Below are 144,179 nucleotides of genomic sequence, written 5' to 3' on the forward strand. Positions count from 1 at the left end.
ATCGGAAACCTACATACAACAAATCAGATTTCCGGGGCAGAACGGGGATGGGGAGTCGCAAGGTGACCTATTGATCATGGGCGTGCGTGGCTTCTGACATCACACTTGGATGTCCACTGCAGGATGCAGCGAGCCCTACTTGGGACCACCAATCACAGAACAGGAATTGTTAGGCGGAAAAATTCGAATACGGACAAAATGGCCGTCAACACAACACAAACTGAATAGGCAGATTTTAAGGGTTTATTTCCTCAAAAAGATTTAGATGTGTATTGTCAATTTATGAATTCCAAAAATAGCTTTACAATGTTTAGATTTAGAAAGTTTGTAAGTATTATTTTTTTTACAACCCTCTCTTTCTGAGAGCCCTGACGGTTCCCCCATATATATTTTTAACATCGCACTGCCAGTTGCTGCTAACTACACTGTCAATAACCCCTCTTTTTTGGTTGATTATATAAGCAACTTTGAGAAAATTAGTTGTTGTTTTCTTTCCAAAGACTGCGCCATCTGTTTGGAGAGTCTGGTGTGTCTTCGTGGGCCATGAATCATGAACATCTGGTCCAGGTGAGAACATGATAAGCACACAAACACAGTCACGCGCACAAACTCAAGCAGCTCTCAGTGTGTGAGCACTGTCGACTATGAGCAGCACAGTCTGCTTTGCTCTTCAGTTTCCACAGTAAAGTCTTATTCCTAACTGTGAGAATGTCAGTGAGGGTAAACACAGCTGATCTACAAACACTTTCACACAGATGTTTGCAGTTGCATTGATTCCAGCTCTGAATAAAGACAAAGTAATCTCATCGCAGAACAGATTAATGGAATGCAATTCGATGAGTAAACAAAGTCATATTCAATCTATATGTCTCTTCTCTGTGCCAGCTAATTGAAAGATCAGTTTTATGTCAAAATTTTGAGAAGACAAGGCTGGGCAGTTTGAATTTGTGCAGAATGAATACTGAAATGAAAAGTATTTCTGACCTGAAATGTGGGTCTTCAGTGGAGGTGAATTAGTTTAGTTGTCAGGCAGAATTGCACTGGGCGCTTTTAAACTCTTTTTAAATCCGGGTGTTAGAGTATTTAAAGGGATAGTTCACCCAAAAATTATAATTCTGTCATCATTTACTCACCCTCATGGCGTTCCATACCGGTAAGACTTTCGTTCATCTTCGAAACACAAATGAAGATATTTTAATGAAATCCATATGACTTCAAGGGGTTTAGTCCAATTTTTCTGAAGACTTGATCGCTTAATATGATGAACAGACTGAATTTAGGCTTTTATTCACATATAAACATTCATCAACATTCATGAACGGAAGCTCAAGCATGTTTGCTTGACGTGCGAGAACCAATGAGGTTCATTCTCGTGTTACGCAGCACGTTTGAGCTTCTGCAAGAACCAATGAGGTTCATTCTCGTGTGTCAAGTAGGTTCGGTTGAGATTTTGTTTATGTTTGCTGATCATATGTGCATAAAAGTCTAAATTCAATCTGTTCATCACAGAAAGCAATCAAGTCTTTTCAGAGTATTTAGAAGAAACCGCTCAATTCATATGAATTAGTTGTACGATCTCTTTATGAACTTTTTGAAGCGTCAAAGTGTCAGTTGCGTAGCTGTCAATGGAGGGACAGAAAGCTCTCAGATTTATTCAAAAATATATTAATTTGTGTTCTGAAAATGAACAAAAGTCTTACTGGTTTGGAACTACATGAGGGTGAATAATTAATAACATTTTCTTTTCATTTCTGGGTGAACTATCCCTTTAATCAACCTTCTAAATCATTTTAGGATGATTTTATTAAGTATAAATTACAATCAAGTCACTGTATTATTTTTAAATAAACAAGATATATTGTTTTTAGTCTTTATTAATGGATTATCTTGCAATAGAAACATTAATTTCAGAAAACTGAAAAACAGGCCAATACTATATGATAAATACATTTTTACACACTTTTTGATCTTGCATCAGTTCTCTAGAACTTTGCAAGTTCTCCTGTCATTGCAAGTACAATCTAAATTAAAAATCTATGTGAAATAAATCAACAAGCAGTATGACAGTAATTCAACCTCAGAGATTTAAGTAACATTAAAGAAAGCACACGTCAGAAACACTGGAGCATTGCCGGTCCTGGAGAGCCAAAGTCCCTTAGAGTTTGCTTTCTAGTAACTTCAGACATTGATAAGCTTGTTCAGGTGTGTTTTATAAGGGTTAAAGCTAAACTCTGCAGGACTGTGGCTCTCTAGGACCGAAGTTCGCCACCCCTGGGCAAGATGGGAAAAAAATACAGTTATGCACAGCATTAAAAAAATTCAATAATAAATAAATCAGCATAAGAATCTCAACCCTTTTTATGTGTATCAACAAAAATATTTGTACCTCTTTAACTTGTTTCCAACTAAATTTTGTCTTTTTTGTTGAATTATTCCAGACAGCAATGCAACATGACATGCAGATAAACCCTTAGTTAGGGTCAGTAGTAGAGACGGGTTAGCATATCAGACTACTGCTATCAGTTAAACATGACAGTTACTCTATAGTGACACAAAATCTGTTTGGCATCATAACACATTCAGAGTCTTATAGAGCGCCAATTTTTCTGTCTCTGAACTGTGTGAGAAGATAGAAAACTTAATTTTTTTTTCATTCCAGTTCTGACTGGCAACCAAACCTAGTTAAAACAGAACTTTAGTAGTAACTACACCAGGAGTTAATGTACATATTCATCATCACTGAGATCTGAGTCGTCGGCATCAACTTCCCCTTCAATCACGGATTTCTTTCCTTTACAGCACGAAACAACCAAACCAATGAGAAAGACCTGCAACACAACAACAGACGCATTAAGACACACTACTCTCAGGATATTAATACTTGTAGTGATGTGTTCATTAATTTCTTACAGTTCAAATAATATAGCAGGTCATTTTTGAAAAGGAATTTTTTTGCAAATTCATGAACTTACCAAAAGGAAAGCCCAGTTGCCAAAATAGTAGATGGTGCTGAAGAACCAAAACTTGTGCAGGAACAGGTATGATCTTGTTACTGTGCACTGGTCTGCAAAACAAAAGGTGAAGAAAACTCTCCTTTAATTTAAGACATTTAAAATGTTAGAAAATATTTCTATTTCAAATAAATCCTGATTCTATTTTTCAAAGTCCTGGTTTAAACCAAAATATTAAGCAGCACAACGGTTTTAAACATTGACAATAATAAGAAATGTTTCTTGAGCAGCAAATCACCATATTAGAAAGATTTCTGTTACACTGAAGACTGGAGTAATGCTGCTGAATATTCAGCTTTGCCATTACAGGAATAAATGACATTTTAAAACATTAAAATAGTATCCTCGTCCCTAGATACAGCTGAGGTCCCTGCTTTAATGTAAGTCTAATAGGAATAAGCAAACACTAATGTGTTTGCAGAACCAGAAGGTCAGTAGGTTAGTCTTTACCCCGCCATCATGCAGAGCGAGGGAAAGTAATCACACACGCGCGACGATACGTGTTCTCATCAAAGAGCATGACACAGTAATTGCCGACACACACGCTTTGCAGGTTTGTGCTAACAACACACCGCCTTTCAATTAAATGCACGAGAGAACCTAGAGCCGCCTCAAGCTAACCTGTCACACTGACCAGAAAACCGGCATCAAGCAGATGACCATGTCAATGAAGAGGAAACCAGTGAAAACAATAACAAACATCAGGATTAAAATGACAAACAAATATTTAGGTGGTACTTGGCAACCCAAAATAGCCAACATTTTGACAAATCCGGAGAAAAGAAAAATATGTATTAGTAAAATGTCCAATAAATAAGCCTCATAGTTTGAGGGAGAAAAAATCGAATTGCGATATTTCTGATCAAAATTGTGATTGAGATTTAAAATGCGATTAAAACAAATTCCAGGTTTGCATTCGGCGGATTATGAGCTGCTCACATGTAAGAACACATTGCAACGCTTCACTCTGAAACATGCAGCGCAGTAAAATTTGTTTAATTAAATCGATTTCATATATTGAGATAGGCTAATCGCACAAAGCCATATTGCCATTTCAGTTTTATTTCGATTAATCATGCAGCCCTACAAATAAATGTATTTTTTTTCCAATGTCTAAGTATTAGGCCTTCTATATATATATGTGTGTGTGTGTGTGTGTATTGCTGTAAGAAGCTTCAGTATTTTGAACTGAATTAAGGTTTATTTAAAATACCCTTTGAAAAAATATATTTCAAAGCAGATTTATCATGTGATGCCTGAACAAAACCAAGAATAATAAAACTGAAAAAAAAAGTGAATAATGGATTTAATGTGCTTTAAAAAACAATTAAATCAACACCATCAGCCACATTAGCGCTGTTATTAAAATAACATTATCAGTCCATTTTGATAATTATCATGATAAATGTCAAATCTTTCTTTCAAGCTTAAAGGCAGATTTTTGTTTCTGAGTGAAAGTTGTAGAAACCAGATGGTTAATTGTGTTTTTAAACTACTCTTTTTATTCTTTTCTTTTTTCAGAAAAGGAAACAAAAACTTGCCAAACAGGTTTTCACAAATCTGAGGTAGAATATTCAAAACATTTATAATGATCAAATATTTATATACATCAAAATATGCATGAGAAATCCTTTTCCAGTATTTTTTCCTTAACAAAATAAATATATTAATAGAAAATTTTATTTCTTAAGTTACTGCATGTCTGCAGATGTTATTATTTCAAATCATAAAATAGGTTTATGTTGCCTGAGTTTGATGGCATGTATCTTTGGCACAGTTTGTAGTGCAGGCTGCAATATTAATACTATTACATATTTTGTCTCTTAGAAACGCACATTTGACAGTAACTTGAATTGACAGTAGCAATAGCTTGAGTTGGGACGTAGATGTAACACCACTCATATCATGGTAAAATGTAACTATATGGTTTCTTTCTATGGTATTTGTTATGAAAAACAGTTGCCTAAATATATGACACAAATACTGTAAATATATTCCATTACTCCTTTAAAACATTTTACACGTCTACTACAGTAACAATACAATAAAAATTTGATATGAACATCCCACATTTCACATGCCACAATACCATAGTGCAGTTACAGTAAATCTATGGTTAATGATGGTGATTTGTAGATTGAAAAGCCTCCAAACTGGATAGTTCATTGCATAGTGTTTCTCGTGTCAGTGCTGTTGAAAATGTCCACACTGTTTTATCTGGCTTTAGACTATAAATCTTAAAGACGTGTGTTCTTCAGTGAATTCAAGCACTGGATCTCACAGTGCTGTTTAATGGTCGTGTAACCGAGCGTAAACGCATCTGCTCTAATAAGCTCGCGCTTATTAATGACGTGGTTCAAACGAGTAGCGCGGTTTCATTCCGCTTTTGTTGCAAAAACATTATATCAAACTTTTGTTATAATTTTATCTGGGAAAATGATATTGTGATAATTATAGTTCACTTTTTTATCACCACATGTGGTTTAGTTTAAGGTTAATATGTCTGTTGGTCTTATGTTTGTACTACACAATGAAGTGGGCAGCAAGATAGCTAATGTGAGATGTTCCTGTATGAAGAAGTTCATCTGGGCTCACGGATCAAACAGAGCGAGTGTCACTACAGCAGGAGGGTTGTAATCAGCTCAATCTGTCGAGGTGCTTGTGAAGAAGCGGCCCTACAGAGTGGGGTCTACAGAGGGAAGGGAGGAGAAGTAGAGAGAAAGATCTGATAGTGTTTATGCAGATAATTAGCAGCTCCAGGCATGCAACAGGAGGTTGGTTGAGGCATGAAAACCTGCTTAAAAGAGAGAAATGAAGGAAAACCCGAGCGGCACCAGAGGTCACTGAACTCGCTCTGTGTTATACATCCTATCATCTCATGCACATGCAGTCAAAGGCTCCATTTGCACTCGGCATTAACCTCGGTCCCAAGTGATCCCATCACAAGTAGTCAGCCAGAACCGGGATTGCTGCTCAAATCTAGTATTAACATCAGAGAGTATGAGAGACTTACATCAGAGAGTATGGACACTTCTAAATGTTCCATCAGATGGAAGCTTCCTTTAAAAAAAACCCTAGGGGTAGTTTAGTACCTCCAAATGTGGTTTGAGTGATGTGATAATTTAATATTTCAGGATTGTGTGTCAAATTAATGTCATTTTTAAACAGATAAGTAAAGTTAGTAAAGATAGACTTGTTTGTTTTGAAAAATTTAAAAAAAGTCTAGACAGACAGACAGACAGACAGACAGACAGACAGACAGACAGACAGACAGACAGACAGACAGACAGACAGACAGACAGACAGACAGACAGACAGACAGACAGACAGACAGATAGATAGATAGATAGATAGATAGATAGATAGATAGATAGATAGATAGATAGATAGATAGATAGATAGATAGATAGATAGATAGATAGATAGATAGATAGATAGGCAGGCAGGCAGGCAGGCAGACAGACAGACAGACAGACAGACAGACAGACAGACAGACAGACAGACAGACAGATAGATACAGACAAACAATAGACAGACAGATAGATAGATTAGACCGACAAATGAGATAGATAGATGCAGACAGACAGCTAGATAGATATAGACAGACAGACAGAGCCAGACAATAGACAAACAGACAAATGACAGGCAGACAGACGATAGATAGATAGACAGACAGACAGACGAATGATAGATAGATAGAGACAGACAGACAGACAGATAGATAGATAGATAGATAGATAGACAGATAGATACAGACGAACAATAGACAGACAGATAGATAGATTAGACAGACAAATGAGATAGATAGATGCAGACAGACAGCTAGATAGATATAGACAGACAGACATATAGATGAGACAGACAGATAGAGCCAGACAATAGACAGACAGACAAATGACAGGCAGACAGACGATAGATAGATAGATAGATAGATAGATAGATAGATAGATAGATAGATAGATAGATAGATAGATAGATAGATAGATAGATAGATAGATAGATAGATAGATAGATAGATAGATAGATTCAGACAGACAGATAGATAGAATCAGTCCTCTAGTTCTGGCTCAGTAGAAACTGGACCTGTTTGAGAGCAGGCACCATCCTCCCCTCCTGCACTTTTCCTGCCATCTGCAGCTCAGCAGATGCTCACCTGAGTTACGGGGCAGATGGTTCTCAACAGTGCTCTGGCTAAACATATCATCATGTACACACTGACCCGGTTCACCTTCAGATCGCAGTCACTGCTGACGGAGAACGCCTGCCAAAGACCACAGCCATTCAGACCCACAGTCTGCTCACTCGCTCGGTATGTGTGGCATGGGCCTTTTGAGCACTGACTGTTAAAGGGGTAGTTCATATATAGAAAATTCTTGTCATCGTTTACTCACCCAGATGTTTTCCAAATCTGTACGCTGCTATTTTGTTTGTAAAAATGTATGAAAAATCAGAATTTATAAATTTATGAGGTAATATTCACAGGTAAGGAATACAGATAAGTAATACATAGTCCGAGTCATAGACCAGACAATGAGTGTGAGACAATGAGCACAGGTGTGTGCTTATATGCCAGAGGTGAGTGTACTGATGAGGTGCAGGTGAGGAATAGGAGGGATGCTGGGAAATGTAGTGTGCTAAGGTGACTGGATATGGGAGTTTATGACAAAGTGACCACTAGAAATAGAAATATTGTAGAATACTATAAAAGTAGTCCATACTGCACTTAAGTCTTAGTCTTCTAAAGCCATACAATAGCTTTGAGTGAGAAGCAGATGCAAATTAAAGACTTTAATTAAATATAATTAATGTAAAACAGAACAAATAAGACTGGCTTATATGCACTACTGTTCAATACTTTGGGGTCGGTGTGATTTTTTTGAAAGTCTCTTATGCTCATCAAGGCTGCTTTTCTTTTCAAAAATACAGAATAACATTAGAATTGTAAAATACCATTACAATTTTAAATAATTGATTTCTGTTTTAATATAATTTAAAAAGTAATTTATTCCCGTGATGGCAAAGCTGAATTTTCAGCATCATTACTCCAGTCTTCAGTGTCACATGATCCTTCAGAAATCATTCTAATATGCTGCTTTGCTGCTCAATTTTTATTATTATTAAAGTTGAAAACAGTTTGTCTGCACCATATTTTTGTGGAAACGTGATACATTTTTATTTCCAGGATACTCTGATGATGAATAGCAAGTTCAAAAGCAGTCTATATAACTGTATATCTATTTATGAGAAACCAAAATCCTTTGTAACATTTTCTTAATGTTCTTTTGATCAATTTAATGCATCCTTGCTGAATAAAAGTATTCAAAAAAAGAAAAGAAAAATCTCACTGACCCTAAACTTTTTAATAGTAGTGTATATAATAATACATATTAAAAAATATCATCAATCAACGTCATCAATGTCTAAATGGCATTGGTAACACGCCAATTTTGGATACAGCTGCATGATTATGAGTGAATAATGACTTCAATTTTGTTCTTTTAAAGTTATTGTATGACTTCAAAAAAAGACTTTGGAATGACCGCATTTGGACCTCTTTTTACTGTCATTGTAGAGATGGTAATGGCTAGAACTGTTAAACAATTCTTCTTTCTGAGAAAATGAGAAAGGTTTGGAACAAGATGAGTGTGAGTTCATAATAACAGTTTTCATTTCTGATGAAATTATCCCATTAACAGAGGGAAGTGACTGAAAAGAAGCCTGTGTCAGAGCGTGAGTTCAGTGTGTGGTCAGTACAGCGGAGCAGCCCTCTCTGAAAGCATGCATTATTAATGATGACTCATTTGTTTCTGTGTATACACTGAAAAAGAACAGGATGGAAATAGAGGAAAAGTGCTCTAAAGTGCTCTCTCCCTATGAGAAGAACATTTTCTCAACCTCTCAGTTTGTTTGGGGATTTTTGATTGTTTTTGCCCTTTCTCTACAATGTTTTCTGAAAGCACTCTGCACATTTCACTACGTACCCGAGTTTTCCGGGACAGCTGAACCTCTGGCCATTGCTCTCGATGGAAAGCTGCCTGGCTCAACTCAATCTGAGTGAACCACAGAGATGGGTCTTGAAAACACCCTTATCCTCACCCTATCCTGTCTTGAGGTCTGATATTATATACTATGATATTACCCTATATTGTCTTGAGGTCTGGATATTATGTCTCTTAGATACCACCTACAGCAAACACAACCTTCTGCCTTCTGGTTCCCGATGATGATGAACCCACTGTTGGTTATAAAAAGTTCTTCATTACGAATGCAGTACTCAATCAAAATCTGTCTGTTTCAAAGCTTACAATTAAATTTCACCAATAAAAACTGACACCAAATGTCTCAAATTCAAATTCGCCATATTGCGCGTTGCACTTTCTCCCATTCATAGTAATACTACTGCAATGTCTTTCTATATATAAAGTCTTTGCTATCAAGTTTTTTTGTCACATATTGTGATCAGAAGTACTAAAAGGATGTCAATTGGCATACATGTGCAAAGAGCCCTCCATTTAAAAATCACTAAAAAACTGTCACTCATCTCAGTTCATCGCAATCTTACAAAGTTCTGTTATAATCAATGAAGCTGTCTACATTGCACAATGAATCTCTTATTTACATTGTGTCTAAACTTAAATTGTTATAAAGAGAGGATTCGTGAGCGTGCAGTACCCAGCACTAAACAAAAACTCTGGTGTTTAGAGCGGTGAGTGGTGAGACTAACTTAAAACACTTCTGACTGGCCATAGCGTTCAAAAGATAAACATGTCTGTGATTGGCTTCATTGCTCAACGCTGCAAAAACACGTTGTAAATAGAAACCCTTGTGACACTTTTCAGAGCGCAAACACAAATATGCCCTGGGGTGTTTGTCAAATATGATATTATTACAGTTACAACTGAGGGTGCTGTAGAAGCGTGCCTGCCTCTCATGTGGCACCCCCCTGTCATTTTGTCGCCTATGCCATGGGCCAGTCCTGCTTTAGGTCCTGTACGCCATGAAAACCTCAACTTTTTCATTACCTGCATTACATTACAAAAAATAAAAATAAAAAGCAAGCCTGTTATATCAGTGACTGTAAATGAAACAAATGCTATTGTATTGCATTTTTTGCAGTCTCAGTAACAGCATGTTTATGAGAACTGTGTGCATTGGGTCTGAATCAGCTTAAATGAAACTCCATTAAGATGTATTAGACTCTCTCTATGTACCAGCGGCCCACATCTACCACTAAAGTAACACCATGGGGTGCACATGGCGGCATGGACCCGTGCCAGGCGGTGTCTGACGTGGCTATTAATTAAAGTGTTCCTTAATTATCTGCTCTGTTTTAGTGCTTAGCTGAGTAATTATAGCCAGCTCTCAATGCACCAGACCGGGGGTGAATTCAGATAGAACAAAGGGAGGAAAACAAGCGATCGATGGTTTAAAGCAATAGTTCAACCAATAAAAGAAAACTGTGTCATCCTTTTACTCACCCTCATGCCATTCAAAACCAGAATGACTTACTTTCTTCTGTGGGACACAAAAGGAGGATTTTGTAGAATTGTACTGTTCACTCTTTTTAATGCATTTCCAATAAATGGAAACTGAGGCATTTAAGCTTCAAAAAGGAAGTAAAAGGCAACATAAAAGTATGATTAAAATTTGTCCACATGATTCATGCAATATATTCTTAAGTCTTTTGAAGTCATATGACAGCTTTGTGTGAGAAACTTTCCCCCAAGTGAGCTGTTAACCTCTGTGACCGATCAATGAGTGAGCAAGTCAACTCGAAAAGACCATTTAGACCAGGTTTGTGAACTAGATGAACTGATTTATTGAAAAGATCAGACTCAAAAGAATGAATCAGTCATGAATCAGACATAACCATTTCTGTCTGATTCATGAATAATTTATATCACTTCTGTTTTGTGAACTGATCCATCGAAAGAATTAAAACTCAAAAGAATAAATCGTCCTAACCTTGATGAACACATTAATGTGAATGTAAAGATCTTCATTTTCACTTACATTGTCTGTTCCTCATTTTACAAATCTACCATATGTCTTCAGAAAACTTGGAATACAGTGAACAATTAATCTGTACTACGGATGCCTTTTCATCCATTTTGAAGCGTGCCCTCATTTATTCTATATGCATGGAAAAGGTCAACCAGCACAACTCTTCGAAATCGTCCTGTTGTGTTCTAAGGAAGAAATAAAGTCATATAGGTTTAGATCAACATGAGGGTTGACAATCGACACCATTTTCATTTTTGAGGACAAGAAACACAAATCCTGGAAGTGTTATCAGTCACTAAATTGGAAGCAAATGCACTCTCTCTGTCTTTCAATCTGTCTCTTTTTTTTTGTTTAGCCAACAGATGCCTAAAGCTGGCACTGATTTCTCAAAAAGCTTCAACTGGAGCATTCGCAAACCTTGATCACAAAGGAATAAAAGTGAGAGCCAAAAACAGGCAGCGAGAAGGCATGGGCTTTCCAGAACGACCTCAAGGGGAAGAGAAAAAGCAGCAGAAAAGGTGAGTGTAATGTTCACATTGAGGAAGCTGCGGAATGGTAGGGCGTCAGATCGAGTGCGAAATTGCATACAATCAAAAAAAAGGTGGCACTTTTCACTACAAATAATCTTGTGAGGTTAGAATAAAATCTGATTGAAAGTGCAGTGGAGGAGTGCAGCAGTAGAGCATGAGTGATATCAGAGCTGCTGTCTCACCTGTTACCAATCCTCATATTTATAGCAGCAATATAACAGACAGACTCTAGTCATCCATAGCACCTCTCTGGGTAAATGTGCGTGGAGAAAGAAAATGGAGCATGTGAATACTGTGGATTTGAATATAGCTCTGGTTTTAACCGCATATGAATAATTTAAAGCCATATACTGTTCAAAAGTTTGGGGTCAGTGTGATTTTTGAAAGGAATTAATCTTTTTATTCAGCATGAAATGCATTAAATTATGATGCATTAAAGTGACAAAATGAAAGTGTCGGTAAAGACTTTAACATGGTTACAAAAAAAATATATTTAAAATAAATGCTGTTCTTTTGAACTCAATATATTAATCAAAGAATCCTGAAAAAAACTTTAAGCAGCACAACTGTTTTCAACATTTGCACCAAATAAGCATATTAGAATGATTTCTGAACGATCGTGTGACACTGAAGACTCGAGTATTGATGCTAAAAATTCAGCTTTGCAATCACACGAAGAAATAAATTATATTATAATAGAAAACAGTTCATTTAAATTGTAATAATATTTGAGAATATTACTGTTTTACAGTATTTTGATCAAATAAATGCAGCCTTGATGAGCATAAGAGATTCAAAAACATATACAAATCTTAACACCACCAAACTTTTTAATGTGTGTTTATACAACACATCATATATCATTTATCATTTGATAAATACAAATTTTGATAAGTGGAAATTAGTTTGAGACAAATTTCCATGGGACCAGTCAGAAATAAATAAAAAAATACATGAAACAAACTGTATTTTAAGAATTTGTATATTAAAAATAAAAAACTGCAAATGTTAAAATGACAAAGGTCTCAAATCTCACTCAAATATCAAGTAATTTGCAAAATACAATGTGATCATCACAGCTGGTCCACCTTTACAGGTACTCTGCCCTGCCCCATCTGTGAGCCAGAGGCATCGCTCTCTCCTCTCCTTCTCTCCTCCTTTCAAGCACAGTCCTTCTCCCTGGGCCAGCTCAAGGCTTGGCTACATCTCTCAACAATACAAGAGTTTGGTGGCTACAGCCAGTCATCAGATGGGCACCCCCCTTCCTTGGTGTTTTGTCGATTTAAGCCCATAACACTTCGGGAGGGCTCGACAGCAGATCCAGTGTCCTGGATCTATCCCTGCTGACCACCACCCAACTCTGTGCCGTTTTTAGTTCTTCAACAGGTTGGCTCTGCCACCACACCTCCCGCTGTATCCAAATACAATTAGATGCTGTTTCCGCCTGTTCAATGACATTGCCTATCAGCCGTTGCCTGGCCATCCCTTCAATCCCCAACAATCCAAGGGTTCTCCAGAGCGACTGTCCAGCAAAACCTCTGCAGTCGACCTCTACTGACAGATTCCCGGCCTTCCATCCTTTTTGCTGGCTCTCGAGGATAAGGCCTTGATATGTTTTGAGCTTACGCTCATGTTCCTCCTCCATCCTCTCTTCCCAGAGTACTGTTAACTCTATGAGCACCACCTGCTTGGTACCTCTAGGCCAAAGGACAATATCTGGTCTGAGGCTAGTGTGTGCTATCTCCTCTGGGAATTTGAGCTGCTTCTTCAGGTCTGTCCGCATCTCCCAGTCATTTGCTGAGGCCAGGACCCCTCTTGCTCCTCCATCCTGCTGCAGTGCTCTCTCCTGTCCTGACGAAATGGATAAAGTGATGCCCATCGGAAAGTTGTTTACCCTTCTTCCTTGCCTGTTCCACACCATCCGCCAACCGAGACAGGATCTTATGACACCACCGGAATTTCCCGTCTGCCAAGCTTGACCGGCATGCTGAAAGGAGATGCTCAAGATTGGCTTTCTACACAGTGTGCAGCTGGGGCTCTCTGCCATCCCCCAAATATGGAGGTTTGATGGAGTAGGCAGGACATCGTAGACAGAACACATCAAGAACCTTATCCGACGCCCAGCCACCTCCTCAAATAGGTGTTAATCTTCCTCTACAATCTCTCAAAAGTAAAGACAGGTATCTCATAAACAAGCAGAGGCCAGAGCAGCCTAGGGAGTACCCCGTGTTGGTAACTCCAGGCCTTATACTTGCCGGGTAGGCCGCTCTTCCCTAGGGATGTCAACCAGGTATCTGCTTGAATAATCATCTCCCTCACACTCTGCTTATCATTAAGGTCTGCCCTGTACCATTTGCCCAAGCTCTTCACGGTCTCTCTTGGACCGTTGGGATGATGGTATCTTTGATCCTGAAACAGAACCGGTCCTGGACCGGTCCTCAACACCAGGCTTCCGGACTTTCCTGGTTTGAACTCCATCCTTGCCCAATCGGGGAGCTCAACCAGATCCTCCAAGATCCATCTCCCTTCAGGTACTGATTTTGCCGTGATGGTGAGGTCGTCTACAAATGCTCTATAGGTACCCGCTGGATGCCACTTGCCAACTCTTCTGATTTAACGAGAAGGTTCATTGCTGCCGAAAACAAAATCACTGAGATTGTACAGCCAGTGACCATGCCCACCTCTAGCTTCTGCCACTTGGTGGTAAAGTCTCCACAGGTGAAGCGCATGTTGAAGTTGTCATAGTAATGCTGCTTCTGGAAACGCTCTGGGATATGGTAGGTCTTCAACGTCAAATCCACCAGCATGTGGGGTATCGTCCCAAACGCATTTGTTAAATCCAGCCACAGAACTGCCAGGTCACCACGGTTCTTCTTCGCATCTTCGATAATCTTGGTGATTATGCTGGTGTGCTCAAGACAGCCTGCTACCCCTGGAACTCCCCCCTTTTGGACGGACGTGTCCATGTACCCGTTGTCCATCATAAAGGTGGTCAGCCTCTTCGCCAGAATCCCAAGAAAAATTAAGGATTTAGATGGTATGGAACTGCTTAATCCCTATAGAGTTCTCTTCCTTAGGGATGAAGCATCCCTCAGCGACCAGGTTTTAATTATTTAAAACTTTTCAATTTAAATTTCATTCTGTTCTTCACATATTATGATCCAATATGGCTTCACAAGACATGGAATTCAGTGCATGAGTCATATGAACAGCTTTTATTGGGCTTTTTATTCATTTTCAGAGCTTGAAAGTTCCTGACCCCATTCATGGTATGGAAGAGCAGATATGATAAATGATAAAAGAACTTCTCTTTTTTGAAACTTCCCTTTAAAAGTCACTTAAAAAACACTTTAAAAGTTAAAGTGTCCTGCTGCAACCACATTGGCCAATGTGGGTCTTTCATGTTAGATGTCCCTCTGAAACTGTGTTGGATGATATTCATATATTCCAGGTAAATATTCTTCAGAAGACATTTACAATATAATATGCAATAAATACAATTCAAAGAAACAATTGTGGCCTTCGCCTATTCTGAAAAAAAACATTTCCTGTATTCATTCAACAAGCACCTTTGATAGAACTATCACAAAACAACTTATTTCTGTTCTTTCCTTCAAACAAATTGATCAATCACTGACATTTGGATCTCTCTCTGTCTCTTCATTACAGCAGCATCTGTAGCTACAGAATAACACATTGTGGTGAAGAATCTCAGGTTTAGGAACAAACATAATGACTGGCATCTGCCGACCTCCGTGAGAGTGAAGCCCAATTCATCCAGATAATGACTAAACAGTGATTTGTGTTGTGAAGAAAAGAAATTGTATTGTAAAAAAAAAAACCGAGCATAAGTATCTGCTATCTTTGAACAAATCAAACATCATTCTCTCCTGAACATCCCTGATGCAGTTGCTAGGGAACAGTCCTGACAGTAGGGTGAACACTTGATTTCTTCAGCATTATAATGTGTCATGGCTTCCCATGTCAGACATATGATGCTTATGAAATCCTATTTACAACTAAAAGAAAGTTTAACATCAAATGGCAATATATTTAGATAATATGGGACTGAATTAATAAAATATTAAACTGTAATTTAAAAACAAACATCATGATAAAGACATCATGCATTGCCAAAAATCATGGTAGTACCATGGTAACTTAGCAACCTACTTGGGGGGGGGTACACTTTTTTATAAAGCATTATGAACATTCACTCAATTCAATGAGCTGAAATATAAAAATGTCACAGGCGTGCTTGAGATGGTGCCAATGTTCCCTTCAGTCAAACTGAGCAGATTTGGAATGCATGCACACCAGTGAGATGGAGAATGAGAATTTAATTAAAACTGTGGATTAGACAAGTTTCCTAAAGTTCTAAGAGGTTTATGAGAAAAGAAATGCATGCCAAGTAATGACATTAAAGATAATCAGATAAACTTGATCAGAGATATGCAATTGTGATTTCCTTTCAACTGTCCATCACTTCAAACTGAAAATGCTGTCATTATTTACTCACCCTCATTCCATTCCAAAACGGTTATATTTTTATTAATTAAAAACAATTATAACAATTATATGTAAGCAATAAGGTACTCGAGACAAGTGCTGTATCGTGAATATGTAACGGCTGAAGGGCGTTGTTAGGCACGACGTGAAGCGGAGTTATTGCTAATTGCTTTTATAAAACGGTTACCACACAATACAACTATTAAAGCCGAAAAACATGCATCTATGCAACTTTTATGAAGTAAAATCACTAAAAGCCTTCCTTCCGCTGGAAAAAATAGTCCCTGACCGTAAACAGCAACAAAAGTTACATACATTATTTCGCCAATAGATGGCGGCAAAGACCGTCTTTATGAGTGAGTCAGTCAGTAGAGAAGACTTTTACATTGAAAGGAATCAAACTTGTGAACACGGAGAAGGAAGATGCAACTGACAGATGACTATGGGCACGGAAAAACCCCTTAACTGTTAAAAGGACAAGATATCGCAGCGGACATTCAAACAGATTTTTTTTTTATTATGAATATGACTGACCTGAAGGAAAATGCTATATCTACTGTAAATGCAGGTACACTCGCTCATAGATATCATATATAAAGGCTAGATGTCTGGTGCGCGCTGCTGGCCAATGGAGATCGACGTCCGCACACGGCGGCCATCTTGCCACAGTGGACTCGCTCACTCATTTAATGGTGCATATACTTTTAAATAACCATAACTTGCTCAATTTTCTACCGATTTTCAAACGGTTTGGTTTGTTATAAACGTCAGAGATGTAGTTATGACACTACATACATACACTGCATACATATGAATAATTATAACATACATGTTCAAGCATTCGGAATTATAGCCACGTTAATAACGTTTGTAAGAAACCAAACCGTTTGTAAATCCGTCAATATTTCAGCGAGATATGAGGATTTGTGTGCATGCTGATCACTCACCTAATGCACAGCTTCACTGCGGTAAGATGGCCGAACGGTGATGCCGGAAGTGACTGCGCCATAAGACATCTAGCGTTTATATATGATATCTATGCACTCGCTTACTCGATCTCTCACAATACTCTACTATAGCTTCAATGAACAATATCAATGAGATCAAACATGTGTTTAAGTTACTAAGAGTGGTTGCTAGGGGTGTTGTGTAGTGATACATAGAATAGTTGGGTGAAGCGGTCATAGCCGTGTTTTATCGTGAATAAAGCACAGCTATTGACCAATCAGAATCAAGGATTGGAACTAACTGTTTTATAAACAGTATTTTGAACTTGTATGTTATATTCCAAGTTTTCTGAATCCTGAAGTAAAGTCAACTATCAAAAAAATTGACCTGCAACCAGACGCATATGTGTTGTTTTGATTCGAGAGCTGATGTACTTTTGTTCCATGAACTCGCTTTGGATAATATATTTTTGTGCAAACTAAGCACTCGTGTCACTTCATAATATTGAGGTTAAACCACTGGAGTCACATGGATTACTTTATTGATGTCTTTCCTACTGTTCTGGACCTTGAATGTGGTAGTTACATAGCTCCCAATGGAGGGACAGAGAGCTCTTGGATTTCATTAAAATGATCTTCATTTGTGTTTCGAAGATGAACGAGTGTTCACACTCATTATGAAACATTATGACTGAGGAAATATTGACAGAACTAATCCTTTAACAGTAAGACTAAACTATCTTTTAATCTTCTTTGGAGTGTCTGAAAATGCCTTATAATGTAACAGAGGCATGAAAATTTCATTTTTTAAATCTTTATTATTTATTTTCGATCTTGTTTCAACAGTGCTTCGAGCTCTTAAGAACAGTGCATTAAAAATCAACAGGATATATTTTTCCAAACAAACCACATCTGTGCATTTGCTGAGAGCCAGACGAGCATCAGGCGTTCATTAGACCATGGTTAGAAATCAATCTGACAGGATGAGGAAATTTATGCCTGGCCGACTGGAGGGGAGAGCAGAACATTGTAAGTTTCATTTTAATTTGCAGCTCCTGAATCTATTGGCACACCAAGTGACTTGGTGGATGGTAGCCATGGCAACAATACTTGATCCTCCAGATACACTGCATATATCTGAACTAAAATGAACAAATATAATATCATTAAACGAGTGCAAAGAGAGACAGGAAGAGAGATGTGCACAAGCTAAAATAAATCTGAAAGACTAAGGAAAATGATAATACAGTTGCCTGTTGAATGCATACACGTAAATACATAAGCGCTGCCTTTTATGTCAAATGCACTCCATAGCTGTGCATTCAGCAGTGCAGATGCCTTCAGCAGAGGTTTAAACACGAATTCTGCATACATAGCAAGATCCCATGAATCCCAGCGCCTGTTTAACTGCCCTTTTACTAAGGGTAGACGGTATAACCTTAATCTTATATCACGGCATGACTAATTTAGGGTACGGATAATATGTATCCCAATATTGCTTTTTCTGCTGATTATATGTAACTCTTGAGTTAATATTTTATAAAAAATATTTTATTTGTGTATATATATACACACACATACATACATATATATTTTATATATATTTTATATTTTATATATATATATATATATATATATATATATATATATATATAAAATAAAAATAGCTATTTTTATTTTTTATTTTTATTATTAAAAATAAGAACAAAGAAGCAAATTACAAACAGTAGGACAAATACAATAGAGCAAAAATACAAATTAAATAAATGTTATGTTTTTCAGCCACAGTAGGTGTATTTAAAGCTGCAGTCCGTAACTTTTTTGGGTAAAAAATTATCCCAAATAAATTTTTGAGCAAGTACATAACCAGCCAGTGTTCAAAACTATCTGCTTGATTTGACTGATATATATATATATAGCAAAATAAACTGTGACATATTATACCCACAATTCTTGAAAAAACACAAGACCAAAAACTGATTCAGACACTTTAACCTGACCATGTTTTGCTTAAGTGTTTTTTCTTTAATTTCTAATGCGACCTTTTTACACCACAGACTAAATAAAATTAAGCATTGCTTAGTAATTGGTGACCTAAATTTGTATTATCTAATTATGTACTTAAATTTAACAGCTGACAGCTATTCGACCTAATTCATTTGTGAGACATTATATATATATATATATATATATATATATATATATATATATATATATATATATATATATATATATATATATAAGAAATGTACATCTAAAACAAATACAAACTTGAAATTCTGATTGAATGCCACGTTCAAAGCCATTAAATAGTCAATATCTGCATCTATAACTGCACATCAACTGAAGTCTATATGAATGTGTCAAGTTGTGACGTTGCTTGGCAACTGCAAGCAACTAAACTCTTAATATGGCACCCCATAATAACAAGTTCTTCCACATTTTGACTTGTTTAGGATGTCACACTTTTTCACATTTATTCGTATTTCACTTTCACGTGAAAATAACGTAAAGCAGTCCTGCTGACTACCAGCAACACAAATATATCTACTACCTTACCGGATGACACATTCCTACTGTCGCACGGTATATCCCATCATATCGCCCGGCACTAATTGACACTCTCCATCACTCAAACACAAAGCACTTCCTCTTGCGCTTGAAGGACAACCCAACCCTGGCATTATTGCCAATCCAAGCTGTGCTCTGTGAAGCAGGACTCGCCTCTTGCTCTGTCGACTTGAGGCGTGGAAGTGGCGGGGTTCGAGAGCACGGGTCGGGCCCTGCGGGGAGAGATGCTCTCGGTTGGATACCGCGCCCTCCCTGTCGCATGTGTTCTCCCTGCTTGACACTTCCACCCACTCACGCCTGGTTGTGCAACGGCTGTTACGCAAGACAGAGCAGCTTCCAGAGTGATGAGAAGAATCGGGTTGCTGCACAAGAGGGAACGATCTGGCAGAGCGAGTGGACTGCAGATGAAAAACGGCAACAAAAGCAGAGAGAGTGAGAAAAAAGTCGATATTATTCAATTCTTTCATCTACAGGCCAGCTAGCAGGGCAGGTTTTTGCTGCAGGTCAACAGGAACGGAGAGGCCGAAGCCAGGAAACTCTCTTCTCATCAAGGGTGTCAAAGTGACAGATGATAGGTTGAGAGTAGAGTCTGGAGAGAATTGAGGAAACGGCTGAATTGATTACTCATTCAATTACAATAATTAAGCAGCTACTTGAGGCACTCTGTCTTAACCTGCTTTTTGTCATTTACTACTCTTTGAAAGAAGAAAAGACAAGTCCTTAATTTCTCTTTAAGAGAAAAAAAAGAGCTCAACAATGGACACTTTTGTGTTCATGAGCATCAAATTAATCCCTACGACCATATCAGCATCCAAACTGCAGAAAAAAATAATAATTTTGTGACCAGCACACACACAAAAAAAGTCCAGAAACTCTTAAAAAAAATAAAAGGAGGTTCTCAGCCTTTGTAGGTTCTATTTTCTACAAAAATAGACATTTTAGGAAATATAATCTTACTACATTTTGATTAAAAATAATACAAAGAGAAAGAAAATTCCATTACGAAGGGTTTCCTAAACTGGGGTTAGAGGAGGAACTACAAGGGGTTTGTAAATTTATGAAAAGTTTATAATTATTATTAATTAAATCTTATATTATTAAATCTTAAAAGCATTCAATTAAAATCAATAAATCATTTTAAAATAAAAGGTGGCCACTTAATTTTCTGTGTAATTATAATCGTATAACTGGTGGCCGATCTGTGTGTGCAATTTCACAAAACTAGAAGATTTTCCAATCATATAGAAGCAATAGGCTTTTTATTATTATTATTTTTTTTAGATCTCTTCAATCCATATACTCAAAACAGACTAGCATAGCAGAGAATAGCAGGGAACACAACCACTAAATTTAGATGACACGGAACCATGAGCAAACAAAAAGTATACACAGGTTGAACGAGGGAACTAAACAGGAACATCTGAACCGAATAATAATTAATGTGTAGCCATAGAAACTAACAAGACCGACGGACCAGAGCGGCATCCATGGCCCGGAAGCCCAAGGCGGAGCTGCTGGCTCACGGAACTGAGGCGGAGACAGGGACTCGGCTGACCAGAGGAAGGTAGAAGCCTGGTGCAGCCAAGGGGTGGACGGGAGAGGCGCAGCCGGAGACCCGAGAGTTATTGGCGGAAGCTGAGGGAAGATCGACCGACGCTGATCTGAAGGGACGAGGGAGCCCGGAGGAGCACAGTGCAGACAGGCTACAGTGGAGACAACGGAACGCAGAGCCGGGGCGGAGCCGATGGGCCGACAGGCCGAGGTGGAGACATGGGACTGGAGGCCCGAAGTACAGATGACGAGACGCATGGAGCTAAAGGCGGGGGCAGAGCTGAGGAGCTGAACAACACCAGCAGAGCCGACGGGTCCAGGGGACTGGCCATAACCAGTGGAGGAGATGGGACCAGGAAGTCAGGCGGGAACGTCGGAGGAAGCAGATTGGCGGACAGGACAAAGATTGGAGGATGGGGTCTTGTGTGGGAACTGGATCCGCGGACCACAGATCTGTAAGGAACAGGTCCGCTCCTGGCTCTGAGATGGACTGAGCAGCGCGTGTCCATCAATTTTATTTATTTATTAATTTTGATAGATATATATATATATATATATATATATATATATATATATATATATATACACATATACATATAAAGAGACCAAAGCGTAGCCTATTTGTTGAACGTTTAAACCATCTTATAATCAACATGAAACACTGATTCATCCAGTTGCCCAAATATCGAGTAGACTTTGTTTTGTTAGAGCTGGTCTATCATTCATCTGAGTGGCTGTTGAATGATGTTCATTTGAATGACCTCTACCGGACATTACACAGCCATAAATCATGTCAACACATAACAATCATTTATGCTCACTTTCTCAACCAAGCTGACCAGCTCTCTGCATCATTAAGCGGATCAAAAACAGTCTATTTTTGGACTCGGGCGTGGAAAATCAACTGTTAGCCTGTTCCTATTATCTAGAACAAAGACAACAAATTTGACTTCACTGCAACGATCTGAGAAATCATTCGGGGTGAAAAACAGCCGCCAGTGACTCCAATCACAGAAATCAAACCCCGATAATGAGGCGAGAGTCTCAATATCAGAGGCAACCACAGGAACAGTCAAATATTTGCTGCGATACACCATCTGGAGAAAGATAGAGACAGATGATTCAGAAATATAAGAACAAATCGAAATAAGCGATTAACTTGTACCACAAACAAACTGCTGGGAGCTTTTAATTCCACTCAGCATGCCTAATGGATTCAAACCTCAATAGAGGAAAATTGGTTAAACTAAAATGAGATAATATCGAGGAAAATTTCAAATGCTTTCCAGATTGATGTAGATTGTCAAAAACCTTTTATTGCACCATGCTTTTTTTTCTAACCATTTTACCAAAAGCCGTATCACACTGATGTGAACAGTAATTGTAATAAAAGCAAATGGAAATCACATTTCCCACAGTGAAGCGATGGAGAGTCCCATGCTAATGGACGGTGTGCAGCTTGTCTTGCACTGTTCTATCTGAAACCAGTAATGAGGCGTTTTGCTGATGATGGGTAGGTGGCAGAAACACAATGATTGGGCTCCGCTGACCGACTGCAGATGGGAAAAGGCCAAAACCCACACAAACAGATTGGGAGGCTGTGCTGGTTGGCAAGCAGACGGATTAAAACTACGCTGGTTCTAAAGTGTGAGTCAACTGGAGATGGATCAATTTCGGGTGACCCGCAGAGCAACTTCTGTTGCACAGATTTATCCTCCATTGTGCGAGACAGTGCCTCATTTTGGCTTTGAGAGACTTAATTGGGTTATGATACAAAGCATTGTTTGAAGGAGGCATATGGGGAAGTGTTCACGCAGACACAGACTAATGCAACGCAACCATCTTCTACTGTTTTTTGTTCAGCTTTTTCTGTCATCTTATTATTAGAGGTATTTCCTAATAAAAACATCACAATTGTTGTTGCTCCTACAGTACCTAAGGTTAGGGATTTGAAAAGCATGTACATGTACAACTCGCACCGTTTGTGCTACGAACATGAATGATACTTCAAATCATGCAGCTTGTTGAGGAGAGGTGTGCTATTACTGTATAGAGCAATCTGACTTTTTCTTTTCACCTGGCAGGCGATAAAATAAGCGGCATATACTTACCCTGAATGGATCCGAGCTGTAACGGTGTAGAAACATGCTAAAACCATGTTGAACACTGCAGCAACTGCCTAGCAACCACATAGAACACCCTAGCAACAGCAAAGAAACATGTTTTAAGCTATTCAGAATCAGAACAATTTAGCAACCGCATAGCAACTACCGTGGGAGTGAGTTTTGAGCAAGCAACACTTACATTTACTTCAGAAAGCTAGCTAATAATATGATCATTTTGCAGCTGAAGTCAGGTCTAACATGACCTGAATTTTTAATAGCAGCCTATACAAATGGGGAGTACAGGAAATTCTTAGCCTGTCAGTATGATATTCTGGCAGAATCCGAGGACTTGAAGAGAGTGAGAAGCAATTAGAAGGTGGAATATAGCCCAGCACAGGGAGGTGTATTTTAGGAAAGGTTACAGCTGATGGGGGACACTTCTTAAGGACATTAAGGAAGATTGGCCACTTCTTCTTGGTTCACTGATCCAATTGCATATTAATATTTTTGATTTCACTATTATTCCAATATCCTTCAATGAGATTGGATTGTAATATCGGAGTGCCCTCCGCTGGATGGAAAACAGTATCATGACTGCACATTTAGGCTGGATGGCAGTCACCAATCCCATCTGAATCCACCGTGACATTAAGGAATAACTTATAGCTCTATTTCCCAGGGTTTGAAGTTGATCTCATAAAATGTGTCAAAAAGACACTGAGAGACAAACCTAGTATTAAATTAACTAGATGTTAAAGAGCTTAAAATAACTAGTCACAACGTGACATCTCGCTGTTAAAACATTAAATCAAAGCTTTTACTGTAAATCCGGTACTTTTAAATCACATTTTCCCCCTTCTGCCATCATGAGAATACAATCTCTGACTGCAGTCTCTATAATACATTGAACTAGATGCTGCCTTTGTGCACTGCACAGTCAAAACACACAGATCTATCAGCAATTAACTGTAAACGTATGGTGGCAATTAACCTTATAGATCGTAATTAACACTTTCGCTGGTTTAAGCCACTAATTTTACAGCATTTTAATTAATGTAGATCTCTCTCTGACAGACTGTGCTATTTGCCGTCTCACCCTTTCGTAATGAAAACCGAGCAAAGCTGCAAGGGTCATTTTCTGCAGGCACGACATCTAACTTCATATCTTTATATTACCAAGACATTGTCTTTCCTCATTGACTGAGCACACAAAACCAAACACTCGGATACTGTATGTTAAAACAGATACAGCAGTACAAAAACGCAATGGTCTGTCGCACCTGAAATGATTTTTATCTCCTATTCAGATTCTGAGTCTGTCTCCTGCTGGTTTACGATTTCATCTCACATCTATCATCATTAATAGCTGCTGCTTCTTATATGCAAACTGTCCTCTGCAAAATCCATTTCATTCTATTTACTGAGTACTCGGCTCATCTCTTCATAACAGACATACAAATAAATATTTAGAACTGTTTGGATCAGGGGGCGACTGATATATAGTCAAGCTTGTATTTGCATGGCCACCTCACTGTAATCGAGAACACAAACAGTTCAGAAAGAACAAGTAAATATCAGACTGTTGCATATAATGGGTGAAAATAGCACAACAGTTGGGTTAAATCCAAGAAGTAAAAATCCCATTCATATTCTCCACAGAGAAACTGATGTTCAACAATAACATATAAATCTTTCAAACAAGACCTACTATGAGCTCTGAGGTTGTTAATGGATGATATATGCTTCTGTAGAAACCATAAGTGTGATTTCAGTTGTTTAATTGCAAAATTCCCAATGAAGAACTAAACTGCCAACATAATTCTGAAGACAGCAATTGCTATTACCATGAAAACGTAAATCGTGGCAGAAGAGATCCAATCTCACGAAGCACCGTGAACGATGTAATCGGGCCTCTCAAGCTACATTACGATTATTTTGCAAAAAACTTAAAATAATGCTTTTGTATTTATACATTTATTTTTTTATATTGTACTATTATTTTTGATTCATTTTTGATTAATTTGCATAGTAACCAGCGACGGTTTATGCGCGCATCTTTAATGGTAACATAATACACGGATTAATGAGCGCTGCTTTTTTCAAAATTTATTTGACAGATTTTCCTTTTCTTAATGGCATAAACAAGCTTTACTCCCTTGAAACTTAAACTGGAATGTCAGTTTCTGTCACTGCGACTTCCCGAATAGGCGAGCACGCGCGCACACATCACTTTTGAAGAAAAAATTTAAATTGAGGATGCGGTGCATCACGATGCATTGTGATATCAAATTGAACTGAATCGATGACATGATAATCGATTGATTATCGATCGTAATCGAACCAAACCGTGAGACCAGTGTCGGTTCACATCCCTACAGCTCACCAAGGCTGCATTTATTTGATCAAAAATACAGTAAAAATACTAATATTGTGAAATTTTATTACAATTTAAAAGAACTGTGTACAATTAATACATTTTAAAATGTAATTTATTCCTGTGATGGTAAAGCTGAATTTTCAGCATCATTACTCCAGTCTTCAGTGTCACATGATCCTTCAGAAATCATTCTAATATGCTGATGTGCTGCTCAATAAAAGTTTTTTTTATTTATTATTATCAATGTTGAAAACAGTTGTGCTGCTTAATATTTTTGGCTTTATAATATTAAAATGTATTATTTTAATATTTCAGGATTCTTCGATAAATAGAAAGTTCAAAAAAACTTTATTAAAATAACTTTATTTGAAATAGAAATCCTGAACTATAAACAAATATAAACAACTAAAAGTATAGAAAGAGTCTGAATAAAAGTATTAATTTATTTATAAATAAGTACTTGTTTGTATTTTTTTAGATTTACTAATATTTATTATTTTTATTTTTGCTTTAATTCAAAGTTTGTGTTGTAGTCATTCATTTCAGAATTGGTTGATTTAGGACATGGCTTAGAAATCTTTACTTTTTTTATTTTTTTTAATAGCAGAGATGATGAATGGGAAGTTGGAAAAAGTACTTAAGGAACTAAGAAATGTAGGTGTTCACAGATCTACAGCCAAAGACTCTTTATAAAGGAGCCAGCCACTGCATGTTTCACCTGAGGTTCACTTATAACATTAGTCAAGGTTTTTTGCTACTAAAGTCAAGGTTTCTTGTCAAAAGAAAAAATACATGACCCTTTTCTGCTCTCCCCGTAGAATTTTACAGGCTCTTTTTGGTACTGTACATTTAACACTTCTATATGTAAACGACCTCTGTTATTATTCGAAAGCTTTCATGATATTCCTCTCTCTTTAAACCTCTCGTCAACCTTCCTATATGGAATGATGAACCGTTATCCACTGACGTTGGTCACTCTGTGGGTGATAAAAAATACCTTCAGGAGCGTCTGCGTCGCATATCTTGGTGATGGCAGCGGAGTGATTGCCCTGTGATGAGTTTGCTGTAGGCACTGGGGTCTGGGGACAAAAAAAAAAGCCCAAAACAATAAGACCAAACTGATCTATGGAATATGACTCTAACTGCAAGTTAACCATATGCAATTTGCTTTAGTTTTTTTTTTTTTTTTTTTACATGAGAATGAGACATTAGCAATTGTCTCTTTTTTCCCATGCTCACTTGATAACTTACTACATTCTGGGACAAATTCACAAGACAGTTATGTGCACATTATTTCAGTGTAAAATCATATTCACTAATCCCCCGCAATCCAGTTTAATAGCCTTGCAGTGTTTAAATTAAGTCATTATCAATCTTTACAATGCCTCCTTTCTATTTAAATTAGACTTATTACACTGCACCTTATTAAAACAACTCTATTCTATATTCCTGGCAAAATGATATGTGAATGGCACTATTAGCGCTAAAGGGAAAGCAAGCAGTAAAAGCTATTTCATTAAAAAAAAAAGAAAAGATGCTTGCATTGATGGCAGTAGTAATTCATCAGATGATGGAGAAGAGCAATTTAACCTGCCACATAAGTAAACGTGTAGTGTTGTCGAGCACACTTTCGTCATTTTAAAGAGACGATTTATAATCAAACCCAATTGGCATAATTCATTAAGTAAACTGGTGCTAAAACAACACAGACTAAAGTACAAACAACACTTATATTTCTAGAACCCTCTCTTACAAGAATACTGAAAACAAAGCAAAGCAAACAAAGTTCTGACTGACTCATTCTGCAGAATTTCGTACGACACATACTAATTATAAGAGGAAGACTGACTCATAAGCTTTTTGGGTTATTACATTATGGGAATGTGTTCAGAAATACAAATACAGTTTTAAATTAGACATTCCATGTGCTTAGAGATAATATATTGCTGTTTATGAGTATGAGTAAACCTCACTTGTTTAAAAGTAAATGCATGAACTATATGTGTTAGTGTAATAATGAGTCAAATAATAAATTTGATAAATAAATTATGCTTGCAAAAATCTGATTCATACTGTCTCCAGATTCATAAATCTCCACGTGTTTCACCATTTAACATCACTAAAATAATACATATTAAATAATACATCATTAACATGAATTAAAACAATACTTTTTTCTATCTACTAAAAATCATTGTTATATGAGTTTCTTTTCATTGCACTTCAGTAAATCACTCTTCCTACCATTTCAATTTAAAATCTACTTCTGCATCCTGTTTGCTCCCTCAGTTCCAATTCAGAAATTCAATTGGAATTTAAAAAGCATTCTCAATTCAATTGTGCATGGCGCAAAACCCTGCAAAGCACATGTATTTCTCGGTTATTCGTTTATGCATGTTTCAGTCTTTACATCTGATGCTGCAGAGGTGCGAAGGACAGATGTAATTGGTCAGATTTCGACACATGCTGTGATGTTTGCTGAGTAGAACGGGGGGTTTGATCTTGCCGCGAGCTGTTCTTCCTATTCTCAGTCCTCCGCAGACGATTTGCTCCATCAGCCTTCTGACAGCTTGTCAAATTATTCTTTATTTGAGCTTGTATTTACGTGAAGGCAACATAACTTTTGGAAGTAATAAAATGGGATAACACGCACCACTGGATAGATGCAGAATGACTGCTACCCTTCCAGGAAGTGAATAGAAATCAGATTTGATCGATGAAGAGTTTGTCAGTTTCAGCCTCAGATGCCCATGGGCCGTTCACAGTCTGTTCAATGACCACATGATGCCTAGCGCAAATAAAAATGGCAAGCACTGACTGAAACTGCCACTATAACGTTTGGTATCATTTAGCAGAAGTGTGGATGGAGGCGTCACGTGTAGGTCTGATTAAGGTCTCTTCCTGTCTAAATGTGGGTGGTTCTTGGCCAGAATAAGCTGCAACTTGGATCAGATTTCATGCTAAAAGTTGCTAGGCTACATATGACTAGAATGTATAGATTCGCAGAAAAGAACACGAGGGCAAGCGTTCTCACTTGAGCAGGTCAAAGATATCAGACAGTTTTTAACATCACATAAATGTACGGACCTTTGAAGTAAAATTAAATAAATAACAGATGCAGGAAGGCATTTAATGGGTTTTGAAGAGAATCGGGAGAGAAGGATTTGAAATGCTTTCAGACACTTGCTTTGTAAAGGGTTGATCATTACACACTTATGTCACCGGCGTGGGCCCTGTTTGCTCAGAATACGACAGCTGTAATGCTGTAATCCTGTAATCTGCATGCTGCGCAGCACAGGGGATTGACTGCTACACAAACAAACCCACATCTCACCTGCAGCAGGTATTTCTGACTGCCGTACATGACGTATTGCGGGGCCAGACTGTAGATCATGTAGCTGGTGTGGAGGACGATGAGGAGGAGGATCATGCAGAGGAAGAGGAGGGCCTGCGGTCGGGTTCTCTGAGGCCTGATCTTATACAGCTGCACAAAAAGAAACATCCTTATATTACTGATATGACTGAGTGCTATGAACTGCAGAAATGTACATATACAATATATATATATATATATATATATATACAAATAATGTTGCAATAAGAGCAACAAAAACACGGAGAGGTAGAGCATCCTCAGTGCTATAGTGGATACTTTGAAAATATAGAGGGTCAAAATGGAAGTGAAAACTTTTTTCCAAGTAAAATGGTCAAACGGTGCCATTATTGCACAAAGTAAAGTTGCTAAAATTAATTATCAGAATTATTCCAAGTAATTTTTTCAAGCCATGAATCATGGTGAGCTGCTTAGGTCTGCTACCCAACACTTGCCCAGCAGTTCACATTGGATTTTGATTTGTAATCAAAAATAATTATTTATTTTTTTTATTTTTTTTTATTAACGTTAAATATGTATTACTTATTAAACAATTATGAATGTATTAATTAATAAATCAACATATGAGTTTATTTATTTATTTATTAATAATTATTATTTTATCAGCATATCTATATTTTATTGTTACACACTAAAATAACACTGTTAGATAGTCAATTTCACATTTATAGTATTTATAGTACTCCAAAAATCGATAATTATATATAAGGCCTAAAATATACCATATTTATATTTGATATATTATATAACATTTTTAATTAAAGTTAAATATGTATTATTTACCTTATTAAGAATATTATGATATATATATACACACAAACATAAATCAGCCCTAACATATACAATAGTTATTGTTGTTATATTATATGAATCGATAACAAAAACCTGCCTTACTCACATACCTTTAAACTACCTTTGGCCTATACAAAGTAAAAGGCTAAATTGAACCACTAAAACTCAATACAATAACCCTAATAAAGCGGGTAAATGAGGATGAAAAAGAAACGACGTTGTGTCTCACCCGTATCCAGAAGAACCAGATCCCCATGTTACGGATCCCGGCCATGGAGGTGAAGACAAAGTACATGGTGATGGTGGTGATGAGAACATAGTCCAGTGGGAAAACCTGAAAAAGGAAGAGAAACATCAACGGCAACTCCACAACTCCACACACACACACAACAAACACTTAGTGTCAGGCTTTAGTATCAACTAAAAGAACTATTAACTTGACAATGAAGATGGCCGGAAGTGTTGTCCGCTTTCAGTGCCTTTTCCTTGTGTGCCAGAATGGTTTTTAGAGTAAGTGATGCATGTTTCACAAACATCACAATGCTGGAGGCACAAAGGATATATATACACTCACATTCTCAGTGGTGGCCTAAAATACTGCCACTCCTGTGCGAGAGACGGATCGCTTCACAACTCTGAGGTGATCTTTCAGCAATTCCGACTATTTTCAATGCATTTCATCTCAAAAGAGCCACAGGAAGTACATGGCAGAACTGTTTGAAAGTCAAGCTAAAAATGGTCCTCTTTTTCCTGGAAGAGCTGCTGGCTCGTACAAATGACAATGCCTCGTCTGTTGGCAGCTTGTCCTCCATAACTCCACTGGAGCTGAAATGCTTTTTTTTTTTAAATGACCAAAACACGCACTGACCTTACCTTTTGCCCTCATATCGAGGATGGAATATGGTCAGTGACATCACAAAGCACAAATTAGAAATGTTTCTGGAAGCATGAGCAATAATTATCTGGCCTGCATGTCTTATCTCTTTGCAAATTACTTTTCTTTTTCCCTTTTCACAAGGCCTAATTGCTGAAATCAATGGTCTGGATTCCTGAACAATTTGGTTTAATCAAGCCATCTTAAGTAGCGAATGAAACAAGCGATCATATTTTATTCAAGCACATGGAAACTGATCACTGCACTACTTGAAGAAGATTGAAGGATTTGAAATCTCATCCGAAAGCACTAAATGATGAAAAGCATACTTATTTCCAATTAATAATAGACCTTAATTCAGAGGTCATCACATCTTTTTATGAGGCAAGCAGCCACAGACCAAGCGCCAAACTGTTTAAGGTCTTATATTTCATTTTGAGATATGTACATTGTTGTAATTGCAGATTGTGGTATTGTGGCAACACATTTCCTGGTTTCTGCTTTGACTAGATAAAAACTAGATGAAACCACAACTGTCAAGCATTATGAATATAAAAAACTGTTTTTAAAATCTGATCGAGGTGAATGTTTAGTCAGATCCAGTGAAATACATATCAAAACTTGGGGATACGGCCTCGGATTGTAACCTGTCTCGCCACACTAAAAAATAAATAAAGTGAGCGAAATTTTTTTTTGAAAAATTATACTGCACTTGCTTTGAAATTTCACTGTCCATTCAAATCAATATATCATTCAAATCTAATCAATACTAATTAATAAAAGCTCAATATTCTGCTACCCAAACCTTGTCCAATAGTTCACATTGGATTTGGGTTTGTAATGAAAAATGACTATTTTTATTGATTATATTTTACTAAAATTAATATTATTTTAATTATAAAAATAAAGAATTATTTTTAATTAATGCTATATATATATATATGTGTGTGTGTGTGTGTGTGCGCGCGTGTGTGTGTATACAAAAAAAAAGGAAAAAAAAAATATATATATATTTTTTTGTGTGTGTGTGTGTGAATATAATTAATATATATTATGTATTGTTGATATATTATAATAAATGCTCAATACATTTTTACACAACAGCAATATGGCCCAATTAGAGGAAGTTAATTGGTAATGTACACACCTGCCAAAGAATTTATGTTTCTCATGATGTTAAAAACCTTTTGATCGGACACTTTTTGCTTAAATACTTGAAATGAGTTTTGCAAATAAATATAAATAGCGCTGACACGCACTACTGTGCAAATGTTTTTTTTAAGAAATTAACACTTTCATTCAGTAATGACACTTTAAATTGATTGACAGTAAAGACATTTCTAAAGTTACAAAAGATTTCGATTTCAAATTAATGCTTTTCTTTTGAACATTGATATAAGAATCCGGAAATAAACATTCATCACGATTTCCACAGAAATAAGCAGCACCACTGTTTTCAACTTTAATAATAAGAAATGTGTCTTGAAAACTGGAGTACTGATGATGAAAATTAAGCTTTGTCATCACAAGAATAACATTACATTTTAAAATAAATTTTATGATATTACTGTTTTTACTGTACCATTCCATTTCACAATATCACTGTATTTTTGTTCAAATATTATTTCACAATGTTACTGTTTTTACTGTATTTTCTTCAAATAATTGCAGCCCTGGTGGTGAACGTGTTGCACACATTACAAGTAATGTGAGTTACGTAATCAAATTGCTTTTTCAAGTAACTAGAAAAGTAACACATTACTTTTAAATTTACAACAAAATATCAGTTTCTTTTTCAAATAAGTAACACAAGTTATTCTGTGTTTCCATTTATTGACAGACAGCTCTCCTGTCCCCATGTTGAGATAAATTGAAAGTAAAGGTGCAGAGGTGTTGTGTGCGCTGTGTAAACATGATGGTTATTATAATTCTAGACTAAACGTTAGCAGGCATTTACTCATCTCACTTGCACAAAACATATTCAATATCCCTTAAAATGAATTAAAAAAGTGAAATGCAAACTCAGAATATTACACAAACCTGCAATAATTAAATATGTTAAATAATACAAATATACTTTATGTATTTCATCTCATTTTATTTCTTAAGTAAGAGTGTTAAACCTTCTTCTCCTGCGTCCTATTCTTCTGCTCCCTCTACTGTACAGGTGTGAATTTGCATTTCCTTCAGCCTAAAGCTTATTCATTTAACTTATGGTGTGAAAGGGCCTTTAAATTATTAAAAAAATAGAACTTTTTTTGTTATTAAAAAACAAACAAGCAAGGCCAGCCTACCCCAGTAATGCAAAAGTAAAGCATTACTTCCCATGAAAAGTAATTAAGTAATGCAATTAGTTACTTTTTAGGGAGTAACGCAATATTGTAAAGCATTACTTTTAAAGTCCCCCTGTAGTCAATCATTTTATCCCTTAAAACTCATCTTGTTGAATGTTTACAACTCTCATGCCTCTCCCCCACTACCACCGAGCACCCTCCCATCGAGTTCGTCAGTGCGTGTGCACCAGATTTTCTGTGAAGTAATCGATCAACACCATGGAGTACTCAGAGGTAGGCTGATATTGTAACGTTTGTGAGGGTGGAGGGGGGATCTGTGGCGTGTGCACAAACTGTGATTGACAGTCAGATCCATAGACTGTAAAAAAAGATGGACGACGCCCCTTCGCTCTCTTCCATTGATGAGAACTGAAGCCGCCAGTGTCCCGATATGGCGCTGACATATTGGAACTTGAGTCTGCGCAGTAGCGATCTCGGGACCAGACCTGCCAGCCCGTTCTCATCCTAGGGCGTCATATATTGACGCTTTTGACATTTCGTCGACATCGAACGTACATGGCACCCTTTAGCGTCAATATGAGACGCAGATAGAAATGGGCCAGAAGGCGCCTCCTAATGGTCTAACCCTAACCCTACACTAGACCTAAACCTACCCATAACCGAACAAAGCTCTGTGCGTGTCATATTGACGCTAAAGGGTGCCATGTGCGTTCGATGTCGACGAAATGTCAAAAGCGTCAGTATATGACGCCCAAGGATGAGAATGCGTTGGACCTGCGCAGTAGTGAACAGGAAGTAAAGCCGCGAAATCAACGCTCCGCCCTCACTCTCGCAGAATGCACTCAGGGAGAGTGGATTCTGCACACTTTTTAAAAAATTTATTGCAGTATGACAAGAGGATTGTTAAAATAAAGTAAATACAATCTCCTCAGTCCTCCGAATATCCCGAAAAAAATATGTCCGTTGGTGCTTCAGTGACTACTTCGCTCTAGAACCTGTCAATCACAGCTGTCAATCATGACGTTACACCACCGCATCACATAACTAACTAAAAACCAACTTATTTTTGAAACAGACACTTTAACTTACATCCGCGTGATAAAAACGACAGCAAATGAAAGAAACCACCTTTGGAAAAAAGATATTTGAAGTGTAATTTAATTGTTTAGTTGGTCTCACGTCCCGTTGAATAACATGGGGAGGCGGGGCTTATGACCTATACTAGGACCAGTCACCGGGGGGCGATCGAGATGTTTTGGCTTCACTTTTCAGGGCTTGTGCGGCACGCTTGGTCAGATCTCACACAGCCCTGCACTGATTGGACCAGAAGAACTGGGAGCAGTGGATTTTTGGCTCTAGGTGGAGGTAGAAGAGCGGGTTTTTTTCTAAAACCGTCTGATTTATGTTGTTCTGTCGGAGCATAGTGTCGGTTTCAGTGAATATGATGAAAATATGATGATATGATGAAAATCTTGCCGACTGCAGCTTTAAAATAGCTGGAATGTAACTCTACACACTTATTTAGTATACGCGGTTCTATGAATATGCACATTAGCCCCGCCTCCACTCAGAGATCCACTTGTTGACGATCACACGTTGACCTGATTGGTTACAAGGTAGTTTGTGACGTCAGAAACACCAGCGATTTCAAACCGAGTTTCTGAGACTGTTTTTTGTTCACCGCAGTTTTAAGGAGAAAATACTCAGCAATGGTGTTGACTTATGAATTTGCACATGGTTTGTCTTAAAGCATATTAAAAACACCACATAGACACATAAACAACATTAAAATCTTGATTTTCACCATAGGGCGACTTTAAAAGTAACTTTCCCCAACACTGCATAAGAGAATTCTTATGCAGAGACTATAATTATTTATAGCAATTTTAAAACATAGGGTCTAGGACTCAAGTAAAGCTTTTCAATACTGCAAAAAAAAAAAAAAAAAAAAAAACCTTATTCGGGATGCCCCTCATGAAGTTTATTCAAAATATATTGGTTAATACATAATACCGGTATTTATACTTTCAATTTATGCTATTTTATAGATTTAATGGCTTTAATACAATTGAAAAATGAAGGAACTAGCGATAATAGGGAATGAGTAGGTGTGTCCAAACTTTTGAATGACAGTGTGCACTTGCCAATTAGAGAATCATGCATTTCTCACTGCTTCTGGTCTCGGCAGAAACTGCCTACACTGAGCAGATCGCATTCTTCACATCTCTTGCGACACATCCACGGCTGCTACTTCTAAGTGTCGTAGTAAAACCAAAGCGAACAATGCATTCCATTTCTGGCACCTTCTCCTCCCGAGCCATTACACAACTCTGGTCGCACACAACTTGCCATTAGCGCATGAGGACACAAATATGATTCTGAGACAAAAGAAAGAGAGGATGCTGCTCACCGGTTGCAGCGCCAGCAGTAGCTCATTAAGAGGGTTGGTTAAGTTGGTCCCAAAGATGATAAATCCAGTGCTGATTCCAGCTGAATGTAAAGCTTTATCCAGACTGCAACAAGACAAACACATTTAACAACATCATCACATAAGAGAGTGAATTAGAAACATCATTAACCACAGTTCTCCAAGGTCTGCTATAGTAAATTATTGTAAGTGTGAGCTAATTTAGAGTGGTGCAGGTGTTGATGAATATGTGTGTAAAATAACAACAGATTTATAGTCACTCCAGCATTGAATCAACACGTCTCTCAATTGCACTGTGCTCTAAGGGGACGGCATTCTTCAAGAGCTTTTCAACAGGGCGAGTCATTTGCTGGTAACATGTGAATGTGTGTATGTACTGTAAGAAAGAGTTTCAGTTTCAATCAGTGTGACATTTCGTGCAGGTTGATGGAACATACTTGGAAATAAACAAGGTCACGAAGAACAAAAGGGCCACCAGGATGAAGAAGACCCCGAGCAAGATCTGACAAGACATAAAAACAGACAATGTTACAACAGTGTTTCGACAAGATAATTTAAAAGTTTAGAAACTATGCAGAAAAAATATGTGGAATATCCCGAAAAAAGATGTATCAAAAATACATGAAAAAAAAAAAAAAAAAAATGGTAATATATTTTCAAATGTAATTTATTCCTGTGATGGCATCATTACTCTGATCTTCAGTGTCACATGATCTTTCAGAAATGTTTCTAATAAGCTGAGTTGGTGCAAAGAAATAGTGAAAAAAATTATTTTTAGGATTCCATCATGAATAAAAAGTTCAAAAGAACAACATTTATTTGAAATGGAAATCTTTTATAGCAATGTAAAATTCTTTACTGCCACTTTTGATCAATTGCTTTAATTATAAAACTAACAGATTTCTTAAATTTATTTAAAATATCAGAACACACACAAAAAAATGCAACATAAGATATTTTTGATGACAGCATTTGTTGTCAACACAGATAACACAGATTTACAAAGTAATTAAAGTAATTGAAAATAATTGACAAAAACATACAAATATTATAAATATACATATTCAACTAAATATATACATATATGACTTTATATATGATTTTATATATAATATATGACTTTAGTTCCTTATACATTCCAAACCCATATTATCATTTTTGTTCTCTACTCGGAATAATAAAGAATGTACTGTTAATGAATGAGAAAAATGACCACTGCATTTCTTGTGTTTTGCTGCCATACAAAGATATAGGATAGTTGTTCACACAAAGCTATTGTATAGCTTAGAATACAGAGACACATGGACTAATTTTTTTCTGTCATTGTGGATCTTGACAGCCTCAGTACTCATTTTCTTTATTAATACTGAAGAGTTGCCTGGATATTCTTCACAAATTCTGAAGAAAGACAATAATGCAGGTTTGTTGCGACATAAGATCGAGTAAATAATGACAGAATTTTCATTTTAGGGTGAACTATGCCTTTAAATAAATCAGTGAATTGATTCTTTTGAAGTGGCTTACAGAAATGTAGTCTAAAGCTAAATGAAATCTGATTTCCCAACATTACTTCACTACTCCTCAACACTGATTTACAAACACACTAGAAAGTATACACAAATACACTTCAGCAGCAAATGTTTATGCAGAGGACTGAAATCTAACCCAGAGGTTGTCACTTTTTACACATGGCCATATGGTGCGGCCCACCTCAGCCTGACACAGACGCCAAGAGTAATATGGACAACATGGTCACAAGCTCTCTAAATAAGGAACAGACTGAACTGCTGAGGAAAGAGTAAATGAACAAAGATGGAGACACAAACACTCACAAAACCAATATGCCAGACTGAACGGCTGCTTTTGACTGGCCTCCCGGAGCTCACGTCTGTTTGACTTGACTTGAAGGAGTAAACAAAACCCTGACGTGTACAGTAATCACTCTCAAAATGAAGTAAGAAGAAAAAAAGAACACAAACAAATTCAGAACAAATGGAAAATACCTTATAGAGATATAAACAGAAGTTCTACCAATCTATCTATCTATCTATTGATTATACACATCTATCTGTCTGTCTGTCTAACAATGCGAATACCGACTCTGACTACTTACAAATAACCACTAAAGCAAGCGACATTCGCATTGGATACAGATTTCCCTCAAGAACAATATGACAGATTGTGAACTGTAACAAGAAGATAGATTTGTAAATGAGCGTGAATCTGCCTCCGAGACATAATCTATAACTAATTCAAACCAATGACTGCGAGTTATTAGTGATGCTGGAATTACGCTTTGTGGTTAAAAACACAGCTGGAGCTATTCTAAGAGTATATTAGGAATTTATGTCTCAAGCTGTTGCTGTAATACCAATAATAAACGCTCGCAGTTATAGACGTAATAACCGTGACAGCCAGAGCCTTAACTTTACAGGAGTACATTAATAACAACAAAAGTTACAGCATCACTCAATTCATTATTCAGCATGCCTTTAGCCACACAACAAAACCACAGACTTCAATCCCCAGCATAAACACAGCTACCTAAAGTCATGTGTGCCTGTTTTAAGTCCCTTTAGGACGGTACCTGCATAAGGTTACATGTCAACATGTTTGAAACGTTTCCCATGTTCTTGTTCCCCTTAGAGAGGTCTGGTGGACTGTCAAAGAGGTTTCCACAAGCCAAAAAAACAGAAACAATATCACAAATATGAGATATAAAGATGCAATATGTGAATTATACACACAAAAAACCCATTAAATATGTAAAAGAACAGCTATAATAAAGTGTTCAGGATGAGCACGGTTAGCGCTTCCAATTTCTTTGTTTATTTTACACTGTGCGCTCATTCAAGCTCTGTTCTTCAGCGGATCGTTTCTGCGATTTGGGCCATAGTGAACCGCTCAAGGTCCCTGGCAGTCAGATGCCCCTGGTCACATTGGCCCGGTTCATAATCGCCCTTGCTCTTAACTTCGCCAAGGGCTGCTTTATCAGTCTGAAAGTGCATTATGGGAGAGATTTTTTTATATCCTTTGAATGATAATGAAAGCCTCTGTAGGTATCACACTCGCTCAGGCTTCACAAATAGGTTTATTTTATTTTATAATTGGGCTCGTAACCACCTGCCACTGCCATCAAACCGTGGTCTTCTGGGTTCTAATGTGCGAACCTCTTGACATGTGTGAAAAAGCGTGTACATCTACTACAGCTCTATGGTTACAAGTGAACCGCCATGATGACTATACGTAAAGTATGCAATATAGATTCAATGTGTTTATTAGATGTCGCAAAGGGAGGAAATACATGCAATTTGCATGGTAAGTGTTATGTTTCCTCCTCTCTGGGCTCATTAAAATACCCAAGCACCTCCAATACACCACTTTCAATTTTCCGAACCAATTTCCACTGAAGATGAAACGGTAAACACAATCATTAAAATCAATCAAAGTTAATCAATCAATCTGATGCAGAATTTAGGTCAATTAACCTGCTCTCTTAATGGAATCAATCACATCTGCCGGGTCCACATTAGAGGGTAATAGAAGTGTGCGTTCATGTGTTGGTGTATGCGCACGTGTGTGTGCGATCTATTAGTCTGTGCTGACAGCTGAATTTATCTAAAATCAAAATCTACAACCGCGCGACTCGCAGGAAAGCGTACTGTGACAAGAAATGTGTTGAATATCAGTACACATGTTGTGTTAACGACAACTACAAGTACATGTGAGACTTCTCTGCAGGGACTTGGAGGATATGAAGAGGAGATGTTGACCTCGAACATATCTGAGTGCTTTGAAAACCTTTGCATTCAATCATTAAATTTAACTGTAAACCAAAGACTGCAAGCAACAAATGCTGAACTAAAACGAGCGCAGCGCTCTCAATTACGTGACGGTGTAAACGAGGCGCAGTGAGTGACGGAGAGAGCAGTTTGGCAGACAGATTTCTCTCAGTATGCGTTTCCCCTGAAGCTCTAGTGGGGAAATTAGTAAATCTCAAGCCTAGTTTAGGTATAAATAGAGTCTGGAGTCTATCATTATAGTGTCATGCTCATGTCTGCTGCTAGTGGGCCACTAAAGACGGAAACAAGGAACCCCTCTGGTGCACAGCATGATGGGAGAAGAAACGATGCAAAGAATTTGAAAACCAGCAAATGAATAGAAGACGGGCAAACATTTTAAAGATAGACTAGAGGAATGCAGGAGTACTACAGAGAGGTTTGGGACAAACACAGCTATTTTGTGCAGGACTAGATGTATATTAAAAAGGACAGTTCATCTAAAATTAAAATTCTGTCATCATTTCATTACCCATATTTTGTTATTTTGAAGCTTGATAGCCTCAGTCCTGTTCGAATATGTTCGAATCCCAGTAAGCACAAATATAAATATTATATATTCAATCTACAGAATGTGGCTTCATTAGCTGGACAAGAACAGAGCAGTAAGTGAAATAACGCATCTAGCAAAGTGGTTGTTCAGTCTGGCGAACCTGTGCCAAGGTGATAAAAACCAAAGGATTTCTTGATTCTCTTAGGAATACGTGTTGGCATTCAAATGAAGTCATAATGTACGTGTTACATCAAAGTCACCATGAAAATTAATTTCCTTTACACCTCCCCCTTCATAGAGTAGACTTGATAGACCCAAGATAGGATAGTGACAATAATTGAAAAATTAATTAGTGACAAGATGACGAAAATGCTTGAAAAAAAATCAAAAGGGAAAAAAGAGAATATAGAGGGTAAGTAATTGTTATACATTATATTTAAGTCAATGCTCATATAAACATTATCCAAGTAAATAACACTACGCAACTGCTCTAAAAAATGTATGATAGTTAATAGCGTGAAAACTTTTAATCGCAAAATCTTTTAAAGTGAACATTGAACAGTAAGCCATTTTACTTCCATAAAGTGGATTTAAAGGTGAAACAGGAAATTCAAGCAGACCTGAATTAGTGTTTGCAGGCAGAATCTAAATGTATCATTATTTACAATTATTGAAGTAACCATTCATTTTAACTGCATTACCAAACTGCCAAGATTTAAATGTACAGCTATTTGCCCCACACTGACATCAGAAGGAAAGAAAAGTTGTTTCAGAAGCAGAAAAAAAACATTCTGATGAAAGCCAGGAAAATGTATTATGGAAGAAAACGGTCAATTTTGATTTCATGACTTTGAACACTTTTGAGAAAATGCAACCTATTTGAATGATTTCAGATAAATGTGGTGCAACAGGGTGAAGATTGCAGTTCACAAAGAGTCACTTTGACTCTCTAGAATCTCTTACTAATGCCACTCTTACTCCATCAGAGAGAACTGTCACCTCTGGATATATCAGTGTGTGGGAAGACAGCTGTTTGTGATTTGAAGTATTTACTGTTTGAACTAGTGTTGTCACGATACCAAAATTATTGTTTCGATACCGATACCAAGTCAAGTATTGCGATTTCGATACTTTTTCGATACTTTTCCTGAAAAGGGAGAAACACACTCAAATATCATTGCTGTGCTTTATTTTAAAACCGGGACAACACTCTAATCATATAACACACTAATAAATGAACATATGAACAGCAGATATATTAAACATTTGAACAAAATATGAAATATCAAAATATAAAAAATAAATTAGAGCAATGACATTCAAGGTAAAAAAAAATATAAATTTAGCAGCATTATCTCATTTATCATAAGAAACATAAGAGCTTTATCTTGATTCTGAACTTTGAATAAAAATATGAACAGCGATTATATTAAACAATGTTTAATATTGGTAACATATGATAAGCCTCATTGGTGATATATTTGGCATGTGGGGAGAGAGTTGTGGAAGGCCTATACTTCATGTTAAACATAAATATATAGCAGCAAAGACAACGTCGGCAGTGTTGACGGCAAAATAGGCTACAGAATAATTCGTTCTGTATTGAGAGGTGCAATATTTGAAAATCGATAATATTTTTTTAAATTACATATATATTGTATTTATGTCAAAACTTTCAAACATCAAAATGTCATTTATTAATATGTATTTGTGTCAAAATGACATAGAAACATATTTTCCTATTCTATTTTGCCTGGAAACGCTTCCAACACGCTTGCGTGTCGCGTGAAAAATAGGCGTCGGTTCTATTTCTAGCATGCACGCGTTTTCCGCGCGTCTCGAGCTGCGCCCAGACGCGTGTGTCACGCAGGCAGTTAACATGGGAGCCGAAATAAAAACGGACAAGACACGCAGCCAGTGTGTCGCCGGCCTTACAAATCTGGAACGCGGTCATTCTTAGAAGTATCGATACTAATAAATTAAGGAATCGTGACGTTTTTAATTTCCGATTTACTTTTGAAGTATCGGTGCACCGTGCAACAGAGCAAGGTAGGCAACGTACTTCCATATGTCACTCCTCTCGTCATCTTTTTCTACGAGTCGTGGACCACTTGTGCTCGCACATGCAGCCATCTCGCTGTAGTGTTTTATCACATGACACTGACAGCGGCAGGTTCTTTGCTGTGTGCGTCAGGAAAAAAACACAGATGTCCATATGGAGGCGTTTTTTTTTTTTTTTTTTTAAGTATCGATACTGATAAATTTAGGTATCGTGACGTTTTTTAATTTCCGAGTATCGCGATACTTTTGAAGTATCGGTACACCGTGCAACACTAGTTTGAACCAATAATTGTTTTATAAATATTTCTAAATAAAAAAATAGCTGTCCTGATATTGAACAACTGCAAAGTTTATCTGCCAAAAAATCATTGTTACAGTTTTTGAGGTTTTTGTCACATTTTAGTCTTTCACTCACCCTTAAAACAATGTTGTGCAATTTTGAAACATCAATGTAGTGATTCTGAGGCAAAACTCAACCAACCTTCATGGGGCGGAGAGCAGAGCCCACTTTATTGCAGCAGTTCCTCTCTGCAATCTCCAGGTGACGGCCCCGCCGATGAAGCATCTGTAGTTTGGCTTCAAGATCCTCGAGGTTCCTCCGGTCTCTCATAGAGAGAGGGCGCCCATCGGCACACTGAAGAGAAAAGTACAAAGGTACATTTTTTACACTGGATTATATTGTTTTTAAAGTGAGAGTGTTTGGTTTCAAATTCAAGAAGTCTCTGTCATTTTGATGGTTTGATTTTCTAGGCAGACAATAAACGATCATAGAAATTGGCATTAACCATTGCTTATCCATTTTTGCATTCATGCATTTTATGATGTAATTAAAGTGCCCCATTATGCTTTTTCGAATATTACCTTTCATGCAGTGTGTAATATAGTTGTATACGCCATCTGTTCGTGTCACTGTGTATCAAGCGCTGAGGAAGCCTCCGAATTAGAAGTTCAGATGGTAATGGGCATTTCGTTTCTGACACGTGCTGTAAGCGGTCGACCAATCAGAGCAGAGGAGGCTCTCGGAAAGGAGGGGTTTTGAGAGACTGAATCTTCAAACAGACCGTTTTTAGATTGAGTAATAAGGTGATGTGAAAAGTATATTATGAGAAAATTGTTTGTGAAGTGTTTGTTGACCTTGGATGCATATAAAACTGTTGTAGGAGACCTCTAAACAAAATTAGGAACCTTTAAAATAGCATAATAGGGCCATTATCTGCCATAATCTGTTACAGTTTTGTTTGTAAGAGAACTTTTATGTGGTCTGGGTCATTTTTCCTTTTTTGTGAAGTTACGTTTATGGTTTATGTGGATGAGGGACGTCCAATAATTTGACCATGCAGGCCTCTACCTAATTTGTCTTCAGCTGTCATTTGTCAACCAAGTGACAGCTGAATATGCACCAAAATACTGTAGAATACTGTAGAGAGTTTTTAAGCCTACTGATTTTGCAATCCTAACTACACTACTGTTCAAAAGTTTAGGGTCTGTAAGGTTTTTTAATACCGTTTAAAAAAAAGTCTCTTAATTATATATACAGTGCCTTCCGAAAGTATTTAAACCCCTTAATTTTTTTGTTCTTCATTGCTACCTTATGTTAAACAATTTTATATGACTTTTTTCACATCAATCTACACTCCATACACAATAATGACAAAGCAAAAAAAACAGATTTGTGACAACTTTGCAAATTTATTAGAAAAGAAATGTTTTTGGTCTTTGCACATTAGCATTTGGCAATTGTCTGCCATTCTTCACCTCAAATTGTCTCAAGATCTGTCAGGTGAACAGCCATTTTCAGGTTTCTACAGAGATGTTCGATTGGGTTAGGTTTTCTTTAAGGCTATCTATATAGTCCCCCAGTCCTTGCCACTGGTAAACACCCCCACAGCATGATGCTGCCACCATCACAGTTTACGGTTGGGATTGTATTGTGCAGGTGATGAGCAGTGCCGGACTTTCGTCCATATTGCACCAGAAAGCCTACCACACACCAGCTTACTGGTGGAGAGGAGACAGAGTGATGAATATATGAATATAAATAAGGATGATTAGGAGGCCATGATGATGGACAGTGGCCAATGTAATTTTTTATGACCACAGAGAGTCAGGACACAAGTTTAACGTCTCATCCTAAGGATGGTGCTTTTTGACAGTATAGTGTCCCAATCACTATTAGCACCCACACAGACCACAGGGTGAGCAGCACCCCCTGCTGGCCTCACTAACACCTCTTCCAACAGCTACGTAGTTTTCCCAGGAGGTTTCCCACCCAGGTACTGACCAGGCTCAGCACTGCTTAGCTTCAGAGGGCAACCAGTCTTGGGCAACAGGGTGAAAGCTGCAGTGATGTTTGTCCTTCTGTAAGTTTCCTTCTCCATTTATGATCATGAAAGAGTCCTGGTTCTTCCAATCTACTTCCATTAAGGTTTATTGAGGCTATATGCTTCTGTGAACCTTCAATGCAGCATGCAAATATTTTTGTTGTCTTCCCCAGATCTGTGTCTTGACACAATCCTGTCTCTGAGCTCTACAGGCAGTTCTTTTAACCCCATGGCTTGGTTTTTGCTTGACCTTTTATTGAGAGGTGTGTGCCTGAAGTTGCCACAAGGTTAACTCCACTCGGAGTGTAGTCACATCTACAAGTTAAATTGGAATGATCCTGAGTTAAATTTCAAGTGTACTTATACAATGTAATTATTGTAGTTTTTCTTATTTTTAATCAAATTTGCAAAAAAGTCAAAAACCTGTTTTTTTGTTGTTTTTTTGCTTTGTCATTGTGGTGTATGGAGTGTAGAATGATGTGGAAAAAAAGTTAAAGTAGTTTAACATAAGGCAGCAACATTACAAAATGAGAACTAAATAAAGGGGTACTAATACTTCGCAAGGCACTGTATAATGATCAACTGCATTCTTTATTTGCATCTCTTGACAATCCTCAGACCAATTTTGGGTCAAGACCCACCCGTTGTGAACCACTGACCTGAAGGACAGCGGCTCATCCTAAATAAAGGATGATCTGATCTGAATTCAGTTCACACACACACAGACCTTGGCTTTGAGCTTGTCTATTTGGTGCTCCACATCCTCCATGTCTTCTGTGTTCTCCAGCCGCTCGTACAGGACGCTGCGCGTGCCTTTAATCAGGTTCAGCGGCAAGACGGACATCCCGTAGGCCTGACGGAGAAAGAAAGAGCTTTAAAGACCAATAATACACCACTCACAATCATTGGGTAAAGTGTCATCACAATTTCACCAAGAGTCCCACCGATAGCCCCTGTGAAAGGAAACTAAATCCATACATTATGGCACTTGATTAAAAGAGCGCTTTCTAAATGGTGTCATTCAGAAGCCCACTGAATCCATGTATGTGTTTTCTGTGGAATGAGGGTGAAGAGGAGGAGATGAGAGACAGAAAAGAGTGTGAGTTTGGATGCAGCAACCATTTTGAGATGCACGGCTTGATTTCTACCAATGCACAGCTTAACAGTGCCCCCATGTGACGACACTCAGCCGGAGCTCACGTACATGTGCACAATGCATCAGAGAAGAAATATCGGAGCTCAAGTAGGGAAATATGATCAAACCTTCTGAGAGGACTTTCTGAGAGCTGTAAATCAGAGGTCACTTCAACGCCCCAAGCTCATCGATTAGTTTTTTTTCCCCTTCTCGGCATTAGGAAGCGCAGCTCTTATGCAGTGAGCAGAGAAAGGCTGGGGTCAGAAGCCCGCTAGTCCTCGCAATATGGGCTTTTGTGAACTTTAATTAAAAATGAAGACCTTCTTCAATACTCTCCTAGTGGTAAATCAATACAGGCAGAGAATAAGAGCGACCAGGTTGTGCATGCACACACACCTCGAGGACAAAAAAACAAAACACCTCATGCACTCTCACTCGTGAGGTTCTGCCATTTTCAAAAGCTTTCATATCAAAATGCTGACAAAAGTCAGCAGCACAATTAGATCTTCAGAAGGCGGCTAAAACACTGGTGACCTTTTTATCTCCTCTGCCGAAGATGCTTTTAAAGCAGAGAAATTGGTGCTCTCGTTGTCGCGGGCGCCTAACACCGTCGCCATGGGCCGTGACACCCCCTGCTATGAATCACGAGGGCTCTAAAGGCCGGACCATGTCCCGAATACCAAGCGCTCCTCATAAAAGAGGAATCTGTCCTGCATCCCCTGGTGAGACGTCTCCTCCTCCTTTGCCTCCTCTTTCCCATTCTTTCCTGCCCTCCTCGCCCCTGCAGTCCATCAAGCGTGAGAAAAATAAAAGAGACACTCCAAACAAAAACAGGTGTGTTCTGTGCTGATTGGAAAAGAAGACCTGAGGCACGAGAGAGAGAGAGAGAGAGAGATAGTATGATAGTTTGAGAAGGAGAGAGTAAGAGAAAATGTGTAGAGATGTAAGATGAAGGGATCGCGGTTGTCAGCTGGGAGATCGGAGGAGAGAGGGATGAAAGTGGGGATTGGAGAGAGAGAGAGAAGAGAAAAAGTGGAGGTGTACACCCTCTTATACAAGGATACTTTTGTTCCACAGCCTGCATAGGAAAATTGACTATGAGTCTATTATAGTTATAATAGATATAATTATAATTATAACTATAGCTTTGACCACAAAACTATGAGTTTCCTCTGACTTTCCTTATACTTTTCAATGTTGCAGGTATTGGGGGGGGGGAGATTGTGTGAATTTTTTCCAAGCAGACTATTATACTCCTCTGAACTCTTTATCAGGGGTTCCACACTTTTTGACTAATAAATTGAGGACTTTTCTAAGACCTTTCTAATTGTTTTTAAAAAAATTCCAATGAATCATTCAAAAATATTTTTTTCTTCCATTTGAAAAAAAAAAAAAAGAAAAAAAAAAATTCACAATAGAAATTTGATTTAAAAACAAAACAAAAAAAACATAGCTCACAAATTGGACATCACAATGACTTACAAGTTTGTCTCCACAAAAAAATACACACACACACACACACATCTAGAACAGATAACAAAACATTTTTTAGACTTTTAGACTTTTTTATATTCACTTAAAAATGTTCATGACTTAACATTCACTTACTACTTGTGTGGCTTTTTAGAAGCATGTAAAAAATTGTAATACATTTAAACTGTGTTTTGAAAGGAATTTCATAATAGGCCTTTTTGAAAGTAAATTCAAAAGAATTAAGTCATAACATTATGAGGTTAAGTAATAAATGTAGCATTATGATAATAAAATCCAGGATTTCCATGACACTTTTTTTTAATCATTTTGAGGAAACTAACAGTAACTTTGTGTCTAAAGTCATTCAAATGAACATCCAATTCATGTTTTCTTATTGTCAATGGACAATAATGCCTGTCTCCAAGAAAAAATCTGCTCACAAAAATAATGAAATAAATGCATTAAACTACCAAAAGATCAATCGTGGATTATTGTATTAAAACACTATCTTCCTCAGTGTCCAATGTTATAATGAGGACACATAGACTAACTAAAACTGACACACAGATGTACAGAGAGTTCAGTAAGCAACAACCTATGGTCTTCTGCCAGATGGTGTCTTTGTGTTTCTTCTGTCCCCTTTGTAGTCTCTAAATTAAATTCAAACGTGTTACACTGCTGGAAATGAGGGGCTAATTTGATTTGTTGTTGCTTTGGAAAATATAAAACTGTCAATTTACACCTCTCAGGCAGGTGTGGAACACATTGTGTGCGGAAGAAACACATCTGTGTCACTTGCCATGGTGAAAACTAAATTAATATAATATCGAAAATGTTTTATAAAACACATACTATAGCTCTGGTTCTGTGTGCTGATTGATCAATACAATGTTTCAGCTAAAATGCTTAAAAAACAGTACAGTTAGTGTGCAACTCCCATAGCACTGTTAGCTGTCCACCGTCAACTTTCTTAAAGATGTGTAATGAAATTGCAAACAATAACAGAATGGATTAGGTATAATGTCATTATTTATGACTTTATTATAGATTTGATGGATGGATGGATGGATGGATGGATGGATGGATGGATGGGTGGATGGGTGGATGGATGGGTGGATGGGTGGATGGGTGGATGGGTGGGTGGAAGTTCCTTCATTGAATTCAATACATACTATGAAACTGAGATAAGCAGCCACAATATAATCATATCCCAAAAACCAATCAACAAACAAACTGAGATAGGACTGAGATATGGAAAATAAACTCTGTATGGAAGATAGGAGAGAAATGAGAGCTGAGAAAATTAATATTGTGGGATGTTGTTGTTGAAGTGGCCCCTCGGATGCACCCGGAATGGTGGGAAGGAGGGAGAGGCTCTCTCGCCAGTCGCAAGTCATTTTTGCAGCACTGTGATTAAATCAGTGAAAATTAATGCGGTCACCCTCTCGTTGGGAATCAGCATCTTTGGACCGCAGATTTAAGAGGGAGAGGAACCCTCCAGGGCTGAACGTCAGCACGCCAGCCAGACTTTTAAATCACCACCGTGTCACGCAGCACAGGGACTGAGACGGCCCACGGTCAAGCAGACAGATCAAAGAGCCGTGATATACGCTCATATGCATATGCAAGTATTACATGCACATTAAAAAGTCAGCGGGTCAATAATTTTTATTGTAACGTCACACCAGTGCAAAATGAGCTTGATATAAGACCTAAGCATCTGTATTACCCAATGAAGGATGTTAAATGGGTTCAAGTGAGAATGCAAGTGGCGTTTTTGATGTCTAAAACCACTCAAGCACAGGAACCGGTTTAGACTTTGGGAGGTCAGGAATCGTTTTAAGCAGAATGGGGCCTGATCAAGCATAAAACACACTTTTGCACCTCATAACATTGAGGGTGATAAAGGCTTCTTGAAACGGCATCTTCGAGCAGGAGAAAGAAGTGTCTACGAGTTCATAAAGGTGTCACACAGAAGAACTCTTTCAAATGATAAACACAGATCAGGTGATGATGAGTTCAAGGTGAAGTAACTGGCGATCATGAATGGGAAAAGTTTAAAATTAAGTGTCAAGAACTGACTGTACACACAATAGTAGTGATGTGAAAGATGTGAAAAATCGTAGGCAGAAGGTTTAAAAGAAGTGTCCAAATGCTTGAATTCACTGTTCTGAGGATTAAAACTAAAATATGAGCCACCGCTTTCTACAGTTCAAAGAACAAACAACATTTACTTAGGAGTTTTTCTGTATTTTTCTGAATAAACGATTCACCCCCAAACAGCCTGAAACTTTTGGAACGTCATGCTGTCGCGCTTAAAGAGCACGATTAAAACTCCCAGCATGATTGTTTTTTAGAGCTGGCCATCCAAGCATTGGATAGGTAAAGTTAGCTTTCGCCCGCCCCGACCATATGGCGCTTCAGAGGCTTATTAACAAGCTGAGGCTCCTGTTTGTATGTGCTTAGGTTGAATATTAATTTCCCAGCAGCTCAGCAAAGTGTGATGTTGGCCAAAAACAGCAAGTGCTGAAGGTTTGAACTGCTTGCTTTAGCGTTTAGTTGAAGCGCAGCCGGCCGTGGTGTTGTCATTATGAGTTTACATCTCGGCCAGCCATATGAATTAAGAGCAAGTGGCCACCTTGGCTCAAAGTGCAGTGATAAATTAACCTGCCCACTCTGGACAACACTGCTGCTGCATACGGCGCCCATCACTTAGATTCCATTAGGTTAATCATGCATAATAATAACACATAGGCCAGTATGATAAATCACCCATCGCCTTGGAAACTTGAGGAGGATGGGTGATTCGGCATCTTTCTTGAGGGTTGGTGTAGAAGGGGAGGAGAGCCGAGAAAAGAAACAATAGGAAAGAGAAAGCGCAATAAGAACAGCCCGAGCGAGTGAACCCTGCTGTTTGACAAGGAATCTTTGATTGATTCTGAGTTTCTGTACCACAACAAAGAAGATCAAAAACAAGAGCGCACTAGGAGACTTTCTTTCTACATAAGCCTCTCCTCAAGATTCTGACAACACGAGGTCAGACAGGGGAACGTTATCATCCTCAGAGCGTTCTGAAAATTGTCAAACCTTTTAATACAAGCACTTTGAAAGCCCTAATTATGAGAAAAAAACTTTGTAACTCAGTGAACTACATAGATATTTCTGGTAACACTTTAGTTTAGGGTGCGATTCTCACTATTAACTAGTTGCTTATTAGCAAACATATTACTAGGATATTGGCTGTTTATTAGTACTTATTACACGGCTCTGTGGAATACTTGATTCTGATTGGTCAATCGAGGAATCCAGCGGTACGTTTTTCCTCGATAACAACCGCTGAAAACAGATAACATCATCCGGGTTACTGAAGTCGCTATATGCTTGCTTGGAATTTTTTTCCCTCGTGGAAGTTTTGCGTATGGTGAGCTAATAAAATATCAAAAATCTATATTTTGTGTAGTTATTTAATTATGCCATCCAGTATTGTGGCCTCGCTCGCTCTTGTTTCATACAAACACAGCTGCTGCCATTTTGCGACTATTGCTTTGTACACTGTTGGATTATAAAATAAAGCACATATTAATGTCTTATTCTGCATGACCATATTCTAGATCCCTTAATCCTACCCAATACCTATACTTAACTACCTTACAAACTATTAATAAGCAGTAATTAAGAGGTTATTGAGGCAAAAGTCATAGTTAATAGTTAGTATTGGACTCTAATCTGAAGTGTGACCAAATATTTATATAAATATATATATTTTTTAACTGTGTGCCACAGGGTGGGAATTATGTAATTTTAGGGGCAAGGCCATTTGGCCTCCACCTTTTTTTTTTTTTTAGGGGCACCAAGGCCATATGACAGGGCACAAAGGCCATCGTACAATTCGATGGTTTTCCCATTCAGATTGATACCATAACATCCTAATTTGGAATAAGACATGGATTATGACTTTATTAATAAAAAAAAAAACATTTTTTAATGAGAGAGAGAGAGAGCGCCATTACATCCAGAAGGTATACACCCTCACACAACAATAGAAACAACATAAATGCCAATAAAAGCATTCAGAAACACCACAAATGCCAATAAAAGCATTCAGAAACAACACAAATGCCAATAAATTAATAATTGCCTGCATTGTCGAACGCTCTTCTTCATGCGTTTCAAATATGGACTATAATGTTCAGTAGAGCGCCCTCAGGCTGCTGGTATGAATTGAAACAGCACATCAGTATACAGCGCTCATAAATTCAATAAAATATTATTCCTGTCAATAGAAATCTGATGTAAACTGAGAATATATCAATATTTCTCCAAATCTGCACACTTTTGAGCTAAAAGCCGTGAGGGACGTTGTTTTGTGACTCGCTTTCATGGCGACAGCACAGGAGTTTATGAATGGGAGCGTCTGACGCTCATAATTCATATTAAAGGTATCGACTCATTTTTGCATTTCATAACTCCTGACACAAATTAAGACATAACTGTCAATATAAATTTCTCAGAATACAATAGTGGTCAAATACTGAAACGTGAGTCTTATATCTTTTTAATGATGTAAGTTATTGTTTGTCAAGGTAATAACATTAAATCTTATAGTAACTTTGAACTATTAAAAAAAAACGCTTCAGTGCGCCGACGCCGTTACCTCTGGAACCTTGCATAGGGCCCTTTTCTGAAAAGGGCACTTATCTAAGTTACTAGCAAATAGATTTTGATATTTTTAGGTCAAACCGTTCTTGTCTGTCAGTCATATAATGCAGGTCTATGGTCACGGTCTCAAACAGCATCCACAGAGTCCAAATTAAAACAATTCCCTATCGTAAGTACACATTGATGGCCTAAGACACGAAACGAGCGGTTTGTGTGAGAAAACGAACAGTATTTATATAGTTTTTACCTCTTGTAACACAGCGACGTCCAAGTGATCTGAGGGCGCCCGCGCTTCCTGCTGTGTGACGTGTGCGCAGACTGGTGCATAGATAGACATATAGATTGCGCCTTGGCTACGGCAGTTCATGAACGAATGCCGTAGCCAAGGCGAAATCTAGTGTATATATCTATGCACCAGTGTCGACAACAGAGTGTCGTTCTTCTGTTGGTGCTGACGTTACATGCTTCTTGCACTGCTGTTTTGATGCGTGAGATCATCGATGTGATTATGACACTGCACCTGCGCGAATCCACAAACTAATTGAAGTTCAGAGACTACTTGGGTGGAACTTGGACAGGGCCAGGGCACACAGGCCACTGTGGCCGTACGATGATTTTTTTTCACGGGGCATGAAGGCCAAAGTGTAGGGCAACGGCGGCCATGGCCGCGTGGCCGCGGTATAATTCCCACCCTGGTGTGCCACATTCAAAGATATTCCACCTCATTTTTTTTCAATCCCTGATAAAGCATAGATTCTCATAGCCCGGTTACTCATGATGCTGGTGATGAAAAATGGATGACATTAACAAGTGTTACAGTACAATCAATTTATCTTATCCGAATAGAACAGCTACAGTATGCTGAAGGAATCAGAATACGGGCGTTTATTAATGGCCTTCAGGCTCAGATATATAAATAGGAGAGAGATAACAGAGCATATACATCACACTGACGTCTCAGGCACACGTCCACACACATTGGTGAAAAATGACAGCGTGTCATTTTGAGCGATTGCAGGCCAAAACGCAAGAATCACAAAACATTTCTAATGTTGAGGGGCCGCTTCATCATCCAGGATGACTACAATCAAAGACAGGCGGATTTTCTATCATACGAGGAACCTACATGTGAAGACATATCCGGGGTCCACCATCAACAACCTCTTCAGCAGAAGTAGTCTTTTCAACATGTATAAATGCAATAATCAGTTTCTAATAGTAGCTGTCATTACATTGTTAAAAGATTGCTGTTTGTTTGAGCTTCCCAATCAACCTGACACTGCAACATTGGTACAACCAATGGTTTGAGTTAGAGGTGGGATTATCTGTTTAACCTATGATGAATGGAGCAGGTTTTGGGATTCAAGTGTTTTTTTTTTGTGTGTTTTTTTTGTGTGCAATTTTCCAGTGTGGTGACACAAGTGCTACAGAAAATAAACACTTCAACCTGTAAAACTGTAGATAAAAACAGAATTAAATTGTGACGACACTTACATTGTGGACAGAAACATCCATTTTATGTCTAAAAGTGCTTTCCTACGAAAGTCTCTTCGCAGTACCCTCGTAAGCGCATGCAAATCGATGGGGCAAAAGTAGCCACCCACCTCAACCAATTCTCTGTTGGCCACTTACCGTGTATGTGATCACTGCCAGCATGCCAATCAAGGTGAGCGAGCTGATGGAGAACGACAGGGCGGCCAGGCCATCTGCAAGACAGAGGGGAAATTTATTTATGACATGGGCCAAATGTAGAGCTCTGTTAAGTTTTGGTCATACGCCAGATATTCAGAGCAGTTCTTGCCCCCAGGGAAATTTCTCAATGCATCTCATCTTCTCTCCACTCTCACTATCATTTCTCTCAACCTGCTCTTACCCTGACATAGTTACTGAAAGGTCAGCTAAGTTTTTGCCCTCTAAATTTTAATAGTCACAATGACATGTTGAAAATATAAAGGACATTCAGTAAAGTTATTCAACTTTTTTTAGTAGTCGATATCAATACCAGTAAAATTTCACAATTCTTGATATTACAGCAAACCAAATATGCTACTGAACATGCTTTATTTAAAATTAAAATATTTATATAAAATTGTATTATTTTATAAAACTAAATTTGTAAATTTTATTAAATTAAGTAAAAATTGCTATAAAAAAGGTAAATAATCTGTAATAGGACAGAATAAATACACAAATGACAAGAAATGCAACAAATAATAAAGTAAGGCTGTAAGTTAACAGTCAAGTGCTTAAGTAAACATCGAAACTGAAATTGGGGGGGAGGATACAAAAGCAATAAAATGTCAAATAAAACGACTTGAATTAATTTGAAAAGCATCACAAATCAATTTGTCAGTGACTGTCATTGTTCAAACTTATTTTGTTACATGTTGAATATATATAACGTGCTGTAAAAGACAAAAAAAAGCTTTATCGTGTAAAGGCTAGCCTACAAAGCCTCACCGGAAACTCAATGAAATAACAACAAAACAGAGATATTTCAGATATTTCAATTATCCGGCACACAACTGTATGGCTTGACTGCTTGTTTCAAAAGAAATTGCTAAATTTTGTAAATTTTAGTATGGACCTGGTAACAAAGTACATTTGACGCTTTGTGAATCACCAGTCCTCAAAATACAGGACGAAACATGGAGCCGAGAGAGTAAAAATGAATGAAAAGAGGAAAGGGCATGATGCCAGCTGTCAGATCTGAAGCCAGCTGAGGCAGATTTATGGGAAGTGACCGCCACAGCACTTCCTGTTAGGATCCCACCTGTCATAGGGAGCGAGAGAGTTGAACACTCACAAACTCACGCGATTTTCCCCATTTCCTCTAGTTCAGAGCTATGGCCCAGCGGAGCAAAACACAGCATCCTGGCAGCCCTGAGCCCAGAAAGCCCCCATCTGCCTGCAACCTACCTCAATTGAATGCAACCTACTGTTCTCTGTTTATTTTCCTCAGGAGCTGCTTTACATCACTCATGAAATGACTTCTTTCCATTTTGTCGAACCACATGAAGTCTGAGAACTGTTTGCTGCGCCACCCACCACGTTCCATACACAAAAAGCCCCAAGACACAAAAGCCGTCGAGAAGAAATGAAGATGATTACACTCCTGCTTCCTAATGTAGCAAACGGAAGAATATAAAAAGGAGAGACGCTTTGATGTCTGATGGCTGAAATGAGCATTTACATCTGAATAGGTGTTTCCCTTTGTGATGTCCCCGCTTTTGTTAAGTGGCGAAGGCGCGATGCCGGAGACAATGGCGTTCGTGTTTGGTACGGAAAGCGGCTCTGTTTATGAACTCCTCACAATGCAGGGGGACCTGGGTTTTCTGTCGCTTCCCCGGAAGACTTTCTAAGGGATTGGACAGAGAATATATTGTTTGTTATCTGCGGCGGCTCTACAGCTGCTCTAGCGCCTGATTCCTCGGCACTCGGAGAGAGTGGAGGCCCTTATCTCGACATGCACGGAGCTCCTCGGGCTTATGCACGCGGAGGAGACCGCTGCCACTGAGAAGTGTATATTAAAGAGCTCTTAGCTGAGGTATTCACAACATGAGCTTACTATGATAACCTCGAGGAGACGGAAAGCAGCTTGCTAAAGCTAACCCACTCACTAGATTCTGGATTACTGAAAAAGAGAAAGCGCACCGCTCCCAAACAATTATTCATAGAAATATGGAGCAAACCACTTTGATTGAGAGAGATTTTATTTATTTTAATCTTATTTGAAGTGTATTTTTTTTTAAAAAAAAGGTTTAAGTGTAGCCATATGCTAGCAGAAAAACCACCCTTGCAACTTTGGGCCGACGGGCCGCGTCAGGAAGTATCGCATGATATAAGGTCTTGCGATGTAACGAATTGCTTTACGGCACTGCACACATTAATTTATATATTAGCCTTCTGTGTATCATACATGCCTCAGTGGACATGGCTCTGTGCGTTCGCCGGCTTCTTTGAAAACAAATGCACATGACCAGAGGGAGAAGATGGGAGGGGGGAGAGTCGCCAAAGAGTTTTTACGACAGTGTTGTCAAATATCTATTCTGAAGCTGTAGGGGGAGCTCTATAGAGAAACCTGCGAGCAAAAAGCGAGAAAACAGTGAAGAAATTGCCAAAACTGCATAGCGCTGCTCTAAGTGTTTTAAATGTTTTACAAGTTTTAATTACAAGATTTGTTGGTCATAATATATATATATATATATATATATATATATATTTATTTTTTTTATGTGTTACTTTTTACATCCTTGTTTTATTCAATTGTTTTCTAAGTGTTTTACAGCTTAATGTTCACTTAAGGTAGCCTATGTCTAAAGAAATTGACTTAAAAAAATAAACCTACGCTAAAAAATTTACTGGAGTGATGATTGTCACAACTATTTTACATTATCGCTCTCTATATGTTTTATTGAATTTATTTTTTACAGGTCTACCATTATTATTCTTATGTTTTAAATGACTACGTTGAGAAAACGACTAAACAAAAAAAAAAGGTTTTATGTTATTTTTCTCAATACTACACGAGGTAATAAAACATTGTTAAGTTGGTGAATGGATCGGATTCTGTGTAAAAATAACGAACGTGAGAGCACAAACATGTGAACGGCCCCTAAAGCAGCTCAGATGAAGTCGGTTATCGTGGCGATATGCAATATCATAGCAGCACCAAAGTAGAGTTAACATTAGGCAATTATTTCACAACCTTCATTATTATGCACTTCGAAAAATTACCGGTGGGTGCGGCCCTGCCTACATCCGCTCTATAAAAGTCCTGGATGGACAGCATTTCTATAAAGCTACTGATACATACGATAAACCAGAAAGAATTAAAAAATGTATCACTGATATGGAATAAGAAAATAGCATGATTACAAAGTCTAACATCAGCCTTTTTTGAACTGTCATTATGAAATGTATTATAATTATAATTTTACAATTGCTCGAATTAATATGAAATAATGTTATTTTCTAAATACTGTATGCACTAAATGATGTACATTAAAAAAAAAAAACACCTGATTTATTTTTAATCTAATTCCCTGACATTCCCCGCTTCTGATTTGCAGACACACTGAGGGGGCGGGGCATTACGTAAACAACGACAAACGAAAAGGCCAATCATTTCGCAAGAACGCAAGTATTTTGCATATGTCTCAGAATGCTTGTCACAACAGTGGTAAACCTTCTTAAAATGTACATTTTTATAATTTTTTTTATGTGCTCAAGATTTCTCATAAACAGCTCTGCGATATAACCTTAACTTACAGCTCTTATCCTTAACTTTGTCTACTGTCATGCACATTGATAGCCAGTATCCAAACTATAAATTAAGGTCTTCCTCGCATTAAAACTGTGCTGTCTAGGCAGCACAAATACTACAATTGGGGTGACAGATTATGAGCGTTTCCAATTTTTGTGTTTTATGCACTTACATTTCTAAATGTTTTCAATGATTTAAAATATCTTTATCAACTGTCATAAAACGGATTTAATGCTAAAGGCATGAAATTAGGAGGGATCAACTGATCATCTGATCATTTGACTGATTTAAGCCAAATATTGTACACAGATTATGAAATGAATTGTATGTTTTAAGGTACCAATATTAAAATTCTGACTGTTATCAATAATTATACTCATGTTATCAGCCAATAAAGAATAAACAAATGATATTAAAATGTTATACAATGTAGTCTAAATAAATAAACAAATAAAAATAAAAAAAATCAATAATTTTTTATGCTACAAGTTAATTTATGCATTACATCGTTTTAATGTACAGTATGAAAAATAGATATACATTTTGAGATGTGTTTTTAATTAATATTTTCAAAGATTAAAATAAATGAAATTAAATTAAACAATAGTTTTCCACACCCTTAAAACAGATCTAACACTTAGCTTTTTTTGCTATTCTGGCTATCATTACAGACTAGCTCTATGTATGTCAAATTATGTCATCAAATCCAAATTAGATTCAGGGTAGCTGACGCCGGATGTCTTCTCGTCACACTACGTCGCGCTAGCTCCAATTTGAAATGTGACTCTCCGTGAAACACATTCGGCTCAGCGGGAAGGTAAATCAGAGAACAAGAGCTGTCTGAGTGGATACTGGGTTTGGGTCTTTTCTGCATAATTAAGAGGAGACTTTTCCCAATGTCTGTGATAAGATCAGATCTCCAGCTGTCTACCCTTCTGCACGCTCCCTCGCTCTCTCGCCTGATTCTTACCTGCTAATGGGGAATTGGCTATTGCATTCAGGTTACATTTTACGTATGTTTCACTCAGGGGAACCGACAACTGAACCGCCACATATCTGCGGAATGGGAATCGCAGACTCGTGATGACGCTTGGTTGAATTTGTCAGCTTGTCCTGCCTTGGATCAAGATGCTCATTCGGCAGCCCAGGCTTCTCAGGGACATCATAAACCTGCTTCTAACACATTGGGTCAGCTAGTTATTAATTTCACATGTGGAGTGGGGATGAGGAGCAGGGTGCCAAGGCCGTCAACCTCAAGCTCTACTGCAGATTGTGACAAACAAGCCTGTTTCAACAGGGGCCTTTTTCTGTTGTTTTTTTTTGCTTGATTCCTATTCATTAGGCCAGGGCTGCTAGGAAAGGGCAATGACAGCTCTAAGACCCCCTCAGAGGAATCAGGCACTGTCTCAAAAAGCCACAGACTTCCTCCAGGCTATTGGATTAGTTTTTTTTTTTTTTTTTTGTGGTGCCATTCCTGCCAGCTTGAGGGTCTTCAAGGAGCAAAAGTCACGACCCAACCTAACAAGGGAACATCTCTGAAGGAACACCATGATGTTGAAAACTCACACTTGCTTTCTTGGAGCAAAACAAAACTTGGCACACAAAAAAAAAGTGACTTGTACTGGAAAAAAAAGAGACATGTGACTTTCTTATGTGACCTTCAAATGAGCCTTTAAAATATGATAAGATTGAAGGAAAGGCTCTGAAGAACATTGACACAAAAAATACTCACTAATATAGCTTGAAGGGAAATGAGAAAAACGTTAAAAAACTTTTTTGGAAAAGGGATGATCCCTCGTCCTCACCAGAGTGAAAGCGCCAATGTTATTTTGTTAAGTTGTTTTAGTATCATTGATATTCTATTGTAGTTTTTGTTACAGTTTTGATTTTGTCTTTATTTTTTATTTTCTGTTGTCATTTTAAAGTGTTAGTAATTTTGTGTGTTTCTGTCATCTTCATTAGGTTTTTTTATGTCAATATAGTTTTTATTCATTTTTTGTTTTCATTTAGTTTGAGTTATTTTAGTTAAATTAAATGAAAATGAGAAATGTTGCCTTGGCAACTAGCTAAGTTTGAATTTTAGTTAATAATAACCCATAACAAAAGCCCATAAATTTTCAATAATAACCCTGCAGTCTGCATGAAAGCAGACTGAGAAAAAAAAAGAGGTGAATGTAAATGGCCACACAGAATCACATATAAAGTGTAGGTGCAAAGATGTGCCTGCCACTCCTGCTTCAAATGGAAGCCTTGATTGACACGTCAAAAGCAGCCGGCCTTTCCTTTTTTTCCAAGACAGCAAATTTAGGTAGCACAATGAGGTCTGTTGACATTGACGAGGCTAAATGTCAATGCTGCCAAACCCACACATCACCTCTACTCGTGGCTCGGAAGCATCCGTCGCTCTCTAAAAAGCACCTGTCGTTTCGGTGTTGTGGCCCCGGAAGGCTTCAATAAAGCTTTTTTTTTTGTGCTGTTTTCTTTGCAAGTGTCAGTAAAACTGAGCTGCAATTTTATTCTACGGTACTTACGGCTACTGCCCAGCTCCTCGAACAGAAACTGCACCTTCTCCCACTGAGTGGAGTTCTGGTTGGGTGGAGATTCCAAGGGAACAAACGTCCTGAAACAGAGGTGTATACTTCTCAATCATAATGTCATTATTTATACACTACCATTCAAAAGTTGTGGGTTGGTAAGAAGTCTCTTGGTGAGCATAAGGCTGTAAAATAATATATAACAATAATATATAATTTTCAAAAACAACAGTATCCACATACACACTGCGACTTAAAGGGATAGTTCTGTCATGACAACTCTCTGAGTGATTGGCATGGTAATGGGTATGACAATGTTGTATGTTTGGTCTTGGTGGAATAGATCTGCTATGCTGCTGCTGCTGCAGAGTAAGTACGGGACTTGCTACTGCCAATACATACACGACACACTGCTGTGAGCAAGTAAGACATGCTGCTGCTGTACAATATAGAGTACATGAATTACCCGTAGCAGATCTATACAGGTGGAGCTGGGGAAGGTGGAGGGTTTCTGAAAGCACGCTGCACTGCTATGGCAAATGATAACCAAGTATTTGAAGGTTGAGCACGCAAGCTCATTGGCTACCGAAACAGCAGGAACCAATCAGCTGTGCCTTATAGAGAATGATGTGATTTCAAACAGGTTGAGATAAATGATCTATTAGCCTGTGCCATCTAGAGTTTCATGACAGAACTTTACCCTCAAGTTGTTCCAAACATGTTTGGTTAACCATATTCTTCAAAATATTTTCATTTGTGTTAAGCAGAAGAAAGAAATTCACATAGGTTTGGAACAACTTGACGGTGAGTAAATGATGACAGAATTGTCATTTTTGAGTGAACTATCCCTTTAATATGGTCATAAAGCAAACACAGACTCAAATGTACAAACAAATGATCAAATCAAATAGAATAGATTAATATAGAATTTTATGAAGCAAAAATAAATAAATAATTTTCAAATATATTTTGGTTTCCAAAAAGACTGTTTTTATGGGTAAGTTGTGGGGGCACATCCAATGAAAGTTAAATTTCTAATTATCAATAAAATACATAATTTATCATGGGAAAAAGGCATGATTAGGCAAGATTTCCTCAAATGTATTATACGCTTTAAAGGTGCATTATATTGACAACTAGTGGTTAAACTGAGAATTACAGTCAAAATTCAAGTTTTTTTTCCCTGCCAACTGTAGATTAGGGCTCACGCGGGTTGCCAGATTGATGACACATAACAGGAAGAAGCATAATTGACAATGGAAAGGCTCGAGTCTTACACTGTTAACTGATCAGCTAATCTATATGTGTTTTATTGCTGGGGCTTTTTAGGTCAGGAAGAATTTGTGATCTCTGACCCAGTTTGTTTGCTGGCTTCCATTGCTGTGTTTTCCACCAACTTGCAACCAGGGGTGTTGAAATACTATTGGGTAAATTGACAGTGGGCGGGATTTCAAAGAACAAAACAAAAACAGACATTCCGACACAAAACGCACATTTTCAAAGTAGAATAACTGGCTGTAGCACTGTTTTACAGAGAGACAAGTATATGTACTTTGCATATAAAGTTTCTAAATCTCTGCAAACATGGTATTTTTATGATTTAGTACGGTAAAAAAAAAAAATTACATAGAGAACCTGTAAGTGGAGTTAATTAGTGCACCTTGGCTTTACCCAAAAGGCTAATTGTTTTCTTGTACATGTATGTATATGTATAGCTGGCTGACGACACGAGTGTGATTACTGTGAACTATCGTGTAGAGATCCATGTACTCAGCTCATGAGATGTATCGCCGCGAGCTTTAAAAGCAACAGAGGACACAGTATGCTCACATTCTGAGCAAATACCTGCAACACTAAGAAAGTGAGTCCTCTCCAATAAGGAGAACACTCACAAGATGAGATTGCATAAGCAAATACCTCAGGCTACAGCTGCTCTGAAAAAAAAACATAAGTTTCAGTTTTAGTTTGTATCAACTCTATAATTTCTATGTCCATCAATTATACCTTATACATATAAGACTCTTTCGCCTAATCACTAATTTTGTATATATATAAACATTTTAATAAAGAGTGCACATGATGTTAATTATTATTATTAGTATTATTAAAGAGGTATTTATAATACATTCATATAATAATAATAAAACACACTATGTGTTATATTTATATTATACAATTTTCCTCATAAGAATAATAATAATTTACATTATCATTCCCATTTCAAAGTTTGTCTGGATATCCAAGCGGCAATATAAGATGTAAAATGTTTATCATATTGCAGTTCAAATTCCAATCAAAATATATAACACAACAATCATGCAGCCCTAAAGAACACACACAATACCTACTGTTAACATCCAGTCAGCAACTTGAGAAAATGCAGCTAAAAGAGACGCTTTTAAATCACAACAGATGCCAATGGCTGCAAAATAGGCTAAATTTAAATGCAGCCACATCATTCAGCATCACTGGCATTATCTGAGTGAGTTCAATTGATGTGTCACTTCAGAAAAGCTGCGTCGTGCATGAAAATGTCATCTTTTAGGGGTGTCAGTAAATTACATTGTAAACTGTACGTACAGCAAGATGCAGTTTCATAAATCGACCAAGGACTCTGTGAGGGTTTATGCAGTGGTTCACAAGCTCAAAGACTTAACACATATCTGACCTCTGTATCCAGTCTCTCTGTTGTTTGTCATCATCAATTATGGTCCAAAATTCTATGTCAGCAGCAAAATTCTATCATTTACTCACTCTCATGTCGCTCCAAAGGAAAGTCTTGCATTCATCTTTCCAACACAAATTACAATAATTGTATAAACCTGAGAGGTTTCTGTCCCTCTTTTAAAAGACAATGCAAATCAAACCTTTGAAGATCCAAAAAGGTCATAAAGGCGTCTCAAAAATAATTAATATCAATCAAGCAGTTTAATCTAAGTCTTGTGAAGAGATATGAACACCTTTTATGAATAGATTTAATTTAGAGGTTTATTTGATTTTTTTATGATAAAAGCACATACACAGAGTGCATCAAATATGGTAAATACAGAAGCGTAAACATGCGTGCGTCACATACAAGAACAAACCTCAATGATTGTTGTGCATAAGCTTGCAAAATATTTACTATAATTGTACTTGATTTAATGTGCTCCATGTTTTTGTGTAGATCTTTATTTATTTGTGAATAAAAGCCTAAATTAAAACTGTTCATCATATAAAGCGATTGTATCTCGATTCATATGGATTACTTTTAGGAAGCCTTTTGACGTTTTTGAATCTTCAAGGTTTTGGTTGCATGAACTTTCAATGGGGGAACAGAAACCTCGGAGGATTCATTAAAAATATCTTAGGGGTTTGGAATGACATGAGGGTGAGTAAATGATGGCAGAATTTTTATTTTTGGTTGAACTATCCCTTTAACTTTCACACTGCCAGTTAGAATGATATCCCATTAGATGTTAACTTAAAAGGTCACAACTTAATTATTGAGCAACTTTTGATGGCTAATTGCAGGCTAACAGGCTAAATACGATCTGTTAACTTAGGATGTGTCTCAAATGTCCTCATGAGCATGTTTTTGTAACCTAAAATGACAAATGGGACACTATACGGTCTCGTGGACTTCACAGACACGCACCAAAGAAGGCCACATGACTGCAGGTCCACATGAAGACACCCATTTGGGACAGGGCCCATGTGTCTAGAGTTTAGAGTAGACCAAGCACTGCATTGATAGAGTGCACAGAGCTCTCGAGACATCCCCACGGGTGTGAGCGAGTGAATTGGACTATAGAGTTTGGGAAGGGTCAGCTCTCCATTTATAAGTCCCATCCTTAGCGCAGACCAATCAGAGCAGGCAAACAAAAAGAAGTCACACTCCAAATGAACAATCACAAACACAGGAACTTTGCGTTTCACCCTGAGAAAAAAGACGATGGAAAAAGCCATCATGTCCTCCCCATCAGGAACCCTGAGACACAATACTCCTGGTAAAACACTGCACTGGTTCAAAAGGTAAAATGAACACCAAATTGCTTCTGTCCGAAGTGCCATCCCCACTTTTAAATTTGGTCCACGGCATGTCCCTCTTCCCATTCTGCGATCAAAGTAACCCATCCCACTGGGTCTATACGACATGAAGGTGTGATGAAGGTATCCTGCCCCACAGGAACACTATTTAATGGTTGAGAGCACATTAAATTATATGACCTGGTGAGCAGACGTGTTATTCTTGCAGCGGCAAAGAAAATCCATTATGTTTATGCTGCACGAGCACTGCTGAGAACAAAAAGTATAAACTCGAGGTTAAATGGGACAAAGCCACAACCATGTATGTTTACACATTTAGACTGAATGGTGGTTTTTAGTTCAGTTAACCACTGGACGAGAAATTGTTACATAGCTTGACCAAAAAAAAACATCCAAGGTGGTGACAATCTTCAGGTTTAAAGATGCCAGATTATTATATTTTGCCTTTTGAGTTTATTCTTTTATTTTTGTGGAAACTGTGATGATTTTTTTTTCAGGATTCCTTGGTAAATAGAAACAATAACAAAATTTATTTGAAATAGAAATCTTTTGTAATATTACGAATCCCATTACTGTCACAATGTATCAATTTAATGCATACTTTCTGAAAAAAGGTAATAATTTTAAATAAAAAAGAGAGAGAGAGAGAGAGAGAGAGAGAGAGAGAGAGAGAAAGAAAGAAAGAAAGAAAGTGCACACTTCCTTTTATACGGAAGTGTACCAATGGAAGAGTTGAAGGGGGATTGAAAATTTGGGGTTTTCTGACGTCAGAAGTATCAGAAGTGGAGAAAGAAGAGATTACAAAGTCCAACATTTATATTAGTAATAACCCACACTGAGGAATCATACACAATACACATAACACCATAACACGTTACACATAACACCAGGAAAATGCATTAGAAAGTTTATGTTGACTTTAACGTACATTTGATGTCCTGCAGTAGATTTTGAGCTCCTTAGAACTAAACTGCGCAAATATGACTTATTTTTAAAGTGGAATATATTGATTTTAGTCTGTTGGCAGAATTGATCTGAAATCCTTCAAATTGTTAGTGTCAATCTAAGTTGATTGATAATCATTCATGATCTGGCTGGAGCCCTTTGTATTCTAAATTACCCAGAAATCAGAGAAATATCATATTATCAGCATTGATGTGCCCACTGCTTGCTTTATGAAACTAATAATAGCTACATGGACTGTTATAGGTGTTTTGTCCAACAAAATGCTTCACATTTTCACAACATTCTGTCCAACCGATGGAGGTTGAAGATGACAACTGAATAATATAATAAAGCTCACATCAACCTCTCCACACACACAAATACACACACACAGAGAATAATACTTTCCCACAAAGCACACTTACCCAATCAAAAGCAGCGCTGAACACACGATCACAAATCCTATTGTATACTTCAGTGCATTTTTCACTTGCTGTAATGAGAGAATAAAAACCAAGTTTACCAAACCGCATTCATCAAGTCATCAATTCATGATAAATCACGATTCATGTGGAGAGGGCCTTTGGGCTAGATATAATTACATATTTGCAGCACTTTGTCAGGAATTTGTCAGCAATTTGCCAGGAACACAGTGTCCTTATTTCATTCTCTATATTACTATACTCATGGAGACATTGTGCTCTATTCCAAAACTTGGATGCTAATGCAGTGTCCTAACTGAAATGGAACCTTAAAAGTGACCGATTTAGAACATTCTACATAGGCAGCAACTTTGTGCCGCTCATAAACAGCTGTCATCACAGAGAGACTCAACTTATAATAGAGTAATTAACATTGTAAAATAAGTACAAAGTTTTCATTGTACACACCAATATTTGGTAAAATTGTACATGTTTAATTTCTGAACTAATCTATTGCTACTTTTGAAATATAAATTTAAAATATAAAATCTATAATATAATATAATATAATATAATATAATATAATATAATATAATATAATATAATATAATATAATATAATATAATATAATATAATATAATTAATATAATATAATATAATATAATATAATGCTCAATAGTTTTTGGAATGCAGCCACTTCTGACTGTTTCAAAGGAAAAGGAGGAGTGTAAAGGAGTGTAAAGATTGAAGAAGCTCCTTAGCATGTAATGTTGCACATCACTGTGGCGTCCTTAGAGAAAATATGTTGATATTTGAAGTGAGCAGCATTACAGTGAGATGGATATGTTTTGTGTCACTTCATCACCTCACTGGAGTGTGGGTAAACTCACTGGGTTTTTTTTATAAATGAACTGCCATAACTGTAATCAGGCAAATTTCACTTAGCAATACCTCAAGGACATTTCTGTTGATATGATTAATGCTAACTTTTCTAACCACAGACAGCAAGCCTTGCTTTACATACTAGTATAGTACACACTATTTATTGACTACAAATAGCTTAACGTAGCTCTTTTCCCACCTAGTTTTTCATTTTGTGTGTGAATTATCCCTGTAAGTCTGAAAAGGCGTTCCGTTTTAGAGTGCATGAGTGTACTAGATGGACAGGAAGGAGTGTCAGGTTTACCAAGCACTTGTTGATGTTGTCTTCATCTTTCTCCTCGTAGTAGAAATACACAAAGGGGATCCAGAAGAAGACGCAGAACAGAATGATGGAATACAGAGCTGTGAAAGAGAAAAGATGGGCAGTTACACACCTTAAGCACAATCAACAACCAGTATCCACATTAAATACAGAACATTACTCATGATGTGTTTTGATGTCACAGGGTCAATGTCAGGGCACTCATTTTATTGTTTTATTTATTTAAAAAAAAAAAAAACATTAAAAATGCAATTTGCACACATGATGACCTATGCCTCTTCTATTTTTAGTGTCAAAAAGTCAAAAAAGTTTGCATGAACTTGTAAAAACGAAAGTAAAAAAAAAAAAAAGGTGTAATTAATAGGCTACAATTATTTTAAAGGAATAAAACAGTCAGGCAATCTGAAAAATAACTAATCTAGATAAAAATACTAAATATTTATACTTTTTACTATGAAAAAAAAAAGTTTTCAAAACTTGCTTATACGACTTCACATTTTCAGCTTTGCTAAATGAAACCCTTCGTTGAAAAGTGTTTACACTGTAAAAAAAAAAAATTTAAGAAACCAATATGAGTTTAAATAAACAGCAAAGACCCCATTTCTAATTAGGTACTTATAAAGATTTAATTTTCCATTAAAACCTTTTTTTTTTCTTTGAGCTTTCTGTATGTCAAGGGCGACAAAAAAGGAATCACAAAAATGAAAGCATGATTCAATTATAGCAAACATCAATTCAAGCAAATATTAGTGGGATTGTTTCATAGCAGTTCTATAAATGGGCTTCATAAATTATCTAAAGCCAGTTTTGTATAGTACACATTGGTACATACTGTATACATGACTTAACATCTATAAAAAATTTACAAAAATATATGGACTAAGGTGTATGAATACAAATCAAAAGTGAAATAAGTGTCATTACACGTAAAGATTCCTAGAAACCAATACAACTTCCACATGATGAGTCCTAAGCCCCAAAGCACAGACAAGCTGAAATAATCAAGTTAAAGGAGCAAAGATCACTGATATTGCAAGAGTTTACGTAACAGACTGTGACAGGCAGAGAAAGTGATTTTGTTGATTCCTCTCTTTCCCTGTCATGCAATGAATTAAAATCGTCAGCTTGGCCTATTTCAGTCCAGAAGCGGATCACACACTTTTGTGATCCTGTAAATTGTCATCTTTCCCTTCTCATGTAGGTTACTCAGTTGATGCAGGCGATATGAATAACACAATTCTTCTTTAGTTCAGAAATTGTATCATCACAGAGCCCTGGATATATGTTTGTATACATGATTGGAATGGATTAAGAAACTAGCTAGATACACAAGGAAAAAAAATCCTGGAGTACACAAGACATAACCATATGACATCTTTCTCCATATAGAAATGGGTCTGTTTCTCACATAGACTGTATCCCATACTGGCATCACACCAGAACGGCTTGCAATGACCTTCTGTGAGTGAAAAAAAATGATCCATCATTCTGTCCACGGTCATGTAGGACAAAAAGCTCATTTCCACGAACATGTAAACATGCTCTGCACACATCAGTCAAACGTGTACATGTATGTTCATTTAGATAGATGAATTTAGGTGATTTAGGTGAAAAAGGAGAGCGGAGTGCAGTTTTGTCGGGGGGGGAAACACAAATGTTTTTTAACAGCAGGCGAGGAGAAAAACAGAGCAGCCGCAATATATCAAAATAAAAACATAATGGGATGAAAACGGTTTTTGTTATTGTTTTATGAGCCCTGCGGCTGATTTTGCCAGCTGTTCGTGTGCTTTTCAAAACGTAATTTTTTTGATTGCTGCACTTTTTCTGGATTACTGTGAGGGATTTGCTCATATGGCTCATTTCTGTAAGTTCAGTGGATCAAAGCCGCTCACACAGATAAACTCTGCACTCTCACACACTCTAGCTATACAATTTACCTTGTTCCATCCGGCCATTGCTCAATTTCGTGTGATTAAAGCATTTCTCATGGTTTTGAATATTTGTGTAAAGCTTTCAAGAGGTTCAAACTATCCTGTATCCTGACAGAAATACCACACAGTTTGTGTTTTCAAGCCAATGCATCAAACTCTAGACCGATCCAACACACCCGGAATCCATTTGCTGCAATTAGAAACACAATAACAATTTAAATCGTGTCTGTCAAGAGTGTCTGGTTTTGTTAATTAGCGTGTTTGCTAAGGAAAGCATCCCTGTTTCTATAGCTCATACTTAGGATCTAGGTTTTGAACAATCATTCATGTCAGTTTAGGCTATGGACATAAGTGACACATCAAACCATGCAGCTTGCCAATGTGTGGTACTTCAACAGATAATCAGTTTGATAAGAATTTTTACTGATATTCGTACTTTTCTACTTATTGCTTATTACTATACTACTGGTCAAAGCCATTGTTTCTTATGTTTTTCTTATAATTTATATTTTTCAGCTGTGCTTTAATTAGCATGCTGACGATACTGTGCTTTAGCTGTTTGACAGTTTGCATGGTGAACCCTTGTCAGAGAAGATGCCTGCAGGTTGGAGGAAAGCATTTACACTTCGACATGAAATATGAAGTGTAATTCAAGATGAATGTTTCATGCAGCCTTTCTAAAACAATGGAACGAACCAAAGCAGCCATTATCTCACCGGGAGCTGTAATTGCTGTCATTGAAGCGATGACATTTCACTTTCACATTTACTGGCCCTCATTTTCCACAGCATGTTGTGTATTTAACCAGTATGCTCTCGGTACTTCAGTGCTCTACAGGAAGTGTTATTAACGAAGATGCGCAATGTGTTTTGTGAGGAGGGACAAATAAGAGTTTTTTTTTCTTTTTGTTTGCTTCATTTGTCTTAATTAAAACTCTTTGGGATTATTGGGAGGGATTTAATGTGTTAAAAGACAGATATACGCTGAGAGTAACCTATACCGGAGCGCCCACCATGGTTGTGATTGTCTGATTATGTTCTCTTTTTTTTTTTTTTGGTTTCACGTTCTGACTCATGCTAATGAATCACATTATCACCTCAAGAAAGCATTCAGCCAAGAGTGTCTCGGTCTGGAGTTATTTCGGGTTTACTGGGCCTCTTCAGAGACACCCATTAGCTGTAGATAACCCCCCCTCCAGCCTAAAATAGCTTTGTAGCCCCTGTATAAGTGTCCGCTCCTCTCCTTCCCATGAATTTATAATGCCTATGGTGTTATCGTACAGCATATTAGAGCTGTTTCGCTCGCTCAGAATCTGCCAAACAAACACAATATGGAGGCATTTACCATCAGTGCAGGGAGAAAAGTTGCATATTCACTGTTTTTTTTTTTTTTTCAATTATGATCTTAAGGGCAGGTAGATATACATTCAAAACTTCCTCTCCAGTCAAAAAAGACAATTTATTGGTACTATCAAACTATCTCACAAGAACAAGCAAGTTAAAATATAATGCATTTCAAATTGCCTCTGTCAATGCAAGTCCATCCATCCATCCATCCAACATCATTATTACTTATGTTTGACATTTATTTTTTTAAGGTTTTTTTTTTGTTGTTGAGTTAGACAAAAATGTGGTTAATAACCTTTATGCAGAAACGGTATGTATGTATTTGTTTATGCTTGCTATTAACGAAACAATTGATACGTAGTAATCATATTGTCTGTTGACCCATTTAACATTATATTCTAACAAATAATCCACCAAAATTTACAAATCCAAATGTTTATGAGGATACTCACCAAGATGGCATTTTGACATACTTTTGTTGAATGCATTATTATGTGCAAGCGCAAGTACTCAATTCAGTACTCGTGCATGCGCACAGAAAACAGCGTGCAGGCACTGAATTGAGTTCTCTTTCGCGTCTTCTTGCGCTTGTATGGTTTAAAATCACTTGCAAGTTTAAATTGAAAAGACTTAAAAACACGTTCAAATGATAAACTTTTGTGAAGACGCAGCACTGGCCCAATCTGGCAAAGTGACAATTCCGTCAACTGTCCCGAGTCTTCAACGTTGGCCCCAGGCCATCGGGCAGTCCTTATTGTCCAGCCTTGGTAAAAACTATAATAATGTGAAATATTATTACAATTTAAAAGAACTGTTTCAATTTCATAAAGCTTTGTCTGTAAATTTGATTTAGATAATTCAAAACACTTACTCACATATGAGAGCAAGGGGGCACTGAAATTTATTTTCATGCAATAATGTAAGCCAATCATAACAGTGGCCATTTACTGATAATCCTTAAAGGAGTCGCCAGTTAAAAACGAAATGAGGGTTGAAAACAATAAAATTGTTATTAAAATTATAAGTGAACCTCAAGGAATATATTAAAATAATGAAAAACAAAATCCATGTCATGACCCCATTTTGCACATTGACATAAGACAAAACAGCAATGCATTCATTTCAACAGGTTATCATTTTGGCTAATAACAATGGACTGTTTGCCTACAGACAATGAAGCAGGACCATCCAATGCTAGTGGCACACATATTTGCTCTCTGTCCCCAGACTGTGAGATCATGGCACCCAACCAGTGGGTAATATTAATCATAACAACATGAATATTAACACAGCGAGGGAATAGGCCGCACTGCATTGCTGCAGATCATCCATTTCAATCTAACCAGATCTAATGGGAAAGCACCTGACTGGGGAGAAAAGTTTACCATATTAATCCCCCTGACAAAAAGAAGAGGGAGCTAAATTATTAAACGACCAACCTCGGTCCTCCACTAAGTTCAGGTTCCTTTTATAGCACTCTGGCAATTCCCCCTTAGGTGTGGAGATGAGAGGGCAGATGAATCCACTGCAAGACACCCAGTTCGGACTCGTAAAAACACACTTGAGAATTCAGACTCATCTCCTGGGTATGGTTAGTTTAATGGCTATTAGTTTAAGAGAGTTCTGAGTTGTTACGTATTCCTTCAAGCTAAAATAACATTGGTGTTATTTGAAAACTAAATGCGCAAGTGTGTCTTCTGGGAAGAGTCGGTTTATTTAATTTGCTCTTTCCTTTACAACTCTAATGCACTGTGAAGAACTCAATAGCTGCCGACAACATACTTTTGCTAATTAAAGCTTATTTGGTTTGTAATTGTGTTGCTGATAGCAACACTTTGAATAGCACATGATCTTAAAGGGACAGTTCTCCCAAATTGTCATTGTTTACTCTCATGTCTTTCCAAAACCATCTGATTTCCTTTCTTCTGTTGAACAAAAATGAAAAGTTAGGCAGGACATTGTCTCAGCCTCAGACGCCACACCCACGGACCGTTGGCTGAACGTCTGATGCATAAGGTACACAAAATTGGAAATAATTCAGGAGTTTCAAAGTCATCATCTGATGAATACTACAGCATTTCCAAGAGACGCGTGTGCTACGTGTCTTTAATGGTCCACCTGGAAACAAAGCCGTTGTGACGCCAAATCCCCGCATGGAAGAAAAAAGCCATCGTGTTTACAGCTGAGAAAAATGAGTGCTGCTTATTATCACGATCAACTAAACGCTGGGTTTTCAAAAGTATGTGAAGTATGGAACTGAGAGCTAATCAGACAGTGAAATCACAGTGAATCAGACATCCTTCAAACTGTGAAAAGAGACAAATTCCAAAGAGAGACCGACACTCAACACTCATGACCATAAAATAGGAAGGATCCTGTTGTTTTGGTGCACGCTTGTAAGTGATGGTCCCAACTAGAGAACGAACACTTAAGATGTCAACTTTAACAAGACAGTTTGGTTCGAAGATGCCACATCTTGACTCTTCCAAGGAAAATCATGAGTTAACGCCAAAGGTTGCTTGATTGCCAAGACGGAGATCCAAAAGAGACCGTCTTTTTAAAGAATTTTCTTTTTTTTTACTTTGTTAGCTGAAAAGATGTCTAAATAGTCCTTTTGAGATGGGAATTTAAGGGTAAATGAAATTCTGGTTACGTGCTACCAATGTACCAATGATGTAAATCCCACACAATTCTTATGAATGCAGATTACTTTCGATAAACGGTGCTTCACAGATAGTTATCCATTGCATTGTTCACATGAAGTCCACACACTGCACAATAATTATGTTACTTATGTACAGTAACATGTTAAACAGAAATGTATCCACCCAGAAATGTCCTATTTCTAAAGGACTATTTAGACCACTGTAGAGCTCGCATAGCAAAAAAATAAATAATAATAATAATAATAATATCATCATGTTCTAAAAATATAAACATAAAAAATACATAACAAAATTACAAATTATTTCACATTACTGCCTTTAAAATCCACCAGTACATGTGTACACATTAGTCCCATTGTAAGCGCATTACTCTACACACATTTTCCCTTTGTTTTTTACAGTCTGAAGGACAAGTCAGAATAATTTGTACTGTAGTTAATCTAGAACATTCCTTAAATAGTTTTTATGACAGTTTAAACCAATAGACCCTCATTACAGGAAGTTTGTTTTTTTTTCTGGGCAGGTGGCCAAACACTGAACACTAAAAAAGGTTAAGCAGGTTTGTCCAAAAATTTCCTCTATTCATTTGGAGATACACACTTAAACTCCAAGCGTGCTCGCATGTCACAGGTGGTTTATGTGAAGGAGGCGTCTACTCTACTCAACGGTGAACCTGGAACTGATTGTCACCAGATTGAAAATTAGCAGTCTGCGAAGCCTCTTGGCCTACGCCGAGGCCTGTGGATTACAAATCAGCACAGGCAATAATTTTCAATCGTATTGTGCTGTTAGAAGCACTGACCTCTCGGGGCCAAACATTCTCTGACAGGAGCATTGCAAGAATACTGATGGTAATACAGCGCTCCGTCTGAAGAGACTGGCGTTCAGTGATCTTCACAGGAAGATACTTTGACAGAGCACATATTACTATCAAACCAATGCAAAAAGAATGCAAGAACAATGTTCTGCTTTTTCAATCAAGCAGAGATGCGACCTTAAGCTAGCAGGGTAATAATAGCTAACAAACAACATGGACTCACAGATAGACATGATACCAGCTCTTGCAAGAAGTATAAAACATGGTTGTGCATCATTCAGAACTAATTTGTGACTGTCTTTCAATCTCCAATTGATTCCTGAATTTGATTTGATTTAATTTTATGGTACCAGACGGGAAGAAAAATTGCACTTCAACTACCGGCACTGATCAATTGGAATTTCGGACCAAAATAAACCAACTGAATCAATTTGTCAGCACATTTCATTGCATGGCATCACTTAGGAAATAAAATAATAAAACTTTTTTGCAATGAATCATTGTCCAAAGTAATATTTTTATTTTTTTTTTACTTTTTTTTTTTTGATGCTGGAAAGCCAGGAAAGAAAAAATGAAGAGAAAGAAATGTCAGAATTTGTACTGTATTACTTATTCTTTGCAGCTGAGAATAGTTGACATCTGATTGAAAAGAAAGCACTGTACCCTTCGTGGGGTGCATAGACTCGATGGGATTCCTCTGCCATCTTTACAGAAGGGAAAACGGCATCAATTTCTTGAAGAGGTGGTGTAATTCAAGTCACAAATTGTGAATTAATGTGAAAATAGCACAAAAGGGAGGTAAGATCATCTTCATGCAACACGTTACAGAATAAGGCACGGACCCTGAAGACTGGCACTCCAAACAGTTTCCTGAATTGATTTCACAGTTTATTCCCTTCTCAACCCATGCCTTTAAATATGCTTAAAAATGCAGCATTATGGAGCATTTGCTGAATATTGCCTTTAAACGGTCAATGCCAACAAAGAAACTCACGTGTTGCAAATTCAAGATGTTTTATACATAAGTATTGCATTAACACAGACAATATTCAGGATGTAGTCACAACGCAGCAGAATATGGTTGTCAGCCCTTTTTTAGAGAGCTAAATATGGCTACATTCATTCAAATTAAATAAACATTTTGCGCCATTCAGGACTGAATAATCCTTTTCAATTACAATTCAATTCCAGGAATTTGAATTGGGGTAGCAGACAGGATGATGAATTAAAAGATGGATGGATGGATGGATGGATGGATGGATGGATGGATGGATGGATGGATGGATGGATGGATGGATGGATGGATGGATGGATGGATGGATGGATGGATGGATGGATGGATGGATGGCGAGCAAAGAAGTGAACGCCTAGTCTAATTGTCCAGAGTTGTAGATTTAAATGAGCACCGAGCTGGACACCTCAGTGACTCCTCGACAGGTCGATCTGATTATCTTACAGACTCAAACGCATTTCTTGTATCCTTATATGTTCAAAAACCTTCAAGTTAAAATTCAGGAAAGATTTCAGCTTTTAAACAGTCTTGACATTTCAAACAAACACATGGATTGGTAACAGACTCCAGGCTGGATGATAGGAAGCCTTTAAGCTCCAGATACCGGATGTATCCAGGGACTTTTAGGGATGCTTTTCCATTTAACCTTGTACTTTGCAGCCAAACCTCAAGGTAGAGGCTGTCCACTCTAAAGAACACTACATTAAATAGAAATGCTGCCCAAGGACTTGGCCCCAGGCCATCTGAACAAATATATATTTTCCCTTTAATTACTTAACCCACGAGGTTAATCTCCAGGGATGTCTTGGATGGTGGCTTCAGCTGCAATCTATCTTGGTTTACCATCCCAGTCCCGATCATCAAAATCCCCGCCACGAGGCACAGGCACCATGATGCGCCTCTCAGAAATTGGGCTGAGCATTAATGGCAGGCAGAGCGGGGCGACATTTGAATCCTTCCTGTATACGGTTTGGCCTGAGCTCTCATCTCAGCAGGTTCAAGGACCTTGCACCATGCACAGCTGCCCACTTCAATAAATGCACAATCTGTCAGTGTTTGCTGCTGTTGGGCGCCACCAGTGACTTGCACTTTCCATTAGCGATCATGCTGAAACATGCACGAAGAACAGAGAGCAAGCCAAAAAACACATTTATGCTCACACTGGGTCTCTTTGACTAATAACTGTGCAGTGTTATTTCTTAAGTGTGCACAATTTACACCAGTTATATATATACGATAGACGATAGAACAATAGACAGAACGATAGACATAGAACAATAGACAGAACGATAGACAGAACATATATATAACATATATATATACACAGCAAGTCTCCTTAAGTATTAAGTATAAGTATACAAAGTACACAAGTATAAGTATACAAAAATGATATATAGTTAGATGAAAGATAGAAAGAACGACAGACAGATAGACAGAACGATAGACAGAAAGATAGAACAATAGATAGAACAATAGATATAACAATAGACAGATAGACAGAACGATAGAATGACAGAACGATACACAGAACGATAGAATGATATTAAGAATGATAGAATGATAGAACGATAGACAGAACGATAGAATGATATTAAGAATGATGGACTGATAGAATGATAGAACGATAGACAGAATGATAGAACGATAGAACGATAGAACGATAGAACGATAGATAGAACGAATGATAGAATGATAGAACGATAGATAGATAGATAGATAGAACGATAGATAGAACGATAGAACGATAGATAGAATGATAGAAAGAACGATAGAACGATAGATCGATAGAACGATAGATAGATAGAACGATAGATAGAACGATAGAACGATAGATAGATAGATAGATAGATAGATAGATAGATAGATAGATAGATAGATAGATAGATAGATAGATAGATAGATAGAACGATAGATAGATAGAACGATAGATAGATAGATAGATAGATAGATAGATAGATAGAACGATAGAACGATAGAACGATAGATAGATAGATAGATAGATAGATAGATAGATAGATAGATAGATAGATAGATAGATAGATATGATGAATCATGATTTCTACATGAAAGCATGTGCGCACTGGATATACTCCCAAATTCATGCATTCTCAAGGTTAGTGAAATGTGTGATTATTAGGAGGACTGCATCTGCAAACCTCAGCCCTCCTTCAGCCTTCAAATGTATGAATACATGCAAAAAAGTGTTAAAAAAATCCACTCATTTACTTATTTAGAGGGCTCTGGGGGTTTCAGCCTGTTGCTCTGTGGACCAACATGGGAAAATGTGTATAAATGTATGATGCCACCCTTTAAAAGAGACTTTAAAAAGATTACACTTCATAAAAGATCAGGAAAAGAGCTGTCACTACACATAAATGAGGAAATGTAGACTTCCTCTAGGATTTATGAAGTTCACTGTCAGATTCGCTGAACCAAGATGTTTCAGGGTTTGAAAGCAAGTCACATGATTACAGCTAAAGTGTTGTCTTACACAAAGCACAACCCCATTTTCAACTTAACACATGACACAGCACTGCAGAGTTTGATTACAACGGAGCGGCTGTAACAAGCAAAAAAAGCTCTTGAAGGGGCTGTTTAGCATGTCAGTTGATTTGGAGAGGGCTTCACGTTGGGATACGAGTTACGCCTCTCACAAAATGCTGCATATTTGTGCACCTGACAATGCACCACAATAAAATAATTACAACCGAGTCTATAGAGTCCAACTACTTCAGAAGAAAGCCATCTCTTCCTCCTTCAGGACAAGTCTGTGGTGACTTCCACACACTGCACCCGAGATAAAGTTAGCGCTGTAATTATTCTGTTTGCACAGACATGGGCGGACAGGGATCTCAGATTCGGCTTTTGTAAAGAAGCCTTTGAGGCTTTGACCTGCCAGTCTCCTCAAATGCATTGGATTCGGCTCTTGCTGTGATAGATGGAGCTTGATCTCCACCTACAGGCTGCTGGGAAATCTCTTCTGCACATTATGCGGAGATGGGAGGGAGGGGGGGCCCGCAATCAATGCGACTAATTCAAGAACTGCAGCAGAGCAAAAATGCCACCAAGAGGAAGAAAAAAAAAAGCAGCAGGATCATTCCGTTTGAGGCACTGCAGTTATGTCCATGGAGAAAACAATACATACATTCCTTAATCGCAGTATAACGACCTGTGTGTGAGAGACCGCGGGAGCAGCTTGCGGGACGCAGATATTGATCGAGGACAATCTATTAATTACTGTTAGACTTCACTGCAGCAGGTGATTTTAATGCAAATATCTAATAGCTCAGATGGCTGAGTGTTAATGGCGGCTGGTGGGAAAAACAGCGTGTGGCATATTTTTTCTGAGAACAAAGGAACTTTTCTGGATGAGCTCTTGAGAGGCGTCGACACCACACTTTTTTGCAAAAGATTGAAATTAGTTTTTTATTCCTCCTCCTGCTTGGCTTGCGTTTCTCTGGATGAGACAGTTGTTCTTCTCCGAGTCCATCCCCGAGAGGACAACGGGATGAGCTCGAGAGCAAACGGAAAGAAAGACAAACATTTGTCATCAGGAATACAAAAGCAAACAGTAAATATCCGCAGAATAAAGCCCTGCACTCTCAACGACTGTGGCATGTTGAATATGAAAATACAGGAAACTGCACAAGAGTCATTCTATGCATATACCATGTGTGTCCACATTTGTCTCAAAACACAAAAAAACACAAACTCAAACATCTGCTACTGAGCATTTTGAACCTTTAAATGTATTAAATCAAAATATATTACAAACGTATATTCTTTTAAAAATATATATTATTTTACCTGCTAATGGAATAGGTTTTATTTCTATTTTAAAAGGACAATAGATTGAATGGTTTTCCCATTAATTTTAGACCACTTATATTGTATAAATATCAAATAAATGAAAGAAATATTACTAAAACTATTACTTTTAATATCACATAATCTATCCATTCATATCATAAATACACTAAATAAATTATACACATAATTATACACGTAACATAAATTATTATATGTTGTGTATAATTATGTGTATAATTTATTTGAAATGTTTTTGTATTTTAAATATTACATATATTGTTTAATATATGCATGTCTATATGTGTGTGTGTGTGTGTGTGTGTGTGTGTGTGTGTGTGTGTGTGTGTGTGTGTGTGTGTGTGTGTGTGTGTGTGTGTGTGTGTGTGTGTGTGTGTGTGTGTCTTTTTACTGAAAAAATTATAGTGATGTATTTGCTTTGTCATCTGCTACATGAACATATGCAACTATCTGCTAAATGAATAAATGCCTGATGATAGAAGGCCATAAGCTTAAGAGCAGTGTTGCAACTTGCCAAGTTCCCCAGTCACGTGTTTAGAATATCCCAAGATATTGATTTCTATTAATGCATCTTAAGATGGCACAAAGTAATTTAGGTTTGTCTGAAAAGATGTATTAAGTCTTTCTTACAGACATTTACTTTAAAAGTTAGCTTCCCAACACCTGTCTTTTAAATGACTCAGACGTAACACAGCACACACTAGTATAACTCTACAGCGTTCACATCTACTCAAACCCCTTCCACACACAGGTCTTCAAAGCCAATGCATTTGCACCCTATAACCATCTTTCTAGTGAACAGATCGTTCTGCAGCTGAGGCTGTGTTAGTCATAATTACACACGCCATCAGACAGCCATCTCTCCACAAACTCAAAGTCACCAGTATCTTGTTTTTTCATCTATTCCACCTCCACGCATGATCCCTGCACAGAGGACCACACAGCACACCAGAATCACTTGAACGGTGGGGTTTCCTTTTCTTTTCAAATTTCTTTTTTTTTCAGACGTACAAATAAAGCATTCTCTCGTCTCTTTGAGGATAGTCAGCATGGTACAACCCCTGATCTTCCAGGAAACCCAGAAATGAGGCAATCAAACCCTTTGTAGATGCCACAGCAAAGGGAGAAGAGGTGCATCATGGGAAACAAAGCATGGGGAGGACATCATAAGAATAGTGTTAAACAACACAGAGTTGCGGGTTTAAAAGGTAAGTATGAACGAGTGTCCTGTGGAATTTGCTTAATAAAACGCAGTTTATCGACTTGCATTTTGGAATTCATATTCTCAATGTCTACCGGTAGAATCACATCTATCTATTTATCAGTTCAACTTTTTTTGAATCTGGAATAACTTTTCTGTTCTGCTGACAATACCAAGGCTGTGCTGCTGATTAAATAAAGAGACAAAACAACATATTTTTGAAGAATGTTTCAACTTTTTTTGAGCATAAAATGAAAGTCAGTGGGAATAAAAACAACTGACTTTTATTATATGAAAAAAGAAAAAAAGAAACAGAATTTGTTTTCAAAATATCTTCTTTTGTGTTCCGCACAAGAAATAAAGTCATTGGTTTGGAACGACATGAGTAAAAATGACAGAACTATCCCTTTAAACAACAAGATTTTTATGGAAATTTTATGTGAGCTGAACTTGCCAGTGGTTTGCTATGCAGTTTATGTTCTTTGATAGGGTTTTCTGGGTGGTTGTGATTGCTTATTGGTCAAAAGTCAAAAGTCAAAAGCATCAAACCCCTAACCATAATCATGAGCAAATATGTGCCTTAATAAGTGCCATTAATAATATAATACTGTACTGTATAATTACATATTCATGATCCAATCAAATCTCAATTGATGTTTGACACTGAATATATTCACTCATATAAATAAAATTGTATATTATAAGATTGTATTGGTGTTTTTTCGAAAAACTGAACTTTCATATATATTATATTTAAATAAGTCAAGCACTTTTCAAGCACCTCTTTGTAAATACGGCTGTTTTCAAGGGTTTTCCAGGACTTAGATTTCAAAGCACCTTGTACGAACCCTGCACTCAGAAATCTTCCTGTAAATGCATTGCGAATGTACAAAAACAGCATAAAGCTAATTTCCCTCCATTATGTTCATACACAAAACACTCCAAAGTTCTCCTGAAAACAGAAGTTTTGTTGTCAAAGTATATCTAATCGATTTTGAGATTTCTTGTTTCGTTCTTGGAGAACACAGGCCGACAGCTGGACAGGGGATTTGCGGCGTGTCTACCTGCACTGTCATCGTTAATCTTCTGATGCTTTTCTGACGATGGAAGTGAGGGTTTTTGATTGGCTGACAGCTTGTCTCTAGCGCATTTGGCACTGCTCAACAGACGCCGTGCCGCTCTACTACTGACGGCCTGTTCTGCGCAGCATCTGTTTGCAAAATGCAAATTCAAATGATAATCAAGCTACTGTGCCATAACTCAATTTTATGTTACCTTGTCCCAGCTTTCAGCATTCCTAAAAGATATTATTTAAAGTGGAAGCAATGGAGGACTCAATTAAAGCGTGCATGCATGTCACTGAGATATATTTAATGCTATGAAGTCATAAAGAGAGGATGTGGTTCCAAAAAAGATGCGTTTAACCACGTTCATGAGTCCTTCCGACCTTGTTCACGGAAAAGGTCACTGACTAATGCGTTTTTTTACCCTCGCAGACAAGAGATTTATTCAGCTGAAAACTGCACTCACTTTAGCTTGATTTGACCAAGACGGTTTCGCACAAATAAAACCGTCCAGCGACTTAACTGCCAGCTTTTGTAAGCTGATGTCAGATCATGAGCATCCCGTAATTTATAACCCAAGTCAATGGACATTAACAACGAGCTGCAGACTGGACTGTGCCGGCTTCCACAATGAAGCCCGAACAATAAGGGCAGCAGATGATGAAGGGATACGAACAGTACACTTTCTAAACTGCAAGGTAAGGAAAAATTTAATTTACTTCACCAGACCAGTGTCATTTATTACTTACTGTAATAGCCGTACAAAACTGTGTCTTCAATCTGCTGCCTTGTCTCATTGTTTGCCGCCCATTCCTGGATTTACAAAAAAACAAAGTCAGAAAAATATGAAATACACTGGCATACATTCAATCACATCAATATAGATCTAATTCTTCAGATGACACAAGATGCTATAGGGCTGCCAATTGATTAAATACATTTCTGCTGATTCATTAAATCACAATAGAATATGAATATAAAAACTGCATATTTTCTCAGCACATGCTCAAAATTAAGAATAAACATAAAAACTGGCTTCAAATGTTGATAAATTGTTTCCATATCATCAAACATTGATTATTAGGTGGCAGGTCAGGTGGCATGATCAATTGCATTATTTTTTTTATATTTGTATTAAAGTAATAATACTAAATTCATGTGTTAAATTGACAGCCCTACAAGATACACAAACAATGCAGCACAATATATGATGCAGGATGTGTATCTCAAAGGATAAAACCATGACCAACAAATATCTTGTTCTATACAGTGAGGTGAAACATGATTTTTATGACAGGACTTAAAATGGTGCCATGGGATATCGGTGATACAAAGAAGAGGCTCTCCAAGCGCACTGTTTTTTATTCCCAATGTGTCAGAGATTCCATCAAAAACGTGACCTGACACTTTGATGATTCACAGGTTCTCGGAGTAGATCCAAATGCCAGAGAGAATTGCTGTCTGCCCTGCCGCAGTAAATCACTCTCTCTCTCCCTCTCTCTCTCTATCGCTCTCGGTCTCAATGAACTCCATCCTGCATTCATAACCCAACGTTTCATCATGCCAAAAGAGCAAATCCATAATTGCTACACGAGCATTAGAAAAACATAATTCCGTGTTGGATCAAAATGAACTTGCTGTCGGCCCTTACAAATCTTAACAGGTCAAGACGTAACTTATTGATATTTTATCACAAATGATGCAAATAATGATCGACGTTCCTATGCATGTTGACCTATGAATTTCAATAGCGTTCCCAATTACTTGTGATTATTAGACAATCCTTTTATAAAGATCACACTTGAATGACAATGCGTTTTATGTACCGCTCTCTACAACATCGGACACATAACGGTAATTGATATGATTAGCGTTTGGCTTGACTACATTATCAAACAGCTAATAATGCGTTGTTAATGTTACACAAACCATGTTCCCGTTCGCCATCTCAGAGTCAGTCAGCTGCCTTCTAAAAATCAGTATCCTTGTTTTAAACAACATAGAACGTCAGTGGAGAAAGACATATACTTATTAGTTAATCATAACATCTTTATATACACAATTCACCCGCTATATTGCTAAATGCTGCCAGCAGCCATATCACCCTGTTGCCCAAGACTGGTTGCCCACTGAAGCTAAGCAGGGCTGAGCCTGGTCAGTACATGGGTGGGAAACCTCCTGGGAAAACTAGCTGCTAATAGAGGTGTTAGTGAGGTCAACAGGGGGTGCTGCTGTGTGGGTCCTAACGCCCCAGTATAGTGATGGGGACACTATGCTGTCATAAAGCACCGTCCTTCGGATGAGACGTTAAACCGAGGTCCTGACTCTCTGTGGTCATAAAAAATCCCAGGATGTCCTTCAAAAGAGAAGGGGTGTAACCCTGGCATCCTGGCCAAATATGCCCAGTGGCCTCTGTCCATCATCATGGCCTCCTAATCATCCCCATATATACTGGTTGGCTTCATCACTCTGTCTCCTCTCCACCAGTAAACTGGTGTGTGGTGGGCGTTCTGGCGCAATATGGCTGCCATCGCATCATCCAGGTTGGATGTTGGACATTCGTGGTGGTTGAAGAGATTCCCCCCTTCTATGTAAAGCGCTTTGAGTGCCTAGAAAAGCGCTACATAAATACAATTAATTATTTATTATATTATTTTTAAATGTACTAGATTTTTCATATCAACATAAAAATATACCGGGGTAACCTGGCTTCCCCTGCTTCGCAGCAAAGTAATGATGGTATGCTAAAGCCTGCCCCCCTCATGACGTGATTGGTTACAAGGTAGTTTGTGATGTCAGAAACACCAGCAATTTTTTTTTCACAGCAGTTTTAAGGAGAAAACACTCAGCACTGGTGTTGACTTATGACTTTGCACATGGTTTGTCTAATAGAATATATAAAATAAAATAAAAACACAGACATATAAACAACATTTTAAACTTGATTTTCACCACAGGGGGTCTTTAATTTCCATATTTTTTTCTGTAAAAAAACAATAATAATAATTTTTTAATTCTGTAAATATCAACTTTAAAATTCCCTGTAATGATTATATTTGCTTATCATTGTATTTCTATTGGAAAACAATTATTTCACGTTTTTGAAAGAAATCTCTTACACATACTAAGCTGCATTTATTTGATCAAAATACATTAAAAACAGTAATATTATGAAATATTATTACAATTCAAATGAACTGTTTTTTATTTAAATATAATTTAAAATAATTTAAAATAATTTAAAATAATTTAAAATTTTAAAATTATAGAATTAAATTTATAGAATTTCACTTGGGTCAATTGAAAAATTTAGATGTGACTAGAAAATTTTGAGTTGGGGAGGTTAGACATTTTTTACAGTGTTCCTGTGATCCAAAGCTGAATTCTCAGCATCATTACTCCAGTCTTCAGTGTCACGTGATCCTTCACAAATCATTCTAATATGCTGATTTAGTGCTTAAGAAATATTTCATATTATTATGAATGTTGAAAACTGTTGAGCCGCTTAATATTTTTGTGAAACAGCAAAAAGCAAACCTTCTGTAACATTATAAATGTCTTGACTGACACTTTTGAACAATTTAATGTATCCTTGCTGAATAAAAGTATTAATTTCTTTAAAAAATCTATCTGACCCCAAACTTTTGAATGGTAGTATACAGAGGCCAGTCAAATCACACTTAAAATGTCACTGCATTAGATAACAAATTTGTTTGAAAATTATATAATTTTTTGTATTTATATTATAAAAGCTTTTTTGAAATGTTATGCGCGAAAAGTGGGTGTCATTCTTTAAAATAAATGCCACTCTTATCAGTCATATCTGTGACTTTATAAAAGCCTATTTTGCCTATTTAAAAAAGGGGGGGAGGGGAAAGGGAAATGGATTTCACAACAGTCAACACATTAAAAAAAAAAAGTGTCTTTTAAGTGTCCAAATACTTCTTGAGGCCTCTGGTGTCATAAATCTGTCTCTTGGTTTAAGCAGATCAGCTTTGTGGGTTTCTAAAAAAACACCCACAGGATAACAAAGATCTGTAGAATAAAACAAGCCTGATTTAACAACAATTTATCTAGTAACTCTAGCACCGCTACAAGTTTAACGTTCAAGAGCGCATCCTCATTAGCCAAACCCAGGTCTGTCAATCATTGCTGTAATCTCTTTAGGGCAGAGAAACAGAAATAAACCTACAGAGTCCTACGTGCACAGGCTGCATTAAGAAGATGTTTAGACGAGAAGGTTCCTCTGCCCATTAAGCCAGCTTACTCGACTGGAGGAAGAGAGATACATTTGATCGTCACATCAGAAAAACGGATTACCGGAGGGCCGGAGCCAAGGAGATCGCTGCCATAATCTTGCGTGTTTATCCAAGACTTGATGGTTCCTTCCATCTCAACCTCCTACAACAAAAAGCACCTGTCTGCCTGATTTATTATGCAACGTGAATCACAGCGAGCTTCAGACCGACATTTTCCCACCCATTCGGGTGAGCGTATTTCATCAGAATCTGTTGCAATCTTCCTAGAACAGTTAGAATAAATACTGTTCTGTGCTCTTTAACAAAGGCAAAGGTGGCTTACACAAGGTTCTGGTTCTCTCTCATCCTTCACTATCGTCGCTCCTCCTTTTATGCCCCCGCTACTCCGTGAGAGATACGAGACCGGTGCGTCGCGCAGGTGTCGCTCATCAGCAATCACGCCACCGGCCTCGCGCCGTTCTCTCTCGGCCCTTGGCCTCGTGCTGCTCGCCACAGTTGTATATGTCTATGTGTTGTTTTTAATATCTGACGTCACAAACTACCTTGTAACCAATCACGTCAACGTGTGATCGTCAACGAGTGGATCTCTGAGCTGGTGTGAGTGAGTGGAGGCGGGGCTAATTTGCATATTCATATACCCACGTATTCTAAATGAGGCAAGAGTGTAGAGTTACATTCAATCTATTTTAAGGCATTAATTAATTTTTTCTTTCAACAATTTTTTTTTTTTTTAAATGTCATTTTGGTGATCAAAGATGAGTTTTAAGGGATAAAATTATTGACTACATGGGGACTTTAAGGTAATTAGCTAACCTAGCTAGTTATTTTGATGCCATTTGATTCCATTTTAATACCCAAATGTTAGTGAGAAGAAGAAAAAACTTTTAGATATCAATATGCATAAGCGATGGACATCGGTTACAGTTTCCGAATTTTGTACATTTTAAAGTTAAATTCATCAGTCTGGTGCACTTTGAGAGTTCAAAATTGAAAGCTCCAACCCATATTCAGTGCTCAAAAAGAAAAAGTCTGTGCATTGACTGAACTTTAAATGGGACTCAAACCTCTTTTTAGTTGTGATATAGTGTATCAGTCCACATTACACTACATAATACTAATATGATAATGTTATAAAATTATTCCTATGACAGTAATAGCCATATATTGTAAAACAAATGCACTGAAAAATAAATGAAACTTTCATAATTCGTTCTAATTTCTATACATGCAAGAGATAAACCCTTTTATTTAAAGTTTACAAACTCGTCTCATTACAAATCTAGTGAAATGCTGTAATCGTCAACAAAGCAAATGTGAAAAAATGCGTAACTGCGTTCCCACATGCACGCTAAACTCAGCACATGCACAGATGGAGTTCACTGCATTCATTCACTGTGAACCGGTATTGAAAATCGAACCCAGGAAGCTGATCATGTGCTGATCGCGTGAGCACTTCTCTTTACCAGGTAGCTCCTTTTGTTGGCATCTTGAGTAAAACAGCTCTATATTTAAAGAAGCACATACAAAAGACCTGAACCAGAAGAGACGCAACCTGTTTTACCAAATTCAAAAGTTTGTTGTGCATAACCCATATACTTTGGGTTAGGGCAGGGGTACTCAACTCTGGCCCTCGAGGTTCACTTTCCAGCAGAGTTGTCCTCCAACCCCAATCAAACACACCTGAACAAGCTAATCATACCCTGCGTCCGAAAGCCAATACTTCCCTACGTACCCGGATGAACTACTACTTCCACGCCCAAACTGACGCTAATAGGTCACGTGAAAGTAACAACATGGTAGATGTAGTACATCTGAATTTTATTCATACAACCCATATTCATACTATATAGTACAGGGCTGTCCAATCCTCCTCCTGGAGGATCACTGTCCAGAGTTTAGCTCCAAAACCCCAATTAAACACACCTGAACCAGCTAATCCAGGTCTTGACAAATTCCAATCGGAAGTGAACATCTCATTCCGAAAGGCAAAACATTACCATAAATGATTAAATTACTTCCTTGAAGAGACCATTACATATACCCTTCACTAACGGAATTGTGGAAGGGATTCGAAGGGATCCCTTCGTGAAGGGATTCAGTTGTTCACTTTCGTTTGGAACACGCCTACAAATGACGTCCCTTTCCCGAAGTGCCCTTCAAGGGTGCAAAAACGCAGTTCACCCATACTAGAAACTTCCAGGCATGTGTGTTGAGGCAAGTTGGAGCTAAACTCTGCAGCACAGTGGCCCTCCAGGACAGAGTTTAGACACCCTGATATAATACAAACGGTAGCAAAGTAAATTCAAATTTGAATGTAGCACCTACTAAGACAGTATGCGATTTCAGACGCACCAAAGGTCTTCAGGATTACATGCAATTTACAAGCAGGTGAGTTTGATCAAGGTTGGAGGAATAAACGTTCTGCAGGAAAGTGGACCTAAGTTTTATTTAAATCTCTAACTTTATATAAGCAAACACTAAAAGGCCAAATAATTACATATTTTTGAACTGCTATTTCAGTAGACAATATAACGATTATATAACTTCAGTGTACAGTGCTGATCTATTCACTATATTACGCTACAGTGCTCTACAACTCAAAATCATCTATGAAGTTTAAAGTGTTTCAAAGAAGTGTGGTACAGAAAGATCAGAGATCTAATTAACCCGATAGAGTCACTGAGAATCTCTTTAGGTTAACCTCCTCCGCCTCGACAGATGATCTCTGATATGATCGAGCAAGTCTGTCTTCTTTAGAACACTTCAAAACCCTTAACTTCCAATTAACGAAATTAAACCAGTAATGAATCTTGTGTAACTCTGATAAAGTCAAATCTTGTCTTGACCTCTACAAGCCCTTTTTAACAATCCTAAGGCTGATCATTATCTCAAATGAAAACCAGGCCAGCACTGTCTGCAGACTTCAATTTATTCTGGCCAACACACACTTGAGTAATGTTTTACACAGCCAGGGGAAAATACTACCGGTGTGTTCTGTAATATTTCTAATGTGTTTATTCAAAGATCAACCGTTTTGGGGGACAACAGGATCGCTGCTTATAGTCAAAACATGTTTGACTAATGGACAATGGAAATAGTCTCATGCTCAGGCTCTATTCCACATTCTATGTGTTTTGTAAGGACATCAATAAGTTGTAATCAATCAAATAGAAATACTGGAATTAAAAGTCTAAGGCCCTTGCTCTCCAATTAAAGGGACAGTTCACCTAAAAATGAAAAATGATTCAACCTCAAGGTTTAAACCTCTATGATTTTCATTTTTCCGTGGAACACAAAAGGAGATATTATGCAGAGGTGCTTTTTCCCATACGAGAAAGTGAATGAACATCCAGATTAAAAAAGGTATTATAAAAGATTTATTTATTATAAAAACTGTATATTTGGCCACATTTTCAAATTTCCATTGGGTCCAATGTCAAAACCAACTGTTAAGCAGCAAGCTTGAATATATGTAGAAGTGCAAATTAAATTTGAAGGCTACAGAAAAGAATAGGTTTATTAGTGAATAACAGCTTACATTTCAGTTAAAATTCAGTTTCAGAAGACTTGCACAAGTTGTCTAAATTACTTTTATGCTACTTTTTTTCCATTTTAGAACTTGACAGGCTTGGGTTATGATATGCTTTCATAGTATGCAAAGTAGGAACAAAGTTTCACGGAAGTTCTAAGTGAAGCGCTCATTAAAGATCTCATGTCAGAGAAGGTAATTCTATGCTTAATTATTCATTATCCGAAAGGAAGAATGGTGGGCCCGTGGTTACATTAATTACGCCATTCAGTTGCCATAGTAACCACTGTCTCATTAGATCATTTAAGTCTCAATGTAAAAAAAAAAGATGTGTTCAAATGAGTCTTTGAACTCAAACCTGAAGTATTGATCTCTGCGTCGTATTGCAATTGACTGCATCATGGGATGTTTTAGGAAAGAGTGCAACAAGAAATGCCATTGTATTCACAAGTGGTGAAAGTAAACTACCATTCATGCAATTCATCCAAATCACTTATTGTGCAGAGCTCTCAGTCTGTTTGGTTTTGAATAATGGAAAAATAAACCATGAACGAGAACATGATATGGCATCAGCAAAGCATTTAAAGCAAACACAACATCAAGGTCAACGCCTAAATGTAATCTGTTCAGTGTATAAGTGATCGTGTCTCTTCAGAAAATTTGGACTAAAGATCTTCATTTGTGTTCCGAAGATGAATGAAAGTCTTTGAGGGTGAACAATTAATGACAGCATTTTCATTTCTTGGTGAACTAACTAACCCTTTAAAGCTGAAGATCGGGATTATGGTAAGGGCTGTTAAATTTCCGGCACATGCATGAGGTGTTTGGCCAATAACAATGCACTGGGTCTGCTGGCCAATCAGAGCACTTGGAAGGAGGGTTTTTGTAGAAATCACCGCATTTCAGACAGACAGGGAATAGAGGAGCTGCAATAATGTACAGTATGTGAAAAATTCTAATTGTTTTTTTGTTTTTTATATTAAATCATGTTGATCGATTTCATTACACCCAAAAAACAAAACAATGAGCTTTTAAAATAGCATCATATGACCCCTTTAATACTATTCTTTCCAGGCAGTGCAGCTGCCTGAAAAAAAAAAGTAATTTAAGAAGCAAAAAAACATTTTCTATCTTTATAATAACACAGTGAATAATAATATAATGCACAGTGACTTTAATAAGAAAGTAAATTGGATTTCATGTTGCATTTAAACAATGCAAGACAGGTTTATCTGTCACACCTGGAATAATGGAGCTACAGGACTGAATCAAGCACAGAAATGTGCAAGTTATCATGTACGGGAATATGGTTACCTTGTAAGTGCCATTGGGATACTTCATAAAGGACACTAGGAAGATATCCACAGGAAGAAGAGCCGATGTGATGAGGGCAATGGCCAGAGCACATATCGCTGTGATGGTGGAGATAACCTCGCTCTCCTGCCGGCTCTGATACTTCCGAATGTAAACCCAGCAGAAGGCCACGATGATCTGGAGATACAGGGGGACAAGATGAGATGTGCAGCAAAATGATGTTAAACACAGTACCACCAGTTTCATGACTATGATTAAATGCTTGAAATTTGATTTTTAGACAAATATAACTTTATGTCTTTACAAAACGTATTTTTTTATTTTATTTTTAATGTATGACTTCTAATGTACGATATCGACTAGTCATAAAACCTTATCAATAAAGTATACTAAAAATAAAACTTTCTTTCAGTTTTTAAAATCATACAAACTTCCACAAAAAAAAATTGAAAATAAAAGTACATGAAATAAAATAATAATGTAAGAACTGCTAACTAAATTATGTCAATCTGTACTCAAGCCATGCTCATGATAAAAAAATTTTTTTCGTTTATTTATCCTAAGGCCTGATATTTGTGACAATTTATTAGAACTGTGTTAAATTTGTGTTAAAATCTCTCTGGTGTCAAACCGATGTGTGTTATATCAGACAGTTGGCTTTCACATAACACAAACCCACTTTAAACTCACCATTAAATTAAAATGGACAATTCTTATGTTTATGAAATATTGCAATAGGCTATTTATTATTAATGATTTAACCATGCTCGTCATTGTTTTTGTTTTGTTTTTAAATATGGGCCTTTTTTCATGTGCCTTCATAATCTTTAATCTTAAAATAACTTCCCCTCCCTTTTGCAGTGACATTTCTTCTCTGATGATAACCTGTTTACTGACGCGAGGACGGGACAGCCTGACACTCACATGAGATCACAGCAATAACAAACCACAACCATCCAATCCCGATGGACAAAATCAAGTCCCGCCCTACATCTTTTCTTGTTCGAGAAGCCGTTACACTCAGATATACAGTACTAGGCATGTTAATATAGTGTGTCAGTAGGAAATATTACATTTCCAAACATTCTTTTTGCCATTAATTGTAATAATCCAGTGAGATTTGTGTATGCACAAGGAATCTGACAACAGCCAGGATGATCTGATCTCACCATCATCAAGTCCGTCTGTGATTACATGAAGAAACAGGAAAAACTGAGACAAACTAAATCCAGAAGAACTGCGGGAATGTCTCCAAGATGCTTGAAGAAACCTATCAGCAAAGCTACAGTACTGTGAAAAGTACTGGCACTTGTGTTAAAATGCTGTAAAGTGAGAATGCTTTCAAAAATAAAATCATAAATTGAATTTATTTATGATTAACTTCTATTAACGAATTCAAATCAATATATGGTGTAACGACCCTTTGCTTTTAAAACGGCTTTTGTCCAGGTACACTTGCGCATAGTTTTTCAGGTAGCTTTGCAGGAAGGTTTCTTCAAGCATCTCGGAGACGTTCCCACAGTTCTACTGGATTTAGTCTGTCTCAGTTTTTCCTGTTTCTTCATGTAATCACAGACGGACTCGATGATGGTGAGATCAGATCATCCTGGCTGTTGTCAGACTCCTTGTGCATACACAAATCTCACTGGATTATTACAATTAATGGCAAAAAGAATGTTTGGAAATGTAAACTGATATTTCCTACTGACACACTACAGCAAAAGATATAAATAACTGACTTAAAAGGGATATTAACATGCCTAAGACTTTTGCACAATACTGTACATAACAATAGGGAATAGGGAATAGAAAAGTCAATCGCAACTTCCGTTTCAAGCCGATAACTCGTGTGCTTCTGTACTGCACTTCTGATCTAGCAACCAATAGCACCTCACCTAGAAAGAAAAGAAAAATCCTGCCTACAGATTTAAAAGTCTCTGAGACAGCTGTCTCTGAAAAGCATTACATTGCATCTCATAAAAAAAAATAAAAAAAACATAAATAGAGTCCAAATTTTAGGAGGAACTTGTATGAGAGTGAAAGGTTGTAGGCTATTCCAAACACATCCTCTATAAGCTCTCAGGACACCACTAAAAAGAGCTTGTGATTACGGGATGCTATTTTCAAACAGGATCAATTAAGAGCCACTATGCGCATTAGATTCTGCCTGAATTGTTGGTCAGATAATGACCCAACACTTTGCATTTAAATTAGGATGCTCCAAACAAACGGGAAATACTGCTCTCTTTACACGTGTTAAACTTGAGCAGGCTGCATTTTAATTAGAAAATTAAGGCATAGAAGCCGCTTTAATTAAACACCTCGGCCAGACAGGATAAAAATGCCACTAACGTTAAATGAAATTGCAAAAGATAATGACTATTTGTAAAGTTTCCTGAACAGCCATTGGTCACCAAACAGAAAGTCCTGCCTCAAACAAACACAACAACAAAAATCACTGACAGTGTTTATGATTTTAGGGGGGAACAAATACTTATAGTTGATTCTAACTCTGAGAACTGTAAAATCAATCAATTAAGGCTTAGAAATTAGTTTCACATGTAATTGTGGACATAAAATACGATTAAAGTTAAATGTTAGACGTAAAAATGTTTTTATATCAATAACACATGTAGCTGCTACTTGTAGTTGGAAAATGAAGTGTTATCTCTAGTAAAACAGTATAGTGTAACATTTTAGTAAAACCTGCCAAAAAGCCTCTAACTGTAAACATTAACAGGATTATGAAATGACGTATATAACTAGGGTAACGTTAGTGCGGCGTGCCAGTAAATGATACATACCAAGCTACAAACCAGTATAGCACGTGATAGAAACGCGGAAATACCGCGTTTAACAATATAATACAAGTAAATAAAAGTTATAGCGTATAATTTATGTATCTCACCAGTAAAACGATAGTGAAAATAGACCATCCGAGCACAGATTCAGAGAGTAAAGCTACAGGAGTCGCCATGACTGCTTCACTTCCTGCAACACAGCTGACGCGCGCCATGTGACGGGTGACGTCACACAACACACTGGCGCGGAGGACTGGGTCAAATACAAAACAAACTGAAAATTAACTAGCCTAAAGATTTTTGGTCCAAAACTTCGAAATTATGCAATTAACAGTGTAAATGTTAATTATATTCTTACACTAAAATACATTAGAACTATTTTATATTTTAATTAAAAGATAGCTAAAATGCTTTTGCCTCTCAAGTAAAGACAAGAATATTAGCTTAAACTGCAGGTTTTATGTGTTTTTCCACACCAATATGTATACAGCCGACTCTGATGTTGTTGTGTAGAATTATTTCGTTTTAACAGATGTCCAACTAAACTCTGAGCTGGCGGAAAGAATATGCAAGAACAAAAGATGTGAATTTCCAAAAACAAATGACCACCTGTCTTGATTCTTGCCTCATGAGAAATAAATAGCTTTCCAGATTTAAAGTTTAATTTCTTTAAATCCCTTAGCCCTTCTGCTGGGACAACTATTCATCCAAAGTCTTCTTATATTTAATCTAGCCCAAGTGTCTCTGAAATAATTCATGATACGTGCTAAATTTTAATTTCCCCTTTCTGAATTTGAGACCCACCATGTATGAATTCGTAATCCAGTTGTCCTTGGTGATAACCAGCGAACTAAACCGTAAGGGTTCAATCTTTTTCAAGTGTATGCTTGCTTGCCAACTTTTGACTGAGTGACACATTGGGAGCCATTAAGCCCTTAATGTAATCAAGACTATTTCCATCTCTTACACCTCAGAACCAATTACCTAATAATATCGACCTGTCCTTAATGCAGCTTTTTTAACCTTTGAGTTTAATTAGCACATATATGATTGGCAGAGGTTCAGTGCTGTTCCAGAGATGGAGAACTCAGTGTAGAGGTCATCCACAGGTCAACTGTGATTTGAAGCAGGACTCAAATTTTGATTTCTGTATGTTTTTAAAATACAACAAAGGAGTCAAGAAATACATAATCATTGTCATACATCTGGATTTTAAACACACCACACCAAAGCAATGTATGTCTAAACATCCACACGGTGATCTATGATAGCACGTTTTTCCTATAATCAGTTTAAAAACAAAACCGCTTCACGTTCTGTGAACAATGAATGTGTCTTTACTATAGATTAAGTGCAGAACGATAAATCATGTGAGAGTTTATTCTAAACAGAGCACAGACATTATCAATTACACACACACACACACACACACACACACACTATCCATGCATTCTAACACTGAATGATATAAGCTCATAACAAGCAATCTAAGATTTTCCTTTTGACTGTGGAATCAGAAAATGTCTAGCTCAGCTTCTTTTCATTGAGATTCATCAAACATAATCTGCTTTCTGTCACTATTTCTAATTATTTTTTTATCTCCTCAAATGTCTTGGCTGTACATCAGGAGAACGAATCCGGTTTGCTTTAATGAGGATAATTACCAGTGTAAAAGGTGTAAATGAATAACCTTCTCAGTGATAATCCACACCAGAAGCTGGTGTCAACAAAAGGCTGACAGGACCTTAAAGGAAAAGGTATTTTACTGAAATCAACATGAGATTTGCTTAAGACTGTTTTAAATTTAATGTCAACCATGCAAAATGTATAATGCAAGTTGAATACTTGTCTCTATTTTGTTGTATACACAAGACATCAGGCACTTTTAAAGGGACAGTTCACTAAAAAATGAAAATGATGTCATTAATTACTCTCACCCTCATGTCGTTCCAAGACTTTCGCTCATCTTTGGAACACACATGAAGATCTTTTTGATGAAATCTGAGAGCTTTCTGTCCCTCCATTGATGGCTACACAACTACTTTGACTTCAAAAAGTTCAAAAAGAAAAACTAATCCATATGAATTGAGCGGTTCCTAATTTTCTGAAGAGACTTGATCACTGTTTATGGTGAACAGATTGAATTTAGGCTTTTGTTCACATATACCCTTTAACAATTTTTGACAATTTCATCCTGTTTTTTGTCAAGTGTGTTAATTCTGCAGCTCATTTATTCTCAAGAACCCGGAGCAATCCCTTGATTGCTTATGGAATGACAGTGTATGCACTTTGTTTTTTAATAATCAATGGCTTAATTATAGCTGTTTCTGTAATTTCAATTGAGATTAGAGAAAGTATTTTAACTAGTGATGGGAGAAGCAAGTTTTTTCTAAACTTCGAGTCAATCGAACCATTTGTTTTGCAAATGAGTTGCTGTTTTGAAATAGATACGCTGTCAATAATCCCATCAGTTGCATTGCTTGTTCCGGTGAATGTTGTTTTTGCCGCTCAGGTATCTGGTTTTTATATAAACATGGTATCACTTTACACACTTTGGCACATTCAAACAGTTGCTATAGTGATTAATGAGCAGTGCAAAGTGATCATGCAGGAGAGCAAGTGGCCACAGGATAATCACTGATATATGATACTGACCATGAGACCTGGGTCCTCGTGCAAACTGTACTGCATGGAAATGACACGCAACACTGAATGTTTATTGTAAACTCAAGATTCTCATTTATGCATTTGGCACACTTACTGTAAATCCAAACGGCAAATCATAGTGCATCAAGGTTAAACTTTTGGCCAAGCCATGTGGTTCAATCAAACCCCTGACTTTGGCATTGCTAATGCTGTAGTCTATCAGTTGAGATACAGGAATGAAACTGATTGATTATCTAATAATAATGAACAACTAAAGGGGACAAAAACAGTGAGTAATAAGCAGTAGGCCTTCTATCGACTTATGTTCATGTTCAATAGCCACTAGTCAAAATAGCCACACGGACATGAGTTATTAAAAAAAAAGATTCTCTCAATTTACTCTTGAAAAATAATATCTGAAAGGTAAATTTCTCTCAGGATCCTTTAAAATGCACACTCAGCACTGATATGCACTCCCATTCTCTTTATAAGTGCAGTACAGACTGTATTGTCTAGTCTCAAGGAGACTGATAGGCACCAGGCAACTTCCATTAGCCGTGAGATACTGTGAGATACCGAATCTAATACCCTGCTTTCATTTAGTCTCTGGGACTCATTTGCAATCGTTTTATCAATCTCATTTGTCCTTTCTACAATAACCTGACCTAAAAAGACAGAAGTACAGAACAGAGAACATGACGGCAAATCGAACGGTTTTAACAGCATGAACTTCGTGAGTCCTTAAATAAGCTACAACCTTTTTTAATTGTATTAAATCAGATTTTCAAAGTGACCCATTTATTGTTTGATATACCTACTTATATTTACTTCACAGAATGTCTCAAACACAAATTCCTAACAACAACAAAAAACAAAGTTTAATAGAGTGCAACACATTCTACATTCTACATTCACTTTAAAGATTGTTAATTCATGGTATTTGCTCCAATGACACCAATCAGAGAGTCGAAAAAAGTGAAGCGCTGGGAATGAAGTAATTGAGTCGATCTACACTCTCAAAATACTTAAAATGTTTTGCAGAAATATGCATATAATATATATATATATATATATATATATATATATAGTTATAGTTATAGTTATATTTATTTCCCTCACTAAAGCTGTTAAAGGGATGATTTATGAAAATGAAAATTCTATCATGATTTACTCACCCTCAAGTTGTTCCAAACCTAAATGAATTTCATTCTTCTGCTAAACACAAACAAAGATATTTTCAAGAATATGGGTAACCAAAAATTTAATAGGCCCCATTGACTTCCATATTATTATTATTTTATACTATGGAAGTCAATGGGGCCCATCAACTGTTTGGTTACCAACATTATTTAAAATATCTTCTTTTGTGTTCAGCAGAGTAATGAAATTCATACAGGTTTGAAACAACGTGAGGGTGAGTAAATCATGACAGAATTTAAATTTTTGGGTGAACTATCCCACACAGTCTTGTACCTTTGTCTTTTTGTCCGATTTTTGACTTATAACTCTTTAACAAAGACTTTATTAAAATCCCTATGGGAAAAATGAATGGAAAAAATACTTCCTGAACCAGTGCAGCTGAAAAAGGGGGCAGACGCTAATGCACTCTATTCAACTAAAACATACCTTGACCTGCAAATCGAAATATGCTAAAATGAATAAAACATAATAAATCTAGTCTGCTCACACAAGTCTAATCGTCTAAATTTTGCCAGAAAATCATCAACCCTTCAATTCCATGTGAGCTTTTACAATAATATATCTATCAAATTCAATTTCAGTGAATGACTTTGGCTTTCCAAACATTGGCAGCCTGCATTTAGTGGTTCTTCTTTTGTATTAGACCTGCATAAATGGATATGAGCTCACCACTGCTGCAAAGTGAATGAGGTTTTCAGAATCTCTTGTTCTCAGTTGTTTGCTATATTTTGTTTTCACTAGCAAACTGAGCAACATGAGATGCAGGAATAGAGCTATTGTTTGAGAAGCTCTTTGGGGGAACAAAGCATGTGTGCAAAACATCCAAACCATATTGCAATAAGAAAGAGTAATACAACCTATGCTCTGGGTGATGCATTGAGCTAACAGACATTTAGATAGTGAGAAATATGCAACAACTGAGGAGAATGTAAATAGTGTTACCTGTATTTCAACAACAGGTGTGTTGGAAAAACAAATGTTCTGTCTGATATCAGACGATATCATGTGTGGATTGGGATGTTTGCTTGCCAGGAAAACAGCCTTTGAGAATGTTTCACAATCTGAATAAGTGAAAGAATACAGAAAGTGTGCAATTTGAGAGCCAAACAGCAGCACCTGTGGAGCAAAAGAGAGGTTTGTGTGTTCCTCTGCTATATATAAGAGAGGATCTTAAAATCCATGTAAGAGTTTGTTTGAAAGTGAATTAATTACTGTAAGACACATCATCAGTCTAGCAATGAACATGATGTCTGCTGATAAAACTTGTGTATAAAGATTTAAAGGGGTTACGGAGGGATTATGATAAATCATACATGACTACACTTTTTAATTTTTTAACAGATTACTTGTGCGTCTTTGCATGCGTAAACAAGTGAATGTTTTTCAGACTTCTCAGCCGTCTAGGCTCTGAAATGTGAACTTGCTTTGAGAAAACCCATTCTCATTTTTGTTTATGGTTTGTTGTACACGGTTACTCATTTAAATCTGGAACAAACAAAAGAGACAGACATATATATTATTTTCCTTTCTATTAAATCTTACTTTCCCCAGACTTTTGAATGTTAGTAGTATATTATGGTTTTCTCAACAATGTTAAGCAGAAAAAATGGATTTTAATAAGAATAAATGTTTCTTAAGCAGCAAATCAGTGACTGACACTGAAGACTGAGTATAGGAATAAATTACATTTTAAAATATAAACAGTTATTTTTAATTGTAATAATATCTGACAATATTACTGATGTTACTGTATTTTATTAAATAAATGTAGTCTTGGTGAACAGAGACTTACAGAATAGGCCTAATCATATAATATAAGCATTTTCACTGTATACTCAAACTGTATTCGTCATCATCCAGGGTAATAAGCACAACAGATATTGATCTTCATACTGATCTAGGCCTTGTGTGAACTCTCGGGTGTCTTGGAGCTGTGGCAAGTGATAGACAGGCGACCAGGATGATACAGGTAGACTAGTGAGCCTCCAGAATGGCACCATCCATACAGGGAACCAGGGAGGTGCAGGTAGCTTATGGAGCTTAGGAGGAACAGATAATACAGGGAACCAGGGAGGTGCTGGTAGTTCAGGGAGCTTGACGGAGATCAGAGTGGCCTACTTCGATGAAACGAGGGAACTAGGAGCACTGGATATCAAAACGGCCTCCTTGGCCGAAACGAGTATACTAGGAACACTGGAGATCCGAATGGCGTCCTTGGCTGAAATGAGGGAACAAGGAGCACTGGAGATCAGAATGGCCTCCTTGTCCGAAACGAGTTAACAAGGAGCACTGGAGATCAGAATGGCCTCCTTGTCCGAAACGAGTTAACAAGGAACACTGGAGATCAGAATGGCCTCCTTGTCCGAAACGAGGGAACAAGGAGCACTGAAGATCAGAATGTCATACTTGGATGAAACGAGGAAACTAGGAACAGTGGAGATCAGGATACTAGATTCAGGATTTTTTTTGTGGGAAATTACAGGCATGTGTGCTGCCCGAACACACATAATAGCCATAGCTGTCAGTGACAGAGCAGATGTTATTTCTGAATCAGTGATCGCTGGATCCAACAGAGTTCCTGGCTGAGCTCTGGGGCATAAGCGGGCTCCTGGCTGGACGACCGGAAGCATGTGTGTTAGTGATGAGTCGTTCATGAACGATCCGTTCATTGCGTCTGTCACGTGACAAATGAACGAAAGACTAGGAAGGTAAAGTAATTATTTATGTTCCCTGTAAATTATTTTTGACTGCATTTTAATGATTTCTAAATTTAAAATATGATCAAGATTGCGTAGGTGGATGTGTTCTGGGAATTTGCCTGTTAAAAATATAACATTTAAAGCCCCTTAAATGAACGAAATGACTCGAAAAAGATTAGTTCATTTTGATGAACGAGATAGAACAAGAGAGTCAGTAAAATGATCCAAACTTCCCATCACTAATGTATGTGTGGCCTAGACACACATCTACTATGTGCATGCAACATACAAGGAAAGGACCAGGCTCAGGAAGAGAAAGATACAGGAAGAGCAGGCTCTAGAATTTCACTCTCTGGAGCGGACTCAGGGATTTCACTCTCTGAAGCAGAGTTGGGGATTTCACTCTCTGAAGCAGACTCAGGGATTTCACTCTCTGGAACAGACTCGGGAATTGCAGTCACTGGAACAGAATCAGGAATTGCACTCACTGGAACAGACACGGGAAATGCACTCACTGGAACAGACTCAGGAATTGCTCTCACTGGAACTGACTCGGAATTTCACTCTCTGGAGCGGACTCTGGAATTTTACTCACTGGAACAGACTTGGGAATTTCACTCTCTGGAGCGGACTTTGGGATTTTACTCACTGGAACAGACTTGGGAATTTCACTCTCTGTAGTGTTCTGTCAGGCGTAGCTGTGTTGAACTCTCATACAAAGGCACAGGAGACAAGAGTCCAAAGAAGGTTATCTTTAATTCACAAACTGAGATACAAGTAGTCACAGGGGAAATGCAACTTAACACAATGAAATCTGAGTATCTGACTGTCTAACACCAGACAATGAAAGAACTGAATCTGCAGGATTAAATAGAGCTAGCAAACAATGATAATCAAATGAGGAACACCTGAACTGAGTTCTAAATCAGTAAGTAACCATAGCAACAGATCATGAAGGGAACTGAACGAACAGAATCATTAACCAAGAATAATCAAGAAGCAGTATGTTTCCATCCAAAGTTGCGAATTTAACTTGTGTGCAAAATGGGAAATATTTAGAAGTAGGAGAAGCCACTGTATATAATAATTTTTTATATAATAAATGACTTGCACCTCAGAGCGTGCAGACGAAATGCAATAAATGCGATCATGCTATCTTGCTTTCGCATGCCTGCTGTTTGGGAATGCAGTTGTGTAAGACTACATTCCTGAACCACTTTGACAACAGACTTTGCTCAAGCATTTCAGAACAACCAAAACACCATTTCAGATGCTTTGCAACAAGATTGGTCATTGGCGCAAAGTCACAAAACTTTTTTGATGCGCATTGAGGAATTTATTCTTTAAATGTGTTTCCATTGTAGTTTATGTACATGATTTCTTAACGGATCTTTTTTTTTATCCGACTCAACTGAGCGCATACGTTTTTTTATGCGCATTTTTAGAATTTATGCACATCTTGGCGTTTCCATCCAGCGTTTTTTAATGCGATATCCCAATATGCACGTAAAAATAGGTGGATGAAAACACATCTAATGACAACAAACTAGAACAGAACAGGAAAACCAAATCAAGCAGAGTACAAACGTGAATAAAACTAACTTAGAATATGACAGCAGGGAAGTTTGATTCTGGATCAGCAGAAGAAAATTTGGTCAAAATCTCTATATATAAGCATTTTCACTAGTGTTTACTCAAACTGTATTTGTCATCATTCAGGGTAATAAGAGATATTGATCTTTCATACTGATCTAGGCAGGGAAGTTTGATTCTGGGTCATCATGGCCAGCATGTTTTCTTATATGTTGTTCTAGTGCCGAGATTCCCATCTGCAGGCTTAAGGTGGTTGTTTCTCGATGGTGGGACATTCTGTAACAGAACACAGGGGACATTATGATGCTATCACAGTCGAAATGCAAGTCTGCAAGTGAATCACAGCTGAGAAGTCTCATTGATTCCTTGTCTGAGAAACAGCTGTTCTGAAAGCAGCTGGGTTGGGGTGCATGTGGTGTGGAGACACACTAAAAAGGCCAATACAAACACAATCCTAAAAATGTGTCTCATTATTCATCAGTGTTGAGGGCCTTGGGTAAACACAAAAGTGGTGATCAGAAGAGTCAGATGGTCAGGTGAAATACTGCAATGCACTGCAAATCCCTGCTTCAAATAAATAATGCTTTTAAAAGTAGTAGATTGAAATGAAAGCATCCAGAGGAATAAACAGGTTGCAGACATATAGATAACTCCATAGACTGTGCTGGAATTAATTTCTTGAGTAACACAACCACAAACACCGTAACAAATCTCCCACATATTAAAGATTTGTGTTCAATATATTGGGGATTTGTAGTGTTACTGTTTGTGGTGTTGCATTTCAATATCAGTTTTGACTCAGATCTTAAGCTTTTTTGTTTCAAGCATTGTGTGTGCAGTGTAAACTCCCAATTAATAATTTATTCATTCATTTCATGTTTTATTTTAATTATTTTAATAAGAAATTGTTATTTGTGGTATTTATAGAATGAAATACACAAGATAACAAGCCCAACTGAACAAAAAAAAAAAACTGGGGGAAAAAACAAACTAATGAACAATGACACACAGTAAGACAGGATTAATAAAAAGTGAAACATGGACAAGACAGAGCAAGATACAAAATAAAAGCTAAATTAACTTCAAAATAAAAGAAAATACTTTTTTACTTCAAAACTTAACAAAGTTTTTACATTTAATTAAATTTTTGTTAGCCAAACCGCTGGCTGATATTTCCATATGTTAGCTTTCAAATTTCTCTGTTATGTGTATCAAACATTGTTTTTACCGTTTAGCTGAGATACCTTTTTAAGGTTGCCTTAAGATTTTTAAAGTATGTGCTTCTCATGCTGAGAAATGGAGTAAAGTAATCTGGTTTCATTCATTTATATAATAAAAAGGCTATAATATAATAGGCTATAATATAATATAGTATAATATAGTATAAAACAATATAATATAATATAATATAATATAATATAATATAATATAATATAATATAATATAATATAATATAATATAATATAATATAATATAATATAATATAATATAATAGCCTATATAATATAATAGCCTATATAATATAATATAATATAATATAATATAATATAATATAATATAATATAATATAATATAATATAATATAATATAATATAATATAATATAATATAATTTAGTATAATAGACAATAATATAATTTAGTATAACATAACATAACATAACATAACATAACATAACATAACATAACATAACATAACATAACATAACATAACATAACATAACATAATATATTAATAGGCTATACTATAATAGGCTACAACTTCCCATTAAAAAAATCCCATCCAGAATCCCATTAAAATACTGTAGATATTAATATACCTATATATTAATGGACAAACAAAATCAATGTAATTTTTACATTACAAAATGCTTTTTTAAAAGGTACTTCAACTATTTCCCACAACATTTTCATCAAATTCTATTTTGTTAAATTATATTATAAATATTATAGTTACAGTTGACATTATATTAACAATCAAAAATGAAAATTGAAAAAAATGAAAATAAATGTGGAAAAACTTAAGCACATAAAATATAAATGTGCTCACTTTTTATTTAAAGTCTTTCTTAAAATGTTGACCTCTAATTAATTAAAAAGAAAAGTTAGTATCCCTGCTATTGGTGAAGTGCCCTGTGTGTGCTGTAGCGTGTTCCACAGGGAGCCCCTGAGAGTGTCCTGTCCGTCCTGATGTGTGCTTCTCTAATGAGTGGGTGGGAGGGTCAGGCAGTGCGACAAATAAGGACACGGTTCCTGCACGAGCTTTCATTCTCACTTTTATTTGCAAGTGTGCTTTGGACCCATAGCTGCCTAAAATGCGCTAATTAGCCCAACAGGATTTTTGCTTGTGCTGTGTGTTTACGCTGGAATTATAAACTTTCTCAGCAAATGTAAGTAGCCGGTGTTCATTTGTCTCGGTTGCTGTGACTTTGTAGGTGTTTTTGCACAGTATGCGTGCGGTGTCATTTTTTTTAAATGATCATGTTTGATGTCATCTGAGTTTAACACGCCACTGTGAGTCCTGTGCTGTCGGCGTTCGTGTACTTCAAGAAGAGAGAGAGAGAGAGAGAGATAGAGAGAGAGAGAGATAGTCATATCATCATTCGGTTACACAGAGAAATTGCAGTAAACAGTAGCTTTTGACCATGCACGTGACACATTTAGGCATCAGCTGTATGTTTTATTGTTGTTTATTGATAGACAGTTTTGTTTTAAGAAGCTATTTTGATTATATTCATTCTGTATATTAATTATTAAACAAGTGCACGTGGAGTTTGAGCACTATTATTGATGGATAATACTGATCAGATATAGACCAGCTTTAGCTTCACATTGAATACATGCATTGATAAAATTATAGCGTTTCTCTCATTTAGATTACAGTTTTTAGTGTGTAGCCTACCAGTTAGTTGACATAACATGCAGATGATCTTTTTTAATCACCAAGAGTTTAGGTTTAAATGTGTATGAAGAAAGCATATACAGTGTTTAATTCCTGTTTAAAAGTACAAATATTCCACATAGCGCAATAAGAATTGCTTGTATGATCAGAGTACAGCATAATTGGTTTCCATCTATCTTTTACAAAAAGTTGTGATTTTTGATTGATATAAGTTTTTGCTGATTTTTAGCTTGATTTTATTAATTAGTAAAGCCTTTCAAAGTGGTTAAATAAGTGCAATGAACTCCAATATATATATATATATATATATATATATATATATATATATATATATATATATATATATATATATATATATATATATATTATATATATATTATATATTAGTGGGTTGAATTTTTTCATTCACTACATTACATTGTGTTCTACACTACCCATGTAGTACTGCATTCTATATTCACAAAATATACCTAGCTTTAATTAGATGTCACAAATTTCCATCATATTGCCTTCTTGAAAGTTCAAACTTTGAACTTGAGTTTGAAGCTCACAACAAACCAATTTATTCCACGTTTATGTACAAAAATGCACTAATGATTGCATCCTGCAAAACTGCATGTGTTTTAAAACTCCATAGCACAAGTGTTTAATTATTTAGTGCAATTTGTTTGTCCTGTTACTTAAGAGCTCAATAACAACAGTCAGCGGTGGGTAACGGATCGTATTAGTTTACAGGAATCTGGCACTGGGTCCCCAGAAGCACCTCATGCTGGAAACTTACTCTGGCCTGGAGTTTATTCTGAGGAGTGAAATGTCACACTTGACATTTTGTTTTAAGATGTTTCACCACATAATTGAAGTGCTAGTTGAATTTCACACAGAATGATCTGTTCCTGCTTATTCTGTCAGATAGAGTAGCTAATATCCATTTGATAGTGATTATCCTTGATTATAGGACATTAAAGTTAGTTTCAAATGTTGTTTATCAGTAAAACCTAATGAAAAGTAACTGAATTGTGAAGGCATATCAAAAGGAAAAGCAATCAGTCATGATACAGACAGTAACAAGTGGTGTTGCGTTACCCAGAAGAGCATCAAAGAGTTGTAAAAGTGACGTTGTTTTCTATTTGTAGGTTTTCAAGGGGCCCTTTCTCATGTGCCAAAGACGACATGAATCACTATCTCAGATGGACTGTTTTCCTGTGGATCGTAAATTCCATTCCTTTTACTTCAGGAATGGCAGTGAATGAGAGAATGGGTATGTATGCTGTCACTGAGATGTTTGCTTATTCTTGTCCGTTTACAGAAGGTTTGATTAGAAGAGATTACGTCTGTTTGGTTTTTCAAGCCTTGTTCGTCTCCGCACGAGAGGTCAATGTTGACACCGCTCGGGGTGCAGAGCGCCGCTGTCATCGACTTTAATTAGCGCTCTGTTTCGGCTTTCTTGTTCGGGATCCTTGTATGCAAATGAATTGTTTGTGATGAAAGGCGTCTCGCCCTTCTTTAAGAAGCAGGGACTCTTGCACAGCTATTTGAAATTCCTTCTTGCGAGGACATGGCGTCAAGCCCTTGACCTGGGTGGCATTCAGAAGGCACCAGGACACATCCGCTGTGGTGTTATGTGTCCGATAGAATTGCTTTATCAGCCCCATTCAGATTAACCTGGGGCGATTTAAGGAATATTATTGCACAGTGTAAATGCCCACGAATTAGAGTCCCCTGAACAAGAGGACAGGCAAGCAATATTTTTGCCAGCTGAGTGGATTGCTATCTTCCGTGATCCACTGTGTGAGCGTGACATCCAGGAAGAGATTTAGAGAGGATTTACAGCATGTGCTCCTTCTCCTTAAGAGTCGGCAGTTTGCCAGCAGATGTGCTGATTTTTGGAATTTCCTGTTAATGCTGTGTTTTGTGGGTGTGCGGCTCTGGATGTAGATATGTTTGTGTGTTTTTTCATTTGTGTCTGTGTGTGAGCATCCTCTTTATTTGGTATAATTGTTCTTTGCTGAAGAAGAATTTGTCCTTCAGCAATGTCAGGCTGCCAATGTCATTGGTGGGTTGACCGGGCTAGGGGTCATTGGGGTTTCAGTATATGCTACTACTTCAGTAACTACTAAATTATTAAATCAGCTATATAACAAAGGTGGATTTTAGCCCTATTCGGCCGGGGGCACGGGACTAGTTTAACATGGAGAGGTGGGGTAAAGTAATAATTACAAGAGATTCTCTGTGATTTTAATCCCGTCCAAATGTGCCATTTTATGGACAATGTAAGTAAAGATTACGGCGACTTTTACCTTCAGTAAAAAGTAGTGGTCAACCGATATATTTTTAAAATATCGGCATCGGCCGATACGTTTTTCTGATTGGCCGATGTGTTGGAAGCGGGACTTTTATTTTGACGGCGCTCCTGACTTTTATTTTGACGGGCGGCGCTGAGAACACCAGCGCCTGATCACATTAGTCTTTATTAGTTTACGATCTCTGTCAGTCATATCTAATACTTTGTTAGACAGAACTGGTAAACAAAGAAAGTAAATGGTATACGAAAAAGTAAAGTGTTGCTTTTATATTATTTGTTACAGAAAAGGCAAACAATTAGGCTAAAATACTTTCTCATTTACTGTCAACATTCAGCAAATGCGCATCTACATCATTTAAACAAATATCTGAATATCTAATAAACATTTAATTTCACAAACCTTGCACATTTAATGGAATCCAGCTGTGATATCTTGTGAAGTGTGCATTTGTAGCCTGCATAAACGTGTTACTGCGAGTGACGGTCGGTCCGTGCGAAGTGACTGAATGCAAACAGAAGATCAGCTTCACAGGAGACGCGATCGAAAAACTTTAAATCCTTCATTTTAAAATATGCTGTGCTATATCCAGTTGCCCACTGTGTCATATTCATATCGTTTTCACTGTGTGCTGTATGTAATATTACCCAGACAGCAACATAGTATCCGCCCAGATACGGCCCACATCTGGGCCGTGTGTAATCCATGTGTACCAGATGTGGGCCGGATCTGGGCCGACACCATGTTGCTGTCTGGGTAGCGTTACCTTGTCTTTATTTGAAAAAATATGTTTACCAGTGCGCACAATATTACAGATTACAAAGTGCAATGTTACAGTGTTTACTTCCTTTTTATTCACATATTCATATATTTTTAAACAATTACTTTATTTGTGAAAAATACTGTAATAGGATTGCAGATTCAAGAAGTTGCCATCTAAAGTATAATCATGTTTATTTTAAAGATTTGTTTTCTAATTTATTTAAAATTTATAAAATATTGATTCAAATAAATATAAAGTATATAATAAAAATATCGGCTTTATATCGGCCATCCTGCTCTCTAAGATATCGGCATCGGCCATCAAAAAACCAATATCGGTCGACCACTAGTAAAAAGGTCCGAAAAAATTACCTCAGGTAATACTAATCCCGTGCGAATAAACCCGCTGTAAATATGTACGTAAATATTTCGTCATATCGTGTTTAAAAGTAGTTTCCCGCGGTTTTTCAAGTGTGGAGTCGCTTGAAAAAGCATTCAATTGCGTTCTAGACGCTGGGACAAGTCTGTGGCAAAACTCAAGTGTTTTCCACACACCATTCAGATCAGAAAGAAGATCGAAAGCACTTGTTAGAGGCACAAAACATCTTTTAGCGTTAGGAAAGTGCCTATTACCAACACAATCCAATCTGAAGTTAATTAATACATCGTTGACCAGATATAGGTTATATGTGTATGCGCACGTGATATGAGGAAGCAACGTAATACGCACATGACGACAGGAGGGTAACGGCGATGTGCAAATCGAGTTACCCCTCCCACTTCTGCTAGTTTTACTGAGATATCTTATCCCGTGCGAATTGGCTATTAATATTACAGACGTCCTGTGGTAAAATTACATTACTCTATCTACCCTTGTAAAGTTAATCCCGTCCGAATAGGGCTTTTGACTGAAATATTGAATTGTGTTCTCAGGATTGGGGTGGTTTAAATAAATATAAGGTTGGGGCAAGTTGTCACACATTTTACATTTTGTAATTTGATTACAGTTTATTAATTTACAATATCTGTCAACCAAAGCAATGGTTTGATGGTTTTGGATGTTACATTTTTATATGTTTGCTTTTTCAAAGTTGTTTTACTGGTTTAGCTTCAATGAAAAGACTGTAATAGAGTAAACAAGTGGGGTTTCAGAAATAAAAATCATATTTATTTTCTCCATTGGAGAATTGTTTTTTAACTTTAACTTTATAAACTGTTCAATACAGACCGACTGTGAGAGGTTGTTGATTGATGTATGTTTTTGTTTGAAGCCATCAGCTCATGTTATTTCAAATAATCATGTATAACAGCAGAATTATTGATGAAAACCTACATTTAACCATGATTCTGAAGAAATTCCACTGGGAAATCACACCAAAATAACTGCCATGAAGCTCTGCATATTATTGTTATTGTCAGTCTCCTTATGCTCTCAAACTACTTAAGTATTTATATAAATATGCATATTTTCCAATAAATGTGAAATATATTGTTTCAACATCTTCAAAACAATAGTTTTATATGTATCCATCATTTTTATCTGATTGTCATTTGCAATGCTCCATGGAATTGTAGTTCTTTCCTTCTTTAAAGCAACCTTTTGTCTGATTTTCAAATACTTTTTTTTTTTTGCTTCAAATCAAAGTTTTTAGTTCATCATTTCCTGTGTAAGAATTTTTGGAATGGCTTGTTTTGTAGCCAAGACTTTAAGGTATGTGTCATACAAAAAAAAAAAATAATAACTGTAAATTAAACAAGCTGAAACCCTTAACAGTTCAATTGCTTCATTAATGTATAATATTCCTTTCTTCTGCAGATCATACATGTCCATCTTTAAAGCTGGATGAGATATGGCATACCAGTGTGAACATTCACAGAGAATTCACAGGTACAAACAAAGATACACTGTATATACAAACAGAAATCAAGCACAGTTCATCCGTATGCAATGCTGTTAACATCAAACTGCAGGCTGTTTAAAACATCCCTAATGTTGTACATGGCTGAAGCTGACAGAGCAGTTTGTTTCTATGGGACACTATACGTAAGCCGCCCGCCATATTGGAACGGTCAAAGCCGGTACATGAACATTCGAGAGCAAGTTGACTGTCTGTCTGCAACCGTAGTTAGAACCATGTATGATTTTGCTAAACTAACACAATACAACAAGATGAAGGCATCAGCTAAACCAACATTAAAAAGTGCCATAGTAAAAAGTTCTAATACTGAGTTAATACATAAAAAAACACATTCTCACCTGTGAAAGGTTATCCCATTTCTTCAGGAATTTTAATCTTGGCCGTTTCACAACCAGAAGCTATGCAATGTTGTGGCATCATTGATTTTTACTGTGAGTGACATGTTGACAATTCCAAGATGGTGGGCGCGCAGAAGTGTCTGGAGCGGTCGGAAGTGGCTTCTACCTATACATATCTATGTATTTTACAATGTAATGTTCGTGTGTAATGAGCCATTACTCTCAACTTCAGTGTCTCGTGATTCTTCAGAAATCAATCTTATATGCTGATTTGGCACTCAAGAAATATTCTTATGTTAAAAACAGTGCTGCTTTATTTGAAGTAGAAATTTTGGATCAGTTTGCTAAATAAAACTATAAATTTCTTCCAAAAAAACCCAAAAAACTTAAGTTTTACACTAACGTTATTGTTAATGGTTCAATAGATAGCATGAAAGAAAAAAACAATCACTATTTAATATACGAATGAATGCAAGAACATTGTCCAATAACGATTTGGTATGCAAATATCACAATGCCATGGACTGTGTGTTATATTTGCTATTCTGACTTTAAGAGATTATCAAAAAAGTATAAAGTGTATCAAAACATGTGTCTAAAGGCTGAAATCATCTACAAAATAAAGATGGAATCGAGTCTGTACAAGTTGCAGAAGTTTAATACTTAGAGGTTTATGACAGCCCATAAAACCAGAATTTTTGATGAATAACAATACAGTGATGCCTTGCTAACTACAAACTACAGACTACAAATGTGTGTTCAGCAGTTTGTATGGGACGACATTTAGTAAAAATCTCTTTAGCCTGAAGCTAACGTTGTTCCTTTAGCAGAACATTGTGCTAACAGCGCTAAGGTCATGTTTTCAATTCCCAAAATGTTTACACTCAAATGCTTTGGACTGGCAAATGCATAAATGTAATGATTGTTTTTCTTTTTCTCCTCGTTTACAGGATTTGATTTAGCTGAGAAGTTCCTTCTGAGAAAAGGCATGGTGACGGACGACAGGCTATTGTTTAGACTGGGGAGCAAACCCCTGTTTAAACCAACTGAGTAAGTTCGGCAAATATTGATGAGGTTTTGATATTGTGCCTTTTACTTTTCCACTCGCACATCAGTCAGATGGTCGTTTTGTCTGAAAACGACGTAGAGCTAACCGTGATGGCTAAGCTGGAAGTTATTGCAGCAAATGTGCATATCCATATGTTTACATAGTTTGGATGTGATCGATGATGTGCAGAATCTTCTCGCATCTGGAGAGCAGAAAGTAGGACAGTTCCTTGCAGAATCAGTGCTGTGATGAGCATGTTATGATGGGAGTTTGAATTAATGCCCACATCCACATGTTGCGTGTTCTGGTTCGCCTTTCTGACAGCTTCTCATATAAATCTCCATGAGAGGCCGGTACGGGACAGAGCGCTGGTTGCCTAGCTGAACAAACTGCATTCTCAAAGCGGTTCGCACGAGCTTCCGCCTCTCGAGTTTTGATAATATGCCAGGCCGTTATTGGGTTCCTGCAGAGCAAACCGATATTTTCTCATGGTGTAAGCTTGCTTTCACTTCAGATGATATCCGGTAGAAAGACTATGTAGATGTCGCGGATGCTTTTAATGGTGTGTTGACATGGAATGACCCAGATATCACGAGCTCGCTGAGATAATTCCCCTCACATTGGCTAATAAGGATAAACTGTGAGGTGAGCCGTGAGACATGTTGAATAATTTGGACAGAATTAATTTGCAGACCGTGGGCTGTGGGCTCGACCAAGGAGAAAGAGAGGTGACTGTAATGGACTGCCGCCTAGAAGAGAAATCCAGCTGTAATGGGGAATCATGTCCTGTATATTAATTGCCTTACAATGACTCTAATAACTTACAGCTCAAGGGTGACACCAAGTTCAAGGAAGGCTTCTAAGTTAGTTAGACATTGCAGGTATGTTTAATCTACATAACAGCCTTGGACATCTATGCATGTTATGTACGCTGTGTTCCGGCAAAATCAAGTTGTCCAGACCACATGAACCCACACCATATTCATGAATCCAAAGAGCTCATATGAGTTCAAATTGATGCTCAAAAGAACTCCTTTGTATTCCACTGAAAAACCGGTGGGATTGGCGCGCTCCAGACAAAGTCAGATATGGGGGAAGACTGAGGTTAAAATTCACCACTTCCGACTTCAAAGCGTTCCAGTCGGTCATACGTCATGCTCAAACATGACTAATTATGCTGATTATGACACAAACATAAAAGTGTAGTGTTTGCACTAAAAACATCTGACAAAAAGTGAAATAAATGTTTCTAGCAATGCCTAGGTCTTGGGTTTGATTCCTAGGTAATGCATGAACTGATCAAATGCAACTTGAATGTAATGTAAATCGCTTTGGATAAAAGCATCTGCCAAATGCATACATGTAAGAAATAGGCTGTATTTGTAATTTTGGTTTCCTTGTGATAGTGAGCGTTCCATATTTTTTTTGACTAACAATTTGTAATATTTTTTCTTAAATAAAAGAAAAGTGCCTCACACTCCCAAATCAGCCGTAGGTGGGATGAGTGAAATTACAATATAAATATAAACTAGAAAATATTTATTATTAAAGTCCTCCTGTAGTCAATAATTTTATCCCTTAAAACTCATATTTGATCACCAAAATGATACATTTTAAAAAAATTTCCTTGAATGGCTTAAAATAGCTTGAATGTAACTCGACACCCTTGCCTCATTTAGTTCTGTGAATATGCAAATTAGCCCCGCCTCCACTCAGAGATCCATTTGTTGACGATCACACATTGACCTGATAGGTTACAAGGTAGTTTGTGACGTCAGAAATTTTGCGATTTTAAAGGACAAATCCAGTGAAAAATGAACCTGGGGTTAATTAACACATGGTTACCGAGTCGATCGTTCCCTGCGATGCGTTTTCATGAAAATCGAATGTAAAGAGTTTTATCTTTAAAAACAGATTAGCTCATAACACTAGTATATGGGGCACAGAGTAAGTAAAAGTAAATCGCTAGTTAATACCACTAACAAGGCTCAAAATAGCCTCACACTAACACGGTAACATAATGAGGGTCCCTACATGCAAACCGAAGCATTGAGAACTTTGTAAGTGTACAGACAGTTTAATAAGAAGATACTTTATAAAGACAGTACATTACGCGTTTACATGCAGGAGCCATCTTGGAAAACAGTCTCGACTAATCGAGTCACGAACGCCGTGCTACGTTAGATTTCACAAACGTAATTCCTATCAACAAGCTCACTGAGCACGCCGTTTGTGGCTCGATTAGTCGAGACTGTTTTCCAAGATGACGCCTGTCTGTTAACGCGTAATGTACTGTCTTTATAAAGTATCTTCTTATTAAACTGTCTGTACACTTACAAAGTTCTCAATGCTTCGGTTTGCATGTAGGGACCCTCATTATGTTACCGTGTTAGTGTGAGGCTATTTTGAGCCTTGTTAGTGGTATTAACTAGCGATTTACTTTTACTTACTCTGTGCCCCATATACTAGTGTTATGAGCTAATCTGTTTTTAAAGATAAAACTCTTTACATTCGATTTTCATGAAAACGCATCGCAGGGAACGATCGACTCGGTAACCATGTGTTAATTACCCCCAGGTTCATTTTTCACTGGATTTGTCCTTTAAACCGCGTTTTTGAAACTGTCTTTGGTTCACAGCAGAGTAGTATGTGGGATTAGTTTTTCTAGTTTATAACTTTTTTTTTTAACAATAATATAGAAAATAAAATAATTAATTAAATAACAGTAATAGTTTTCCAAGCTTTTTTTTTGTGTGTGTGTTTTTGAAAGACATCTATTTTGCTCCCCAAGGCTACATTTATTTGATCACAAATACAGTAAAAACTGTAATATTGTGAAATATTGCTGAATTTTCAGTCTTCGGTGTCACATGATCCTTCACAAATCATTCTAATATGCTGATTTGGTGCTCAAGAAATATTTCTTTATTATTATCAATGTTGAAAACCGTTGTGCTGCTGAATTTTTTTTTTGTAGAAACAGTGATTTTGTTTTACGATTCTTTGAATACGAACTTGAATTCTTTGAATCTTTTGTAACATTATAAATGTCTTTACTGTCACTTTTGACATTTAATCAATGTGTCCTTGCTGAATAAAAATATGAATTGCCTCCCCTTTGAACTGTAGTGTATATATATTTTTAGGTTGTCACATTTTTTCTTGTGATAAAATCACTGTACCACACAGCCTCTCCTTACTTATTGCTTTAGGATACTGTTCAAGATTAAGACAAAGCATTTGGACACTTTCAGTATGTTCATAGTTAACGTGATGGGCTACATCTGTGTGAACTTAAGGAGAACTGACTACATAAATCCATTAAAAATGTCCCTGGGACCAGTAAGTTAAATGTAATTGCTAGAAGAGGTTCTGAGAAAAGGTCTAGCATAATTTGATTTTGCAAATACCACTTGGTTTGATAATTCATCTAAAGCAATAAGATTAATACATTAACTGACCGAAAGTCTAAGATTTTGGGGCCACTTCCTAGTATGGAAACACATGGCGCATTGCTCACTAAAGTAGTACATTGTTTAGCATTTGTAGGTCATTTGTTAATTTGTGTTTCATCATAGTCTTATTCTCTGTGGTTTCAAGCACACCTGCTGGGTTGGCCATAGAGATTCAGCAACCCAGTGGATGTCTCTTGTACCTCCACACGTTTCACCAGTGGAAAATAACACTCAGTCGTCTGCACAGGGAAAGGGAGGATATTTTTAGCGTTTTTTTAAACAACTGTAAACGCATTGTTTGCTCCCCGGGACCCTGAAAGGGCCGTGGGTCAGATGATTTGCGATCTGTTGCTCTATCTAACGCTTGGTGGTCAGCGGCCTGCTGTGGGGCTTTCTCTCTGCTGCTCAGACCGGCCCTCGGGGACCAACTGTGAGTCTCCCTGGCTGGAGGTGGAGTGCGGTTTTGGGGGACGAGAATGCCATGTTGTCTACCCGGACCCCCATACAGACACATGCACACACCCTGCCATACCTCAATTAAGCTGATCTCTGACAGGTGATGGTGTTAGTCAGCTGGATGTGTCAAAGGGGTGCAGAAGAGGGGTCAAAGAGTCCCCAGCACAAACACCAAACATCTCTCACTTTACTTGCAGGAAATGATACCGTCACATGGAAAGAGAAGGCTCCACTCCCCCAGACTATTTTCCATTAGTTGTTTAACAGATGATTCTGCTAAGATGTGTTAATTGCATGTTTGGTATTCATTTTTATGAGAGAAAAGGAGCGTGGGAACGATCTGAAAAGCACAATATAAAGCTTATGAGCTTAGCTCATGAATATTAATTGCATGACATGATGTTCGCCCAGTAGTCCTAACTGAGTGGTTGATAAAAGCCACTACCTAGAGTAGGCATACCACACATTTATTCAGCTTCTGACCAACTTTTCTTAAAGTTGTGAGCTGACTAATTTCTTTCTTTCCTTTTTTTTGTGACCAAAATGAAACTCTTAAAGGTGAAGTCTGTAATTTATGTGCCACTATTGGCACAAAACCACCAAACACAATTGCAATATATTTATTTGAATGGCCAAAATGAAACATAATGCTGGCTCAAATAATTGTATAAGTTTGGGGTAGCATTGACAATGGAAGACTTGTGGAATGTTTTATTATTATTATTATTAGTATTTAGTGCTGTGTAGTAGTCTTCACTGATTTATATTGTGTTACGTTATGTTACATTACATTACCATGTCAATGTCCCAATGTTAAGCATGGTTGAACAAACTTATAGCAAACGTGAGAGGCTTTTTGTAGCAATGGCACCATTTATTTGTTTATTCATCTGAATGTTCAGAGATTAGTTTAATATGGGCTGTGTTAGAGTGTTGCATCCCATCATATTTGACATATGGCCTCTGATGTCCCTATTTAACAGCTCAGTGATGAAGTGAATTGATGTCACAGTGCCCAGGTTGGTGCGCTTCGAAACACTGCCCTCACTTATGAGGTCTCACTCGGCAGAAGTCCATTCCACCGGCTGGTCGTATTAAGTCTAATTTAGGGTTGTAGTCATGAAATCAATTACTCAGCAAATCCATAAAAGTCATTTTTAAGCTATAATTGTAAGCGTATTTATTTCCATGTCGAGATAAATGGACTTTTCAAACCTTCATGACTTTATTTCTTCTGCGGCATGGAAAGAAGAGGCTATAAGGATATTCTTTCATTGTATGAACATAGTAATCACCAGTGACTGTCAAATTTTATAGAAAAGCATCATTTAAGTTTGGCCACCTACACACTGTCAAGTTTCAGGAGTGATGCTTTTGAGTTATAGGATTTTTTTTTGTAATACAGCTGTGTCATAATTATTCAACACTGCTGTTTTTATGTCACTTATTTGTATGGTATGGTACAAACTTGTGTTGAAACACAATTAAGGCTTTGGAAACTCTATAACAAAACTGAATTGGCTTGTGCTGTTACACACATACATTTGGCCCATGCATGTGAAGTTAGCAAATATGACCAAGCCAAAAGAGCTCTCATAAAAGTTGTAGAGAACAAATTGTTTTATTACATTACAAAGTCTGGATACAAGATTTCCAAAACACTGAAAGTGTCTAGAGACACAGCTGGCAGTCTTATTCATTAGTTTAAAATTTGTTGTACCAGAAAACCTTTGAGGGTGTTGAAGATAAAGCACAATATCATTAAAGGGAATAAAATGTTTGATCGGAGCAAATGAGAAAACCCCTCAATTTACTGCCAAATACTTGCAATATGACTTGATGAAAGGAAAAAATATTTCAATGAGGATTATAAGCGGAACACTAGACAAGCATGGACTTCATGTTGGGACGTCTTGCTGAATGCCTCTCTTGACCAAGAAGAACATAAAAGGCTGACTTGAATATGCTAAAATTCATTTGGATAGACCTGTGGAGTTCTGGAAGAATGCTTTATGGAGTTATGTGACCAAACTTGAACTTTTTGGACCCATCAGCGGTATGTCTGATGCAAAAAAGGCAAAGCTCACGAGCAGAAGAACACCATCTTCACGGTCAAACATGGAGGTGGTCTAGTCTTGTTATGGGGTGTTTTGCTGTTGCAGGAAGTGGAAAGCTTGACTGTAGGAAGGACATCATGAATTCTTTGAAGTATCAAGCCATTTTGGCAAAGCAGAGACTGAAGCTTGATGATCAATGGACTTTCCTGCAGGACAGCCGTCCCAAAGTATACATCCAAACCTACTTGAGCTTGGTTCAGGGATCAGTCGTAGAATGTTGTTGAGTGGCCTGCACGGTCTTCAGATCTGAATCTAATTGAAAATATTTGGTGGTATTTGAAGAAAGCAGTGGTAACGTGAAAACCAAAGGTTATCAGTGATCTGGAAGCTTTTTCAAGTGAGTAATGGGCTGAGATTGCAGTAGAGAGTTGACAGAAGCTTCTAAGCACTTACAGGCAGCGGCTATTGGAAGTTATAAAGAATAAAAGATTCTGCACAAAATTTGGGGGTTCAATCATTTTGATAATAATTCATATCTGGCAACACGAATGAGTCGAGGCTCGTACCGCTTTCCCTGTGATTTCTTGCGCGGCACATAAAGAAGAGAAAAACATTTCTGATGCATGCTAAATTACGTCATTCATTTTTGTAAATGCGTTTTTCACTACCTGCATTTTGGAAGTTAATTCCATTGTAGAATGCGGTTGTCACTCCCGTATATGACTGAACTGTGTGTGCACAGAACATGATTAAGCACTAAAAGATGAATTGACAACCGAATTTAGCTGCAGTGTGTACATTGCCAACGTGATTCTTTTTGCATTGCTGCATATCTTCCAAAGCCATATGATTTTTTTTTTTTTTTGAGAAATATATTAAAGTTAAAGCAATTATTTAAGGCATTATTCATCTACTCAATTGAGTGAAGCATGCCTTCGAGTAAGCCAACCAAGTGATTTTGAAAATGTTGTGGTCAGTTTTAGTAATAATCCGGCCATTGTCCTATAATAGGCTACATCTAGACTAGCCTCTCTCCTGTGTCTTCCTCTTATCCAAAAGCATTTTGATCTTGCCAGCATGTAAAGTAAGAGTATATATCATTTTAATAATTTTCCTCCACTCTGCCTGTGAAAGCAGGAGACAGACGTGCCTAGAGAGAATCGAGAATGATCTATTTGAGCAGAAGCTAATTTTCAGCTTCTTGCAAGTCTGATCTCTCTCTCTCTCTCTCTCTCTCTCTCTCTCTCTCTCTCTCTCTCTCTCTCTCTCTCTCTCTCTCTCTCTCTCTCTCTCTCTCTCTCTCTCTCTCTCTCTCTCTCATCCTTTTAAAGTATTCATACATGAGATTTCCCATTTGTCAGTTTTCCTGATGGTGTTTGATGAAGTGCCAGTAAATTACCAAATAGTGTGTGAAAGAAATGAAAAAGGAAAATGAGGAGTAATTCTTTCTGTAACACGTACAGTGTTATGTGATTCACTCAAAAATTTAATATTATTCTTTCAACAGTTTTAATAACCGGATAGAAGCTTCACAATTTTTTTGTAAAACTTTTTTTCAAGCGTCTTGTTTCTTGAGTTTGACTTTAGTCACAGCTACTGTACTACATTTAGACCAATGAAAACATCTCAGTGGTTTCAAACAATAGCCTGACAGACAGGATGATCTCCGGCTGTGAATGGACACATTTTTGGATAAACTCGTCTGATAAATTGTTCAGGCAAGACTAAAGAAAAAATACAAGGAGAACATGGATGCCAATGCACTAACACCAGTTAGTGAAGCTAAAAACACACATTCAGATTCAATTTAACTGTCAGTTCATGTACAATATGGTGCTTTGAATATAAAGTAAGTGTGTTAAATGACAAATTACTGAAAATAGCACTTTACTGCTGAACTGAAACAATAATCATGCTTTTCTAGAACGTTCTTGTTCCCTCATATGGAGTGTTCGGAAGTCTGATTCATTTAGTCATTTTGCTTGGGCAGTCGATGCACTATTTAGTTTCATTTATTGTCACTGTTGATGTCTTTCTCATTGTTTGAGATATTTAATTAGATGCATATGTTTGTCACTGATTTTCTTACATAAAGGGTATTTCTGGTGGTATTTTATTTTTTAGAATTAATTTAAATAGCATTAAACCACCCTGAGAAGTATTTACTGTGGTAAAGTGTGTAACTGGGGTAAAGTAAAAAAAATAAAAATAAAAAAAATAAATCAATACTTTTATTTAGCAAGGATATTTTAAATTGTTCAAAAGAAATTTTGAACATTCTATTAATCAAAGAATCCTGGATTTTTTTTTTTATCACGGTTTCCACAAAAATATTAAGCAGCACGACTGTTTATTAATATTATTTTGCAATAACAATAATATTTCATAGTTTTACTGTTTTTACTGTAATTCTTTTTCAAGCCTTAATTGGTAAGCAACTAAGCATAAGCGGCTTACTGCCAAACTTCGGAATGGTAGTATTTTTGTTTTGCAATCTACTTTTTATTTTGATAAACATTAATTATAGATGTTGGTGTTATGTCTCTTGTCTAAAGATCTGTGTTCCCAAATGGACTTTCTCATGAATACTCCATTATTGCCACGTTCCGGCTCAGAAAAACCACAAAGAGAGATCGCTGGTTTGTTCTGCAGATCTTTGATAAAAGTGGAGATACACAGGTGTGTAAAATATTTTAGATTTCATTATTTTTTTATCTGTAAAATAGACATTGATCAATCAGGGTATGCTCAAAACTAGGGATGCACCAATATGAAAATTTTGGCAGATACCGATAACTGATCATTCTTTATATTTGAAAGCCGATAACCAAAACATTGGCCGATAAATAAATCCACATTTTTATTTGCTGCACATGCTCCATTTAACTGTATTTTTCTTTTTTGAAGTGATTCTAATCATATTTCAAGCAATTCAAAACCATCATGGCCATCATGGCTAACAGTGCGCATCTGAAGTGTCTCAGCTGAAAGAAATAATTTATTATTTATCGACTTTAATATATCAGCCAATAACATTAAAAAAGAACATTTCAGCCGATGATATGGTGATATGGTGGCTGATATATTGTGCATCCCTAGAACTCCTGCAAGACAAAATGATCATTATTTAAATAGTACTCTTTTGCAATCTCTTCAGACTTCATTCAGCTTATCTCATTAACTGTCTTAAGGAACCACTAATGTTCATATTTTCTACTTCATTTAGGTGTCATTAATAGTGGATGGGGCTAAAAAAACAGTAGAGTTTTTAGCTCAGAGTTTTCTGAAGAACAGCCTCCTGTACATCTTCAAGAACCGAGACCTGCACGCCCTCTTCGATCGACAGTTTCACAAGCTGGGCGTTTCTGTCGAGAGCAACGCCGTCTCCATCTACCTGGACTGCAAATTAATTGAACGTCAGGTGACCGCTGAAAGATCTGGAATGGATGCGAGCGGACGCACCTTCATCACCACTCGAGTGGAGGACGGACGTCCAGTGGATGTGAGTTTTGGACCGAGGTTCTCATCAATGGTCATAAATAAGGCAACACTCAGTTGCTAAAGCTGAATATGAATGCAAACACTTGGAACATTTAGTACAGCTAGTGAATGTGAAGGCTCACCTCAAACTATGATGGCAACCACTAATATATTAAGGGAACTTCACTAACTTCAAGTCTGAATCTGATGCAGGTCAAAATAGAATAAGGTTTATCTGTTGTATTTGTTTATCAGTTATGTGTGTTCATGCCAATAAATGTCAGTTTACCTTGACAGATTGAGCTTCAAGAGATTCTGATCTTCTGTGATGCTAGAATAGCCGACCTGGACAGATGCTGCGATTCTCCTGGAGTTACGGTAAGATTGAGGTTTATGGTGCTGCAGTGTGATGCAAATCCTAACCGACTGTAAACCCAGCCCATCATTTTTGCACTAAACTTAAAGTCCCCCTGGCCTGAAGTCAATAATTGTATCCCTTAAATCTCAAGTTTGATCACCAAAATGACATATGTCATACCTTAAAATAGCTTGAATGTAACTCTACACCCTTGCCTCATTTAGTATACACGGTTCTATAAATATGCAAATTAGCCCCGGCTCCACTCACTCGTTGACGATCACTTGTTGACGTGATTGGTTACAAGGTAGTTTGTGACGGCAGAAACATTTTTAAGACTGTCTTTGGTCCACTGTAGTTTTGAATTTGTGGTATATTAAAATACCACATAGACAAGTAAGGGGTAATGTAGAGAGAGGCGGTTGTTATAGCGAATACAACCCCGACAGGCTGATCAAGACCCCGACGCGAAGCGGAGGCTACCTACCTTATTACATGGCTACCTACCAAATAAATCAATAATTTGACACAAAATATTGATTTAAAAAGGAGTTTATTGATTTAAAAACAATTGTATTGCTTCCGCTAAAGAAAATAGTCTGTTCCGTCTCTACGGTTAGAATCCTGCGTCCATAGCAACGCTCTGTTTTTCATGGCAATGGTGTGTTATACTTCGCAGCGGTCTGTTATCAAGAAATAACAGACCGCATTCTACATTAGAATTCAACCAAGCCATGTAATAAACAACATTAAAACCTTGATTTTCACAACAGGGGGACTTTAAAGTCTTGACATATTCATAAAATAATATCTGAACTGGCCAGTCACATTTTAACACTGCTTTTTAATAACCTTATTCTTTCAGGTAAAGATTGAAGTGTCTCTTTTTGTTTTATTTGTTGTGGTAGTTTTCAAAGGCTCCGTTCCAAAATCAAGTGAGCTACCCTTCCATCTGCTGCCTACATAGACAGCTTCCTCACAAGTGCTCATGTGATGGTTTTGTTTGAGAAATAGACTTAAGTTTAAGATTGATTTTATTTTAAGTAGGGATAGTTCACCCTAAAATGAAAATGAAGTCATCGTTTACTCACCCTGGTTTAGTTTGGATGCTGTATGCCCTTCTTTCTTTCTTCTTGTCCCTCTCGCGCTTGTCCATATAATGGCAGTGAATAGCGACCAGTATCAAAAGTATCACCGAATGGTCCCATGCAACATGTGGTGTATTCCAAGTGTACGGTAGAGTTTAGTTAAAAACAAAACAAAATGTAATGTATTATTTAAAGAAGTTCTTGACTTTGGCCGTTGGTCTTCTGTGCTCGACTGCACAATATGAGTGTTTGTGCGACTCTATTAGCTCTGCGGTTTGGTCCGTCTTGCCCAGAAAAAGCACACAAGTTGTTTGAAATCAAGCTTAACAACGGCTGTCCTGATAGGGCTTGGAAGATCATTCCACAGCAAGAAATGAAAACGTTCTTGAGATTGATTTTTGTGCCTCTCTGTAATGGCACTAATACCACAAGGCACTGCTCACTTACCGACCGAAGGTTCCTGGAGGACATGTAGACTCGTAAGAGAGGGTGGAAGTAGGAAGTGGTGGTTCCCGTGTGACATGGGCTCTTTTGGGTTTGTTGCTTCAGAATTTGGCCTAAAGAAGGCATTCTACCTTTTGAAACTCTTAAAATGCTGTCCATGTAGGCAATGCAGTAGGTTTTGGAACAGAGCCATTGTAATTTCCATGTATTGTTGTTGGACTGAATGTTTCCATTGTGGAAAAAGCACTTGAGGACATCCTTTTAGCTCGAGTTGCTGCAGGCAATAATCTCTGATTAATTAAAGGCAACATATTCTCTTAAATGATTGGATTAGAGAAAATCCACATCCCTGCTCAATGTTGTAATTGGTACATGGTCTTTACATTTGTGGAATGGTCCAACGGTCACGTAATTGGGCAACACATTCGATTGCCTAAGGCGCCATCACTTTATTAACAAATATTGTAGGGCTTTGAAGAATATATATATATATATATATATATATATATATATATATATATATATATATATATGTATGTTATGTATGTATGTATGTATGTATGTATGTATGTATATATTTATATATATATATATATATACAGTGCAATGCATAAGTTAATACACCCATGCTAAAGTTGACTAAAAAGAGGAATAAAAAATCATATTTTGGAAATTGAACTTAATGCCTTAATTTAAAAAATTAGGAAAAATCCAACCTTTTAGGACACCAATTTTCTTTGTGAATGAATAATGTATCGTAAATAAATAAATGTTCTTCCTTAAAATACATGGTGCATAAGTGTGTACACCCCTATGTTAAATTCCCATAGAGGCAGGCAGATTTTTATTTTTAAGTATTTTTTATTTATTAATTTTTAGGATACTATGCATCCTGATAAAGTTCCCTTGGCCTTTGGAATTAAAATAGCCCCACATCATCACATAGCATTCACCATACCTAGAGATTGGCATGGTTTTATTTCAGTTAGCCTAAAAGCTAGTTTGATTTGCATTGAGAGATGATCTTATGGAAAGTACCCCATGCCAATCTCTAGGTATGGTGAATGCTATGTGATGATGTGGGGCTATTTTAATTCCAAAGGCCAAGGGAACTTTATCAGGATGCATAGTATCCTAAAAATTACTTAAAATTATTACCTAAAATACTTAAAAATAAAAATCTGCCTGCCTCTATGGGAATTTAACATAGGGGTGTACACACTTATGCACCATGTATTTTAAGGAAGAACATTTATTTATTTACGATACATTATTCATTCACAAAGAAAATTGGTGTCCTAAAAGGTTGGATTTTTCCTAATTTTTTAAATTAAGGCATTAAGTTCAATTTCCAAAATATGATTTTTTATTCCTCTTTTTAGTCAACTTTAGCATGGGTGTATTAACTTATGCATTGCACTGTATATGTATATAAACAATACAATTACCAAATGATGTGATAATTTAAATATTACATTGTTTATATTCAAAATTGAACTACCTTTTTTGCAATTATTGACTTTTAATAATTTTAGAGTTTAAATAAATGTATTAAATAACAGTACTCTGTATGTTTTGGATTCACTAAAAAACTGCCTCTTAAGCATAATTTATTTGGAAATCTAAGGAACCCCTAAAGGGACATGGGGAAGAAAAAACATATGAAATGGGAGGAAAAATAATTTGTCAATGCTTTTGTTGTTTTGCGTTCCCTCGAGAAACTTTGAGAAAAAATGTTTTGCGAACAAACGCAAAGTTTCTCGGAGGAACGCAAACTTTATGCGAGCGAACGCAAAGTTCCAAAATTTTGCACAGTAATACTGAAGAAAATGGGTAACATTTTACAATAAGGTTCATTAGTTAACATTAGTTAATGTATTAACTAACATTACCTAACAATGAGCAAAACATTTGTTACAGTATTTATCAATCTTTGTTAATGTTAGTTAATAAAAATTTAGCTCTTCATTGTTTGTTCATGTTAGTTCACCGTAGATTAACTAATGTTAACAAGTGCAACCTTTGATTTTAATAATGTATTAGTAAATCTTGAAATGAATATTAACTAAGATTAATAAATGCTGAAGAAGTATTGTTCATTCTTAGTTCATAGGTAGTTAACTAATGCTAACTAATGAACCTTATTGTAAAGTGTGACCAGAAAATGCACAAATGCTCTTCCCAAATTCTTCAGAATTGAACTCATATTAATATGACTTTACAGCGCCAAATGATATATTTAGCATAACAAAGTTTGCCAGTGTTATGCATTTCAGAAGATGAATATGCATGCAGTATGCATGTAGAAAATCCCCCACATATCCTATTCAAAGCATAATAATTGATTATCTTGGTCTACAATAATTGTCTGAATACTTTATCACAGTCTAATGTATTGCCTTATTTTCAATCTGACCAGTGTGAACCTGTAGTAACCCACAACCCCACAGCGGCCCCGCTGGTCACAGGATACCTCCACAGAATGCTGTCCATGCCAGCTCAGCTCCCCACTGACCGATGCCACTGTCCTGCTCTGAAGGTAAAGTTAAACCATGAAAGCATTCTTAAAATGAGCGAGTTAGCACTCAACAATGGATCTTGAGGTAATGCCGCATGCAAAATGAATGGCCAATTAAAGCACATTTATGCCAGTCCGTATACCTGGATGACAGCCAGAGACAGAAATAACAGCTTATTAGAAGCAATTTAGCACAAATAAGGGGGTGTTTGGGCACAGACATGCACTTCATCAGCGGGCGATGCTCAGCTAATCTCTTCTGAAGTACAAAGAGCCAGAGTTCAGGCTAGGACTCCTCTTTGAATTTTGATCAGTGTTTTAGACCTCAGCCCATTTAGCATATTAACATTGCATTATGTAACTTATGTGTATTTAAAAGGGGGATCAAGGGCTTCCAGTTTTGGCAGGACATTCTGGACAAAAGGGAGATAAAGGAGACATGGTAAGGAATGGGTTTCATCAATCACGCATTGATTCTAAATACTACAAAATGGCTTAGTTCTTTGTTCAGTGACATTTCATAGATTTGTCCTTTAAAAGATGTGACAAGCTGGTTTTCAGGACAAGTTGCTTTATGGCAGTTTTCTTGACATTATTATCAAATTTTTGGTACACTTTAATTCGTTAGTTATTATTATCCAAACATATTTAAAGTGATTTTTGGCTTATCTGTGAGGCGTTAAGGATCTTGGCAGTAAATAGATCTGTTCCCTTCCTTGTGTCACTTAGAGTTTGGAGCCTCTGTAAGAATGTTTGGAATTCACACAAATGAACAGCTGATGATATATTTGTTAAGGACAAATGGTCTTTAAGGTCATTAGTCAAATTAGTTTGTTGTGTTTTGGAATAGAGACGTTTCTTGACAAGAACCACTTGCTTAGTCCGGGGTGGGAAATTCGGAATACCTTTTGGGAACGAGCAGCCAATAAATTTGCACTCCTATAGGACCAACTTCTGAGAAATGTTGCTTTACTTTCTACATAATTAATGCGGCTGCTGGCAAAATTGTTGTTTTTTTGTTTTCAAATCCAGTAGGAAATGAGACTACAGTTTTTCTATTGATCTCTTTCAAATTACCCTGCACAACAAGTCACATTACTGTAGCCTTTGTTGCAAATGGAATTGTTGTCTATGTGTATGAAATTTATCAGACAAATGTCTGTTCAGTTAATTGCTCAGTCAAACAACAAAGCTTCTTTTATATCTTGCAGTAGGTGTCAATTGACAACTGGAGTTTGTTATATTGTTGCATTTTGTTGCTCCTGCTGCTTCAGATGTCACATTTTTCAGTGATTGAATCCTCAACGAATGACTGTTCAATGTCATGCTAAATGTGTTTTATGAAATATTATGCAGCGTTTTCTCAATGTAATAGAATATACAGGACAAGTGTAATTACATTTGGAACAAGAACATGGCCAATAGCACATATTGAATTTATGATGCATTTCCAAGACATTGCATCAGAGCTGTGAATTTAACATTTTAACAGAGGCCTGCTGAAGGTGAAAGTGAATTTTATAGTTTTCCAGGTGCCTCTATGCTTGATAAAATCATTGTTTTGGCTACTGGAATCTCAAGTATCGTTACAGTATACGGGCAGATAATTGGATAATTCAGCATTTCATGACACTCTAGGCTATTGTTTTCTTTTTTTGTGGATCGCTATACTGTGTATGTGCATGCTTCGGTTCTCAAGTTGTCATGGCTGGAATGCTACATAGCTCCCGTGGAATAAGTGGACAATCCCATGGGATATTCTGGGATCGGGTTTAACGCTTGTCGGAGACTCAAATCTCCATTTGCAGTAGTTTAAAGTCAATAGGTCATCACAGAGAATTTTCTTTCTTCCATTGTCCTATTTTAGAATGAAACACGCTTGCATATCTGCCTCTGACTTTCGTCTTGTCACAGGAGGGCGGTCGTTAATCAGCGCTCAGTGTCAGAACTGTCGGGACACACTTAAATTGTTGCCCCTTGATCGTGATGATATTAGACGAAGGGACATTAACATTCCACTAGAAAGCATTTTATTGGACAAAGAAACTATATAGACCTTAGTGAATTCAAAACTCATTCATTTTCTTAAATTTGACTTTGATTTCTTGGGGGACATTCAGACACTTATTTTATTGCCATTTTCTCATTTAATTTAAAATATTTTAGCATATTTGTCTTTGGACACAGTGAGCTACTTCGCCTGGACACACTCAGAGCTCACAAATATGGACTAAAAGACAAAAACCTCACATTTTCAATTACATGAGGTCTTTTTGAGTGTTATTTTGTCAGCAGTTATTTTCTAGTATCAATTATTCATACATTTTTTGTCTTATGGCTTTTGTCTTGTCACTCACTCATTAAAGGGGCATTCCACCCATAGGAACATTGTTTTTTATTGAAAGTGGGTCATATATGTAGTCGAAATGTAAAATAAATTTTGAATTTGGTGCCTTTGTGACCAAGGAAAGACAAAAAATAACTTCAGGATGCATTTGTATGAAAGACAACAACTCCCACAATGCACCACATTGCACAGCTCTGCAAGCCACTCCCACTAATCCAGAACATATCTGCATATAAGAGAAATCACTCTTCCGTCTACAAGGCTAGCTACCACCAGAGCTTGAAATTAATTTCACACAAAATGTCTAGTTAGTTGGCGAACTCATTAGTGCATTACTCCTCGTTTGTATTTCTTTCGAAAAGGTGAATTATTGCATGGTACCTGGATGTTCAGTCAGAACATATGCGGTGCGAAACTAGGATAGTTCACAACACAAACATCCGTGTCCTCGTCTGATTCAGAGATTTCGTCCAGGCGAAATTGTTATCGTTGAAATTCTTTGCCGCAGACGGACTCTATCTCTGTGTTCGTAGTTGCATAATGAGATCACCGGCGCCACCAGTCCGCCCTAACTCGAGCCAGTCCGGGCTCCTCGTCCGCGGCAGGCAGGTCTTCTGCCTCGGCTGCTCTTCGCTATAATGCGGCTTGTAAAGGTAGCCACAAACACCTGATTCAAGCATCAGACTTCCGAAATCCTCTTCTTCTATATCATATTGAGCACTCTCCTCCGCTATTGTCATAACTTTACATCTGTCTCCACAGCGCCTGTTAGCTTAGCTTCAAACAAGATGGAGGATATTGCTTTCAGTTTCAGAGAGTAAAGTCTCACCCACTGATCTGTAATAGGTCTGTAGCGTGAGCGGGTCCCGCCCCTGGGAAAGATTGGAGAGATGAGGAACTAGTGCTTGTAGTCTCAACAGAAATCCCCCCCTCTTACACTTCCTCCGACAATGACGCAAAATGACGATTTTTGCGTCATTGTGGGAGGAAGTGTAAGAGGTAAATAACGGATTTCTCCCGTCTCAGGGGAAAATGAGAGAGTGTTGCACGACCATTCAATAGTATGACTGGGTTTCTAACAATGCAAAGCTTAGTGCAAATGGGTGGAGTGTCCCTTTAATCAACATTCACTGTCAAAATAGTCTGGACACACTTAATTTGTTGGCCATATTATTACTTTTCTGAATGTGTAGATTAGAAAAGTTTGCACTCATTGAGTGGGTGTAAAGTTTTGCAAACAGAATATAATTAACTTCTGTCCATGCTCATTTATTTTTCATAAGACCCCATAAAACTGATTGACAAATGCTTTATGGTGCAGCAGTGTACCATTTTCGATTTCTAATGCTACACAAAAAAAAGGCTTTTTTTAAAAAATATTTACGAATGTCAATTACAATTACAACATTTAAAATTAAATGGAATAATCCGTACATATTATCAATTAAGAATTTGTATAAGAAACTGTTTTATTAAGCTCTAGTTTTTTTTTTTTTTTTTTACTCATTTAATATTCGTAATCCATAATATGAAAAATATGTAAGGATTAATCAATTTAATTTGGAATTTTACTATAATTGAATCTTAAAAACAGGCTGAAATATTGTTTTGAGCGCTGTTTCAGGTGGTATAATGGGGAGGGACACTCTCATCCTAGAAGGAATTTTATTGAACAAAACATTTGCCTTGGCCCCTGTAAAGTCATTTTTACATTTTGGTTGTTTTTGCGTGTCCAAGTGTTTGTCATCTTTTAGTAGTGTGCGTTGGCCTAATAAACGGCATGGCGTCTTTATGTAAATTATCATTGTGGTTACATAAGCATATTGTGTGTATTTGCCACATTTACATTAAACTGAGGTTGTTTAAGCCAAAAGGCTCATATCCAGCATTGGGGGAAGAATCGGGCCCACTTTTATTTTTTTTTGCAATGTGGGAATTCATGGATGTTGGAAACTGAAAACGCATTACAGATAAACGAAGCACACGCATTTCACGGCCGGCGATATTTCCGGCGTCTCCTGCTGACTCTGTTCTCTTATTGCTTCCTCAAAGAGAAACATTTGAATATCATAGACGAGCAAGCTGGTATCAAACGGGCATTTCAAGCTTTGTGTTGGCGATGTAATTTGTCAACGACACACCATTCTTAGTGATGTTTTTTATTTAAAAAAAAAAGAAGTGCAAAGTTATGGAGGATGGGAGGATGGGAGGATGCATGCATATGTATTAGAGCACAGGCTAGATTTACTGCAGCATGGTGAATGGAAAAGGGGGGAAATAAAATCTTATATTTATAGACTGCATGCAGAACTTATTTACTTACTAGAGTGTCTATTTTTGAATTGCCTGATAGTATTTTTCACTATATTGAATTGCTTGGCGTCTTGTGTACCATTCATGTATGCTAGAGGATCTGTATTTTGCTTTTTGCAAGCATAATGTATGCTAAAAACCAATTGTGTTTAAAAGTTTTAACCTAAGTATTAACTTAAATCCGGTTACATTAAACATTAGATGTATAAACCAGCCAATAAGTGTAATATGTTGTAAGACTACTAACCAACAGCTATTTAATGCACTTACAGAACATGGTCACGAGAGCCAGGTGTTTAATGGATGTATTAGTGATGTGTTTCATTAAATATTTGTAGTCTCCGACTGTGAACACGGTCAACCCCAGAAGAGAAACCGAATATAAAATGCAGCCGATTTTCAAGGTAGTGTACGGCTATTACAGCGTTCTGAGCTATTAAGCTCACCGAATGTCACCCAAAGGTTAATTGCAGTGACCTACACAAGAACCCTTTCTCTGGATCACTTCGAACGTGTTTCTCAAAAGAGTTTGTACCCAGCGATGAAAATTGCCAGTCGCAATCGTGTTTCATGGATTGAGTGAAGTGGGATTAATCGCATGAGGAGTTCTGTTCAGAGCGAACCAGCATTTCTAGATCCTTAATACTAGCCGATGCACAACACGTCCAAAATGCAATTACCTGGGCTGGTTTTGTTGTTATGGAGATGTACTTTCTGACCACACTGCCTCCCTAAGAGTTCTCTCTCTCCCTGTAATCCAATATTCGACTAGGAACCAAAACGACATGAGTGATTTTTGGACAGCAAACCTAAATTCAGGGGCCACCGGCATGCCTGAATTATTTATGAACCGGAGCAGTTGTTTTAATGGCCTCGCAATTCATTAAACCTCACTCAATATTGTTCTTTGTAAACGGATTAAAATCGAGGGAATTTCAAGGTTATTTTTAGGTTGAATTTGACAGCATTAGTGTAGTTTGATTGATGGACCCTATTGCTTAATAACAAAATAGGAAGTTTGTGTTTTATTGTTTTTCCCTCCACCACTTAATTTCTTTGTGTGTACTGCAAATTTCAGTGAAAAACTTTCACTGTAAAAAAAAAAAAAACTGTATGTTCAGCACATTATCAAGTAAAAGAAATGAACTCAACACTTAGGGCCCTATCATACACCCGGTGCAATGCGGCGCCAGATGCGATCCAAGTGTTTTTTGCTAGCTTCAGCCCAACGCAGTTATTATTTTCACGTCCTGCGCCACGTTGTTTAAATAGCAAATGCATTTGCGCCCATCTGTTCGCTCATGGGCGTGCTGGTCTGAAAACGAGGTGTGTTCAGGTGCATTGATGGCGCATTGCTATTTTGAGGCAACTGAAATAGAGTTGGCGCCATTGACTTTAGACCAGGTTTCAGTTGGTCAATGGTGCCAACTTTATTTCAGTTGCCTCAAAATAGCAATGCGCCAACAATGCAGCTGAACACACCTTGTTTTCAGATATTAATTTTTTATTTAAAGAGCGCATTAATAATATGCGCCTATAGGCGGGTCCACAACGCGCATACACTTTGTCCCGTAGATGGTCTGCTTGCGCGCTTTAACCTCACGCACGAGCAGATCCATTTCCTCTCTGGAGAAGCGTTCAGTTTTTCCGCTTGCAAATTCTGTCATGTAAATAGCGAATCCGCCAACTGGCGCGAGCGCAGCTAGCTTTTAAAGGGAATGTGAGATGAGACTCTGATTGGTTTATTGCACGTTACACCCAAAACACACCCTTTTTCTAAGAGAATAGGGACAACCCTTTTAGACCATGCACCGGGTGCGCCGACCATTTTTGCCGTCGTTAAACTGGCAAAAGTGGATTCGGACACGTCCTAAGTGCACTTGCGCCCTACGCTTTAGATCATGCGCGTAGATCGTTAAAATAAGGCCCTTAGAATCTAAATTGTCTTCTTTGTTTTGATTTGACTTTTTAATTATTCTATTATATAATTTTATATTTAAGCAAATAAGAAAGTGCTGTTGTATGGAAGATTTATTTATTTAGTTATTTGCTTGTCTTTATTTTTATTTTTTTTATATTATCATATATTTTTATTTATATTTGTTTGTTTATTTGTTTGTTTGTTATTATATAATAGAATTGGTCCCTACTCAGTTACAATTTAAGACGATATTCCAAAACCATGGCACACTCAGATTAGCCCTGCTAGTACTACACGTGGACCACAGACTTGCAGTAGTTTTACTCTATTAACCTTGACTCTAATGTTCTCAGGCACGTCAAACAAGGTTACTGTGGGTCTTGAGCTTGTAGCCTCCCAATTATCGAGTAATATTATCCAGCTCTGCAGCTGCCGGCCAGTGTGTTACAAAGAGCCCCAGACAGCTGTAATGGTGCAGAGCACTATAGACCTCACAACCCACTGCTTAATGTGTCAATACGGGATTGTCCACCAACATGCCCATCTGCCACGTCTTCTCCAGGGGGATGCAGAGAAAGACAAGGAGAGAAGGTATGACTATTTGAGTGGCATCGCTGTGGCGGATGTTAACGGAGGCTTTTGACTGTCTCCTTGCTGTAAGCTGGATGCCACACTAATAGATTTGTATGATCTCAATGATCTTGAGAAATCATTAGTCTGTCATTAGTTTCTTTCCAGTGTCTTCATGGGCAGCAACGGGACCAAAATCTGCAAACCGCACTGTTAGACTTTTAGCATAATACGCAGGGTATCATAAACTCATTTTAGGAAGATAGATGCAGAAATTGCCAAAGCATTCCTGTGAATTTCACTGTACAGTGTGACAGGTGGTATATGTAGCCTGATGTTTCTCTGCAGATGTTATGAATATCTCTCATGAAACTATGGTAATGCAAAACAAGTGAGCTTTATCGCCCTGTAGGATTAGACGAAACCTCTTGGAAGTATTGAAGGATTGCCACTAGCCAAATTGGTGCCCTTCACTACAAAACGCTTTCAAAACTTAGTGAGCTACATATCTAGACAGTATTTTAAGGCATCATATTCATGTCAATGCTGCCTTTAACATTACATTATTTTGACCAAGATCCTTCACATATGGCAAGTCCCAGATTGCACTGCAGCAACTCGTTTTTGTTTTATCGAATATTGTAGTATTTATTGTAAATAATGTATCCAAGCATATTTTTTTTTATTTAAATTGTAATCTTCAATCATAACTTCCCCAGTCGCTTGCAGTGACTTCTCTTCTCTGATGACACGTTTTTAGGCACGAGGGCGGGACAACCTGTCACTCACATGACATCACAGCAATAGCAAACCACAACCATCCAATCAAATCCCAATGGACAAAGTCAAGTCCCGCCCTAGTTTTTTTTTTCAGTACCAGTACCAAATCAAAAGTACCAAAAAAAAGGTTAAAAACAAAGATAGAAACACCTACACTGTTGTTTTTGTTGTTGTTGTTGTTTTTGAAAAAAAGTAATATTGTGAAATATTATTTCATTTGAAAATAACATTTCCTTGAAGAATACAATATACAATATATTTTTTTAAAAATCCTCACCCTAAACTTTTGAACGGTATAGTGTTAATGGTTCAATATAATTAAAAATTGATTACTTTACCCAATATTTTATTTGTTCTAGTTGTATGCATTAGATTTATTGTTTTGTTAGGCTCAGGTAACAAACTCTACTGAAGTCAACTGTCAGGTGAGTTATATAATTGCCAGTTTATAGTGTACCAAATCAGTAATTTGAGTATATATTTAGAGAAGAAGGCAGAGCAAGGCAGTTCATTATGTTTTGAAACCAAGCTAAAGTGTCTATTGAAAGATTCACACGTCACATAAATTTTAGCACGCTTTAAAAGCTTCTAATCGTTCCAAAGCAGCAGGGACGCATACTATAGTATTTTATTGCTGTTGTAAAATTTTTAGAAAACTCTGTGGAGAAAATTAGCCCATGAACCTCGATTATGAGACACATCATTACCCAATGGTGCTTATACAAATCTCGTCAGCTTCAGACTTGTCAATTTCAAGCAACAATTTATACATCAAGAACTCTTGTTATAGATCACTGATGAACTGTAAGAGCTGTCAGATCTGGCCAGAGTATTTGGTGTTTTCTTCTGTAAATGAAGTTGTTATTCTTCAGGGTGACAGGGGCATAGCTTCTTCTCCTGATCTGGATGGTATTTCTGGAAAGGTACGCATTTATCCACCCTGACTGTTTTATAAATGCTTAAAGAAAGGATAGGTTGTCTGGAAGACTTTGAATAGCACCTTGCGATAGTAAGTGGCATCTAAATAGAGTTTCTGTCACTAGTCTGAAGTGCTTCTTCACAGAGAGGTCCGATAGCACACTTTCAGAGTGCCATTCCACTCTTTCTGAGGATGCATTGGGTGAAAGTATTTTTTGTCTGCCAGTGGTTCTTCACCAGATGCATATAATCTGCTAGAAAGGTTTATTTTATCCTGGGCTGTCTGAAGAGTCTTGAAATCAGATTACGGCGAAGGGATCTCTTCTATCAGTCAGATTGGGATTAGACAGTGACAGACCACAAGGGACGAAGTCTGCAAATGTATGACTCAACATGCTTGTATCGGACTGCGCTGTACACTTCTGGAATCTTAATTGTAGAGTTGCTTTGTGGGAGAAAAGGCTTTCATTTTAAGGTACTTACTTACTGTAGCTACTGGAGATGGGCTATACAATGTGTATGAAGATTAACAGAATCTGACTGAAGACATTTAGTTGTTTTAGACTATCAAGATATGAAGGTCTTGCACTGAAATAGGTTTTTTTTGTTTAGTACACATTGTTTTTTTGGGTTAAGTAGTGCTTTCAAGGCAACACTGTATTAACCTGTATTTAGCGACCCGGATCTATATCTAACATGGATGGATCTCTACCAGTTGTGATAATATAAAACTCTCCTGATATAGGAGTAACAATTATAGAAGAATAAAATAAAGCATATTTTGTTACCTTTTGGAGCTTGGAAGGGTTCAGTTTGAGCAGATGTTTTATCATCAGAGCTCATTTCCCAGTACATTCAGCATCTGGCTCATATTCGCCATCTCAAACATATTCTCAAAACTATCATTTTCAACATCTTCAAAATCAATATTTTGATTGCTGACAGCTTATTTACCAGATCCACCATAAGTGACAGTGACACTAATATTTGATTGTGTTCAGTTCTTGCTCTGCAGTAAATCACTGAGACATTTCAAGTTTTGCTGATGATTTTTCCTATTCTTTTGTTTTCTTCCTGCGGGAACTGTGAGTAAAACGTCACTTCATCAATGTATATCAGACAGTGCCAACCTGTGGAACAAAGGTGAATTGCAATTATTAAGTCATCAAAGATTCAATTATAGTTATGCAGAAAAAATATACCTACACCGTTACACACCCACAATTAAAAAAAATAAATAAAAAAAATAATGGGAAAATGCATTCATTTATAATTTTATTTTCTTATTATATTGTTTATAATGAATTGATTGAGGAATATTAAGAAGGTTGATGTCTACCTTTAAAAAAAGAATGAGGATGGTGGTAGTAAATGACATATCGGGTCACTAAAGACCCAAGGTATGTGTTTAAGGGTTAAACTTCCTTGTTTTCTTTTCCACCCTTATTCAGATTAATGTTCTTTTTTTATAGATCATTTCAGACTTGGATGTGCTCTCTGTATTTTATAGAAAGGCTGTCAGTTGATTAAAAGTTTAATCAGATTAATCGCGTGTACAATATCTGTTAAGACAAGCCCCCAAATTAATAATATTCAAAAACATTATGTGCATTTTATGTGGCATGAAAAGTGACTTTAGAATTTGTTCTCTGTAAGAAAAATCTGTTGAAAAATAAGCAATGTCCTGGCAGAAAAATACCAGTACATTTTCCATTAAGTTTACAGACATTTCTTTTAATCCTAAAATTCATATTAACATGGTATATTGTCATATTTTATTGACTTTTCTTAGTGTTTTCGTCATATAGCAGAATTTTCTTTTTCAAAATCCCCAAATTCTCTGTCATTTCGCTGCAGACTCTGAAAAAAAATGGCATGGCAAAACTTGGCATTTCAAGCTTGAATTACTCTGAATCACATTTTTATGAATTTGTGCAGAGCCTAAAATAAAGCCTAAAATATAAGCTTACCTTAAACTTTAACACTATTCTTTTACTGCCTTGCAGGCACTGGAAATTGTATTTTTGCAAAAGTGAATCTAGTTTAGTTTTTTTTTTAAAGTTTTTTTGGTGAACGGCATGGCAGGGCATTGCAGGTGAAAAGGTAAACAGCTTCAGTTTATCACCTTGAACTCAAGGAGAATTCACATTTCTGATTTCCATTTCATGCTATTAATATTTGATTCAGCTGCAAAGTCACGGATGTAGTGGAGTCTGAACCCATGCTGTCAGTACTTCTAAAAAGCAAACACTCTTTTCTCTTACCTTCTCTTATTGCTTTACATGCAAAAAAACAAACACATTTGCATAGACATGCTGTAGCTTGGAAACCAACGGTGTTCTGCCTAGAGTGCATTGGCTGCATACATATTCATGTGTATATAAATCCCTTAATGTAGATGGGCAATTTAACGTGCTGTAATTAAGACTGTCCAATTCGTAATCATCTCACCATGATCAGACCAAAAAACAACCGACTCGTACAGTGAAAGACAGAGAGATTGTGTTTCTTTGGCCCCTGGAGAGCATAGGGTGGCACTTTGTGCATCACAGAGAGTGAACTGTAATTATGAGCTGGTGCAGAACCAGTTTTATTGAATCTCATTAGTGAACAATAGCCTGTTTTAGTAGACACAAATAATGGGTAGCTTACAGAAAAGAACCAGAATTATGCACTTATGTTGCTATAGTTTTACTAGTTGTATTATGGTGTATATATATTTTTGTATATATTGATAATATTCAATAAGTAATACATTATTATTATTTAATATTGATGCTTTTTCGATATAATCAATGGACTCCAATTTTGATGTCCATTTTTTTGAGGAAGTTATCTGAAAACTATGCATTGAACATTTTGTGGTGCAATATGGTGCTTTTTGACAACTTAGTGTACAGAAAAAATATTTTCCAATAATTATGTAATTGTAATGATGTCACACAACTTGTGTTCGACTAATAAAATTGTCCTGTCGTTTGACTTTTAAATTACTTTGAATTCAGTGACTTCATCTTCCTGACATTCAGATTCGACTATTTTAATAAAACAATTTTGGAGGTCTCCTACAACACACTGTAAAAAAAAATTACATCCCCAAGTAAAAAATTTCAAGTGACCGATAACATCTAAATTTTTCAATTAGTCTGACGTATTATTTCTCATTGAGCCAATGTTAACAGACTATTGCAACAAGAATTTCACTTGGGCCAATTTAAAAATTTAGATGTTATCGGTCACTTGAAATTGTTGATTTGGGAGGGTTAGACATTTTTTACAGTGCAGGTTTACATGTATTCAAGGTCAAAAAACACTATTTTTCTCATAATATACATTGCACATCACCTCTTTGCATCATCAGTGTATAAAACGGTTCGATAAAGGATTCAATCTCTCTAAACTCCTTTCCGGGAGCTTTCTCTGCTCTGGTTGGTCAGCTGGCCAAGTCTGTTGTGATTGGTTGACCGCTTACAGCATGTGTCAGAAACGAAACCCCCATTACCATATCTGAATTTCAGGTCAAAATAGAGGTTGTTCACAGGCAGCCAATGAAGACCATAGACTGGCATTATGCAAATTTGTTATAAACCTACATAGATGAAACCTCATTTCAGCAGTTCAGAATCGATTCTTTCAGGAGACAGTAACTTTGTCGTATGTGTACTTTGATCTTTAAGACCAGGCCTTTTACAGTCACAAACAGCTATATTACACTCTGCATGAAAGGTATTATAAATAAAAAAGCATAATAGGGGCACTTTAAAATTCACACTCCTGAATTGAATGGTAGCCAGTTCTCACAATCTTTTTACCCGTCCCTGTAGACAACATCTAGATCCTTCCATTAGCAGTGAGAAAATCTGCATTGTTAGATGGCTCTGACCTAGTAATTTGGATTGGATCTCCAATGAATCAAACGTAACTGAGAGTTGTCGTGACATGATGTAGAAACCAAATGCTCAGCAAGGTGCACATATTCTCGGTCACTCTCACTATATCTGTAATGTATTAGCGTGTCCTGAGGATCGACATGCAGCTGTCAGCTTCACCTGCTAGACCGTTAAACACATTTAATCCTTAGTACATGCTGGTACGTCTTTCAATTGTAAGTGCACAGATTTCTGGCAAATATTGCCAGAATACAGTTATCCCAGCAACACAAAGATTAACTGATCTACTTTGTCTAGGATGTTTATATTATCTATACATTCACATTTTGGGGGATTTGACACTTAAAACTTTGCAGACCCTTTACAAACAGCTATATTACACACTGCATGAAAGCTGCATGGGGATTTGTTGATTTGAGGAAAATATATGCAGGAGTTTCAGCATTACACCGAGGTACAGGTGCAATTCCGTTGTCGATGAAAAGATGAACTCATTAAATCATTAATGGGCTTGTAATACAGTAACAGTTTATGCATTCTCATTTTCTACAGACATTTACAGCAGGTCGTAATCCATGATACTTTTTCAAAGGAATTGTGGTTTCTTCTAGTTGTCGACTGATGTGTCGCTAAACTCAGTTTATTTGCTGATATTTGACATTTTTTTAATTATCGACATCTGCCGATGTGTCGGAAGTGGGGCTTTTATTTTGACAGTTGCTGCACCAAGTTTTGGGGGGCTGTTTACACGACACCATTTTCAGCTAAAACATTTTTTGAAAACGGTCTCCGTGTAAACTACAAAAAAGCGAATCTCTGAAAATGATGATATCATGCACATGCATATTACGTGTTCAATCGTGTTTCATCGCAATCTAATGGCTTGGCAGCAGAATACAGTGTTTTTAGTCATTTTCGCGAATGCGTGTGAATGGGGATCGGTTTGACAATGGTGTCATCTGTACGCTGAAAAATTTGAAGGAAAAACTTTTCCGTTTTAAGCGTTATCGTTGTCGTGTAAACGCATCTTTAATTAGTTTCCTTAATTGGTTTGTTAATAGTTCCTTAATAACTGTTCTAAAACATTATTGGGAAAATAGTATTCTGTGTTTACAAAGAGAGTAAACCGTATACGACAAGATATTATAATGTTACTTTTCTATTATTAGTAATAGGATGGCAAACACTAATATTTTCTCATCAACTGTCAAGTCTTTGAATATCTAGTAAACATTTAATTTCACAAACCTTGCAGACTTAATCGAATTCAGCTGTGAGATTTTCTGAAGTGTGTATTTGTAGACTGCATACAAACGTGTGTATTCTGTGCGTGACGGTCAGTCCGTGCGAACTCAGTTCAGCGTCGCTGGAGACGTACAGTCGACTAACGTTGGATATTTCAAACTATGCTGCGCTTTATCCAATTTCACATGACTGTATCCTATATATAATAAGTCATGTGAAAAAGAAAGGACACCCTTTAGAATTTTATGGTTTTACGTATCATAGCAATAAAAATCATCTGGTTGTCAGCAGGTCTTACAATTAACATAAGTAAATTCAACCTCAGATGAACAATGACAACACCACATATTACACCGTGTCATTATTTATTTAGCGAAAATAAAGCCAAAATGGAGAAGCCATGCGTGACAATCTAAGTACACCCTATGATTCAGTTGCTTGTTGAGCCACTTTTAGCAGCAATAAGTTGAAGGAATCGTTTTTTGTATGACAGTTTCAGTCTCTCACATCATCCTGGAGGAATTTTGGCCTGCTCTTCTTTACAACGTTGCTTCAGTTCATTGAGGTTTGTGGGCATCTGTTTATGAGGGTCCCGCCGCAACATTTCAGTCAGGTTGAGTTCTGGACTAATAGACTGGGCTAGTGCAACACCTTGAGTACTATTTCTTCTCACTTTTTCATTTGTAGTTTTATTTCAATGCAAGAAGATGGCTCAGGACAGCGCATATTACTTTCATAACACTTGTATACTTGTTTTTTGACAACTTGTGTATATAATGGATCAGACAAAAAACTTCAAGCGGTTGTCATAATTCTTTTCTCCCTCCAGCCAGGGACATTGGTAAGGGTACAGCGGCCCCATCCTTGATTATATTGCCGTGGTGACAGGCAGTTTTATAGCCCGTCTGATAGATTTAGCCATACTTTTAGGGGTGTGTTTAGACTACACAGCCTCCCATGTCATTCAAATAGCCATCAAAGTGTCTCAGAAACACCCATTGTGGCCGATTCTGACCACGCTTCGATATGAAAATAACTTATTTTGCCAGACTGCTGTTGTTCTCTCTGAATTATGTGATGGCGGGGGAGGGATTTTAGCTCTAGAGTTCACAAGCAACAACTTTGATTTCTGCTTCTGTACAAAAACATGGATGTGTGCCTAGATTGTTAGATCTGGTTTACATCTCAAGATGAAAGCAGATTGCTTACTTTTTGAGGCCCTTCTCTTTTGGTTGTTTATCCTAGGTGTTATGTGTTATGTTTTATGGCTAAATTTTGTTATTTCGGTGAGAAATAAATATACCTACCCATACACAAAAGAAATTTATTTGAAATATATTTTCAGAATATATTTTGGAATATATGCAAATATTTGAAATTGGCCCAATATATATTTCAGAATATATTTCAATGTATTTGGAATATATGCCACGTATATTTTTGACACTTTTGGGGACCCATACAGAAAAAAATACATTGAAATATATTCTGAAATATAACAAAAATATATGATGTTAAGTGTGAAATATATTTATTGGGCCAATTTCAAATATTTGCATATATTCCAAAATATATTCTGAAAATATATTTCAAATATATTTCTTATGCGTATGGGTATTCAAGGTCATTTGACTAACACATTTTGATTTTGAATAGAAATTTATTTAATGGCAATCAATCATCAATTAAAACCATTTTGGTACATCTCACTGTTTTTTTTTTCAGCATCATGAACTAGGAGGGCTATGAAAATGTAACATTTGAATTTAAAATTCTAAAAATGCATCTCAAGACCCCTGCATTCTGTTCCATTTTGCTTTGTTTTTGAGCACAAGAATCCTATACATCCTATATGATGGAGAACAAAGTCAGTGTTCAGCGAGTGAAAATATATCAATGCTAAACTTATACTTAGCCTCTAACAAACACACACTAGCAAGTCAAATCTAAGAATTTATTTGCCGATGACTTATGATAGACATTATTTAGTCGTCCAGAGTGAAGATTTAGTCACATATGCAAGTGATTTACTCTCATTGTAGAGGGTTGTTAAGGCAAATGTAGAACACTTAACTTCACATACTAGACATTGAAAATAGACATGTATCATCTCTTCATAGTTCACAGCTGTGAAATGATCATTTTGTGCCAGTGTTTTACACGGTTTGTTGAGAAATCTGGGCAGAGGCGGTGATTGGAGAGTTGCAATTGTTTAAGAATGTGAGTGTGCAATATCAGATATGAGACACAAAGAATACTTTGACATTTCCTTGGGAAAATCCTTACGACAGTAATGAATGGCCATTTCATAAACATGATTGGCAGATGGATTGCAGATAGCATCGTCCAAGACCTTTGAGCTAAAAAGGCGTGCTTGAATGGATATGCGAGAACAGATAACTCTCTAGGGTGAACAAAGCTACTGTCAACTGCTGTTTAAAAATCTGCTTCCTTTTCTTAATATAATGGAGGCTTTTTCCAAACTTCCCTAATTAAATATGATTGCCCTTGATGTTGAAAAGTCAGAACTTTCCAGTTTCCACGCTTTCCTTTGCTATGAACTCCTTACGAATCACACATTAATTGAGCAATAGCCTTGTTTAGCCCAGAACGCTAGATCATGTGTGGACTGATTTTGTTTTTATATTCCGCATTTAGATATTTGTTAATCCTTCCTGGTGTCAAAAAGTACATAAGCAAAGAAGGTGCAAACAGACTGAGCATGCATGCACATGCACAATACTCTAATTTACGTACGTATTGCGTACGTATGTGAAACGTAATGAACATTATGGTTTCGATTCTTTCAACTACTTGCCAAATGGCAGGGTTCAAAAATGAGGCTAGACCTATTGTTATTTTTTAGTAATGTATGTGCGTTTTTATGCCTTGAACTAAAACTAAAAGAAGTTTTTTATCTTAAATTTTTTATATTTAGAGGTTCTAGAGGTTTTTGTCCAAATTGCAAGAATGAATGGGTAACACTTTACTTTAAGCCTTATATTAGGAATACCTTTAGAATGCTTTGTACATAAAGGGTTTCGGTAAAAGTGTTACCGAATTATTTGTGTTTGTCATCAATTGGAATGGGTTGAAAATTAAAAATCAGTGAGTAATATTTTGTTATGAAAACCATAATTTCCCAGCAAAAGTTGTGTTTGTGAATTTATTTGCCTATAATCAAACAACTGTATTCTTTTTAGCTGAAAATATTGTCGAGGAAGAAAAAAAACCGTTTTCAAAATTATAAAAATACATAATATGTACAAATTTGAACTTGAGAAATTGAGAACCATATACTATACGCAATAACTCTTTACGCACATTCCTAAGCCGTCAGTTAGATTTGACCAATTCAATCCAATAACTCACTTGTTGGGATTTGTGAGTTTGACTAAAAGAACCAGCTCATAAGAATCATGCGTTTGTGAATCAAACTATTATTTGTGCTGCATGTTTTTTGTTGTGTTCAACCTGCGAGGACACCTCAAATGAAATATTGATGTATTATTACTCTGATTGTAAGGGTGAGAAGGGAGAAGCCGGAGAGCCCGACCTTGTGTGATCACCTTGGAAAGATGTAAGAAACCTGATCAATCTACTATATCTAAAGACACATGGCATTATTCACAGAGTCAACACCCTGAGTCAAAATGTTCTAATGGCTGGCTAATTTAAGTCTTTTAAAGTCAATACTTGATATCTGAGGCCCACAGGGGTTATGTGAGAACGTTCAGAATGGAATGTGCATGACGGCGTGTATCACTTGTCCGTTGAGAAACTCGGTGCATAACATGGCGTGTTAGTTACACTATCCTTCAGAATATTACGGGTTACGTGAAGCGTTAATATAGATGTCCTATGCTATGAAAGGATGCATATTTGTTTTCAATACTTGATTAGCAGAAGAAAGCATTTTTCATGTGACATACCTAAAAATGTTTATTTAAAATGTGGAGTTTAGTGTTATATATGATAAACAGGTATCACTGGCAATGGTGAAGCAGCTCAGCATGTTTTTCTAAGTGAAAGTTTGATTCAGATGGTATCGTCCTGAGCTCTACTACTTCAAACGTTTGTAGCAATGAATCGCTGAGCAAATGGAAACTCGCAAAAAGCATTTCCTGGCGTAACCCTCTTGGCATTTGTGGCCAGCGCTTGAGATATCTCTGTTACTCCACTGGATCTTGTTCCAAAGTTCTTTGAAGGCCTGCCATTCAACATATCAACAGTTCTCTCTGCTTAAAACATGCACGCCTCTGAGATGGACCTTGCTTTATTTTCCTGATATGAATTTAAATTTGATCTCAACCAAGAGTTGGAAAAGCACTGTAGAAACCGGTCGCTGCATGTTATATGTGTATTTGAGAGGTGTTAATGGATGTTTATTATGTCTGTGAGTCTGTAAACATGTCTGCAAGTACCTGTGTGTAGACATTGCTGGGTAGTAACAGAATACATGCAATCTGGATTACGTAATCAGATTACAAAAATTACGTACTTAGATTATATTACATTTTAAAATACTCATAATCAGACTGCTGTTACTTTTCTATTGATTACATGATTACATGTTATTCTCACAATGGCAGTGAATTATTCAGAATTCATTGATCCAACTTGCTTTTTATCTTGTAAATGTTCCTTTCTAAAAAAAAAAAATACGTTCTTAAATACGTGCTTATACGTTCATAAGGTCTTCCATGTTTGTGAAATCGAAACACACATACCAGTCACTTGTCGTGTGACTATCACTGAAACTGAGATCCACACAGCATTTGATTTACAAAAATCATTTCACTTTTAGGATTACCGCAATAGCAACAGCAGTAGACTGTATTTTACAGAAGTCAATGATCTAGTTGTTTTGGACGTTAACTTTGGGCTTTTATGGAGGAACGAATGAATGCTTTGTGAATGAATGTGTTTCATTCAACGCTTTGAATGAAAGAAATGCACTAAAATCACACGGCCCTCATTTCTTGCTGTCATTGCTGTAGGGTTGCTGTCGTTGCAATGTCTCCGCAAAGACATTGCAAATTTATTGTCCTTTTTCCGACATCTGGTAGAACTGATGAATATGTACTGAAGCAATTTTAGTTTTCATGAAAAAAAGTCTCACAAGGCGAGACCAGCGATCAAACTATATTCACATTCTCAGCAGTCAATTCACATTTATTTGTATAGAGCTTTTCACAATACCTATCTTATTGTTTCAGAGCAGCTTTACAGAATATGCATGTGTCTACATTACAATTTAGAGAGATCTGTTATCAGAGGTGATAGTGTCCAAGTACAAATCTCACAGTTAGCTAACAATGCATTCAATTAAGGCAGGAACAATGAGCTAATTGAAGTAATTATTAGAAGTTGTTAACACAATGATTACAATGTTTAGAAAATGTAGCATTGGTGCATGTTGTTTCAGAGTTTGCTTCATCTAAAGTCCTCGCAGGAGTTGGACACGTCAGGATGGGCATCCCGAGATAAAACCAAAAAACAAATAGAAAGTAATTAGCATAGCTGCGGTTCATAACATGCATTTGAGCTGATATAACTGGAGTGCAAGGTTATGAGATGTATTATGTGAATGCTTGATTAAAGAGATGTGTCTTTAATCTAGATTTAAACTGGGAGAGTGTGTCTGAGCCCCAAACATCATCAGGAGCCAAATGCGAAAATGCTCTCCCTCCTTTAGTGGACTTAGATATCCTAGGTACTTACAGACCCCCAAGTTTTGTGACCTTAAAGATCGTTAGAAGATCAATAGAAGATCGGTTAAATACACAGGAGCTAAAGAATTTGGGACCTTATAGATCAGTTGCAATACTTTGTTATTGATATGGAACTTAACAGGTAACCAGTGTAGAGATGATAAAATTGGCGTTATATGATCATATTTTCTTGACGTAGTAAGAACTCTAGCAGCTGCATTTTGGACTAACTCTTGGACTAACTAACTACAGTAATCTAGTCTCGAGGTCATGAATACATGAATGAACTTTTCTGCATCAGAAACAGATAGCATGTTCCAGAGCTTAGCGATGTTTCTGAGGTGGAAGAAGGCTGTTTTTGTAACATGAAATATGAGTTTTGAAAGACAAGTTGCTGTCTAATATAACACCCAGGTCTTTTACTGCGGAGGATGAAGTAACAGTACTTCCTTCTAAATGCAAATTCTTAATAAATGTATTCTTAATGTATCCTTAAGAAATGTATTCTTAAGGCCCGTTCACACCAAGGACGATAACGATGAAATTCTAATTTAAGCATTTAAAATGGCAGACGACATTGCGGAGAAGTTAATCGCCGAGGTCCAGAATAATCCACCACTGTTTGACAAGTCAAGCCCCGTTTCAAGAAAATGGATATGGAAAACAATCGTTCAGTCGATCAGAATAAATGGTGAGAAGTATTACCTCAGGTATCCAGCGCTCGTTTCGACAGTATTGTCTTGCTTCCATTGAAGTTGCGATGACTAGGTGTTGTTATCGTTCGTTGGTGTGGACGCAAATATAGTTATAGTTATCTTTATAGTTATCGTTCTTGGTGTGAACGACCCTTAACAGATTCTGTGTGTAGGTTTTTGGTCCAATAAGTAATACCTCAGTCTTATCTGATTTTGAATAAAGCTATTATTGGCTGATAACGATTGGCGCCTGATCAAACGGAGCACCCTTATAAATAATAATAATAAAGTGAAGTTCGCAGTTCTCTTATGTCGGTTAATGGTCACATAACATGCAGATAAACAATTTTTTTCTGTTTTATTTTGATTGTGTTTATTAAAAAAATTATCTATTTTTATTTTATTTTACGTTTTTATCATTTAATTACATACCTTTTCATTAAACTCACAATGGGATCTCATTCTGATGTAATGTAATATGTAATGCACTTGATGCTGTTGAAAACAAAGAATGGAATATATTTTCTTTCTCCGTCTTTTTATATCAATATGGTACAGGATTATCTATTCAGTTCAATGTGATAAATTACATTTCTTTAAAACAAAATGAAAGCCATTTGATTAAACATATAATCTGATGTGATTATATTCATACATTAAGCTTGGCTTCAGTGTCCAAAACCTTTTTGGGAATGCTGAGTGCGTGTGTGTGCCTCTGTATTGGGAAGATGCCAGATTGCTTTGTGACCTGGCCTGTTCTGCAGCCAGGACGCGCTGTGCTGTACATAATTATCAGGCAAGTGAGCAGAATACCCCGGGGCATTTTGACCTCACGCTGGTGTGACGAGACTGGGAGAGGGACACAGCCCTGATTTTAACCCATCCTTCACCTGCCCGCTTGTGCTGAAGTGCCCAGGGCAAGCAGAGGCTAACTATGCAGTCAGTCTCTCCATCGGAACAGCCTGTAAGGCCTGGAGCTCATGCCCCTC

At 37.1% G+C, this 144,179-nt stretch overlaps 2 protein-coding genes across 3 annotated transcripts in view; one reads left to right on the forward strand and one right to left on the reverse strand.

Annotated features, from left to right (window-relative positions):
- Positions 1-1,858: 1,858 nt before the first annotated feature.
- Positions 1,859-91,746, reverse strand: lmbrd1 (LMBR1 domain containing 1). The gene is made up of 16 exons (XM_084093711.1): positions 91,644-91,746; positions 88,736-88,912; positions 80,383-80,446; positions 65,751-65,848; positions 64,568-64,635; positions 59,166-59,254; positions 53,001-53,074; positions 44,829-44,954; positions 42,262-42,414; positions 35,825-35,889; positions 35,370-35,472; positions 30,021-30,125; positions 28,940-29,089; positions 26,603-26,684; positions 2,973-3,064; positions 1,859-2,828 (listed from the first exon to the last, which is right to left on the reverse strand). Exons 1-16 carry the CDS (start codon positions 91,710-91,712, stop codon positions 2,718-2,720), a joined length of 1,626 nt encoding a protein of 541 aa, XP_083949837.1. The 5' UTR covers positions 91,713-91,746; the 3' UTR covers positions 1,859-2,717.
- Positions 91,747-101,940: 10,194 nt separating this feature from the next.
- LOC311069234 (uncharacterized protein) overlaps positions 101,941-144,179 on the forward strand; it is a 161,753-nt gene continuing 119,514 nt past the window's right edge. Inside the window, exons 1-9 of one of the 2 annotated variants that reach the window (XM_084092249.1) lie at positions 101,941-102,062; positions 103,708-103,832; positions 107,453-107,524; positions 108,844-108,943; positions 117,465-117,588; positions 118,136-118,411; positions 118,687-118,767; positions 122,699-122,818; positions 123,177-123,239. In XM_084092249.1, coding sequence (XP_083948375.1) covers positions 102,061-102,062; positions 103,708-103,832; positions 107,453-107,524; positions 108,844-108,943; positions 117,465-117,588; positions 118,136-118,411; positions 118,687-118,767; positions 122,699-122,818; positions 123,177-123,239 — 963 coding nt within the window. In that variant the 5' untranslated portion in view covers positions 101,941-102,060. The remainder of the gene's footprint in view (positions 102,063-103,707; positions 103,833-107,452; positions 107,525-108,843; positions 108,944-117,464; positions 117,589-118,135; positions 118,412-118,686; positions 118,768-122,698; positions 122,819-123,176; positions 123,240-144,179) is intronic. The other variant, XM_084092250.1, reaches the window with a different exon arrangement.

The sequence above is a fragment of the Abramis brama genome (genome assembly GCF_963993115.1).
Source record: "Abramis brama genome assembly, chromosome: 19".
In the NCBI taxonomy this organism is placed as follows: Eukaryota; Metazoa; Chordata; class Actinopteri; order Cypriniformes; family Leuciscidae; genus Abramis; species Abramis brama.

Excerpts from the sequence above, each read along its gene's own strand:
- lmbrd1 (XM_084093711.1), bottom strand. The coding sequence starts at position 91,712 with ATGGCGACTCCTGTAGCTTTACTCTCTGAATCTGTGCTCGGATGGTCT. Across the intron at positions 65,849-80,382 it reads AGTTTTGTACGGCTATTACA|CTCTGTATTCCATCATTCTG; the intron begins GTAAGTAATAAA and ends TCTCTTTCACAG. Across the intron at positions 26,685-28,939 it reads GTCAGAAATACCTGCTGCAG|ACCCCAGTGCCTACAGCAAA; the intron begins GTGAGATGTGGG and ends TTTTGTCCCCAG.